The 124,091-nt window shown below is 47.2% G+C and overlaps 1 long non-coding RNA gene across 1 annotated transcript; it reads right to left on the bottom strand.

Moving 5' to 3' along the window:
• Nucleotides 1-3,463: 3,463 nt before the first annotated feature.
• On the bottom strand, nt 3,464-121,388 carry LOC142603865 (uncharacterized). The gene is made up of 5 exons (XR_012837760.1): nt 121,266-121,388; nt 23,381-23,503; nt 21,962-22,065; nt 5,677-5,754; nt 3,464-3,885 (listed from the first exon to the last, which is right to left on the bottom strand). It is a non-coding gene; the product is annotated as an uncharacterized LOC142603865 (long non-coding RNA).
• Between the last annotated feature and the right edge of the window lie 2,703 nt (nt 121,389-124,091).

Below are 124,091 nucleotides of genomic sequence, written 5' to 3'. Positions count from 1 at the left end.
AGCGTTACTGGTTGAGATGTCACACGTTACTGGTGCAAAAGTGAAGTGACCCCCCAGCGTTAGTATTGATTGTAGGGATCGGGTTAGGATGGTTTACCAGATCCTCCCACATCAGCCTCCAATTTTTTCATGTTTCTGCTAAAATACACTGTTCATAGGGACGGATAGGTTAAGGTTTGCTTTGTGACTTGTTGCTGCTACTGGCTATGTGCTGCAAACATACGTTAGCATTTGAAAGTTCGGTAAATTGTTCCCTTTAGGAAGAAAAACCACTCTGACACCGCACTTAAAGAAGCGTGCAAAGCTGCTACAACTGGCGCTGGTGCTCAGCGACAAGCTTCTCTTCTCACCATCACTTTTGTCTGCTCCTCCTGCCAGGTATCTCGAGCTGAATCCCGGCTTCTGGAGTCACCCGCTGCCTTGGGATGCCATCCCCTGGTGTAGCTGGGGACCACCTGCAGCTGGGTCAGCTTGACGCCATTTTCCTCTCCTGCTTCGGTATTTACCTGGCATTGGTTTCGTGACAGGAGACCTTGCCCACCACAGGACAGCCTGAAATAACACACTGTCCACTTCCCAGAAGCCTTAGAAAAAACACAGTGATGGGAAGGCCGTTTGCAGCAACGAGGTGGCTTTACATTCTGCTACTGTAAATCTGTTTTGTAAAACCACAGGCCGCACGGGCCGGGGGGCAGCAGACGCCTTTAGTTACGGCAAACAGCCCTGGGCACCACCGACCCTTTCACCTTCCGTGCTCTGGAGCTGAAAAGCCCATTGCTCATCCGACCCCTCCGAGGATGCTCCTTGCTTGGTGCAGGCAAGGAGAGAAGGGTACACGGTTCTTGACAAGTACAGGCACTACCTTCCTCTTCTCGTAACAGAACTACGGCCCTTAGGAGGGGCTTGAAGCAGCTTCTAGCTGAAGTCCATAGAAAGACGTAGGGACTTGGATCTGGTCGTTATACAGTGACAGCACAATAGCTGGGGCAAGCTCTTCGGTGTAAACCGGACTGCTCCATCGGCTCCGCTGAGCAAACCCATTTTTTATTAGCAGAGGACGCAGTCCCCACAGTATCAGAGCTTGCTGTGGCCACCCTGAGTCCTATCAGCTATGGACCTGGCCTCCAGACATACGTTGTCACATCTGCCGCTTCCAAATAAAATGGGCTCGTAGTATCAACGCAATGGCATCAGAGAAAGCTCAGAGCAAACGTAGTATGTTAAACATTAACCACAATGCTCACAGTCCTAGAAGGTCTGATAAGCCACGATTAAACTTAATTACAGATTATTTTATATTACCTACCTCCAAGCACTGTGGAAAATTGCTTCCTTTTAACTGCCTTGGCTGGCTTTCTCTGACCACACACATACTGGGGGATATTTTCCCATGATTGATGTATTTGTTTACCGAGCTCCTTGCTCAGATACAGGCCCATTCTCCCTTTAATCAGAGGTGTGAATACCTTAACAGTTGTCAGAGCCCACATTAACCTCCTGATTAAAAGACATCCTCACACTTACCGTTAAAGAAATACATGGAACAAAGCAAATTCATAGTCTCAGTATAAAACTCGCGATGGGCAAATAGTTATTTTATGTTAGTGTACTCGGCCCACTGGCAGTGCATCAAGTTGTATCTTACAACAGAAATGGGTTTTTTTGTTTGCCTTTTGCCAATGAGTAGATGGAAGGGTTTTGGTGGTTTGGGTTTTTCTGCCTTTGCCTAAGGGCGCTGAGCTCCACGAACGTCGGTTTTCACTCGACTCCCTTTGACTGCTTACCTCCACTGGCTATTACGCTCCTTCGCTACACCAGTATTACCAATACAATAAACACGTCAAAATCCAGAAGCACAAACAAGTTCATCTGTGACACTAATTTTGCCTGGCAAATAATTCTCCTTGTTTCTGCAAGGGCTTCAGTTTCTTGTGGATTCAAAGCAAATTCATCTTTAATTTGATGCCTCAGTCTTATTTTTTTCTTTCCCAATCTCATTAGAGTAAAAATAGCAAGGATATCCATATGATTAAAGACTTCATGTGCAAGAAAGCAATCTGGTCATAGTGCTCCTTAGCTTTATGTACTTCTTTCTATTTGACAACATTAATTTGCCATCTGTCAGCTCAGTTACATAGTTTACTTGCTGCTTGCTTGGCGTTCACCTCCCCCTTTCTCGTCGTCAGCTGGTTTTAATAGTTGGGCCTCCTTGAGTGGGCCATTTATGCAGATTTGAAACAGGAGAAATCCTACGAACTGACCATGTGGGAACCCACTTTGTACTCCCCGGGCTGACAGAGCCGTGCACAGACCTCCTCCCTCTCCCATGCACCCTCACCACTTAAAAAAGCCAATTTTTTCCATACCTTCGTAGCACCTTTCATCCGGGGTTGACTCCAGAACATCACGCAGCAGATGCGAACAGCCCAATTTTCTTCTCTTGGGCCGGTCTGCTGAGGTCAGCCGAATTCTACAAGATTTCCCGGGAGCCATCTTCAGCCCTAAACATGCCGTTAAAGAAATGGAAGAGATTGTTCAGATCACACAAGAAAGGTGCCTGGTACAGGCCAAGGATGGCCAGGCAACTCTTACTACAGCCCTCCACCACCGAGGGTGTCCTACGGAGCCCCGTGCTTTGCTGCCCGGCCCCACGTGCAACCTAGGTGCAACATACGGCTGGTGCTTATCTCGCCTACACGTCTGCAATGAGGGTTACGGCTAGATTCCACGATCGATTCTTCAGTCTTCCGTGATAACTGTCTGAATTCCTAACAACATTCCTTTTGCATCCAAAAGCCTTAATTCTAGGAAAATAACAAACCAACCACAAACCAGGAGACGGTGAGGACAATTGGGAGATGATGCTTTCCTACCAAAACATGTAGTGTTTCGGAGAGCAATGGGAGCATCTAACTCCCAACTTCCAGCTCCTACCAGGCATGCCGCGGAGTGGCAGAACAAAAGCAGGCTTTCATCTGGGCAACCTGGTTTTTTTTAGAAATTCTGCCCAAAACTCTGAAATTTCCAGTGTCTTCTGTCAGTGCGACTACTTCATCATTATGATTGTTCATTCAGCATGGGTCATCTCTGAAAACGCTCCCTTTGTACAATATTTTTAAAGTGATCTTGCAAATACCTAAGCACGTCTTGAAAAGTTTTGCTGTTAGAATTAATACCCTTTGTATTCCAGAATCCACCGCAGAAAGCGGAGCCCAGCGGGCAGCGGCTCAGCCTTTGCGTGCGCAATCGTATTCCCCCCTCGATGGGAGCGAGAAGGTAAAAACCGAACACTCTTCCTTTTCTTGGAAACGCCCTGGGTTTTGGGACAGGAGGCTTTCAGAGCAGCATCTCCGGAGCAGCCGGGAGGAGGGAGCAATGCGGGAGGTGAGCCTGGCTCTCAGATTGACAGGACTCCATCAATTAGGGGCATTTTTTTCCAGATCCCAAACATTTGACCCTCCAAAATTCATATCTGATGTTAAGAATTATGCGTATAAAAGGAACTACATTAGCTAATAGATCTGAAATCATACTAATTTACCTGAATAAACAGCAAAACCAATTCCGGCCATTTTTTCCGCATGTCATTTTTCTGCTAGTTGAAGAGTTTCAGGATACTCGGGGGCACTGAAATGAAAAGATGGACTTTTCTCCCGAGCAGAAAGCCAACATCAAGACCGATTACGGCTTGGCTGACAAGGAAAGCGGAGCTGTGCACAGCCCGTGCTCCGGGCAAGCGCTCCACGGCTCACCCCGATGGCGAGCACAGCACCCAGGGCCTGCCCGGTGCCCATCCGACTGGGCCGCGCTCTTCCTTCTCCACCTGAATCGCGCCAGCGGAAGTACGCTGGAAAGGCTCTTCATCCTCAAGGGTGGCTAAATTACCTGCAGATAAGTGAATTAAGTGGTCTGTATCAACATCAGAATTCGTTACATCCCAGAGGTGCTGCCTGCTTTGTTTATGGCCCATTTCAGGAAAAAGTGACATTATCAGGGTTCCTGCCGAGTTTGCACTGGTGGTTGGTTTTGGGTTTTTCTCCTGGTTGCCTTTTCAAAAACTCATTTCCAAGTGATGAGAGAAAAACGTAAAACCTTGAAATCTTTCAACCTGAAAAGGCAGTAGCAGATGCAGAATGGTATCTCGGGTCTAGATTAAACGTAAGGGGCCCGGATCCCTCCTCAGAGGGAGGGTGCGAGGCTGCAAAGGGACGTTAGTCTGGGTGACCTCCACCCACTTTGGGCCCCTTTGCTAAGATCAGCGCAGCAATCCAGCACAGAGGTCGGACAACGTCAGCGGAGGGTGTCTGAACTCAGACCGCACCTGGAGCTCGGCTGAACGCGGTTTTGCTGGCTTTGATCCACGCCCCGGGCAGAGAAAAGGCCAGCGTTGGGGCAGGTCCTTGTCCAGGAATCCGGAGGAGAGCTGCTGGTGATGGGGAGAAGGGCAGTCCCACCTCGGGCAGGCTGGTCAGTGGCAAGAGGTCAGGCACGGAGACCGACACCGCTTTACATCGGGATTGATATTCCCGAAAAGCCAAGATGGAAATGACTTCCCAGCTCTGCTAACCCAACCCGGCTACAAGCAGCCATGAGAAGATCACCCCGGCGGAGCGAAGTCCGACTGCGAGGCAGAGCCAAAGCAATCCCTCCAGCACCGCTCCCCCGACGGGAGCCCGGCCAGATGTGTGCTTGCCTCTGGGGCAGAGCGCTCGTGTAATTTATAACAGTCTCCAAGCTGCTCTCATTTACGCTGGGGGCCAACGCACAGCTCGCTTCAGACAGAGTTCAAAGGCTGCCCCGAGCCGCTCTGCACGCAGGCTGGCCACCGGCCGGCACCCAGGTCGGCAGCTGGCACCGTCCCCTCACCGGATCCGGCTGCCGACCCCACGCTGGGCTACCTTGTACAAATGGGGCCGGCAACCAGCTGGCTGCTCTAAATCCTCCCTCCCACCTCCCGCAGGTACCCCGCCGCGGACGGGATGGACTCGCTGCCTTGCATCGCCTCCCTCTAGCGTACAGGTACGCCCACGTTCGTGCAGCTGGTGCAAAGATGTGATCCCGCAAAGATATCCACGCCCGGTTTTAGGCTGACAAAGCTCATCCCATCATTGCGTGGCAAAGACACTTCAACTCGGTACCAAAGGCAGCATTTCATAATTTTGAGACATAACCGCTGCTCCAAACATTTCCCACCATCAACACACGTTGGACTCAGATATCCAAATATTTAAGAATATTTTTGGGGCTGTAAGCTCTGCACCGCTGGCCAAACCCTGCCTTGTGCAGGCAACGTGCTGGTACAGATGACAGAAGCTATAATGGCCAAAGGAATCCATCAACACTTTGACCAAAACAGAAACAGTGGGGGAAAAAAAAAAAGAACATCAACATGATGCTGTTGGCAAAATTTGGCAGAAATGTTCAGTTTAAGAAAGCCGAGCCGTTTACATTTACAATAAGGCCTGACAGCTTTTGGGACACTCTGTCTTTACAGAGGCTGGATCCATTTTAGGAGCTCATTTATTGCAGGGGAGTTTAGTGAACCAACCAGTCCTCCTCCTCCTCCTCCTCTTCCTCTCTGGGAAGACTCATTAGCTGCAGGGAAAGTCAGTGTGAATGGGAGGTGTGCGTGGGGTACGGGTAATTACACAGGCACCTTAGAAATAAATCACGAACCTACTGTTGATATGACTCCAAACCTGGAACTGATCGTCATTTTAGCCCGGGAGAAGGTCTTCAGCAACACTCTATAAACTACAAAGAAAAGAAAAGGAAATTGACTTTAAAAACAACATTTTAATAATACTGAGGTGTTGACAAAACCCTCGGAGAGCAAAGGAGCTCCATCACACGGGATGGACTCGCTGCCTGGGAAAGCGCTTCCCCGCATCTGCTCGGGGCGTTGTCGGGGCCGATGTTCCGTTAGCTCAGCGACTGCTGCCAGCATCACGTGCCTGGAGAGGATGCTGCAGCGGGGAACAGGCTGCGGGGCCAGCCGAGCTGGTACCCACTCTCTGCCAAGGCCGTTCCCCAGCAGGAGGGACGGCAGAGGCAGGACAGCCCTCGCCCAAACGGGAAGCTGCAGAGCCACGGTGCTTCGCACCGTCGTGAGATGCGCAATGGGAGCTCAGAGCTGCTGTATTTGACAGGGAATCCCAGAGGGAATCGGGATGCGTGCTCCCGAAGCATGTGTGCAGTTAGCCGCACGCGCCTGGGATGGAAACGTGAGCGCAAACTGCAAATCTGCTGTCTAGCACGTAGACTGCGAGTCTGTAATAGCCGAGATGCACGAGCCTCGCGGCGCACGCGCTGTACTGTTGACATACATGCAGCGACTATTTACCCTGGAAATGTATAAGCCAGGCTCCTGGGCACACTACGTATCCCAAAATAGACTCCAAGCCCCCATCCAGCTTTCAGCAGGCCACCTGACATCCAGATGTCCTAGAGATGCAGTGTCAGTGCTAACAGGGACACGGCGATGCTGGTGGAAAGGACGGACCTAGGAAATTCCCCCTGGTTATACCAGAAAAATTCAAATCTGGGAGGTTCGGGATGCTCTTCCACAAGCCTGGTTACACTAATTCTATGCCCGGAGAACATCTCAGCCAGCCCCAATTGTAGCAGCCATGATTTCCTGGAAATCTAAGTTATTTCTAGGGTTCTGTTCTCTTCCCTTGAATTGGGATAATAGCGTTGACTGCCCTTTTGGCAAAGACGGTCTCCTACACAGGAGACACACGCTGTCTCAGCCAGCAGATCTATAATCTTTACAGAAGCCAAGCTGACAGTAACGTAACAAAAATCATACTGATTCTGTGTTAGACTACGGTGCGGAGAGCTCACGCTGATGCTCCGCTCTCCGCAGCAAGGCGTGCTGTGAGACCCCAAACCACCAGGGAGAGGCACTGGGGTCCCCAAGGGAAAAACCTGTGTAACGCAATAAAAAAAGCCACAGAAAGACTCAACAGACCACAGCGGCCCAGGCTCACAGCTGAGGCACCCTGCTACCTCCGGACTGGTTTTGATAAACTCGTACTGTTTCCAGCCAGCTGAGAGTCGCTCTCTGCTCCGTGGCAGAGGTTTGAGAGGCACGCAATAACCCCAGTCACTTCACAAAGAAACGCTGCCGAGCCGAGCATGCTGCGCGGAGAGGACGGGCAGCGATGGCGCCAGGTTGCCACCTCGCCATTTATCATGTCAGTCATGCTCAGGTGGCTTCAAGGAATTAGTTTTCCATTTAATTTGGGAAATTTTCCCAGAAAGTCTCAACTCCTGAATAAAAATAAGAGTTGCTTAGAAAATACTTCATTGCACTTGGCTACCTTTCGGCACAACGCTGAGTTGGACGAGCAGCTCCTGGGCAGACCAGCCTGGTTCACCGCCGCTGCGGACGCTCCTCTGAATTTACCCGCGGCCGGGCGGGAGTCCAGCCTGCGAGGAGCCCAACGGGCTGGAGGTCTTTTGATCTGCTAATCAGTATTACTCTTCCGAACCCCGACCCGTTTTCTTGGCGCCAGCCCCTTTGAACGTGGGGTACCAGGTGTTTACGAACGCTCTTGGTATTACCGCTCAAGGAAGGAATCGCTGCAGACAACTCTTGCAATTCGCTGCCTCTCACCGAAGCAGCCTGATGCCGGCGTGTGCTGCCACACACCGCAACCCCGGCGCGGTTCATCTGGCAGGGGTAGCAGTGATTTTCTCACTGTGATGTCAGGTCTTGCAGCGTTAACAGATCAGATCGTACTCTACCCGCTGAGGGAATGTTTAAATCCAGTCTCTAGCGTCACTGGATATGCAGCCGATTAGGACCAAGCCATAATGCCATAATGCAATTTATTTATTGCAGGTAAACCAGGCTGTGCAATGGATACATGCTGTTAATAAGGAAGAATTTTGTGGGGGTGATGAGTACACAGGTGCTGGTGCAACCTTGGCTGTTCGTAGCTATACACGTTTAGGGCAACTAAACGCACTAATCCTGCAGCCTCTTAACCGTACACAGACCAGTAGCACACCCCATCCATGTCCAACGCTTGCACATCCTACGTACCACCACAGGGGCCTCTGTTCACCTCTCTCCAGCTGTGACGCAGCACCAGGCACGGCGCGGGACGCCCTGCCTGACCCCCACCCCTGCAACACCCACAGCACCAGGACTCGCTGTGCTTAACTACAGGCACAAAGGAGCTGCGCGTACACGTGTTTCGGTCACGCCCTGCTATCTCAACCTGCTACAAGGTTCAACACGTTCATCACTGACCTGGATGAGGGGACAGAGTGCACCCTCAGCAAATTCGCGGATGACGCCAAGCTGGGAGCAGCGGCCGACACAGCAGGAGCCTGCGCTGCCGTTCAGTGAGACCTGGCCAGGCTGGAGAGCTGGGCAGAGGAACCCAATGGAAGTCAGTAAGGGCAAGTGTAGGGTCCTGCACCCAGGGAAGAACACCAGGCACCAGGACAGGTTGGGGGTGACCTGCTGGGAAACAGCGCTGTGGAGAAGGACCTGGGAGTCCCGGAGGACAAGCTCTCCATGACCAGCAGTGTGCCCTCATGGCCAAGGCGGCCAATGGTGTCCCGGGGTGCATTCAGAAGACTGTGGCCAGCAGGTTGAGGGAGGTTCTCCTCCCCCTCTGCTCTGCTCTGCCCTGGTGAGGCCACATCTGGAATGTTGTGTCCAGTGCTGGGCTCCCCAGTTCCAGACAGACAGGGAACTACTGGGGAGAGCCCAGCGGAGGGCTGCGAGGATGATGATGGAGCATCCCTGGTACAAGGCAAGGCTGAGAGAGCTGGGGCTGGTTAGCCTGGAGAAGAGAAGACTGAGAGGGGATCTCATCAACACTTACAAATATCTAAAGGGTGGATGTCTAGAGGATGGGGCCAGGCTCTATTCAGTGGTGCCCGGCAACAGGACAAGGGGCAATGGGCACAAACTGGAACATGGGAAGTTCCACCTGAATATGAGGAAAAACTTCTTCCCTCTGAGGGTGACTGAGCCCTGGGACAGGCTGCCCAGAGAGGTTGTGGAGTCTCCTTCTCTGGAGAGATTCCAAACCCACCTGGACGCGATCCTGCGTGACCTGCTCTGGGTGATCCCGCTCTAGCAGGGGGGTTGGACTAGATGATCTCCAGAAGTCCCTTCCAACCCCTACCAGTCTGTGAATCTGTGTGAATATGTAAAAACCCTTAAACAACTGAGGTCTGCAGATCTCCCCGTCCTTAACGCGTGCCGCCTTCCTGGGTCACCTGCAGAGCGAGGCCCCGGCTGGGTCTGCAGGAGAGTGGGGTGCGAGGCAGGGAGCAAAGCCCGGCACTGCTCCCACGCTCTGCTCCTCGCTGCCCGACTTCCCTCCCCATGTCTCCCTCTCAGCTTTGCTTTCCTTAAAAAACTTCGAAGCTCCTTTTGCATTGTGGTTGGTTTTCAGATGCACCGTAAAAATCCGTGTGCTGGGAATACTGTGGTTAAAACATGGGAATGCAAACACTGTGGAAATAACCTGGGTTTTGTTTTTCTTTTCCTTCCCCTTTTTTTCCCTTCTACAAACTAACTTTTCCACTTCTTCAGTATGTTGGCACTTGTTTGGCCTGTTAATAGGAACAAGGACTCAAGGGGTCACGCAAATGATCTGTTTTGAAAAACGAGCAGAAGTCCGTCGCAAGCTCTCAGCCAGGATTCCAGCAGGTAATTTCGGGTGTAAGGACTTGCACATCTACGCGTTCGGCTGTGGGAAACTCACGTGGCTGTGACTCAGGACCCTCCATCCGTCCCCCAGCCCTCAGCCCCTGCCCATCCCTCTCTGCAGCAGCCTGCCCTCACCCATCCCTGGCTGGCTCTTGCCCAAGGGCCCTCTCCAGGCCATCCCACCTCACCTCCTTCTCCCAGCTTTGAGACGAGGACCATCAGCTCTTGTTGCTGTCCACAGTCTTACCGTCCAAGGTCCTCGCTGCGATCTCCCTGCGCGGCCGATGCCGTGCGTGCTTTTGCGTCCTAACAGCACATTTTACCAGCCAGAGGAGAGTCACAGCTGCTGTAGATCTCTACGCAGGAGAAGACACCGCAGGGTGTCATCGCAGCAAGCCACAACCCGTCCCACTCAATACTGAAGATTTTGGGTAGAACGAGCAAGTTCACTGTACCGGCTCCACAGCACCTAGACGTGCACCACCAGCACGCGCTCTGCTCTCTGAAAAAAAACCCAACAAATATTTTAATGTCGTTAGGGTTTGGGGTTTTTTCAGCGGTTCTTACAGATCCGTCCTAGATCAGATCACAGACCCATTTGTTTCCGAACAAGCCAATGATTTGCACTGAATAAGACAAAAAGCATTTCCTTAAGAGAGCATTTTCCCCCCAATGGCTCCTACTATCACATCAGCAACCGCTGCACAACCTTCACCCCACCCTGCCTTTACCTTCCGACACGCTGAAGAAGAAAAGGCTGACGTTGCCGTCCTGTCACCTGCAGAGCTCAGGCTCGGGAGCCCGCACACGGCCCCGAGGGCCCTTGCAGGAGAGCGGGCGCCGCTAAGGACCAAGGCAAGGCCCCGGCCTCCTCCCGAAGGCTCACTCTGCTTCCTACGAGTGGCGCTTCTGGGAAAACAGCACTTTGGTTTTTACCTTTTTAGTAAAGAAAACTTTCCCATAGTTTTTCAAAAAGGACTCAAGAGGTGATATCGTGAAAAAATAAAACAATTTAAAAAAACCCTTTGCTTTTTTTATGATCTTGACCTGTATCTCCTGAACGTTTCGGTTTGGTTGTACTACGCCGCTCTTCGGTTTTTCACTCTTCATCGACGTCTCGGAGACGTCTGCGTACAGGCTGTTTCTAAAGGGCTTTGGACACCGATGTCTATTCCAAAACGCTTCTCGAAAACAGAATGACACGAGGGTGATTTGAGCTCCTAGTCCCTGGCCTATCTGCAAAGTGCCTGCTAAAGTGCTGTTGTAGGCAGATCATAATTAATAATTAGGATTATTTATAGTGGGGCCTGAAGAACAGAATTGAAAGTGTCATCAGATTTTACATCCAAAATATTGTCTAAGTTAGTCCTTTCTAATTCCCAGGCATTGCTGTGGGAAGATACAATTGCACATGTAAATACTTTCCCATGCCTCCTCACCATGTGCGTCTTTCGCATGTGTAAAGCAGATGGGAATGTACGTAGGGCCTCGTTGGAAATGTAGTGTGTGTGTAAATTGTTGCTTGTCTACATCTGTGTATCTAATTGCATGTGAAAATCACTACTTTAGTTGCATCAATGAAATACAACTTTTTGAAAATACAGCTTGCATATGTTTCTCATTCATTTTAGTGAGGCACAAGATGATCCAGTTGAAAAACAGTAGCTAAGACCAGATGTTCTTCTGTTCCTCCAGCGTGAGAGAAGCAGCTCAGCCTTAAGAAAGGCAAAGCTGCTTAGCTTCGGATACTTGCAGTATCATGGGAGAGCAAGATCATCTCCTTCAGCAGCCTCCCTTTCCAAGGACTCGGACCCGCTCCCAAACGATGTACGTGGCAGAAGTTCACCTTTGCTTCCAGTAATTCAGAATCCAGCACCAGGTCTTCTTCAAGTGCTGATGAGCAACGGCTGGAAATGCTGCGGTCACTTCGTGGGTTTTGAGGCAACCAGGTGACACTCCTGGGGACACTCCTGGCCAGCTAAGACCGGACATATGGCAGAGGTTTCATGTAATATATGATGGGAAGGGTAACTCACCCAGCTTTGCCAAAACGTCATTTTTAAGCTATGAGCCCAATTTCTAAACAATTGAGTTCTAAAGATTTGTAATAACTCCTTGAATTTTTCCACAGCTCTGCTGCTGCTGTGGTCATATTTCCAAATTCAGTGTACCTCTTACTCCTCCACTTAAAATATTCACTTTTCATTTAAACCTGCAGGAAAAACAAAATCTGGATTACTTTCAAATTATTGGCCCAGCTCAAAGAGACATCCCAGCCCTTTATGGGGCGCAGATAAAAGAGCTCACAGTCCCTGCTCTGCCAGGAAAAACGTTCACTTTCTGTGAAAAACATTAAGAAATCAAATGAAGAGCTTATTAAACTTTTAGATGCAAGAATTTGCGAATTGGACAACGATGCGTGTATATGTCAGACCCTTGAGATGAGATGGTGCCTGTCATAAATTGCTGCTGGATGCGTAAATAAGACTCACTGTGCTCTCCCCCGGCCGTAGAGTATTGAAGTAGGAGCTCGGGCTGAAAGCACTCTTTGTGAGGATCAGCTCCGAAGATTTATGTGGAAGAACCTTTATTTACCAGCTTGCTGAGACTGACAAAGTATTTGATAGTTTGGAGCCTCCAGCCTGAGAGTCTGGTTTGTAAGAGTATTTGTCAGGGATTGTACCTGCTTTGCTATTTATTTTTCACTGCCCTCCCGTCCCGTTGATGAAGGACCTTACGTGAAAGGATTCTGCTCCACACTCTCTTCCCTTCCACCTTTTCCGAAAGCCTCAAACAAAGCCGTTTTGGGTCCTTCACTCTAGGATATGTGAACCTAATCCTGCACTTGTCAAAGAAGCATTAGTTATTCTAATAGTTATTCTAAAGTATTAGTTATTCTTCTGAAGAGAGATGTTTGAGTTGGCAGAGGTGCGCTGGCCCTTGCAGGTGTTGGAAGTGTAGTTGTACCCGAGGGAGTGATGACTATTAAAAAGCGCTCCTTCTTGCCCATCAGCTCTAGAAGGTTACTTTCACAAATAATTGTAGGCTACGCAGGGAGGACAAGTCATCTCTACGCTTATCAACCCAACGGACCTTTATTGCTACTACTGATAAACGCACGTGCAGCTTTGACTCGCAGAGCCCCCTCCGAGTTTGCCGAGTCAGCAGCTGCAAAAAGCTTTTCACTTCTTACTGGTAAACTTACTGCATTCGATCTGCAAATGGAGACAGATCAGCCTCTCCGTTTATAAATGCAAATATGTGAACAGGGCTGCTGCAAATAGGGGTGCGCGTGACCCCGGTTTACACCCAAAGACGCAGCAGACATCTGCCCAGTTTCCCTGGGTGTTGAGTGAGAAAAGCAGTTTGTATTTTCTCCTTGATCAGGCAAATACAATACATGCACAGCTAGAGGATATTTAAAATAAATATCTATTTGTAAGTCTTCCTAAATAACTACATTAAACAGAGATCTTGGCTAAAGATCTGCACGAGAGTTCGTATTGTTTGTCCTCAAGGTTAGGTGCACGGGTAAGAAGACTGAGAGACCACTTATCTCGGAATATGCTGCTTATGATACTGCACGTGTTATTTTTCCTTTCTCCTAGCAAGACTGTATCCAGCTTACTGATGAATTCTGTTCTAAACACAACTTACACAGAGCATACGAAGTATTTGGAAACCTCATCTGCATTTTTGTGCATAAATTTTTGCTCCTATATTGGATTTTACCTAGCGTGCAGGCAGCGAGACTATGAACAAGATATTAAAATGTCTTTAGTCAGCCCACCGGGGATCTCAAGTACTCCATGCCCACCTGAGAGGAACCCTAAACCATCACGGATCAGCTTGCTCCATTCACACCAAACTCAGGCACCTGCAGATTCGGTCAGGCTCTTCTCAGCCTGTTTGGTTCCGCAGCACAACTGACCGCTCTCGGAGCTGCCACGGCTCCTCGGAGCAAGCTGCTGTCCTCCCCACCTCGAGGATTTCAGTGTCCTCATCCCGCACAGCCCTGCTTTACAAGACGACTGGGGACGAGAGTCTCATCTTTGCTCATGGACTTCCCTTCTACACGTTCCTCAAGGTGGTCCCGAGCCCTGAACTCCGCAGCCTGCACCTTCCACGCCAGGTTAGAGAGTGGGGTCCCAGGGAAGAGAGGGCTTGTGCCATGGATCTGCCCAAAGCAGCCCTGGGGAAGAGCTCCTCTTTGATATCACCGTGTGATCTATTTAGTTACCTCTAGGTATCCTCTGATAGCACAGAAGAGATCTCAAAGCACCATGCTCTTCCAAACTGCAGGCAATAGTATTTTGGGGTGACCCCTGGTTAGTGTCCCTCATCTCCTTTGCAAGAAGAGTGGCACCTGGATCCAAAAGAGGACTCTGGATGAAGGACAGTGTCCGTAAAAGTCTTCCCTGTCAAGCTTCCGTGTTTCTGCCACATATTTCTTTTCCCAGTTTCACGTGGCAGTTCACGTGACCTAAAATCATCTTTAAATGTCCTGGGACATTTTCCATTTGCTGTGCGTGACTCAGCAATCCCAAAACGATGAGAAAAAAACCACCTTAAAAGTCAGCTTTCTCCAGATGCCCACCTGGCTGACGTGATCTCGCCTGTGCTCCAAGTGATGGGAGTGCAAACCTGAGGATGCCACGTACCTCGAAACAGTGCATGAATTTATTTCAGAGTATTTCCTAAGAGCCAGCAGCCTTCGACCAAGAACCAAGTCAGCTCTGGCAGAATGGTGGTCGGACTCTCCCTCCGCTCATTCAGAACATGTTATTGCTGGTGCGGGAAGCAAATACAGCCGACCAGTAATGCCTGCTTCCAACGAAAACACTCACTTTACTGTATCTGGTGTTTTGAAATGTACGAAAATAAATTATTTATTATCATGACTTTTGGGCTGAACCTGTTTATATGGGTTTGCATCTGTCTGATCTGAAGACTGAGTCACTGACTGACAGACACCCTGTTGGCTGGTCCAGATACTTACATTATGTCCATACTGTTCCAACAGCTTAAATAAAAATAGCAAGTTTGAAACTTCTCCTCTGCTGGCATTTCTTCATAGAGACGGGGTGTTGCTTAAAGAAACATCAAATCACTCTTAAAGAGGTCAGATCTGCAGGGTGAAATGGTAGAATTAATGGTGAGACTCCCTGGCTGCAGATTTCCAGCCCGGCTTTAGACTCCTCAGCAGCTGTGCTGGGTGCCAAGAGAACGGGTGAGGAGGTTTGGATGATGTGCGAACCGCTTCGGAGCTTCCCACAAAATATCAGTCAATGAGAATTAAAAATGTGCCGAATTCCAAAACTTGCAGCCCTCCTGGCACTGCCAGCCACTTCCACGTCTGGCAGCCGGGGCAAACTCCAGAGTAGTATTTCCGCAGACGCCAGGTGAATTCTTTTTCCTCCTCTTTTCTTTGCACAATGAGCCTCTTGGAGAGCCTCTTGGAGAGGGAGGATGCCGGAGGTGTGGGACTGCAGCAGAACCTTCCCGTCCCTTTGTCAAGGGGCTTCTGTAGCATCGTACAGAATTGCAGAAATGTGATCCAGAACAGAAACACCATTTTCTCCACTATCCCATCCAGCAAGGTACAAACGTCTCACCTCTCAGTGCAGAGTAAGTGGACTCCAGGCTGAATCTGAGTCGTTCCAGACTTGCAGACATTTAAGGCTTTGTACCATCAGTGCAATTTTCTGATTTCTTGACTTTCCGTTAGTTTGTAGCCTTTAAATCTACATTTCCTGAATTCATTTTTCATCTCATCATTACATCAGCGATGTTACTTGAAACAATCTGACACCTATGCAGATCCTCAGGCGTGAGCTGAAGAAAGGCTACCTGGACGGGCAGGTGAAAAAGCCCAGGGCCGCCGGTGAAATGTCGGCCCTCCTTATTTGCCTGATTAGGCAGGAACTGAAAGTGGCTGCCAGCAAATGCTGCATCCTACAAACAAGCATTGCCATGAGGCCTGGTCCCCCACATGGCTTTTCTGGGATATACTATGGCCATAAATGCCGCAAAATCCTACTGGTGCTGCAGCCAGGAGCCGGTAAGCAGGAAGAGCCTTGGACGCGTGGAAGGTCAGAGGCAATACTGCCTGGCAGCGCAGAGGTACGGGATCACAAGAGGCATTAGCCCTCTCATAGCCTCTTCCTGGAGACTTGAGTACAGATACTAAAGACACCATGGTAAGAAAGGGATAGTCCTAGGGCTTGAGCGAGCCTTCTGCCACTCTCAACCCTGTGAAGGCTACAATTCCTTATCTGGTGCGTCCTTTTGATAACTACTTTGCAGTATCTTGAGACCACAAAGAATTAACCATACGTATTCATGCTGCAATACACACCTGAGTGCCCGTCTGCCAGGAACCGAGCAAAAAAACCAAACCATAGTCATGCCTTAGTTTGAACTGTTCATCATTTTCATTCAAACACTCTGGTCAGGATTAGGCGTCCAAACATTTCAGATGGCCTACAGCCAACACCATGACTTGCCTTTTGTCTCAGAACTCTGGATTCAGTGAGTACAGCCATTTGTGGCCTAGATCTACAGGTGTTTTTTTCCACCTGAAGGTGATACCCATTTCTATGTAACTAACTGAAACAAGTGTCTAATCACAGTTTCTCCCTCGATTCACAGATTATTTTTAAAGAAGAGGAAGCAATTCAGTACAGTCTGGGCTTCTGCGACCGAGAAGAACATGCAAAGATGAAGAGGATCTCCTGCTTAACGCACATACTTTGGAGCAACAGCCAATATCTAAGTGAAGTATAATATTCTCCGCTCGCTCTGCACTTGCAAGCATGGAAGACTATGAGTAGGATGTCTGTTTGTGGTCGAGGAGGTATGCAAGCTATGCTCTGTGTGGATGGAATATGCCTGGTGCTGAAAGCTGTGGGACGGAAGAATGAATGCAGTTGTATTGGGAGAAGCAGGAATGCTTACAGTATTTTGTGTCCTCAAATGTGGATTAGCTTGGACAGGGATGTAAGGTGGGAAAGACATATCCTGAACACCTGTTTCTACATCTGTATTTTTTTTTAACTCATTTTGGAGACAGCATGCCTTGCTTCACACTCTCTGTCCTTATTCTGCACTCAGGTCCTTTCCACTTCATGCAAAAATAGCTTCTCCTCTCCTGAAGCTCAGTTGTGCTTCTAAACGGGGAGATGCTGAGAGGGGAGCGGTGCCCACTTGCCATGTCTCAGGGCTGCAGGAGACCGGGCACGCATCCGCCTACGGACGTGCCGGGGAACTGGAGCAGCAGAGAAGCACCAATCCGGGACCCAAACCTCCTGCTGCCGCGCTGAGTGCGCTCCGTGCCTGCTCACTTCCTTCACGCTGGTCGTTGCTTTCCTTCCACAGCTCAGGCTGCCACTGAAGTCAGGGGGAATTTGGTCGAGTCAAGGTATTCAGGGCGGACTCTTTGGGGAACGCAGTAAAAATGTGCATGCAATGAGTCGGCAAACAGTGCTATTCTCGCTTTTGTCAGCAAAAGGAAATTTAATTGATTTATCAAGAAGCTAAGGCTAAAAATCTCTCCAGAGGCAATGGAAATATATGCACTTTCACTGACCTCTGAAAATACATGATTTATGGGAATACCCACTTATTTACCTAAATTCCCACAAACTGACCTGAAAAAATTAGCCCTTGATCTGTGATGGCAAGGGACTCCACAGAGGTAAAGTCACTGGAGGAGAAAGAAGCAAAAACAGAATCAAAAGTATTATTTAAAAGTAGAAATACATTGAAGGGATAGAAAATAATTTGTACTAAGTAGTGTAACAGAATATCGCTTGGCAATGCTGTTAGGCTGTGGATGGACAGAGAGACTTAGGGCTCCGGGCTAGTTTGGTTTGGCTGTTGGTAATTAGGAACTTGAAAGGAAATTTGAAAACATAGTAATAATAATTTCAAGTCGGAAATGCTGCAGTTCCAGAGATCTATAGCCACACGCCTGACCTCCGATCCCAGGGAACCTCCATGCGCACCCTCAGCAGAGCTGCTGGGCTTGATGAAGTCACACTCCTCTTTGGAAATTAATTTTTTATGGGATGGCTACCAGCCCCCAACACTATGCTACGTGTCTGCCTGCCAATACTCTCCGAGGGATCACAGAAACGTTTAGACTGCAGACTTTGAGACAAACCCCCTTGTGAAAAGCTCTGTGTTCTCTTATGGTATTTCTACAAAGATGGCAGGACCTCGACTCTCAAGACGTCCCATGAAATAACGTAATGCGGTAGACTGGACAGTATGCGCTGCCTCCGTCTTGGAAAGGTGAAGAGTTTTGTTCGGTCTGTTAGATTTGAACTTGAGATCCAGAGGGTGCAAATGAGACGCAAAGGCCTGCTCATCAGGCCCCATAGCAAATGCTAGTTCTTAAATTTTCTTTAAAAAAAAGGCTTGATGAAATTTAACCTTCCTCCTTGCAGTCGCAGCACAGCCAGCTCCCCTGTACTCTGTCAAGAAATATGAAGGAAACGAGCTATTTCAGATATCGGATCCAAAATGCATGCTGCTCTATGTGTAAAGAAAGCATTGTGAAAGTAAGATGGACCACCATCAGTTTTGACGTGCAATGCTGGCATCAATCTAGGGTCTTGTACGGATCTGGGAACTGAGGAAATGAAAAGTAAAAGCCCAAAAGACATCAAAAGTAGATCAGAACAAAATCTGTAAATTCGTTTGTCTAGAGAGTGAAAAGTTAGTCAGGCCATACTCCGTGGTGGCTCTGAACCAGGCCTGGATCTTCCGTCATGCCTCAGAGGTCTAATCTGAAGTTACTCTTAGATCTCCTCCTGGTGTTTTAAGTAAAGAAGCCATAGAGTCCATCAGAATCAGACCGTGACAGCCTGAAGCCAGATTTGGATCTGGACTCTGTGGGTTTGGCTCATTTCTAGGCCTAAGTGAAAATGTGTTTGGTGGTCTGATTCAAGTCTCCAGCAAACAGGTGAGTTGGCTTTGTTCAAAACCACTGTATAATTCTGCATGATTGGCACCTTTCACTTAAAAGAAGCCTGAGCTGCACTAGCCAGCAATGAATTAAATTGGCAGAGGCTTGGGGAGGTTTGTAAAGCAGTTGGCTCTGTTCAGGGCTTAGATTCTCTCGGTTTCATGAACCCAAACCCACGCTGGAATAGAAAGCCAAAGAACAAACTACCTACCCGGCATCTGATAGCAAGAGAATGCCTTTCTTTTGAAAACAAACAAACAAAAAACCCCTCTTAATGTGATAATCTTACAATAACTAATTATTTCAATGAACAAATGACACCAAGACAAGAAGTGTCCTGGAGTCAGAGGCATGAACTTTTAGCTGGTAGGTCAACGGTAACAGATCTTGTTTGAACAAGCCTGACAAAGATCTGCTGAGCAATATCCACTGGGGCCAACAGCGCTTGGCTGTCTGCATTGTGGTGGAGAGATAGACTTGGATAACGGTGTCACTCACTCCTTCGCTGACACCAGCCAAGCATAATGAAGCATGGCCAAAGCCTTCTTCAGCATGATGGCAAGAGCGAAACGCTGAAAAGACCTAAAAACGGTTGATATGGATGAATAAGAATGAAATGGTTGCAGTAACAATGATCTGAGACGGCATGTCCAGCGCTGAAGCCAACACAACCCCGTTCCAACCCCCTCCTTCCTCTCTAATGGCCTTCACGCTGCATTTTCATGGATGCTGCAAAAAATTATGCAAGTCCGTCCAGCCCACACCGGCGTCAAGGGATGTCTACACCGCAGACTACAGCATAATGCTGAGGTATCTGGATCAGCTGTAAATGAGCTCATCGGAGTACCTCTGGCCACGTAACTGCAGCTTCAGAGCTTGCTTTGTGTGCCTAGTTATTTTTAATAACTAATAATGATTGTTATTGTTATTGCCGATAACAGCATTAGCGTTGTAACAAGAGTTGAGGTGTCTAAGGCCAGGGACCTGCTGATTTACACGCAGAACACATCTGCCCCCAGAACTTTGAAGTAAGATCAGACACAGCAAGTGGATACGGAGAGACGAGGGGGCCGAGCACAGAGAAATCAGCTGAACATTTGCACTAGCTTAGTTCCCGCAGGAAGTCCTTGCTGCTCTTAAATCCAAGTATTAGCTGAAAATGAAGACAAAAGGGAGAACAGAAAATTACATCATTGTTTCTATTTTGAAGGAGAGTTTTGCCTGGCTCTCGTCCTAAAATGGAGAATGAAAGCTTCACTGGATGCATCCGGTAAATTCTAATCTTTATTAGAAACTAAGCTATGTTTTCTTGTGCATAAAAATCCAGCCTGAATTTTTCAGGAGCAATTGCTATTTTAGCCGTTTAATAAACCTGGCCTAGACTGTATGACCTTCTGGCAGTAAAAGAGAGATCTACGATATCACTCAGAACACCTTAATCCATTTTCAGAGAAAGGTCAAATCATCAGGTCAGCATCAAATTTCTGGGACCAGACTCTCTTCTAGACTGTGTTCTTCCTGCAAACCCACTAACGACAACGTTGTGTGAGGCAACAAATCCTTGTTGGCTTTGGCCAATGTTTGTGAGCAGGGGCAGCCCAAGGGAAGGGCAGCCCACGTTGAAATGGGAAGCGTAGATTCAAGCCAAGGAATCTGGTTCACCCACAGGTCAGTAGATATCTTTTAAACCAGTTAGGAACATCACTTCTTCAGCCACGAAAAAGAACTCAAAAGAAGGCAATGTGGACTTTATTTTTTTTTTTTTTTTGTGAGCAAATTGAGAAAATGTAACACCATAATCATCACGGTCCAGGACAAGGAGGATGCGATGGCTGAGGATGACTTCCAAGTGTAACTGAAGAAGAGAAGTAAAGTGATACCATGCAGCACAGCTCAGTGATGGTAAGAAATTAATGCAGATTAACACACTTCCCAGTTCCTAGGTGTTGGTTTGGCACTATGAATGACCCAAGAAAGAAATCTTAACATGTTATGCGAGTGGAATGTACTCAGGAGCTGAAGGAAGCCACACAAACCAGACTGATACTTCTCTATTTGTAATACTAGCTGATGGCTGTTTTCAGTCGTCCTCCTTCTCCAATGCATCTTAGAAAATAGCTTTTAAATTCATCAGATCTTGGACATACAGCACGGGTAACGTTCCAGCAAGTAGCCGTTTATTTTATAAGGGGATTTAAATATTGTAAAACTGAATAAAACGCAGGTGTTTGCATTACAGACAAATGAACCTTGTGTAAGCTCTAAAAAGACGTGACTTCCAGATTAAAACTTTGCACAGTTTGTGCTGCCTCAGCGGAGGAGGTGGATTTTTGGATCAGCTAGTGCAGCATCTTCCTTTGCATTACGAGGTCCCGGATTCAAACCTCTGCTCTGTTTGCACACCAGGGAAACGCGCGCAGTAAGACAGATGGTGGCCATATTTACATCTGCAGAGTTTTGTTAACTTTGAGATTTGGCTGAATGAGTTCAACCACCGGACTGCCCAAACGCCAATAATTGCCATCTAGTGCCTGGAGGTGCCAGGCGTTCTGAGAAGGATGGACACTAACCCCGGATTCTGCTGCTATTCAGATGACCCAGCCCAGGTGCCACCAAGAGATGCTGAGATGAACCAAAGCAGGAGCACAAATACATGCAAAAGATAGATCCACTGATTTTCACACAAGGAAAGAATTACAGCTACCTCTTGGAAAGCTTCCCCGGTGATCAAACCCAAACCTTCTGGCCCGTACAGGATCAGCCTCCTCAGAAGAGAGGTGATATGGAAAACCTTTGAGGTTTAAAGAGAATGAAACTCTACCTGTGTCAGTTCACTGACTCCTGATTTACACCAGCAAAAGCGAACAGATAGCCGAGGTAATACTAGTTAATTATTAAATATATAATCAGTGTAACCATGCCCTCTAGAGGACTAAGTTTACCTTCATAGAGTCAAAACCAGCCCTTGGGTCTGAACATTCGTAAAATTTGGGGGAAAAGGCATTTTGGATCGTCGTATTTTCCTTCCACCTCTGAATCCAGACGGGAACCGCGATTTCCTCACCAGCACCACACCCTACAGTGGGCTGAACCAGCCCCTCGGAACGGCACTGGCGGGTGAGCTTTACCTTCTGTACCTACCTGCTGTCTCTGCCAAACAATTAATTCAGCTAATCCCCACCCGGAGACCGAAGGACTGAGCCGAGGTTTTATTCTCTACCAAAGGGCAGATCACTTCCGTAGACATTTGCGAGGCCTGACCCAAATCAACACGTTGAGTATTAAATAAACAGCGTTCATTTTCTTACCTCCTGCTTTCCACATCTTCCTTCCTTTTCTTTTTTTCTGCATTCACTGGCAATTTCCCCAACTTTCCTTGGTCAGTGCGGTTTACATTCCCAGTTGGCTCGAGCTGCAAAAATGAGAGTGAAATCAATCTGCGCGCAGTTTGTTTGCCGTGGCTGCAATCGCCCGAGCTAGGCGGGATGCTGGTGGCAGGATCAGCTAGCTGCGTTCGTGGGTACTCGGTGCAGGCTGTGACACGGCCCTGAAGGAGCCAATAAAATGCATGTGGGGTTCAATCCGAAAAGGTTTTGGCTTGAAACATCCATATTTTGAGGTCAGGAACCCACCGCTGTGAGCGTGTGAGCCATGCACCGCCAGCTGTGCGGGCAGCTACTTTGAAAAACAAAATCGGGAAAGGAACAGGGAAAGGGTCAAAGGTATGAGCTGATGGGGGGCAACAAAAAGGAAATTCTCCCTCGTCGGGTCAGTGGGTTTCTGCTGGTCAGGCTGGTCTATGCAGAACTGCAGATAGTTCCTTGAAGGTCCTGCAGACCAGCCTGGGGACGCAGGGCTGGGACAGTGGCCTCCGTTCAGGCTGTTGAGGGACGAGCACGCAGCAGGGAGGACAACCACTTGACATACATTGACATCTTTTTTGTGGCACCTTAGCTTGCATCTCAAGTTAGACTGCTCCCCAGTACTTTAAGGGAGAAACACAATTAGAGAGCAGCTATACTTTAGCAGCTCTGTTGAGCAGACCCAAAATAGCTCAGACATGGGATTTTCAGAGCTTGTACCATTAGCTTTGCTTTTCTCATTGAGCCGTTGGGACATTAGACACCGAATATACTACAGCTGTCAGACATCGGCTTTCAAATCCACTCCGTGGATGTTTTCTTTTCTCTTTTTTTTTTTTTTTTAAAAAATCCCATTTCACTGTATTCATTTTTTTTCTGACTTTTCTCCCAATACAAGAATATGTGGTTTTTTCCTTGGTTACTTCCACTCTGCTGACCTGGTTTCTTGTCTTCCTTTGGAAATGTTTAGGTGTCTCGGCAATGGAGAGGATGAATCAGTGAACATACAGCGGGTCTGGGAAAACCCCGGCAGAGAGGAGCGTGTGGGGAGCAGAAAGGATTGCAGAGCCTTTGGAAACAGCTTGGCAACGAAGGGTGCTATTATTTTCCTTTTCTCTCTAAATTTTCATTAGCAGCCAGTATTGCCGCTCCGAGGAGATGCTGCCCTTGATCTCGGTTCAGGGAGACCTTTGTGCCCAGTTTAGAGGGCGAAACTCAAAACATTTTAGCGGCAATTGAAAAATACATAGCATACTGCAAATTTTGCAGCAGTAGGAAGGTCTTGGCATATCGGAAACCGAAGGATGATTTGTTGGGAAGGTACAGATCTAGCCTGCACAGAGGGCTAAGCACAGAGGCACTTACTTAGGTTTTAGTTCGTTCTCAGAAGCACCAACTGCCGCATCTCGGGGTCACGTCTCTGTGGCTCAGTGCTTGGTCACAGCCGGCCGGAGATACGGCCGTTCGCTTCACCAGCAACAAACACACCTGAGAAACTGGCAGAGATTTGTAGATAGTTCGTTAACAGAAAAAAATCAGGTCACCTTTGTCAACTAAATTAGATGGTATAAAGGACATTGAACATTTGACACACAAATATTGAATAAATGCAGAACAATGCAACACGATGATCCAATTACTGAATGTTTAAATTAAAATCGAGATGTAATCTTTAGACACCCTCCCTACCAAAGGTCAGGAGCAATATTCTATTTGTTATTCTTCTTTTTAAAGACCTTTCCAGAGAAAAGACTGAATGAACTGCAGTTGAGACGAAAACCCCAGCATTAAACGTCCCGTATCTTGGCCCCGGGGCAGGGATGCACATCATTTTAAGCATTTTGAGTCATCCCACTGCTTTCAGCCAGATTAGTCATCTGCTCGGTCTAAGCACAGCGCTAAGCACCGTGTGCGATCAGACTTTTTATTTCAAAAAAGAATAGACGGTTCATGCTCAGACGTACAGAAGCTCCCTCCATTAAACCAATGGCACGCGCCTGTACCCCGAACATTTGAAAAGTGCTTGATAAAAACTCATGTAGACATATTGCAAACAAATAAGGCTTTTTTTCCGCCTAGAATCAGTTGAATCTGAATCAAGTGAATGGGTGTGTTGAAATGAAGACTGAAAAACAAGAGCGAGTTGCGTAAACTGATAATACTACTATTAGGGTTGAGTAACATGCTAGACCTTTGGGGTAAGTATTTTTTGAATTCTGAATGTTTGATACAGCTACAGCGACCGACATTCTGGTTTACAGCATGACTAAATCACATCATAAATGAAATTCAGAGGTAGTTAACAAAATAATCTTTATGTTAAATGGGTGAGACGTGGGTTCACCATTTGAAAATGTCATTCTTTGGTTTTGTAGTGTCCCTTAAAGGCTAATCTAAAAGAAAATTAAATTAATCTCACGCTCACCACCTTGAAATTGCAGAAGTGAAAACCTTTCAGGACTTGCCAATTACTAAAGAAACTTCATAGCTGGATTATTCCCAAATTGCACACCCTTTATTTTAACCACTAAAGGCAAACACATGGTTTCGATGGGTCGTAAAAGAACAGGTTGCTTTTTCAGACTGAAAGAAGCTGTAATTACTTCCCTTGTTCGGTGACTTCCTGATTTCCTTAGGTTGTTATGGGTGATGCTATTCTGCTGAGGTAATTGGAGCTGCCCGAGTGAAGCTGATGACCTGAGGGAATGACCAGCGGCTTTTCAGTCCAGGGGACTCCACCTAATGAGTCGAGTCCTGCTTCCCAGGAGGAGAGGACACTTTAACTGCCTTAAGTGCTTGGTATGTGTACTTTAAAGGCTTATGTTTCACAGTCCAAGCAAATTATGTCTCTGTATGATACTCAGAAACCAAAGTCAGTCAGTTCCAGGCACAGATTAAAGGTCTTTTCCTCGGACAGAAATGTGAGAAGTAGATCACGCCAGGAAGGTGAGCTTCAGGTATTTGGGCAACCGAAGGCCAGCATACTAACACAAGGAGGTAACCAACAGCTCCTGAAATCAGTTCTTGTCTGTAACATAACGCATGACAAAACAGGGCTGCGGTGAGCGGCCATGGGTTATTCTAGTATGAATTAACCGACTGAACTCAACAGAAATGTGACCACAGAAGTTGTCCAAGGCTGGCACAGACTTCGGGAGGGCATCGACCCTGAGCCATCCTTGGAGGACAGCGAGCAAGCTGCAGGCAGACAGACTCTCGAGGGGCCTGGCCCCCCCTCAACAGAGGCCCCGTCCTTGCCCCAGCAGACGAGACAGGCGGCCACCCAACGCCTCAGAAAAGACATCCCCAGAAAAGGCACCTTGCTCAGCTGGCAAAGGGAGTGTCCGGGTTTAGCTCTAACTGTTGCCTGGTTTGGTTTTTTGCACAGTTTTTCAGCTATGTGTTACATTACCTTTCTGTTCAGAAGGACAAACGTTGGCTTGCTGCGTGTTGTCTGAAGTTGAGGTACATGACGGAAACCTGTGGCTCCTGATACAAAGCATCCTAGATCTCGTGTGGTTTGAAACTAGTGCTGGCTTGGCTTATTGTGCAATAGGCTAGCTGCTCCAAGTAAACCGATGGGAAGAGGTTAAATCAGCCAACTCTGAGGATAAAAGTCCTGTATCATGAATCATACATAGCTCTTCCCTTCATGTCCCCTGCATAGTCTGGTGGATCCATCCAGGTATGAAATCCTGCAAGGGGTGTAGGTACATAGGGAAGTTACAGTGAGATAAACACAACTTACACTGTTGTGTAAGTTCAATTTACAGCACCTCACAGCTGTTTGTTACTCCAAGAACAAAAGCCCGTGTACTTTTACTCCAGGGGAAAAGCAAGCATGGGCAAAGAGCGAGGACTAGCTGAGATGCTGACGGTTAACACCTAAGTCAATCTCACAGTAACTCAACCACGTCCACAGGTTCATAGTCTCTGCTAGAAGGTAACACGTGAAGATGTGAGCGTGCAAAGACCGCCCAGAACCTAGGTCTCCAAGACACTCAGCATCTATGGACTGACATTAAAACACCGACCGGGAAAGAGTTGGCTACGGCACCTCTTCAAAGTGGCCAGAATATGCTAACGCTTAAATACCCAAATCTTACAGCATCTTAATTGCAGAAGTTATTTCAAGAGACATCTTGCCTCTTAATGCAAGAGGCCGCAGACAAGTACATTTACAGCTAAGATTCTTCAACACCTGCAGGCCCCAACAGAAAGCCTGACATACGGTATCCAGATGTCCTGCACGGCTGGAAAAGGCATCGAGAGCACAGCATCCTCCAGAAGTCGCCATGCAGGGGCTCCTTGGAGAGGCAGGTGGCCAGTTAATCGTTGCAAAGGCTCACTCCCCCATCTTTTCTTTCCCCCAAAAAACCTATTCAAGGTATTGGAAAACTTGGCCATTTCTTTAAAATATCCTAACAGTTTGAGCCTTCCTTGTGAAACACAAGCAGATTACATTTCCAGTGGCTGGTATACAAACTGGATGTCAGAATAGCGTTACGTAGCATTTTAGTTGAACCCCAGATCAAAATCAGTGATTGAGGAGAGGCTTCATGACGCAGGGAGCTCCAGGAGCCTTTGTTGAGCTGATCAATTGAGTAACACCGCCATTAGCTAACGACTAGAAGATGATCTGAAGAACAAATTATTTTAATTCATTATGGATTCTGAAATAGCAGAAACAGAGCTGCTACTGATGATACTGAAATAACATTTACGGAAGGCAGGAGTTAAAGCTTGAAACCTGAGCTTGAGCTTGGGAGGGCACACGTGCCTCCGAACACACGCAGTCGGATGACGGGGGAAATCTAGAAAACTGATAAAGCAGAGATGGGTAATAAATTACAGGGGAAAAAAAATCCTATCTATTAATTGGACCAGATAAAATTTCTTTCCTGCGTGAAGTAAAGAGGCATGTTCGGGTCCCCTGTCCAGCTGGCACTGTCAGCACTGCCCGGGCCAACCCACGCCCGAACTGCAGCGTGCCCGCAAGCGGAGGGGCGTCTGTGCGGTACGGTGCCACCCACGTTCTCGAGTGTTTTAAAAGCCGCGATCTCCACCATCTTACAACCGCTCAAACTCTCCCAGCTCACTCCCATCAAAGCTCCCGGCCCGGCCGAGGCCTGGGGAAGCAGATCTGTCCCGCTCTCCAGGATGGACTCGGGGACCCCCGAGCTGTGTGCCAGCGTCCTGCTGTCATGTCACCTGAAAACACCCTTCCCAAGGCCAACAGCCTTATGAAACCACAATGTCCAAACAGCACCTGGTGAGGCCTGAAGCACCGGCCGCACGATGGTCCAGGCATGCGCTCCACTGTCCTGCCACATGCCAGGAACGCTCTGACTAATGCTTGTCGCGGGAAGACCTTAAAGGATAAGTGGGGCGTTTTTGGATGACCTCATCCGGGTGCTGTAGAATTAACAGCTGAATTTATCCGCTCACATGGCCAGCTGTGTCAAAAGCTACTGGAAAATCACACTGGGTAAGCGGTTACCCGGGATCTTTGTGGCCTTCAAGGAGACAACCATTACCAGCTAGCCCGGCTGGGACTTGGGCCGTGCCCAGGAGATGCAGCCGGAGCCCTCCGGGATGCACGGGGGATTGCCACGGGGTCCTCCCCCCCTTTACAAACCTCCCCAAAGGAAAAGGCACCGATCGGCGGCATCCCTGGGGAAGTTCCCCAGCGAGGGAACAGATGCTCTCTGCTTCTCTACCCACCTCCCCTCCAGAACGATCCGACATGCCCGGGAAGCAAAGTATGGGAGATGATGATTAATGGCTTTGTTTACTCTTTTCTGATATGTTATAACAGGCAAGGAGATAACGTTTGTTGAAATACAGATCTGTCATAAAAATAAGCAACCAAAAATACAAGTAAAACAAAACAGCCTTCGTGCCTGAACTTTCCAGATGTAAGTTTCTGAGCTCCCACTTGGGTTGTTATTATTATTATTCCTACTATTACTATAATAATAGGATTCCCAGTCACGGAGCAGAACCAGCACACGTATAGAAATGTAAGCCTGGAGACAAGGGGCGAGTGCAGCCAGCCAGGGACGCAGACGTTGCCTCGCTGCTTTTTTCAAGGCGCCGAGCGCTTGGAAGCACCGCGGAGCCCCAGCAGGGCAGGCGAGCTGGTGGGACACCTCGCCTAGCAGAACGGTCTCCAAAGCCTTGGACAGCCACAGGTTGGGAAAGCATCGGCCACGGCTGTTAGAAAAGAGGAGGAGGAGGTTCCGGAGCAGCCTCAAAGCTCTTTAAGCCCACCCCTCCATCGCTTTGCCTTCAAACGTGGGTTTAAGCTGCAAGATTTGGAACCGGGCTCAGGTGGTTCGGGGCTCAACCTGCCCCCCCAAACCCTGGGGCAGTTTGGATTCCGGGATTTGGCCTCTGTTTGTCAGCGAGAGGATGGCTAGCTGCAGGCTTTGGATCTAAATTCAACCCTTCCCAAAGTTACGCGGGAATGCTCCGACCCATCTCTATTTGTCTTGGGTAGGGGAGTCGCTGTGATGCTATCTGCAGTGGAACTTTCCATTAGCAACAACACGCGAGACAAAGAGCTCATGCTCTGACCTTTATAAAACTATTCCTTAACAAAATTTACTCAAGTAAAGAATCCACAATCCTCTTTGGTTTTACTCATTTAATTGATACGGACATAAAATATTTTGTGTTGTTTTAATAATAGTTTGGTTTTCTGCTATTTTAAAAAAAAGTTCATTTCTCCGAACATATTTTTAGCAAAAATATTTTGCTTGAACTTTTTTCCTCTGCCTTCAAAGGCTGCTGCACAGTTCTGGGGTGCTAAATACTAAACTCACATTCTACCACTCCATCTCCTCCCATTTGGATGGTAATCACAGGATCTTGATGCCAAACTCTGGAAGATATTTTTTCCAGCAGCAGCATCTGGCTTCTTGGCAGACCCCGCGAGCAGTTGTGTTGGCAGCGGTGGGAGCTGCTCGAGTCTGTCATGTGTTTAGGCTGCTGCAGAGCTGTCTGAACCGCCTTGTTGCCTTAGACAGTATGTTCTCTTGACTTCCATTTAATTTTGATAAATTTGTACTTTTCTGTCGTCCGCCCGGTAACGAAACCCTTGTCGATCCTGAAAGGATCTATAAATAGTTTCTCTAATCAAGAATAATAACGGATGTTTGCGGAGCGCTTTTCAGCCCACCAGAGCCCAGCTCCTGCTCGGCAGACGAGAGCTGCTCCGTGACCTCTGCAGAGGGATCGTTTTGCACGCCGCTGCACTGCAGCCGCCTCTCGGAGGGACGGCGGGAGCCATCGAACTCGCAGGAGACCCTCGAGGTCCAGGCGCTCGCTCCGCCGTCCTGCCACATGCCAGGAACGCTCTGACTAATGCTTGTCACGGGGAGACCAAGACTCCAGCCCGCAAACTGACTCACACAGCTCGTTAGAGAAGCCCCTTTTTGCCTCCCGACTACCTTACATTTGGTGTTCGGGTGAGGGCACACCAGGAGGGATCTGCCGCTCCTGCTCCGCAGACGGGCACTGGAATAACTTTGAACTTGACTTCCTTTCAGGCTAAGTGAAGACAGAAGTAAAGAACGGATTTATTTCCTACAATGCAAATACTTAAACATAATCCCTGGTGCTGGAGAAAGGTGCCCATGAATAAAGAAAACCTTGCTTAGCTATATATTCCCCTGTTAACTTGAACTTCTCTCGATTTCATCCACCGCACATCCCACTGGGGTGCTGGTACCGCTCTCCGGGCTGCGATTCACCGCAAGACTCTGCCCTCCCGTTCCCACTGCTGGACATCACTCTTTTAGGAGACCTGTTTCTTTAGATAGACGCTTTTCTTCCCGAGGCTCAAAACTGCTTTGATTCAAAAGATCAGGATTTCGTTGAACACTAATTCCCAAAGACTACTCGCCGTCCTTGCGTAGCTCCAGGGACACAGATGTCTCTATGGCCAGGTGAGATCCTCTCACGGCCAGAGCACAAACAGAACCTGCCAACGCCTCTCCAGCGAGGAGAAAGTCGCTCCCGACTGGAAGAGTGGGGCTCTGTTTTACCTAAACATATGAAAATAATAATTATCTGTGCAGTTTCTTACGCCGGGTTTTTGACAAGACTCTAGAAGGATCTGGTGAGTCCTGATCTCAGACGACCGAGCGTGTCTGGGTTGATGGAGACTGGAGAAAATACCGAATAAAGACGAGTGAGCATTTCAAGATTTCACAGCCTTAGAAAAGTTGAAATAAAGATAGTCTGAGTAACTTGCCGAAAGCGGCACAAGGATGGATCCTGCTGTACATGGGGACGCTGGGCCAGAGCCGCTCTCGGGCTGCAGAATCACGGACAACAGAGATGAAAACCAACTTCTGTAAATCAAGCACTCTCTTCTATGCTGCCGTAAAACTGATCCCTACAGGAATTAAGCTGAGGCCTAGCTGTAGGTAGCATTATTACTGGAGGTCACCGCGGGGTATCCCAAAGATTGATTTTTGTAACGGGATTTAGCTACGCCAGACGTAGCTCTCAGTTGCTGGAACTGATGACGTGACGTTTTCATTTAGATTACAGGTGTACGCCACCCTCAAACCCTCTGCCCTCAGGGGGATGGTGAGGGGACAGCACTGGAAGCTCAAAGCACCCCGTATCCCCGTGTGAAGAGGGCAGGTGAGGACCCACGAGCTCCTTGCCGTTCCAGCAATGGGCCCTATGGATTCAATGGCATCTGCAAAGAGCGGTCACTTGGGTGCTTGAAGGGAAAAGGGACTCTCTTCCCTCAACTCCCTGCCGAAGGGATGTAGCGGCCTCTCAATGACCAGCCCTCTCCAGCCAGGATCCAACCATGGAGTACCCTGCCCTCTCCTGGGCTGCCTGTCCTGCCTGTAGACCAGGGCCAGGCAGGAGACCACGTGTAGGCATCTCCTCTCTGAGGTCCAGTCCTTCGAGGGTGAGGTCACCCGAGAAGCTGAAATGAAGAGGTCAGAGCTGTGAGAGCACTGTCTGGGCAAGGATCAGATCAGGAGGGTCTCTGGCTTCACGCTCCTCAGGAGCAATATCGTGGCCCAGCACGTGACGACAGTATCTATGCCCAGAACTTTCTACAAAAGCTAAATAAAATCATGCTACTCCAACCCCGAAGCTGATTTCTATACAGACACATTTGAAAAGCTGTGGTTTGACAGAGCGTTTAAGAAGAAAACAAAACAAAAGTTTGGAAACTACTTGCATTGTTTACTTATTAAGGCTGACTTGGGAACTAATTTTGTTTCCCCTGCGTTTATATTCCCTTCTGCAGCTTTGGTGCGATTGAGGGATTTATGTGACTATCTCCAAAAGATCACAATCACGCAAAATTTAGGAACGAGTTTGTTCTTGTTTATTTACCCGTTCAATTTGCCGTCCTTAATTTCTTAGCACTTGCTGAGATATGACCATATCCAACCTTCTAAATCTGGCCGTTGCAGAAGTATGTCTGAAGGAGAACCCTGACTCAGACTTACTTCCAGGCAGTTTTGCTGACATACGGGTTCAGAGAGACCTGATCGGGTTTCAAACTTTTTCAGTTCTTTTTCTAAGATCAACATACACGCCAGACGTTTTGTGATTCACTCATCACTAATAAACAATCATTTTACTATTGCAAAACCTCATTCGACTGCTATTTCCAACCCGTATCAGAAATGCTGCTTTAATAAACTCAATTCATGCGTTTCGTCTGAATTCACAGGAGTTACCCCAGGGGTGATTTTGGATCAATGTATTTAATTTGTTTTGTGGGACGGAGGAACATTCCTTCCTCGTATATGCGGTTTATTTGTGTCTATGCGTTTTGCAAAGGAGAACATAAGTCATTTAAGGAGCCAGCTTAGGAAATGTAAGGAACCACATTAAGAAATTAGGGAGATGGATTATTTGGAGGGGCTCCTTTAAGCCCCAACAGAAGCTATTTTGTTGAAAACTTTATGAAGAACTAGCCCATGCAGCATCTCAATGTATTCCCAGAAATTCCAGAAATGTTTAATCAGATATTTAGAATTTCCAGTATTAACCAGAAGTGCTGCCAGTGGAAAGTTGGACTTTTAGCACAAGACTTTTGTCTTATGAAGGCAGGTTTGCTTGTTGTTAAAAGGTGTTACTTCCCGGAATTTTATTAAGGAAGGGACGGAGAAGTAATGGCTCACGGCAGTTGTGGATTTTATAGATAGCCAGTAGTTAGAAGCAAATCCCAAGACACACAGTTTGCTTTTACTTAACAGCAGAAAAGTGCCGAGATAAGGTTCTAAAAGGAACTCAAGGGATGCAGGTCATCCCCACCGAGTCCAGGCGTTACCGACACATGCCTCTCCAAATGTCTTTTGGAAATCCCAGTTTAAATCTCAGCATTTGAAATGCCTTCGGTGAAGCAACTGGGTCCAGTCTGATAAATTTGCTACGAGCTATAAAGGGCTGAACGCTTTCGGCTGCCTTGTTTTTCATTCGGGAGTGAAGCAAGGTCAACTCTTCCCGAGAGCTGCTGAACCACTCGCAGGATTTGGCGTTCAGACCAGAAACGGCTTCTGCAATATGGGTCTGGCCTGGACAGGAGAAGGGGAAAGAACCCAAGTGAAACCTTCACTCCACTGACATTAATGAATAACCTCCTGTGCCTTCAACGGGACCAGGGTTTTGTGCAAATATCTACGTATTTCATAACCTCAGAAAGTGGCCGAGTTCCTTTCAGGCAGTTGACACAGATTCAAGGTTGAAGTTTTCTTACTTAGCCGGGCAGGTTTACTCCTTCCCACTCAGTCGGTTCTTTGGGTCACCATATATTCCTTGCAAATCGAGGGAAAAGTCTTTCTGGATACTTCTAAGAATCTCGTCATCTTTTTAAGTGGGCCTGAATTGTTCTGGCAATGCAGCTTTCCGATCGTAAGTTCAGAAAAGGCTCAGAGCAATAAATCGAGCACAAATGTAGGATAGGCAGGCATTTACTACCTAGAAATACAAGCAATGTATCTGACCTCGCTCCTTCCTATCTGTACTGTAATCAGGTGGTATTACAGCTTTGCTATGAAGATTTACTGAGATATAAAATAGACCACGACTGAGGGATGAGACACAAAGCCAAAAGGATGCTGGAAAACAAAAAGGGCACAAGCAGACGAACAGAGCCCTTTGGAAATGTAATCACCATCATCACACACATTTTTTATATTGCACTTTTCATTTGATGATCCCCGAGTGCATTAGATCCTCTCGCGGTATAAATCAACACGGCTTCACGGAATTCATACCGACTCAGCTCAGAGCCCCGACCCGTGTCGTTTTTCCCTTCCCCACCAGCCCTCGGTTTTGGCTCTGTCCCGCCTCCCGAGACAGAAGCATCCAAAGCTGTCACCGCAGCCAAAAACACTTCTCTGGCCGAACACCCACCCAAAGCCCCGGCACAGCCGTGCCCATCGCAACGGCAGAGCAGAGGACGGCCGCGATTCCCCTCCGGAGCCTCTCCCAGCCGGACGGTCAGCCCCCGCCGGCGGCCAGCCCTGCCTGACCTGCGAGGTGACTGCAGCCACGGCTCAGAAAGAGCAGAAGGAGGCAGAGAAAAGTGCTTTGTAGACATTCACAATCATCCCCAGGCTACCCTTGGTCTGCAGGAATACTTCCAGGCAGCAAAGCCTGGGTGAGAGCGTCCCCGGGAGGCGAGGTGTGAGGCGGCGGTACCTGTCTCGCAGGTTGGGGTGGGCCTGGAGCGTCATCCCAGGAGTTTTGCAGGAAACACTGAGCTCCCTGCGCATCGCTGCTAGCTTGCTTCAGCCAGACAGCATGAAAACAGCCTAAATTCAAGTCTCTGGTCACTGGGAGAGAGACCCGGTGTCAATTAACAGTCAACTAACAAGAGTTTTGATGTCTCCCACCTGCGACTTTCACGCTGTCGTGAGATAGAAGGCAAAAGACACCTTTTGAAAGCCAACCCAAAGCTCTACATTCCCAAGCTCTACATTCCCACCCACCTCACGCTACCTTCCCTCCCCAGTCTGGGCTGCCTGACCTGGAGCCCCGGGAAATCAAGAGATTAGTTCAAACAGATTACTCAGGTAGTTTCCACACAGGATAATGAAGAAGTTCAGAGGCACCCTGTTATCTTTTCATTAAAGTGTCTTTTATCTGCTCTATCATATGAACATCTCAGCTGAGATTTAAGTATGAATTTAACCTTTTGTGAACAATGTTTATCTGGTGTGAACCATCTGCCAACCAAACTTTGCATCATTGAACCAAGAGAGATCAACAGCCCCAGAACCAGAACAGCAAGACACGGATTATTCAGATAAAGAACAAAAAAAGCATTACAAAATGTTTCTGTGTTTTATTAACTAAAGCTTCCATTGCTGATGGCTGAGAATTCTGTTAAGGGTTAGAAAGGAGCAGTTGGCTTACAATATCTGCAAATTATTCTTTGACAAAGTGCTGCGGTTTAGACCTCCCGATACCCCATCGTTAGCAATTACTTCTTCCTATTTTTACTGCCTCTATTACTCGGCGCTTCTCTGCAAAGACTGCGCAGGAAGGTACAGAGCTATTCTGCTGATTTCTCTCTCAGCTAAACCCTTAGGTGTCCAGGGTCCCAAATTAGGGACGTGAAAAGCTGTGTGATAAAAGGCATGAGGGACAGGGACAGCACGCCTGCCTGGTACCTATGGGGCAATTTTCTGTCTTCGTTACTGAAAGAGGAACGTTGGGACGATACATAACAAAGCATACCTGAAAGAGATCTGGCCTCCTGAAAGCCAACGTGGCTGCTCAGCTGGGCAAGAGCCCTGGGACGGGCTTTCAGATTGCTCAAAATCCTCTCCTCCGTGCCATCCGCTTTTGGCCGTCCCCAGACATCAGACCGAAGCAGCGAGCTCCGCAGCCTGGGGCTGCAGCGACAAACGCCAGCGGAAGGTAACGTATGGCACCCAACCAGGGGAGGCTCTCAATCCCTGGAGCTGAAAGATCTGCAGCTTTTGTAGAAGGACATGGACATATACGTAGAAATTAAGACTTATTTTTAAAAATAATTTAGTTGAAAGTAGGAAAAATATTCTCGCAGTAACCTGTTCATAGGCACTGGCTAATTTAGCATTAAATCGCATACTCTCCCTGGCACTGGTGCAGAGGAAGGTATTTCCTGAACAGCTCGTTTCAAGTTTCATTCATAGGTACTGTCTAAAATTAGATCCACCACTTTCATTCAGGTCCAAATCCTTTGCCTAGTGTAACATTTTTTAGAAACAGAAACTCGGTTAAATGTGCTCCATCATCCGTGCTATTCCCCCGAGTTGGCCGAGGGCTGCGAGTCCCACCAAGCGAAGCATGAGAGCTGGGTTGGCAGCGGAGGCTCGTAAACCTGCGGCTAAATGCAAAGTACCTGTTTTTATGGGTGATGGCAACCTCAAAAAAAAAAAAAAGAAAAAAAAAAGACACAAACGCTCCCTTTGACTCTGGACAAAGCACATCCTGTGCCACCGAGATAAACAAATGTTTGGTGGGCAAAGTCTCGCCTCTCAGCCAGGCTCTGACGGCGGAGCCCTGAAAGGCGGCCAGAGGATGCTCTTGCCTTGAGAACACGGAGCCGGGAGCTTCGGGAAGCATTGAGCTACACGTCCCAAAATGCCTTACTGCAGGTGACCTGGTTTGCTGGTTGAAGCAAACAGCAAAAGCCCTTAGAGGGAAGGGCCTCACCAACAAACCCCACGGCGGCTTGGATTTATTTCGACTTAATTCACGGCCTTCAAGCTTGCAGATGATTTTTGTGTCAGAGTGGACACAGGTGGGAGTTGCAGCGTCCTCCGGACACTTTCCTCATCCCGTGCCGAGGCTGGCTGAGACGGGTAACCCTGGAGCTTGGGGAGCTCAGCACAGCCTCCGGATGCAACCCCAGCACGAACGCGGGACGGTGAAATCCGGGCACCGAAGGTGGGTGATACGGCACGCCCATCGCCCCGAATCGCAGTAACACCACCGGTGATGCAAAAACCCCCAACCCCAAGGCGTTTCAGCCCCCTGCCCCGGACAGCTGTGCCCTGACGCACGCAGCCGACGCTCGCTGAGGGAGAAACACGCTCCGACGGCCGCAGGGAGCACGAGGCACAAACTGCTGGCAAGCGAACGGCAAACAGACGTTTTTTTGGCAAAATCCACGAGAGAGAGCGCGCTGCCTATTTTTAGCACTTGCTAATTGTTTTAAAATCCATCTGGCAACGGCTGCTAAATAATTTAGCATTTTGACCCATATGTCTGAAGCAGTAACGTAATCCCTCGCAACGGCCGGCTCGGAGAGGTATGGCGGTGGGAAGCACGAGCGTTTCAGTAAGCCCCGAGCTCCGTGCGACCGCACTGAGGGAAAGGTCCTCCTTTGGGCTGGGTTCCCCTCGCCTGGCCCTTGTCACCAAGAGTGAGGCAATTAGCTAAGCCAGCCGGTGAGGGTCTTCCTCGGGACATGGAGAGAGCGGGGTCTCCAGCGGAGGGTTCATCCTACCTACCGAGAACACCGCCGAGGACGGGACGCCTGCCCAAGTGTGGACACGCTTGCTTCACAGATAAGAGAGGGAGCTAAAATCATTAGTGCAGATCAGACGCTTATGTTTTAGCTGGTCAAAGTCATTTGAGGTTTTTGACCCGAATATCAGGTCAAAGCCCTCGCTATCAGCTCCAAAGCACACCCGAGTGGGATGCGCCGGGGGAAATCCCAGAGCCAGGCCGGACGGGGCAGGCTGGGGTAAGACGTAAGGCGCTATGCCTGTCTGTGCGCTCCAGATCTTCCAGCCCACGGACTTGGGAAAGGTGGCTCGCCTCGGGAGCCTCGCCGTGCGTCACACCAGGACTCCTGCCCTGGCTTTGTGCGGGTATTCAGGCACCAATTGGACACAGTCGAGCGTCTGCTTTTTGGGGAATGTGTTTCTCTCGCATTTAACTTCAGATCTGAAAAGCATTCACCTCCCTCCTCCCTTCCTCCTGGAGGCTCATGAATCACAGAGCCGCCAGACGAATGAGTCACCCAGCCAGTTTTTGGTCAAGCGTGCCAGTCCGGGAGGCTCTTCTGAGATCAAATGTGAGCGGGGCTGGCTTTGTCGGTGACCGGCCATGTGTTGAATCGTCTAAACCTCTCCTAGGGGTCATCCCCACTCTCTTTGTGAGTCCTCTCCATCAGGTTGTAATTGCTCTTTTGTTGGGAAAACTTGTGAACGTATGAAGGGAGGGAGGCAGGGGAGAGGGCGGGGGGTTTCTTAGGAAGGAGAGCTTCAGAGGGCTTCCCGGGACGGCGGCGGCAGCCGGAGGAATTGTTCTCCAAAGTCTCAGTTCATTGAGCTTGAACTTCCGAGCAAACCCAGCCCGGCCCTCGTGCCTGTGAACCGACCCAGAGGACTCGGCTCACGGAGCCTGTGAGGGTCCCACCCGGCCCTCTCAAAGGCTTCCTCCGCTCCCCAGCGGCGAGCGGCACCGTGCCCCCAGCCCAGCACTGAAAGCCGGAATTAGGGGCTCTCTGCTGGGGATGAATCTTTAGGACTGGTACGGACCGCACACGTTACAGTAACTGGAAATATGGCACGCTACGAAACAGTTGCCTTGATTTATTCCTCAGTAGGAAACTTGACATCTGCCACCGGCTTGTCAAAATCTTTTTTTTTCCCTTTCTTCTTTTGTCAAGAAAAGAGAGAAAATAGCTGAGGTTCCAGTCCTCCCATGTTAAAAAGCATAGAGGGGTCCTTTTCAGGCATTCAAAGCGAGTTTGATCTCCCTAGGAATCACCTATTCCATTATTAGGAAATGAGGCACGGGCCGCGCTCCCCGGGCAGTCGGCTGTGCCCCCTCCCGCACCTCCCATCTCCAGCACCAACCGCGACGGGCAGGTGTCCCATGGGAGCCGCTCCGCTTCCTTCGCTTTTTAATCTGGTGGCTCAGGTCGGCTCGGGGAGGAGGCGATGGGAAGGATGGCAGCTCTCACTGCTGCGTCCGGACTGCAGAAAGGACGGCGTATTTAATACCACCTCCGGGTGAAGAGGATGAACACACAGTAGTAGTTTACTTTTTGCAGAAGAAGAGCGATACAAAGAGGGATCAAGGAAACGGGAAGAGGCAAAGGATTTTCATCTAGATGGCAGCGACAAGTCTGTGGCCTCACGCTCCACGCTCCGGAGATTTCTCCAGCGGTAAAGGAGGGTCATTGCTTTCCTGGCTTTGGTCTGTGAAACACCTGGATATCCAGACAGGTTTCAGCAGCACAGAGGGGATGTGTCTATGGTTTCCTCTACAAAAAACAACCAGCAGCTTTCCCAAAAAGCCACCTCCAGCCAAATTTCCACAAGTTGCCAGTGATTTAAGCTCTATCCTCAAACAGTTTGGGATATGTGAAAACGTGGCCTCTCCGACACTTGGTCCCTGACCAAAGGATCCAGCCCTCGGAATGCCACCCCGCAAACAAGCAGCTCCAGCTCTGCAGGAAAGCCAGCACAGCTCCTGCCCGGGATCTCCAACCTCCTCCTTGTCCTGTCCTTTCAGGGAAACATGAGTAACACCTTTTTTTTTGTATTACTTAGGTAGCTTCAACCAAGTATCATTTCAAATCCTAAACTTGCTTAGGGTGAAGAACAAGGAGAGTTTATTCCAGCAAGGGCAAAGATTGCAGTCTTGGTTGAAAACTTGAAAATATCTCTACAGAAGCAGAGAATACCTAAGTAACACGGCCTGAATGGCTGCACTGAACTTCCTCACCACCACTTGGGACCTGCTAGACATCACTCAGTTAGAGTAGCCACGGGCAGACTCACCTTCTCCTGACGTCCCGAACGTGGCCGTTCAGGTTGTACCTCAAGGCTTGGTCTTCAGCCATGTTCCCCTGCCCGACCTTTCTCCTCACTGACCCTCACCCCCCATACAGAGCATTTCTGAGCTGCTCCTTGCACGTTTTGTTCAACGCAGTTCCTCTTTCCATGCTCACCTGAGTGATGCTGCCAAGCACGGGCTTTCTCCCTCCTCTTCTCTGAGGGTTGCCGCGTGTTTTTATTTCTTAGCGCATCCCTTCTGCCTAAACCGTTTGTTTCAATACAGCATTTTAAAGACTTTAAAAATCGTATGTCCTAACAAACAATCCCTCTGTATACATCTTACCTAACCCACAAGCTCTCATTTGCCCTTAGCAGGTCCCAGACACCGCACATAAGGCATTATTCATCTAGACGAGAGATCCGATACCCAGGAGTGCTTTGCTGAAATCCTCTTGCTCCTTGTCCCTCCCTGCCACCTTTTGTTAGCTTTATGATTTTCGCCCATTACCTGACCCTGTAATAAGCTGGACTGGATTTTCAGAACTGTTCGAATCCTGGTTATCTGCGTTCCTGCCGGCTCCAAAAATGGGGGGTAGTGACCCTGTGTTTCCCACAACCAAAGCTACTCTTCCCCTTAACCCCTCTTCTCTATTTACGAGATATGCTCACTTACTCAAGGCTGAAATTAAATATATATACACATATATAAAAATAAAATTAGTACATATACCTCCATCTGATTAATTTACACTCTTGGGACCAGGCAGAGCTGGTCAGGGTGCATGGAATGTATTTTTCACAGGCACCCAAAAGAAAAAGATAAAACATATTCTGGCTCTCAGTTGTTGAATATAAGTCCAGGAGCGGTTGAGGCACAGAAGAACCTGTAGCTGCGACATGAAAACATGGGATGATGAGTATGCTCCTACCTAGAGAGAACAGCTGTAGTTTCATCACTTTCTTAAATTTGCTTCTTTTCACAGATATATTTTCTGCACCTTAATCTTTTACCTAAAGTGACTTGATTTAGCCTGGGAAACACTGCGGCTGCCAACCTTGATGTTCCAAGAAGCGGCAGAGTGCATTTTCGGTAACATCTGAGTGGTCCCAGAGTCACAAACCTCTCCTTCCCTTCCTGACCTTCCCTGGAGTATCTGCTGAGAAGCGATTCCTTCCCGCCTGCCTCTCGCCAGGCAAACACCAGCTCGTTACGAGTCTGCCCGTCTCCCTGCCCACGCTGCTAATTGACACTGTGACGGTATCCTCTGCGCATGGGGAACGGTGACAGCGGAGTGCCTCGCAGTCTAGATCTTTGCCATCTTTTGCCTATAACAGAAGGAAATACTGCAAAACCTGATCACAGCTACGTGTCTGAACGCTGCTCATTGCTCAGGATGAGGTGAAGTTGGGCTAATAATGCCGAAGTACATATCCACAAATAGCTATTTTACACGACAAATGAAATTGTTTAAACCTTTCTTTGTTTTCTGTCAGTGAGTTTTACTGGCAAAAATGAATATAAGAAGGTTCTTTCAAAATCATACACGGGAGTATTCATGGAAAATGAATTTTAAATTGCAGACACCAGATTCATCTTAGAAGTAGGACATCTTACAAGAAAGGACATCTTGTGACTAACTTGGCCAATCACCACAACGCAACACAGCAAAGATATTCATGAATAATCCACCTGGATTAATTCAAGAATGTATCTGCTAAATAGTTTATGGAAATCAAAAGATATCCGCAAACATTTCATGAACAGAAAGAAGCGACCACGTTCTCTAAACAGGCTACCGCTGCACATTACCCCCTCTCTTCCGAGATTTGGGGGCGTCTCCCCGTGTTACGCACGTCAGAAGTTCCTGATTGCCATTCAAAGGAGTTCAAGGGTTGGTCCCTGGTTTAGGAACTTTCCTGAACATTTATGGTAACGTTTTTTACCGTCTCTCTGTGGCAGTCAGCAAAAGTAGAAGACGCAGCAAGAGCAGCATCACTGAATGTTTGCCCGAGGAAAAATCTAACCTCTGAGTCTCAGAAATTAAAATAAGCAGATGAGGGTTTGTTTCTTTTTTTAAATGGCTTCTGCTAACGGGTCTCACCAGCAACCAGCCCCTGGTATCTCCAGGGGTTTTAGCTACTTGTGTGAGGTGAGGATCCATGCGAGATTATTTTCTCTGTAAGGTGAGACTGCATAAGCTGACACATGTAAAAGAAACAAAAGGAAGGTCTGTTTGTTTGTTTGTCTGCAAATGTAATTAAACTGTGGACTTTCCAGAGAGCTGTAAGGAGGCCAAGAAATATAAATAGATTTAGAAAGGACATAGTAACACAGTTCCCAAAGATTACGGCTTCGGCCACTACTGGTCGTACGGAGTATGGAGTTCTAAGGCAACCTCTGGAATTAAAAGAGATGCCTTGAGCACCTTGTATTGTCACGTAAAAGATTTCCCATCCCTTAAACCTTGCATCTCGACCTCTATAATATTGGGGAGAATGGTCAAGCCCGGAGTCCTGGCGTACATATCACGGCATCGATGACTTCTGCCTACTGCTGCTTAACAGCCACTGACAATTGTTCTCCCCTCACCCACTCATTCAAAATAAACCATTAAAGTGCAAAGACTAGCCACCACCCAAACCAGAGACAGCCTCAAAGACCTATGAGGACTACCAGTACATTGCTTCTCGTTCTCAGAAGAAACCCGAAGTACCCTCGAAACCCCACGGAACACTCTGCTGATGCCTCCGCCGGGTCCCTGCCATCAGCGCTCCAACCACTCCAAGGTGCAATACAGAAAATGATTAACACCGGCATCATAGAGCTGCATTTCTGCACGTTTACACAAAAGTTGGGAGCTAAATGCTTGTAGTGAACGCTAACGATTGCGAGGGTGGTGGAGGGAAGCTCGAGGTGCTTGAGATCCAGGAGCGAGTCTGGGAGCAGCACAGGAGGTCCATGTAAACAGAGGCACAGTCCAGGGAACGTGGCTGCAGGACAAGGCTGGAAGACCAACCCAGTTCTCTATCGCTGCCCCCTTAATCACAATCACGTGCAAAGTGTGAGGAGAGGATAAGAAAAAAAATGTTGCACTGAACTGATCTAGTTAGAGAACTATTCTGCGCAGACGGGGATACAAATTGCTCACTCGTGCGACGAGCTTCGCACTGCCGTGTCTCTGGCACAACTCCACTTCGTCTTGTCCTTTCACGCCGCGCTGCAGAGGCCACCTTAGGAGTTTCCTAGAAGATCCTGGATCTACAGTAGTTTATTATCTTCTCAAGTCTGTGGCTGTAGAGTTACAGAAATGCTCCAGAAAAGTTTCGTATTTATCAATTTCTATCAATGTTACTAAAATGACACTGCAAGATATCCACCCTGAACTGCATTCCCTAAGCTTGCTTTTCTACAAAGAACCATCTTTCTCTTGTTTTTTTCTGTCCGTTTACTGTAAAAGTCCAGGTCAAAGGAGGTCTGACAGCTCTGAGATTAAAAGTTTATAAAGACAGAGCTCCGCACACACACACAAGCCAAATAAAACTTGCTTTTAAGTAAGAAATACTACCTACACCAGGGAAACTTTTTTAGTGGTGCCTGCCCTGTCTAGCGATTAACTGCTTTTTGTTCAATGTAAGTGGTTGCTTTATCATCCCTTGCACACACAAAACCATGGCAACAATGAAATACTATAGTCGTATTAATATATTAATATGAATGTCTACCTACTTTACCGTGACCTTTTCCTTGGGAAAAGGAAATAATCAGAGCTTCACCTGAGAGTAAAAGAAAATCATACTTAACAGCGCCTAACAGCACCTCTGGCTCGAAGCATCTTCCAGCATTTATTCAGAGAGATTTAGGGATGCTCACTGACACGAGCTGTACATTCCTGATACCGTCCTTCTGACAAAAAAATTGTAGAAATGCCAATAAAACAAACTTACAAAGATGCGCAAAGATTTTTGCAAGGATCACTGCAATTCAACCTTTTAAAGGTTGCTGAAATCTGGCAGCAACCACTTCAGCTTCTGCCCCGTGAGCCACACACCTAGGAGCAGGGGAGCCTATGCAAATGCCAAATGACTTCAGCTCAGCTTAAGACCCAAAATTTTAGGCCCTCTCCAAAAAAATCTCCCTTGTCCTGTCTTCAGACCACAATCTGAATGACGGGCAGCACCTGCAGCTTGTATTTAACGTACAACCGAGCCCCTAACTCCGGAAGGAGGCGGGGGTCTGTCTTGGTTTTATCCAAATCAGCTGGCATCCGGAGTTGGGCAAAAATTTCCTTCATCTTCTGTTTGTAGCTCCCTCTCCATAGCTTGCACACCCAACTGGTGGCTTTTGGGCTCCAAGCAGGAATATTTAGAACAAAACACCACCGGTCATATTCTCTAATATATAAATTTAAAACTTAAAAGCGATCTTCTCTTCATGTTCTAATAGGAAAATAACAAAGGGAAAAAAACCCAAGTTATTGGTGAATGTCAAGAGGATCAAATATCTTTTTTTTTATTTTACTACTGAGCTCAGAGTTGGCAAAGCATCTCAGTAGCTTTGGACATGAAAGTAAAGCAGGATGTTCTGGGGGAAGGGAAGACAGAAAATATTTAGCAATTGTCAACCGATCGCATTATTGCAACTGTTGACTGAGGCACTGATATTGTTAACTGTGAGGAGATACAGACATATTGTTACGAAATAAAAGTACTATTGCTGACTGTGAGCTGAACCTGTTTAAGAGGTACCAGAAGCACCTCCAGAATACTTTCATAGATATTTAGATCCCATACAAGCTCTTGACTGCTTATCCGGCACTAGATTCGCCTTTCTCTTTGCTCATTGTTGAACCAACCAGATGAAAACACGCCAAGTCGTTTTTGCTGGTGTACATTTTTTTCCTCCTGTGACCAAAAATTGATCTGCATTCAGACTGTGCTCAGAAGTACTCACGACACAAACCTCCCCATCCAACAGATGACCATGAATGTCATTTCTAGTGAATTAATTTTCAAATCCTTGGTCTTTCCCTTTCTCCTAAGTCTTCATCTGACTGTGGGACTTTGATGTTCTGATGCTTAAACCCAACCTTCATAAAACTGCCTAGCAGAATTCTTTAAAATATGCTGAATGTGTCTTCCCTTTCTGGTTTATTTTTTCAGAGTGGAAAAAAAGGGCTGGATCATTTTTATTGGAATCTTCTTAGAATTAAATACTGCAATTAAATAATCTTCCAGTGTCAATACACAAAGGGTAAAATCCTGGCTTCAGGGGAATTATGCCTTTGATTGTGGTGAGATCAGTTGGTTTTTTTCCTTCATCTTTATAATCTCCCCTCACGGGGTGTATAATCATAGGAAGAGGGACGATCTGACTGTATGTTTGTGAAGAATTGTCCAAATGTGCACCACTTAGCAAGTAAGTTTTGTTAAACAACGTTTGTCCCTGAGTTACTTTATTCCCACCTAAGATGTGAAGACCCAAGAAAAAGAAAGCTTCTCATATGCGACTGCATCACTGCTTGACTGAAGTCTCCTGTATGTATATAAATAATTTACATGAGGGATTTTTACTCTCTTGATAGTATTTCCAGGTACTTTATCTTTTCATCTTGCAACTCTAGAAAGTAAAGTAACTTCATGCACTTCAGTCAGAGGTGAATCGCACCCAAGTCAGGATCTGAAATGCTTGAACCCTTTCTCGCAACTTCCATAAATTGTCTACAGTTCTTTCAGACCACTCGTAACTTGGATTATATGGCCGATGTACAATGTATACTACCTAGCAGGAAATACAGTAGAAAAATATGGTTCTCAGAAAACAGCAAACAACTTACAGGGGCGCTGCTTGACTTTACGCTTCACTGGAGTTAACAATGTGCAAGCAACTAAATGGATGCAATTTGTAAATCAGGTGCTTATGACTGATATATCTCGGGGATTCAGCTATCACTTCGGTGTGTCTGATTTCCCACCCACCTCCTCTTCACTGGGCTTGGATCATCTGTCCAATCACGTATTTCTACATCTCTGTCTCATGTATTTTGCTGGGCATTTGCCAACACCACAAGCTCACTCATTTTTTCAAGCCCTCCGCTCTCAGTAACTCACCCAACGGGTGTAAACCGTTGCCTTTCCCGTAACTCAAGCTACCTTCTCCGCTGCCGTTAGCGCCTTTCCTTCCTACTCCCATCACCCAGTCACACCTTCAACAACATTCCTATGAGTAAGCCCATTCTCTCTTCTCTGGTGTAACTCCATCGAATGGTCATCGCTGCGCTCTCCTCTCAGACACAGGTTGTCGCGTAAAGGGTGAGAGTCTGCTGTGTGGCTGAGGGAGGCCCCCCCGCTGAGTCCCCAGGTTCAGAAAGGACCCCCTTGCTTTCTAAACTCCTTCTCAGAGAACAGTCTAGGTGTGACTAGGCCCAGTCTTAGTCCCAGACTTGGTCAACGGACTAAAGGATTATATACAGAGCCACACATCAGAGTCAACGTTTGCCTGCCGGAGTCCCCTGAAGGACTCTCACTGAGCCACTTTTGCAGAGGTGCAACAGAAAGTTCATCAAAGCCACAGATACAAAGAGTTCGGAATTGCCGCTGATAAATGCACTTACTGCAGTAGCGCTAATATATGATTATAATGCCAGCAAAATGCTATCCCGGGTATTCGTCACAAAAAAGGTGAAGGCACCATGCTTACCAAGAAGGGACCCTGCCTTGGGTGGAGGAGAAGGAGCACAGCCCATCGACTGCCTCTTCAGGGTATTCAATCTCGTCTCTCCCTCCCAGGGGTAACCTCCTCAATATACCCCACCCTGTCCCTTCCCGGGGGGGACGTTTAACATGATTTGGGTGGAGAGCTGAGTACTATAGTCATGCATGTGTTTAGCATGTACTCCTTTCAGCTCACTACCATACTTAGGGGGGTCAACTTGAATATTCATTTCACAGATAATGAAGCAAAAGGTCTTACTCTGGGCACCATGGCCCTCAAGATTCTGTGCAGAAACAGTCTATCAGTTTAGTCCACGTTCTCTAGCCATAACAGGGCTGCCTTGCTGCTGTAAGACTCCCTCCTTCAGCTGCTTCTCATACCAACCTGGTGGATCTCCATCCACAATGTCTGCGTAAGAGATAAGCGGTTTTTAACCTCTTATGTGCAACTGTCACACGGGTTGTGGCTCTGCCACTCAAGTGAACGCTCTTCCCAACAGCACGCACTGCCCACTGCGTAGTCTGGGTGCCAGCCTGCTCGACATGGAGCCTCTGCCCAACGAACTTGTGCAACGTCCTTCCAGCAAACACCACACTAAAGCAACGAATGACTTCAATGAGAAAACGCCAAGACTGACCTTCACCATGAGGTGGTTCAGGTGGGACTGCCAGGGCTGGACTGCGTCTCATCGCTGCGATCGGTCACTTGAACTAATGTAGAACCGAGTAAATGAAATCAACCCGAGACCCAGCACGTACCTGCTCGTAAAAGCACTGGAAGTCGCACCAGAAGTATTACAACTCTCTGTGTACTGTGGAGCGTGTGTGTCCCATCCTCCTATCTCCTGTGCAGATAACGTAGCAACTGAAATAGGCTGAGCTACTCAAAAGTGACACTGCAGACAGAACATCTGTATCAGTCTTGCATCATAAAATAAATATATCTCAACATTCCTGTTCTTGTCAGTACAAAATAAAAAGGGTATTTTAACGTATTTTATGGAATGATTAATTACTAAGCAGCATTTTTTAGATTCTTCTGGTTTGCTCAAGTACCAGGGTTTGGTGACAGTAATTGCATAGGAGTAGGCATTCAGAAACATTTACAAAACAAAAAAAGTGCATTCTAACTGCATTAAAAAGCTAAAAAAATCTACCGTCCTCCCCCCCAAACCCCAAGGTAAATCACAGAGAGTTGGTACGGTGGGAAACGCACCTTTCAATGAGCACATTTAGTGTTCTTCTAAGACAGAGCATGGCGTTGGGCTGACTGCAATCTTTCTGTATTTTTACAGCTTTCAAGACCTCAGTCGTCTTAGTCTCAATTGCCACCCAACATCTCAAACCTCGCGTTTTCACCAAACGCCAACAGAGAGACACTTACTGACACCGGTGAACTCTCCGACGGTCCGCTCCTAAGGAGCCTTGCTCTTACGAAGTACGTCACTGAGTAACTGGCCTGAAGTACTGATAAAGGAAATAAATTGTAAATAGCGTCATCCACCCGTGACACCGGACTGGTGAAGCTGCCTTACAAATATTATGCTCGGAGTTTAAAATAAGAGCCTCCTTGAACGGTTGTCAAGGGTTGAAATAGGAAAGCTGTTGCGAAAAAGTGAAGAGACTGGAAGAAAAAAGATAGGAAAGAAGAAGAGCCGTCCTGGCTGAAGTCTGGAAGTCAGCCCAGCCCACACTCCTGTCCGAAACAGCGGGTACAGATAGAAAAGTATAAAAAAGGGGATTCATGCAGAATGAGCTCTTCCTAGGGCGCAACCTCGTGTTAACGCCCAATACTGGAACAAAACACACACGAGACATTTGATCATTTGAGAAACTGTTCAACGACCGCTTATCCTTTCACACAAACTGCTGCGCATCAGTTCTGAGGTCGGTGACAATCGGAAGCTTTCCTGCTGAAGTGCCGGCCATGCAATCAGAAGTCATCTTACGGCGCACCCGTTTTTGGGAAGTTTTTACTTTTTCTGTTTTGTGTCAGAGCCTCCCTGGCTGCACTCTGAAACGGGTGAAAAACGCCTGCCCTCTCCCTACCCTATTTCACACTAAACGCACTCCCTGGTTCCACAATTTAAAAAAAAAAACCCAAACCAACAAAACCCTCCAACCAAATCTAGCGGCAACCATCACCTTACTACAAAATAGCGATGGTAGGTAAGTTTTTCTGTTTATTTGGGCTCTCTTCTCATCCACTACAAACCCACCCACCTAAATTTTAATGCACACGGAAAGCGCTGGGCTATACATTCTGGAGCTGTGGGTATGCAGATAAAGCATAAATATCTGGTTTCATTTAAAACTCCCTTCAAGGGAGAAGAGGTGAGGGCAAGGTGGTAGATGAAACATGAACGGCCATCAGTGCCAAGCCTGGGACGGCCCCGGGGAGCCGACGAGAGCTCAGCTGGCAGAGGGAACCCCTCTGCACAGCGTCTGCCCGACCACCGCCTGCCAGCAGCTCCAACGGGAACGCAGACAATTCCCCCTCGCCTTTTTTGTCGGCGACGGTTGTATCGCAGCCTCACGACCGAGGCGGCAGACGGGTAGTTATAGCTAGTCCCTCAGCTCTGCTGGTCGTCCCAGGCATCAGGGAGTGCCCTGCAGCAGGCGATTTACCCCCGTACCCTAAGACAGGCTGAATCACCTCCTGGAGGTGCTAGGTCTGGAGGGAAACCAAACAGACCTAACTTCCAGATTCCTAAAGCGAGGGGAGGTGAATCCCACCTTTTTTATCTTTCTGCACTGAAAACTGGACAGGGATACAAACAAAACGTGCTCTGGGAGGGAGGGCTGCAAGCGAAGAGCTGGCTTGGGAGGCTCAGCACCGAGGTCTTGGTCCTCTGCCACCACCGCCTTTCAACAAACTGCGCTCTCATGGCACCTAAACCTTACGTAAATGGAATAAAGAGAATTGCCTTGTCTGCTTGGATCATAAGGTCTTCACTCTAAGGGTATGTCCAACACCTTGGAAGTCCTGAGTCTTACCATACGATACAAAACCACACTTAACGATTTCACGACTGTGGGAATCATGAGGACAGAGCAGACAAGGAACAAAACGTGCTTAATGAAAACTGACAAAGTCTTGGTCTTGTTGGAGCGGGTCCAGAGGAGGCCACAAAGATGATCAGAGGGCTGGAGCACCTCTGCTATGGAGACAGGCTGAGAGAGTTGGGGTTGTTCAGCCTCGAGAAGAGAAGGCTCGGGGAGACCTTAGAGCCCCTTCCAGTCCCTGAAGGGTCTCCAGGAAAGCTGGAGAGGGACTGATGACAAGGGCAGGGAGTGACAGGACAAGGGGAATGGCTTTAAAATAAAAGAGGGGAGATTCAGACTAGATATAAGGAAGACATTCCTTTCGCTGAGGGTGGTGAGGCACTGCCAGAGGTTGCCCAGAGAGGTGGCAGATGCCCCGTCCCTGGAAACATTCAAGATCAGGTTGGACGGGGCTCTGAGCAACCTGATGTAGTTGAAGATGTCCCTGCTCGTTGCAGAGGGTTGGACTAGACAGCCTTTAAAGGTCCCTTCCAACCCAAACCAGCCTGTGATTCTATGATTCTAAATCAGCAGTTCACAAACAACTGGCAAAAGGAAAAGAAAGGAAGCCCGTCAGCGTTCCACCAGTCACCCACATAAGGTCTGTACGCAGCCCAACATTTGCGAGCTGTACGGTAACCCTCACACAGTTCTTTCACCTCCACATTTGTAGCTAATAGTTTGTTTTTCTTTGAGATCTTTGCTGTCTTGGGACTTTTCTACTCAGTATCTGAAAAGAAATTATGAGCAAAAAATAAGTCAGAAGAGCATGTGTGAGAAGAGTACGAACGAGACACCTGACACTGGAAGAACCGAGACAACCTGTTGACCCATAGATGTGCTACAGACAGCAACGGACCATGTGTCTGCTGCACGTGTACTTCCACCAGGTAACTGGGATTTAAGAAATCCTGTGAAACCAGAGAATTCTGCCTGTAAAAGCAGCTGTAATGGGCAAATGGTTTAAATTAAAGAGTGAGCCAATCCAAATTTCTCTTTGAGGAAAAGGGATGAAACCCAGCTATCTGAGAGCAGCGTTTGGGATTGCTGGACTCAAAACAAAGCACTTGCAGGTGCCTGAGAAGGATATTATGCATTGTGCTGACTTATCATACCGCATGAATTACAGGGATGTGGCTCAGACACTTCTCGAGCCATCTCAAGCTTCACTGGGCTGGGCCCATCCCTTTTATCTTCTGAACAAACTCTAGCTTGGAGTTTCATTCCTTACTAGACATGACTTACACCCTGTGGAAAAAAGGACGGATCCTGTCTGTTCCATTTGAGCTTGCTCATAACCGTAATTTTAGTCAACCGGATGCCTCTGGCTCTGCTGGGATAGAGCCTGGTTCTGGAAACAGGTGTGGGAAGGAAGGAGTACGAGTTAAAAAACAGGATTGGAAATATGGAAAGAGGAGGATTCAAGGCAGAAGTCCATGAATCATGGCACGAAGAAAGGGAGGACACACACATTCCCTAAAAAGAAACCTGATGTGGTAGTTAACCTAAGATTTCAGTAACACAGTCATATTTGGGCATTTCATTAGGACCAGTGTTTCCCAAACAAATTTTCCACATTTGAAAAACACATGCCTTTTTTCAACACCAGCCAAATGGGCGGTGGCGACTGCTGTGTGACTCCTCTCGGGGACGACCAGCAGCGCCGGAGCTTTTCTACCCGTTATTGTCTCAGCTGCTGCAGACCAAATTGTCCGGTTGATAACGATGCACACAGTTTTTCTAACTACTTGTGTTCCCAGCGCAGCCTGGGATCTCAATGCCAGGCTGTTCGTTTGTTTGTTTGTTATTCTCCCCTATTCCCACGTAAGACCTCCCCAAGGGTGCCCGTGTCCTGTTGTTCCAGTTTAGGCTCTTTGACCGTACCATCTCAGCTAGAGATCCTGGCACCGCACATATGACAGCAGCATTTTCATTTTGGAGCTTTATGGCACCTGAAGGGATAAAAGGGAAAACAGCAAACGCCCGCTTCTGTCAACAGCCTCGCTGAGAGGAAAAGCACGACGCAAAAACCCAGCGCAGGTTGAGGAATCTCCTGTTCTCTGTTGTCATTCTGCTGACTCTAACTATACTTCAAGCAAACACTTAGCGGGGCAACCCAAAGATAACGCAACTTTCCCCTTTTCTCCTGCACCTTTGGCCGGCACCCGTATTTGTGTAAAAGCCACCGTACTTTCCACATTTTGCTTGTCTTGATCTCCACAGTGCTACCGAACTGATGTCTGATGACCTCTGGTTACCCTCCACTGAGTCATCACCACGTTCTCTGGGCCGCTCAGAAACTGGGTGGGATATTGTTTAGGTTGGAACTAAATAACACAAACATTATGTATAGAGAAATTGGGCTACATCCATTTCTGCTGCCTTACTGGATTTTCACAGGAGCTCAACAGTTAATTCGCACAGCTAGCACAAATCCTGCCCCGGGTTTCCAAGACCCAGGGACCAACGGTGGTTACCTGTCCTCTCTCCGTGTCCGATACGTAGAGCATGGAGGTTTATTACAGCCCACGGCTGGAGAAGCTAACTTTTCAGCTCTAACCTCCCAGGTCTGCTCTGCAGCCAGTCGCTCAAGACGCCAACCTGCGTGGGAGTTTGCACCGAATTCCGATCGCGGGGGCCTCAGCCGTTTGGAGTAACCCAGTGGGAACGCGCCAGGGCTGGCATGGAAGTAGCCGTTAGCCTGCTACTTAATGGATTACATATTTGTTTTCTTTAGTTATTTTATTAAAGAGGAGAAAGATTTGGGGCACAATTTTGTGTTAGTCAGTGCTACTCACTATTCCCTCGTCATCAATCCCTTTTTCCATGTTGTTGCTATTTTAAAACAGTTCAGAAGAATGGGTCATAGATTATTCTTCACTCATAATCTGACATCTTAGTTTGGTTCTTTCCAGGGAAAATCTAATCCAGGGACCATGTCCCCGATATCTTCGAGGTCTTGGCTTGGTAGAGATGGAGTTTCTACTTTTTGTCTCTAACGAACCTGGAACTGAAACCAGTGGCTTTAACAAGGGCTGTACCTTTCAAAGGTGACGTCTCTACGGCACGTGCTGGGCCAGAGCCCGAACCGTCGAGCTGCTAGCAGGGACCACGAAGTACGACTGGTCAAGTGGAGCCAGCAGGCACCAAGAAGAAAGTCAGCGTGAGCAAACCCTCGAGAAAAAGCTGATTGCTTAAAATCTGTTTCAATTTTCTCCTCTGATGCTAATTAAGCTCTCTGCAGATTTTGAAAGCTGTTGCTACAAGTTTTGTGGAATTTCTTAAAGATAATAATGAAGCTGTGGGTGGAGATTGCCTGCTGCTTCTACCAAGACTAAAACATTTTGAAATCAAACTGGCAGCCACCAGAAATGATTAAAACACAAGGAAGAGGAATTACCTGAGTATAAGCCTCTGGGAGCAGAAACCGCAGTGCGATGCTCCCCTTCGCAGTGGCTTTGCTTAGTTATGAGAAGTTTGACTTTTCAGCAAGAAGGACCCTCAAGATTTCAGTTTCACAGACAGCAAAATGAACTTCCAGATTGAAATCATCATCGTCGCACATGCGGAATAATGTGACTTGCGTTGATCAGTTTATTTTTAGAATTTAAAAAAAGAGCTATTTTCCTTGTTCAGCCTTAGTAAAGCCACTGAGAAATTCTGCTTTTCCTGTGGAGTGCACCTTTCACAACCCCCTTATGGTACACCTAAATAGTCTTGGTATCTCCGTAACTTCACAAAGCCAAGACTTCACCCACCAGTTCTGTCGAAAGTACTGTCTAGGTGAGTCAACACTTTCTTCTGTAGATTGGAGTATTTAAGTACTCCCATCTTTTATCTTCTGAGGGACAAAGAAGCCAAAAATTAAATAAGTAAAACTGGTAAATACTTTTCCAAATGCTTTTAACACTGCTGTGGAGAAAGGAAAGGTGTTGGGCACGTTTAGCAATAGTAAGAAAAGAAACAAACCTTTGCCTCAAAGAATAATTTTATATACTGTGACCAATTAAAATGACATGGCAATATTGGGACAGATGCCTCAAAATCTTCAGCGCTGTCCGTGGGATCTCAGCGTCAGCAGCCGAGCGCAGACCCTCTTCGACGCGCAACGGCCGCTCCACCACGTGGACGGTGTTCGTCTGCTGAGGCTATCTGCTAGAAATACATCACAAGATTTACACTGGAGTCTAAAACACAATTGAAATTCCCAGAAAAGACTGCATTACCTAGAATAACATTCCCTGCGTCAGTCAAAAAATAACCATACATTATAAATACGTATTATTCAGATCACCTAGCAGCGCCGTTTAAGCACAAATACAGGGGAGTTCCATTAAGTGAAACCAAGGTTATATTCTGCTTCGGGAGGATCAATCCGTAGCAAGTATCCTGAGGTGGATTTTTTTTAATCTCAATGTTTTTCCACTCATTATTTCCTTCTCTTTGAATGAAACAGAGTTGACAAATTGGCGTGCTCATATCCAAACCACACGCTGCTTGACTTCATGGCACTTGTGGTTTTAGGGGATTCATTGTTTGCAAAGAGAATATCTTTTGCCGGGAAGATCAGACTTCTGATGCAATCCCATGAAACCCACAAACCACCTCCCTGTTCAAAACTTCAGAGTTGGGGTATTTTTCCTCTTTCTGCTGAATTCTTGGCAAATGTTTCAGATCACAGGCCATGACTAGAATCCTGAAGAAATCTGAAAAATTTGTTTGGCAAAACCTCTGGAGATTGTTCTGCTTAATCTGCAGAATGCTCGTTTCAGATCCTCCGCTACTGTGGAAAATGGCTTTCCTCTTAATCGATGTCCCCACCCCTCTCACCAGGGATATGTTTATGAGGAATGAAAATAGATGTGTGCCTGGAGTATCGCAGGACTCCAAGAATAATTCTTACCACCTGTATCAAGTACATTCCTCTTCAGATCATTTAGAAGTCAAAGAGGCACCTAATTCCCTTTCCAACATGCCAAACTGAGGTTAAAATTCAGCAAGTTTTATATTCTCCAACAGTGCTGGCTGTAGCTGCCCAGTAATGACCACGCTCCACCGTGACGTACGCGGGCTGAGATCCCCCCGCCTGCAAAGGATGCCAGCCTTGTTCAGCCAAGCAATCAAAGCCATCTTTACGTCAAGGTAACGGACGCGGGACAGCTTTGGATCCCGAAATTGTGTAGCGTACCCTACAGCATCCCTGGTCTTGGGATGGCAGTTCGCTTCTGAATGTAAATCTGACCTGTAGAACAGAGTTTTGCTTTTAATTGATGCTTTTAATCAGCAGCCAGCAGCGTGCAGACGGACAAAAGCAGTGATTTTCACACCATAAGCTGTGTCCTGAAGAAAAATGAGGTATTGTTCACGGACAGTTTTGGGGAAAGGCTGCAGGTACTGGTGAGCGCGGCCATCTAGGGACATTTCTGTCTGAATTTGGTTATTTTCTGTGCATGAACAAGATGGTTGTATTTTGATTCCCTTTTGTTATTTTTGCATTGGAGGGGCTCATTTCTCTAGTCAGGTAGAAGAAACAAATCCAGTGTTGTTTAAGAAATCAGTCAGATGCAATAGATAAGACATACCAAATGCCGGGGTGCACCCTCAATGAACAACCGCTAGCATGAAGCGCATTTGCATACCCTCTCTCCATAACTGTCACCACGGCAGTAAAAATGAAAATCTGTTCACAAATGATTTGCTACGCAGAAACCAGAAATGATAAATTTGCATCTATAGCCTTTTAAGAAATAACCCAACACTGTGTAAAACCTCCCAAAGCCCCTGTTCTCTCCGCCAAAATTTTAATTTCCCGAGCCCTACCTGACGCGTACTGTAATAAACAGGATCAGAGTCTGGGTTAAGTGAACGAAACCAGAATAATGTGAGAAAAAGCTCCTTCACAGCATGGCATTGTTCCAAAACTACATATGGAAATTAATATCCTAATTAATAAGGGTTCATGACACACCAAATATTAAGGGCAGACAGAAATAGCGGGAGTGCTTCTATGTCACGACACACTCGGGGCACACAGATTGGCAAAGATGTCTTAGACGTACAAAAATATTTGGACATTTTTCCAGTCTTTCCAGCCCAATCCTCTGTGTGAGGATTATATGCAAGTGTTTCACAGCGCTCAAAGCCAATTCACAACGCCGTGATAAACCAACTACCAAATCCACTCTGTCTCTCCACCTCCAGCATTCTTAGACGCTGATGAAGCAAAGAAACTAAAGGGAAATAAAACTGATAAACACGCCAGAAAAAATTCTGAGGGCTCATAATTCAGATTTAGTGTGAAAATTCTTTTTCATCCCTGTTTTCTAGTTTCCACCAAGAGGTACAACAACACCCAACAGGTTCGAACAAAGCCAGCTGTGTAACTCCGGAGCCAGGCAAATGCTGCCCTTCCACTGGGAACCCACCAAACAGGTTACTGGAGCTTCTAGCTTCTTGTGTACCCCCATTCTGGCTGGTTTTCCACCTAAAAGGAACAACGCCAATTTTTACTACAGGAAGATTTAGCCCAGACAACTCCAAAATGACAGATACAGACAGGTTGTTTGGGGTTTTGTTTGTTTTGGTGTTGAATTTATCACAGACTAAGCATGGAAAATATTAATCCTGAAATACTTTGCGAAAGCTATGGTTATAGTCGAGAAATTCTGTGGCTGCTCCATGTTAAACCAAAGAACCAGAACTATCCTTCAACAGCAGCTCTGGTACCCACCCCAAAACAATTCTATTGGACAAGCCACAATCATGACTAACAAGAGGCTGACTTCACAGTCATGCCATCTATACAAATATTAATCCCACGGCACGATACGTCTTCCAAATAAAGGTGTGCTTTGACAAAGCCCCTCGGGGGCTGTAATCAAACAGCAGTGCGAAGGAAATGCCCTCAGAAGATGGGCAGGACAGAAACGCTGAGCTCTGTGCCCTGCCGTCACTGACTCCCTCTGAGCTTGAGCATGGAACTACCAACTCAATGTCTTGGTCTTCAAGAGTCACTCGAGACTAGAACAGCATCTCAGGAGATCCGTGACGCAGGCAAGCATCAAAAGGTAGATTTTTTTTTGCCATGCTGATGATGCCAACTCTGGGTTAGCTGGATTAGTGGCCACCTTCTCTGCTGCTCCGTAGGTTAAATGCACCAGGCTCATGACAGCAGTTACTGAACCTCGCAGAACTTGGTCCCGTAGCTGACACTAACCAAGCCTCATTTTGTTTATGCAGCTTTCTAGGAAGTTTACTACTTCCTAGACAGATGCCACAGCAAAAAAAAAAAAAAAAAAAAGAAGCCTCTTTCCATGCCAACTGCTTCATGCTCATTAATCATTCATCAGTCTTGAGATCTCTATAGCATGTCCTACATCAGCAGTGTCCTCATTTTCCCAAATCTGAACGCGTCCCCTGTGAGATGACAGGAATTCATGGGTAACTGAGTGTCTCCCCTCTCTCTCAGAGCCCTTCAGAACAAAAGGGTGCTAAAAGTTTGCATTTCAAGAAGACATTGGACATATTTATGGAAGAGAAATCCATGGAGGGCTAGTGCACATGCAGAAACCATGTGCAGTCCAGGAAGAGACTGCAGCTGGAAGAGCACAGGAGGAGGGCATGTGTACGTTCACCGTGTCTCGACACTCCTCTTCAGGCCTTCCTAACGGCCACCTTTGGAGAAAGGACCCTTGGTCTGATGTAGAATGGGCCGAAAGAACATGTTCTTATGTAGCCAGCCTTCTTCCTATGCTACTTAAGCTAGCTTGGCTATGCCAGGCAGTAGTCATTGACCTGCCAACCATCTTCTTCGATGGATGAGGTACAGCAGCCATCAAGTCATCAAGAAATGCTACTAACAGGCTTCCCAGTGGAGAGAACGGGGAGTTTTCGGGAGATACAGGGCAGGAGAGCATGGAGCTACACCAGCCCCTGGGTGCCAACCAGCTGATGGTCAGCAGACAGTGCGGGTGCCCAAGCCCACCTCGCCCACGGATGGGCCCGGGACTGTGGCCAGGCTATCTGCAGAGCTTCAGCTGCCAGAGCCATCCAACTGAACCAAGGCGCTGATGATGTAAAAAGAGAATGGCAGAGTGAAATAGAAAAAAAATTGTCAAATACAGCTATAAACAAAGCAAGCAGCTGCTGCAATAAAGCGTGTCAGATTATATTGCCTTTACTCCAAGGCTCCTCTTTTCTTTTTAAAACTGCTGGTTTTCAGAAAACAGTTTTTAAAAGTTTACCAAGCTCACATAATATCACACTGCAAAATGTCCTATTCACCTAAACCCGTCTTGTAATATTATTTTACGCTGGAAGAAAATCTGGCTTAAACTTTAAACCTCTGGAAAACTTGACACATGTCATTGCAATACATTGCACGTTGGACACCTGAGCTAGTGATGGGTGAACTGCAGAAGACTGAAGCTTATCTGATGTTTTAACCCCAGAAATCAGGCTAAAACCAGGGGAGTGTCAGATTAATGAGATTTGTGGCACTTCCTTCCTCTTGGCGGGGGGGGGGTAACCCTTCCTGGGATCTGTAGTCTTGGTTTCAGGAACGATGCCGAAAAGGGATCTCAAGCGCATGTGGATATAACGGTACCTTACCAACCGACACCAAAAGCTTGGACAAAAGCTCTATGCCTCGATCAAGCCCACTTGCTACCCACAAGAACATTGCAATGAAAATCACCTACGCAATACTTGACACGTATCAGAGAGCTCTGACAAAATATACGGGAGGTGAAGCCAGAAGAAAGTGATTTTAGTATTTCCATCACCAAATCCAAGCCTTAGAAACTGCAAATTCGGATCATTACATAAATAATAATTTGGAGAGAGGCTCTTTATAGAATTTTGTGAAGGTAGACCTAGGATGGACTTCAGAGAAGACTGACTTTATATCCTAAATAATTCCACAGCAAAACTGTATTGTTGCTGATCCATTATGGACTTGCTACAGCAGAAGCTAGTATGGGCACAGGAACAAATCATTAGGTTCTACACGTTGGTCCTGCTCCAGTTTAGCTGCGTGTTCTTGTTTCAGCCAGGAGTACGGCACATTGGTCCCAGCAGAGAGACACCAAAATATCCCCACTGGATACATTTACCTAACGGAATACTAATACAACTAATAATCTAGAACGATGATAAGAAGAACAATGTAGAAAGTATTTAGAATCAAAGCATCACTCTAATTATTGAATAAAGCTTAGCTAAACCAGCTTTTAGGATGATGGAATTTAATAAAACTTTTCCAAACCTGACTCTAAGGTCAGTTCAGATTTTTCAGGCTCAAACTGAATTAAGAGGGATGGGAGATTGTTTTAAACCTAAACCAGTTCCTTCCTTTCCTTCCCAGTATGGATTTTGCAAAATGGTTCTTCCCTTGGGAATGCTACCCTGGATGCACCAAGCGCTTCACGGTATTTAAACTGCTGCGTGTGGCTGGGCATTGCTATGGATCTACTGAGTTTCATGCCAGCTATTACAGTTTGAAAGACATTTTCCTTCTTCTGGAGCTCGTAACTGGCCAGACCTGGGCCCAGTTGAGTCAAATTCGCTGATCCGCTCAGCCCTAATTATTCTGATGGCCCCACAGCACCGTAGACGGCAGCATTTTTGTAAGCGCACGTGCTTAGCAGACTCTGTCACACTTCTTACTCTGAAGCTGCAAATCTTTTTTGCTTCAGAGCTAAAGCTCAACAGGTCCATCATTCACGGATCAAAATTTCAGATAAAGTCAGTGAAACAGGTACAACTCAAATATTTTACCAGCTTCTGAGAGCAGAAGAGGAGACAGCATCCATGGGGGGATAGGGGTGCAATTTTCATGGCCAAAGGACCCAATTTTCTTCATCTCCACCAACTTAATAAACACCAACAGTTACCATTACGCAATGTACAAATCTCAGACAAAACAACTTGTTTTAATAGATTATGAAAATTGTTAGTAATTCAGGTGCTTTCCAGTTTTTGGTCGGACATTTGTTGCTGCTAAGAAGTTGTTTCCCAACTGATCAGCACGAGGTATCTCAAAACAGACTGAGGATCAGATGCAACACTTGTTTTCTGTCTACTAAGGAATGAAAAAACTTGTAATTTTTTTTTTTGTTTAAAAGTAAGTATTTGTTTGTTGCTTAAAATCAAAATGTACTCTAAACTTCTTTGGAGAAGACTTTTCCCCTTCCAGTCCTGCCCCGTGGAGAAGACGGCATTTAGTAAGAATAGTTGGAGCTGAAGGGAGAGGGGGCATGAAGGCACAGAAGGAATGAAGTGGAGAAGAGCAATCCAAGACATGCAAAGTCCTCCACTTCTCACGTTTCATTCTCTCACGCTCCCTCTTCCCTTCACAAGCAGCTCTATTCCGATGTTCACTTAACGTGCCACCGCTCAGATCGTGCCTTTATTCACTCGAAATGGAACAGGCTGCTGTTCCTCCTCAGCAGGGATGCTAGTGAGCAGGGAAGACGGTGATATGGAGCAAGCGATACGGCGATTGTGCTGGAAACTGTGTTTCCACCATCACAACGCTTGCCAGCTCTGTCAATGTGTGTTCAAGTATCATCTCATATCAGTAAGGACATATGATGTAAGACATCAAAATCTCACCTCTTCCTGAGGTCTCTTAAGGTCTAACCTTTCATGAAAAGCTCCAGGTGGCAGAACCTATCTGGGCTGGTCTGCCCTTGCCCTGGACACAGCCCCTGGAGACCCAGCACATCTTCTAGGACACTGGTCTCCACGCTTCCTACCTGGAATAAAGTTCTTGTTGGGTTTTTCAACTTGCCTTTTTTTTTTTTTTAAATTTATTTTTGGGGGCTCTGTAAAACTGCCAGAGGAGACATAGCAGCTAGCGAGGAAGAAAGAAAGAAAGACTGGCAGCAGCATGTGAACATTGTGCAAGAGAATCTATAGTTGGAGATGGTTTGTAGCACAGACACCAAGCACCCCGTAAAATGTTTCAGATCTCCTGAGCACAGCTCCAATAGGCTTTGAAGTGTTGACATCACATAAAATAAAATGCATCGCAGTCCAAATTATCGCATTGGTTTTTCCCTCTCTCCTCACTTTGATGGCTTCTACAAAGCATTTTATATGGTTGAATAAATTTGAGTAACTCCTTACAAGTAAATCAAACCAAAATGGTTTTTTTAAAAAAAAAAATATTGGATGCTTGCTACTAGCCTCCTTTGAAAAAATAAAGTGTGTTTCCAAATACACTGCGTACAAGATGGTGTGATGCAGTCTGATTGGTAAACAGCGATGAAGATGAATACCTCTCAAATGCACTGTGATTTTTCACCCTCAGACAATCACTGCTTCCCAAATTAATGACCAGTTTGTAGATTAATTGGCAGCCCCTATCTAAAAATCAATTGTCTTTCCTCTTACGTTCTGCCTTTTTGTGCAAGTGGCTGCGTGAGGTTTGCAAAAATAAAATTTGCAAATAAAGATTAATTTATAACGGGATCCTTGGCCAGATCTCCCTCTACGTTGCAGCAGATGGACTTTTGTGTGAAATATTTTTCCTTAGTTGCTATAGAAACATGCCAACATATTTCTGCTTAAGTGATTTGCTGGAGAGCTGTTTGTTGTGTTGCCCAGCGCTGACAGGAGTGAATCATTTTTAGTCTTCAGTCAAGGCTGATTAAAACCTGGTCTCTGGGTGTCTTACCGCTGCTAACTGGTACTTACAGGAGGGATGTGCTGCTAAAGTCATTACGGCCGGGACATTTGAAGCATGCCTTGAAGTAAACCAGGCAGGTGGAAGGTTAAAGTTACAAAAATGACTAAAAGCTGGGAGAAACCCAAGGCTTACACACAACTGTACATAAAGAAAAGGCAGAACAGTTATGATGACCTTTAAAAAGAGGATTGATAAGATAATTGGTTCTAGAAGCCAATTATGACGGAAGCAACCCTCAAATGGTATGTATAGTGCAAAAGGAGAGGTCACGTGCATTTTCAGAAGGCGTTGTTTGAAGGAATGAACCAAGTTCATCCATGCCAGGCGCTGGCAAGGACCCTGCCCGCAGCAAACGGCAGCAGGTCCGGTCCCACGTCAGCCCCACATCCCAAGCACACGGCTCAGGGGAATCCCACCGGTTTCCGTTACATCTGTGCTGACATCCTTTGCTGTCCAGACTGCGCCAAGCCTGTCCTCAACAGCATCAAGCGGAAGATGCCAGCGGCAGATGGCTCGAGCTATCTGTGCCCACGCTGCTTCGAGGGTCAGAGCAAGACCCGTGACGTATCTGAGTTTCCCCGCCCGACCACGGCAGTAGTCGTGTCTAAACCATGCCGTCGTTGGGCTTTCTGGCATGCTGCCGTGTCCCTAAGTACCAGCCACGGCACGCCACGCATCCGTCCCCAAACCTGGGAGCTGGGAAGCTAAGGGAGAGTCAACGTGTAGGTAACGGGAACAATCAAAGCATTTGACTTTCCATGAGTCTGTGTTCCAGGGTAAGCTGGCAGAATAGATACAGCCTCGGAAACTGAGACTACAACGGTCTGCTAGGGAGCTGACAAGTCCCCCAGTTTCTAAGGAACTGGTTCTGAAGACCATTTCACCCGTTCTTCCATCCTCCCACTCTGCGCCTCAGTTCTTCTACCTGTAAAACCCAGCAGAAGACACCGACCACACGCCGATGCTGTGGGATCTACCGAGTAAAGTTTTTTGCAAGAAGCAGATCTAATTACACAGCGACTGGAGGCTCACAGCATTTCGGGAAGCTGCCCAAAAAGCACCAAACCCTGAGATTAGACTGAGAAAGCAATTCCCACTTTTATCCAGACCTAGCTGCCAAGCCTCCCTCCTTTTGTAAGTTACCCACGAGACCTGCTGCTCAGTCTTAGCGCTTGCGTTGGTGACCCTTGCGTTGGTGACCCTTCAGGGGTGTTCATAACAGGCTCTTTAACTGGCCTTTTCTCTCCATTTTAACATTTTCCTCATTTCTGTCCCTGTTTTTGAAGTACACTCCCACAGTGGCAGCTCTCCAACTCCTCTTACCTCCAAGTGAAGGGCAGGCTACCAGCTACCTTTATAGTTAAAGCCAATTTTTCCGCTTGGCCAGCTTGCAGGGGATCTTAGTCCATGGAATAGTTGATTCTCTGCCCGTGGCAAGCATATGAGTCATCCCTCCAAAAAGTCTAACCTCTGCTGTCCCTCACTCAGACGTCTAGGAGGCCTGAAGGGCCAAAAGGCTCTCTGGATACGTCTAATGCTATTTCAGGATGCACGAAGCTGTACGATTTAAAGATAACTTGCAGGAGATGGAGGATGCGGGAAGATGACCTAGAAAGCAGTTGGGTTCTTGGTCCCATGAGTGTAAGCCTCGAGTAGGCCCATGCAGTTATTAAGTACGTACTCCAGAGAAACGTAAGCAGGAGCACCAAGCTTCTGTAACCCAGGCTCCTGCATTGCCCAACTCGGAGCCCTCCATGACTTTCTTGGATTTCCATCCTCTGGTGCCCCCATGTCTCCCAGCACACACAAACTCAACCCTCCGCCCTCGGTGCTAACAAGGAAAGCGTATTTTTACGCCTATGGCATAAGAATCTGGCAGCAGAAGACAATCTCTTACAATGAAGTGATTCGATGTGCCCGCCGCTGCCTTGCTGAGACCGCGTGTCCAGAAGAGGATACAGTCCTGTCAGCAGTAACTTCACCTCATGGCAGAGTTTTTAAAACTGGGAGATTGAAGTTCCCTCTGTCCGGGGGAAGAGGCAAGTTTAGGGACATTTCACATTTATTAAATCTATTCTCCAGGTGCTTCTAAAACAGTAACAGTAAAGAAGTCAAAATTGCCTTCCAGCCATTATATGATCTCTGTAGTTGTGGAGCATGAACTTTTCTGGAGGCTCCAACACTGGAAACTGTTATGCCTGTTAATTTGGACAGGTAGATAGTACCACTGAATTCAATCAGACATCTTGCAGATTGAGGGAAAACACTGCTCTGCTTTCTTTAGCATTAGACAGTAGTTTAGAAGTATCTTTCAAGATTTTTTTTTAAAGTTGGCTGAATGTCCAATTTGTGAAAAGAAATGAAGCATCAAATGTTCTTCCTCATCACGGACTCCCTCTCTGCTAGAGATGGGGACTAGGTAGACCCTTGGACTGATCCAGGAGAGGGTTCTCGTGCTCCTGGGCTTTTATGTTTGCTACAAATCAATGTGTCTCTTCCGTGAGTTTCAGGCAGCACCTGCATTAATAAAAGCGTAGTTCTGTTTCCGTGCTATTTGCCTTTTGGCACTGATGTAGGCACCGACAACTACAGACAGATAAGGAGTGGGTACAAAGCAACAGGCTCCAAATTTCCTTAGTATTTAACAGTAGATCATTTGGAAGGGCTGTAATGCTCCTGTCAGAACACAAAGCACGGAGTAGGTCTCATTTAAATTACCACAGGATTCAGCTCGCTTTTAGAGGCTCTGCTTGTTTCCTACTGAGGAAGGCAGAAATACCCAACAGAAATATTTGTTGAAAGCTCTGAGGCTTCCCCTTGGCCACAGGTGATAGTAGATCTTGTGAAGTCAAGTTCTTCTTAATCCTTTTAACTTGTGCTGCTGGGCTTTATCTACCATAGCTGCAGGATGTCATGAACTTCCAGGGACATACTAACAATTTACATCTCTACTCCCTAGGTATATTACCTGTTCCTAGCCAAATCTAGGATAAAGGCAAAATGCTTTCCCATCTCCTTCATCCTCACTCCTGCCAGTTCCTCCCTGATTCTCCGAAAACCCACAACCAAACCAAAACCCCCCTGACTTATCAGATGTACAACATCATGAAAACACATCACCTACAATCCTTCACTAGGTGGAAGAGGAAGGCACTCACCTACACTAAAAGATGCGATATCCCAAGCAATTGTTTCAGTTCTGGTAGGTCTGCAAGATGAAGCAGCTCTCCTCCATTATCCCAGGAGTCTTCTGCCCAACTATGTGCAGGCTCTTCCTCACTACGTTTCTGTGGAAGTCATTCACCCTCCTGAAATGCCTTTTCACGGCCAAGTGGAGTGCCACCTCTTTCGACACAAGGTCCCTGTGAGGCAGTGATGACTGTCTCTCATCCAGGAATCTTTCTGATGTAGGCAAATAGGAAGCACGCTTCTAGGCTGACTCAACTTTTTTCCACAAACACACAAATCAGAATTGTTCGAGACAAGAGAATGCCACTTTCTTCCATGTTTGTGCCTATCATGGTACCATCTAGCTGTGAAGATGGCAGTGGAAATTTAATTTGAGAGAAATCCATAAACAAGAACAACCTTATCCAGGGCAGAATTACACAAGTTTTGATGTGTTTTGGAGGTAACCTGGCGACTCTTTACCCCTGTAATTTCCTGAAGGGTCAGTGGTGGGTGCGGGAACGCTGTCCCACCACGACGCAGCCCACCAGAGAAGCCTCCCTAGTCTATGTATCAGACACTTACAGTGACCAGCAGAAGGGAATCCTCATTTTGATTTGGGTGGGAGGCTCTGCTGTAAATACAAATCCCCATAGCTGCAGTTTGCAGGTGATGAAGAGAACAGTGCAAGGGGGCTATGGGAGTCTGGCAGAAGAGACCCTGGATTTTAACGATCTGAACGGTGAACTGTCTGCAGAGCCAGCGTGACCTGCCTCCAGAAAGGCACAGACGGTGTTGCAACGCTTTTATCCGATCTATTAGGACCCACTCTGTGTGGAACAGCACCGAGACTACACGGCAGGATAATATCAAACCCCAGCAACGGCAGGGCTGCTCCATCCAGGGGTTTCAGTCGGCCTCTTGGATGCAGAACCAGTAATGAAATGCGTATAACAGAGTAAACAGATAATTTAAAAACTGCTGCTGAGAATAGATGGTACTCATAAAAATGCCAGCTTGCTCAGAGTCAAGCAAACCATCAGATGTGCCGCCACATGCCAAAGCACCACGAAGGCAGGTAGATTATCAGAAAAACCCCGTAGCGCTCCGGCGACGATGGCCCAGGTATGTCACAACCTGGGAAAGGAAAGGAAAGCAGCGCCAGCTGCCCATCTGCAGAGCTGGCAGCCCCTCGCCGTTCCTCCTCACGGCATGCTGCGAGGCAGATGTGCGGATTGGTGGGCGTGCAATCGAGCCGTGCGTGGCACTTAGCCATGTCTCTCCAACTGATTTTGATGCATTTAGACGCAGGTTGCCACTACATTTCACATATGTCACCAAAATGAACATCTGACAATCATGGCAAGAACTGCAAATATTAGTTGCTTCCCCTCCCCCCTCCTTTTCCCCAATTTACAAATTCATTTTGATTGTGCTTATGCTTCTATTTGGTTTACTCTTATATTCACTCAAGTGCTCATTAAAAGCGTATTTTAGTTTCATGCACTAAAATTCACATGAAGAATACTACATGAGATGCAACACCAGGTTTCACAAAGCCTACTGCCAGCCTTGGACACGCACAACCCAGACAGGGATTTATCCGGAGCTCTCCCAACAAGAACCACGTACGTACATGCAATTATATTGTGTGAAAGCAAAACCCACAACATTTATTTTAAGCTTTGCTCCAGCCAACACACCTTATGTCATTAGCCTAATTTTCCTGGATCCCTCTGGGGAGGACAGCCTACTCTTTCCCAGCGCCTTCTTCCAGTTCTCTTGGTCACAACAATTATCCTTCCAGCCTGGAAGCGACGACCCCGTCATTTGCGTTAATCACAACTAACCAACGTATGTGAAATCTCACATGCAGTACGAACCCAAGCAGCTATCCTCTCACAAAAAATATTTCCCCCTGAGACATATAAAACGTGCTTTTATTCACCACGTGCTCGTACGGCATTAGCAGAATAGGCCCCACTGGCTTATAAAAGGGATCCGATCGGCCAAATCTTGGGGCAGTCCCCGCACCAGGGAACGCAGATGAGGCCGTCGGCGTTGCTACAGATTCTATAGGTGACCCTCTCCTTCTAATTGTTCCCAGTCTGATGAGGGGAGCCCGTGCTCCTGATGATGGTTAGGTAGAAAAAAGCCAGCACCTGGCCAGTTGTGGTAGCGAGGAACGCCTGTGACAGCAAAACCCAAAGAGATTTACCGGGTATCTTGGCCGAAGTTTTGTCTTCAGCACCTTGGGCAACTGCACAGTGTTCAGCCGTATCCTCCAGATGCAATCCTTCCAGCCCAACCTGCTGGGAACCACTTCTGTGGCAAGCTAAACAGCGGTGCTCCTGCTTTTTATGTCTTCGCAGCCTAACGTGATCTGCCGTCCAGCTAGACGTGCATTTGAACCACTTCTGCTCCAACTGGCTGGAGAGCAATCGCAGCGCGGAGGGTATGACACGGGCTTCGGCGCAAGATACACAAACGCGAAATAGGACCCGGGGGCTGAATCTGGGCTGTAGATTCAGAGGTAACGCAAAATAATTTTACTACAGACAGCTCGACGGTGTCCGTAATGCTGCACCAACACCACTGCATAGAAATGTCCTCCAACGAAGAATAAACTTGAGACAGACTAGTTCGTAAAGTGCTTGGATTTACTTCAGGTTGAAAGGTTTTGCATTAATAAAATCCATAATTCGTGCTTAACAATAAAAAGAGGACAGAAAATACTCCCTTCCCCCTCTTGTGCCTCCAAGTTGCCACCATTCAATTTCTTTAACTTCACTAACTTCTTGACCGTTGCTGCCAGGAGATTAAAACTGAGACACCGAACACGTATTCCCCACAAACTTTTGGTGTCTCGGAGTAGCCAGTGCTTCACACAAGCCAGCTCGGGTCCCACAGCACGCCCTGCTACGTGCTCAACACTCGGAAGTTCACTCACAACAAACCTTTAGAAATCTGAACACCTTAGCAATGAATTTTCCTATTTTTAAACTGAGATAATACTATCCTACGGGGGGAACCGTGTTTAAAAAAATAATGTAGCTTGATGCTACACTGATCCACTGGTACGTACAAATACCCGTTGAAGGAGTCAGACTGAGATGAGGATACTTGTAAAAGGTTCAAGGAAAAAGTAAATAGAACAAAAAGCCCTTTTGGAGGTAAATTGAGCCAGGTGGTGGTGGTGGTGGTCTCTCTAGAAAGAGAACAAAAATCACATCAAGGACGATAGTGTCAACTCCCTCATATCCAACGGGCCTCAAGTCCACTTTGGAAGAACCAGCTCCATGGCTGAGACTGGTCTCTCCATGCTAGTCAAGTTTTCCATATGACAATAGTTAATGTTTGGTCACCACTACTGTGCAAGAAAACAGCGTCCAGAGTCTCTCGATGTGCTCCACGGCAAACGCTGCTGACTAACTGCGGAGTTAACCCCCGGCCTCCTTTGCAGTGCTTTGGGAACAGTCCAGCAACTCCTGATGTCCTTGACAGGGCAACAATCTCAAAGTCCCTGGGACATCAAGCTGTGCCCGATCGAACTACTCATGTTTTCTTCACTTCCACACGAGTTTTGCCTGGGCTTAACAGAATTGTTTAACAGGAACACAGGATCTCATTGCCTCTGGCTCTCACAAAAATCTCCATATTTTCTCCAGGAGGAAGAGGTTTAGAAAAGTGGATTATTTCCCTCGTAAGTCCCCTCCTTCCAGCTTCAGCAGATTAAACCTCATGCAACAAACAGACCCACAGCATCAGATGCTCTCAAACAGCCACTGATCGTTCCACAAGAGTCGCACTTTGTGAAAGCCCTGCTGCCTGTGGTCTCAATCCCCCAAAGCCACTCCCCAAGAGTTTCCACATCTCCTTCATCGAGGCACCTTAATCCTAAACACTCACAGTCCTGTGCCGGGGCGTCCCTTTGGGTGCAGAAGGGACACCTCCCTACCACAGGATGAAGTCTGGTTCATGTGGGGTGGCTGATGTATCAACTTGTTTCTTACCAGCCGGAGCTGGAATTATGCTACTAGTCCCTTGAGTTACAAGGTGCTCTGCAATGAGGTTTACACTGAAGATGGAGTGTGAGTTTGAGAGAAATCCTCAGCTCGTGCAAGTGCCCACAGCTCTCCTGACTCCACCTGAATTGCCTTCCCTCTTCCAGCTGCAGATCTACCCCATCACTCTAGGAAAGCTCGGGAGTCCAAGCTGGCATCTTTTGCTCTCCAAACCCCAGACAGTCAGCTGATGTAAACCACTCTTGCACTACAATAATTTCCATCAGCAGAACCCTGTTTGCCTTTAATTTACATCTCTCAGGCACAAGTGTTACCGATGCTGCTGAAAACTGAACCCTCAGAGCGTCCCAAGGTGTTAGAGAGAAGCTTAGAGCTAAAGTAGTAAAACCCCTGTGGTTTTAAACACGTACCAGTTCAAGACACTGTATTTGTCAGTAGTCCCTGAACCCATAATCTTCTACTAGTTTACAAAGAGGAGTGAATTAAAGACGGTGATGCTACAAAGTATGGTTGCTCTCTAAGGCTTTGTCGGAGAGGGCCGTCTGCAGGAGCATTCCCGCCATCAGCCTCTCCTGGCTGCCGGCAGAAGATGCTACCCGCCACGAAGAGCTCAGCCACAGCCTCCGGGCAGCACCTCTTGTAAGAATATTACCAAAACGACTTCATAGCGAGAGGGGTCATCAAGCAGCGAGGGAGCAGGCAATGAGAAAGGAGGGAGATACTATCCCCACTCGGAAAAAAATTTCTCATATGATGGCTCAATACATCTCTGAACCTGACATACAGGCAACACCTAGAGGTAATAAAGATAGCTATGGAACAGATTTTGGTGGGCATGGCCAGTCTAGCTGCCCAAGAAGCTGGGTTTCTTGAAAGCAACTCATACCACAATCAGTTTATACAACAGGAACAAGCAAAGTGGGAGGATCCACAAGTGCCAACGCTTCACCGTCACCAAAGGAGTTATGCCAGCTTATATTTACCAGGGGTCTGGATAGCATTTCAAACCTAATTTAATATTAAAAATATTCTGCATTCAATACAAATATGAAGCTGCTGTTTGAGAAGCAAAACAAAGTTCAGGGCCATAAATAGTAACGTGTTTTAACACTACAAAAGCAGCCATACCTCTCCAGCAAAGTTCTCACTGAAGCCTTAGCACAAGATGACAACCAAAGCTCATACTGTTTGGCTCAGTATGACCGCAGGACAAACAATTCACCGTGGTGAATGTTCAAAATTAAGGGCTACTACCACCTCTGAACTCATTTTGCCACTCATTTTTCTGCCTTTTGTAAACCCTAAGTTTAATTTCTTCTGGGGTCGAGTCATTATTTTCTTCCCTAACTAAAAAGGGATCACTAAATGATAAGATATACTGTTTTCATATTCATTTTTTATTGTTTTATTATGGCTAGTATCCTATGTGTATATAAACTAGGAATCCAGGTAGGAAAACCAGGAAACTTTCCAAACACCAACATCCTTCATATTTCATTTATTCAATGTGGTTATGAAGTGGGATTCAATGGAAACGGTATGGGAACTGAAAGGGGAGCACGTATTCTGCACCCATGGAATTGGGAAGATGTAGGACTGGAAAAGGACAAATCAGACCTATGATGTTTACATGTTCTCGTAATACAACTTTGTCTAGAGACTACAGAGTTGCACAGTTAAGCTCTCAAGAAGACAGCTTAAATTCATTAAGCTCATTAAAACTCTCATGTGTGTAAGACGCACTAAAACACAGCTGTACTGCAGGGCAACCGACTACTACTACAATACCATTCTCCTCTTCCCTGAAACGATGAGAGACTCAGAGTAACAAACTCATAATTGAATAATATGTAATTGGCATAACTTTTAGCATGAAAAGATTCAGTTTCTATCATCGGAATTATGCAGATATGGATGGTTAGGATTGCAATATCCCATCTCTGTCAACACAGATTTGATCATCCAGGGTGAAATCTTTGCTTCAATGCAACTGGTTTGCTCCCAGAGACCAAGAACTTTTCCAGGAATTAATCTTTCCTCTTACATTGACTGGGAACCACTGCAAGGCTCTCCAAACATGAAACACCCCGAACCTGAAAACCTCACTGGATGCCATGAAGGTATCTCCAAGTAGTAGCTGATGTTGGGGAAGCGTGCTGGGCTAATGTCAATCTTGGAGATAGGGTCCTTCATGTAGCCGCAAGAGATATGCAGCGTGAGCAGCGGCGATGCACATCTTCTGCAATACTCTTCCCTAGCATGGCTCGCTCGTGCGCTGGTGGGCTCAGCAGAACGTGGAAATTAATTCAAACTAGTTTTATTAGACTGCTCGTTGCCATACAACATACCCGTCCATTAGGAAGAGGAACACTGTCGTTCCTCTTATCCCCTTCGAGAGACGTTTCAAATAGGTGGAGGTTTAAATACCGCAAGTGAAAGCTACAGACATAAAGTGCATATTTGTTTGTGTGAATCCGCACATGGCTAACCTTAGAGAATGTAAACCAAACCCTAATAATGGGACCCAGACTGAAATGGAAACCAGCTCTCTACAATGAGATACAGATTCTCGTGTCTGAGGAGTCTGCAGTCAGCTACAATAAAAATCAAGAGCTACAGCCTGGCCGGCCCCCAAGTCTCCATAAATATCAATTTTCCCTTTTTTTATTGTTAGCAGAAGAAGCTTGGCAGTGGCATGCCACCACACTATTAGTAAACACACGTTATTGTAAACACAGAACAGAGATCCTAATAACCATCAAGAAAAAAGAAGGAAGAAATTACACAACCAACTGACTCCTACGAAAACAATTTCAGGAATACAAGGCTGCTCTGGCTGGAAATGCCACTGTGGTACCCCGTACCTGATGCCTTCTGAGACCCCTCTCTGAACGGTGACGCTCTTTGTGAAGCCAGAAGAGAAGCTGTGAAAAGGACCTGGTGGGCTTCTGTATTCTCTGGAAATGACTCCAAATCAAGAGACAATTTCTTGACTGGCAAATACTCTCAGGTTTACAAGAATCAGGCCATGATCTTTCTGCCTTCTAACTACCACAAATGGTAACAAGATGTGTTAAGAGAATTAAAATAAGACAGTGCTTCTATGGGATCCATCCACGCAGGGGACCAGAAACTCTTGGCTATCCAAGCACTGGAGAGAGCCTGATGCTTCCTGCAGAATGGGAGTGCAGTTCAGGACTCCAGTGAACTCCCCAAATTTATCAAGGCTAAAACCACGCATTCCTGATGCTGGTGTGCTCTCCTACCCTCCGCAATGCAACTGCTGCGAGAGGAGGCTCTGGGCAGCCAGAGGCAGGAGCCCTGTCACCGTGGCTGTACCCGTCCCATCCCATCCCACCCCATCCCTCCTTTCTCCCCACGTGCGTGGGGCCACAGGAAGGAGCGAGTGCAGACACGTCTGAGGGAACAACGCAGAACCCACCGTACTGTAATCCTGTACCCCGCAGTTATCTTCATCACAGGGGAAGGCTGTACTTTGCCCACACTAAATGAAAGGGGAGCTTCCAAGTCTTGGTTTGACTGATTTTAGGAAGGACTAACTGTAAGACCACAGACAAGGAGTACAGAGCAGACAGGGAACAACAGGAACGACACTAGTCACTGCTACGAGCTGTTGCACACCGCATTCATAAACAGTTTTAGGACTTTTGTATGCACCAAAGAAAAGTGACTTTCTGCAGTCAGGTGTGAGAGGTTGCGGTGTCCTACTCTAGAGATAAGGAGAGAAGATCCCTCCAGGGATCACAGGATGGATGGATCAAAGTTCAGTTGTGCAGATGACGGGCAATTATCTCTACCATGAAGATGTTCTGCAGAGAGAAACCGCTTGATTTTTGACAAAAGTAAATATACAGACTTAAGAGTGAGAATACAGAGAGAACAAAGACCGAGTCCAATGGTAGATCATGAAGGGTGATGATGGATCTCTGATTCTGAGTTTCAGCTAGAAAGTGACCCCTAAAGACAGGAGGACTGTACAGCAAGAAGCTGGAACTAAGCAGACGATGCCCCGGATGAAAGGGAACTCAAAATATATAAGGAGGCTTCAATGTAAATACCCAGAGAAAACTGCGAAGTTGAGGGTAAAAAAGCATGGGACGTGGTAATCTCTCCCTTTGCCCAAAGGAGACCGAGAAATAAAACTGTGTCGTGGAGGTAAATGGAAGGCTTAGAAGAGGGCGATAAACTGGAGCTCCTGTTTCTGAGGCAGGGAAAAAACAGAAGACACGTAAAGTGGGAGGAGGAGAGATCATACTGGAATTTGTCAGTCTTTGATTTTATCAGTAAGATCGCAATAAGAAGGGGAGGGCAAAAGCAGCAAGTTGAAATATCTAAGAAGTGTCTGGGATGACGCAGATGGAAGATGTGGAAAGACACTTCTGGGGGAAAAGCTACAGTGATGTTCAGGATGATAGTTAGAATTTTTCTTGATAAATAAAAATTAGTTCTATATATAGATGGTAAAGTAACTTGCTCTCATTTGTTACCTGAGAGGAAGCAAAACACACGTGTGTTACACGGCAAGGGCCAAATGGGAGCGTAACGGAAAGAAGAGCGTGTGATTTGTACTTTTGGTAGCGTTCAGAAAAGTTTATTCTTACCAACATTTTGCAAAGTCCTTTTGGATCTGCTTTAAATAGATGGCCTTGCACAAACGTAAGTCAATGTCTGTCTGTGTTTCTACAGAAAAGAGAGGAAAATATGTCTGAAAATCGTCTCCTCTCACTGCCTGGGGGGTGTGTGTGTGTAATATTCCACGACTTGTTAAAGTTCTCAATATTGGATGCAGATGAACAAAAATTGCTCAGCAATTTTAGCAACATCCCTATGGAATCTGGAAAAAAACTGGTTAGAAGTGGTAGTTCACAAGAGGAATTGCTGGAGACAGCTTATAAAGTCAGCATCTGCAGTTCAAAAAAGAATATCACTACTGGCCTCGGCCGGACCAGCCCAGCCTCTTACCTCCCTCCTGCCGCTGGACCACGCCGCCAGCAGCAATTTCCTCTGGAATGTCCACTCGGGTGGAAGGAACATCTGGTATGTCCATATGGGGCTGGACAACCAGTGCATTTGTTGGACATGCTGTAGCAGGAGAGGTTAACGCTAAGCCTTTAAGTGGTCACAAGTAGACTTTGAAGTTAACAGTCTATTAAGATGAAGGGGGAAAATTCACACCTCTTGGTGCTATTGTTTTACTTGGTCTCCAGACTCGGGAAGACAGCGGTGGGTTGATTTACATTAAGAAGCCTACAGTATTGTTGGCAACCAAACGAGCTCTGGAACTTTAAAAAAAAAAAAAAAAACAAAAAACAAACCAAAACGTTCAAAATCTGGAAAACAGAGCAAGATCTGCAGAAAAATGCTAAATCCACAGGACCCATAACCCTTCCAGTAGAGCAAAGCTGGATGTCCTCAGTCCCTATTAAAAATAAAGAGTAACTAAGGTACGCAGTTGTTCAGCGCATGATTTAAAGTTGATATAACACACGCAATAAAGCGGCTGTTGCAGTGTCTAGCTGAGTGGGCTGAAGAAATAAAGGCAGATGGCAACAGATTAGCAAACGGCTTTTACTACTTAGCAAATGGCATGTATTGCTCTGAGCAGCTCGAGAAAACCCAACGGTTTTTTCAGTTTCACATCATTTTCTTCTCCCATTCCCTTTGCTGACAAAAATACTGTATTGTCGGGGAGGGGATACATTCGTAGTGCAATGCTTGCTTGGGATTTTGATCAAAATCTCAGCCAGACCCTGAGCTTATAGAAATTCCTGTATTACACTAATTGAGCCTTGATAAACTATTTGTTGTTTCACGACGTATTTATAGTTGTTCCGAATCTTACATCAACACCGCAGTTGGACCTTTAGCCTTAAATTCTGGATTCAAAAAACCCCAAATTTTTCACAATTTCACATGCATTTAGCTATAACTGTTAGGAATGGACTCGCAGCAGAATTCAAGCAATGGTGTGAACAGGGAACAAATTCAGATGTGGTTTGTTGTAAGGATGGCTGCGTAAGAGAGAAGATAGCCGGTAATAAAAACACACGTGCGGCTGGCCCCAGGAACACTTAGGGCAAGGCCAGAAGAGCAGGGATGAAAATACTGGTGCAATGAAGGGTGAAGAAGATGGATTAACGATTTAAAAAGAAAGTGCATTTGACTTTAACATTGCTCATGGTTTTGGAGTCACCCAGAATAATATACCCAAGACACCATCAATGACAGGCAGCACGTGAAGGTAAATTAAAACTCTCTCAACTTAGATACAGCGTTAAGCAGAACCCGCCTGCCTTAAATTAAGTGGACATATCAACTTTCACAATAATTTGTGATTTAAAATGTACATTCTGCACACATTTCCCATTTAAGAGAAAAAAACCCCAGCATCCACACTGAATACCTTTGCCTATACTAAAGATCCTTTCCTGGTATTTTCATATTCTTCTGGCTACCACAGATAATGTCAAAAGCCGGAAAAATTATTTCTGGAACATGAAAATTCTGCCCTTTTTCAATAAAGTCTAGATTTCCCAAACACAGCCTGCTACCGGCGATGCCTCGGTCCTCGGGAATTGCGCGGCTGGCTGGCACGGGCAGCTCCTGGCACTTTTCACCGCAGAGAAGGTGCTCAGTGCCACGGGACAGCGCAGCCAAGAGAAAGATTTGCAGATAGAAGAGATCGGCATCATTTCATTTATACGAGGGATGCTGAGCATAGGACCGACTCAAATTGCACTCTTCTACCTGGCCCCCTCCTCTCCTGAGGTCCATTTCAATAAACGAATGGCATAAGGATTACCCAGACCTTTATTTATTCATTGGCATCAATTTATTATTTACTTTCTCTAATAAAGAGGTTAAGATATTAGCAGAAAGCTACGTTTCGCTCAAGAAAAAAAGGAATTACAAAAAAAAAAAAAAAAAAGAGCGGCTGTTTGTGAATGTGGGGTTAGGAAAAGCCTGGCAGAGCAGACAGGATCTCTAATGCCATAATGAAGATAAGCAGATGAAAAGGGCCACTGCGGATTGCCACTGGCTCGCGGTTAAGTGGTGGGTTTGTAAAATAATTCCTTCTGATTCATTTTCTGGTTACGTTACGGTTCTTCAGTCAATTACATTACCACATAGGGTTTTAAACCAGATTCCTGAGTAAACAGCGAACGGCAGACAAATTAGTTGAAAAACCCAAGCTATGTTCTTTATTGCACAAGTTTTGATAAGTATTATCACTGACGATAGACAATCTCTGCTTCCTACCGGTGTGCCCCTGCCCTTCAGATTTACAAACGCTTTGCGTGCACAGAGCCCCGGCGAGGAATTTTTTTGCGACTATTCCCAATATGTTCAGAGCTGTAAAAAACCCAAAATAAATAAATAAGGATTCCCCCCCCCCCCCCCGCCGTGAAAATCGGGGAGAAGGTGGAAAGGGGAGACACGCAACTGTCAGCTTGCACAAAAATGTGTTGGAGCAGCTGGGTGAATTTTTCTTTTGGGGGGGAAAGGCAGCGAGACCTCTCGGGGCTTGTTCCAAGCCCCGAGAGGTCTCGCTGCCTTTCCCCCCCAAAAAGAGCCCTTTCTCCCCAAAAAGAGCCCTTGTGTCCGTACCACCAAGCCTCCTCGTTTGGCTCTCTGCGAAGGACTTTTTTTTCCAGAAAGAGATACGATCTCGTTACTGTAATTCACTTTCTTTGAAGAATTTTTCTCTCCGCTGTAATTAGGATGCTTAACCTGCGCCGTCTTGCCCTGTGCAGGCTCGGTAGCGTGAACAAGCCAGGACTAGGGGTAAGACAAGGAATGCAGACCGAGGGAGGGATCTCAGCTGGGTTTTGTTTATTTGCTGCCAAGAAAGAGAGCCTGGGCACCTGGGGATGGGCCAGCCCATCGCCTTCAATCCTTGAGCATCCACATCTTTTCGGGGTTCAGGTAACCCCACCTCCCGTGGTGCACCCCACTGCTCCGTCTCGGTTACGGGTGCTTTGTGGGACAAGGAACTTGCCCTCACAAGCCCTGCCCGTAGAAGAATAAAAGCAAGCGTGGGGCGGCTCATCCAGAGCTCCCACGTCATGTATTAGCAGCACTTCAAAGCATTTGGGGTTTGCACTGAAACGTTCTGGTTTGCAGCTGAGAAAAGGGAAAGTTTTGTGTATGAAGAAGAGAAACTCCAGAAGGCAGGTGTGCCAAGTGAAATCCTCTCCTCATTATTCCATAATATTAAACCCATTTACTAATAAAGGTCTACTGCTTCTCGCAAAGCCTTTGCAAGAGCTGTAAGCCCACGGCCGAAGCCCCGGAGCTATTCGCTGTGCTGTGAACTGGAGCCAGGCAAACACGCGTTCCCCGGGCGCACGAGCGCCTTATGCAGGGCGCTGTACATATGCCCCCGACACGGCGGGACCTTGCACCGTGCATCACTTCGCCTCTCCGCGTACCAGGTCTGGTATTATTTCGTCCTCTGCTCCCTGGGGAACTGTTTCAACACCATGTTCAAGTCTGCCCTGAGTTTTGGGGCTTTTCTTTTTCATATTTTCTTGTTCCTTCTGGGAGTTAGCATCTCATCCTTACTAAGAAAACCTTTTAACATCTCATTCAATAGGTTTTATTTCTGAAGCAGGGAAGCGCTGGTGCATGCTTCTAGCTTTAACCCCATGCTTAATTTCATTATCGTCCAAGGCGGCGCTGCCCTTCGGCGGGCCGTAATTCCATGACTCTAGAGTCAAGTCTCCCCACGGGCAGGACACGCTGCCTGCCTGCCCGCCCAGCGTGCGACGCCTGCGCGCACACGTTACACGTCGAGATGCTACTTCAGCAGAAAGGACTGCCGCGTACGGCCCTGCTCCCCGCTCGGTTGGAGACAGCGGAATTAATTGCACGGGCAGGTTCTGCAGAATTTAGCCTGACAGTTTCCTCGATGGACGGCTTATAGTTTGAATTGGTACAGAATAAAGTCATTTAAAGAAGCGGCATTACCTCCTCGCAGCAGACGGGCAGGGCGAGGTCCCCGCTCCGGCCCTGCGGGGCTCACGGGGTTAAGCCCCGACACACGGGATCGGTGCACCGTTAACTTTGGAAATCGCAGCTCTTTGGTTTTATTTCCTTGTGAAGGGCAGGACCGGGCTTTTAAAATACCTGCCAGAAAGTGAAGTCACTGATACACTTAGAGGGCTATTTCACTTGCATTGCAACGCTAGTGAAAGTGATGCTCTGATCAGTTTTCATTAGATAATTTTCACTGGAAAATATGACTTAATCAAAACAGAATCAGATAATCGCCAGTTTTAATATAACATCTAATCTGTTTGGGTTTTTTTTTAAGATTCACTGCGAGATTTCTCATTATTGAGAAACTAAGGAGAGTTTCTAGAATAACCAGCTGCTCAGTGCTCGCAGTTGTCACCTGGGAGACAGGAGACCCAACCGCAAATTTATTCACTGCTCTGCATCCGACAGCCAGGATGAAACAGCTCTGCGGATACTCCAGGACTTTACTCCCTAACGCAGTAAACACATCTAAAAGTACAGACATATACTGGCCCCCCAAATAATGCCCGTTTTGTCCCCTTAGTGCCAAGGAACAGGTCAGAAATAGCCGCAGAAGGTGCCATCCCTCTCAGGACGTTGGGAGGGATGCCCAGACCCCACACCCAATGTCCCATCCCAGCCTACTCCACAGATCAGGACGCCAAAGCTGCCTTCTCTCTAATTCTCTAATCATTCTTCTCTCTCATCCTTCTCTAATCCCAAGTACTTGAGTTTAAATGCGATGGCGCAAAAGAGAATGGGGCCAACCCGGACCGAGCCCCATCGTCCCCAGGTCACCTGCCTATGTGTCTCTACCAGCGGACACACCAGAGCGTTCTGCCGTGGCCGTCGGTTTTGCCAGGGCGTCACCTTCTGTACCAGAAAGCAGGCAGGAGAACAACGTCCCAAGAGCACACTCTCTAAAGAAATGGGGCTGTGAGCTTTACAGCCGTGCCACCAAGGCTTCCCAAGGGCTCTAAGGGGAAAAAAAAATAAATTAAAAATGCAAAACCACCTCCTTTCTCAGAGAAAGGGATACTTCTGCTAGTGAGTTGACCTCTCCTCCCCGTGCCTAGTGTCCAACCTCTCCATCAGGCACCCAGACAGACAGAGGGAAGCAAACCTGATCCCTAGAAAGATTTCTGCAACAAGTGGCATAAAGCCATAGACAATGCGTATGCTGAACCAGAAGTAACACGCTTACGCTGCTGGCAGGGGACGTCCCCTCACGAGCGGTTCTGTGTCCAAGCCAGGCGCTGTCTGAGTGAACAGACCCAAAGTGGAATGGTGAAGAATGAGGGTGGCAGCATATGGCTGTAACCGCCAGCGGACGACACGGGCCACAGGTTAGTGTTCAGTCCCTGACAGCACCGCACGCTCTGAGCTATCTGCCTGCTCAGATCAACTGCATTTTAAAACCACCTCCGATAAACGGCACCTCTTCCTCACAAATCCTTTCATGCTCTGAATGGTAGTGAAAAAACAGAGATATCTGTATTCATGTAAATTATTACCGCTTTCCCCCCCGCTCGCAGCAATAACTCAAACTAACCTCCCAGTGAAACCAAGAACCTGGTTTTGTCATTTGCCTCCACAAGAGACGGGTCACAGGGATAACAAAGTTGGAAACCTCCGGGACGCTGCGAGCTGCCGGCACGGCTCACAGCATGAAAACCTCCTCCAGAACTACTCTGGCTCACACACGCTACACTGCGGCTGTTTGTAACTCTGAGCCGCCGCACCCGCAGAGCTCCACGGACGTGCTGGTCCGGGCTGGCCCCAGCCCAGGGATGCTGCGGTCCACGGACAGTCCCGCGGCATCTTTTCCCCCCACTTACATTTTTGACATGTTTTGCATTAACCCGGATGAAGCTATCACACAGCTCTGTTCTCCAGCCGTTGCTCCTGGTAGTAAACACTGATTATAACCTCAGCCCCGAAGTCCCGCTCAGGTTTACGGTCGTACGGACGGAGCCAGAGGCTCTCAGGATGCGATGCCCTTGCAGATCTGTGTAAACCTTGTGCCTTTTCACACCCACGTGTGCTCGCCTGGCAGAGCGAGGCCAGCCTGGGGACCCCCATGTCGTGTCCCGAAGGGGCACCACACTTCAGCCACGTACCCGCCACGTGGCATCATCGTACGCCGCATCGCTGCTTGAGGAGGGTATGCGTAAACCGAGATTCTAGTTTCTGAGATTTAGAGTTTTAAAGCTTAAAAGATAGAAGGGGTTTACATTCCAACTGCAATTTTTAAAAAATATTTTTATATTTCAAGAATGCTGAGGAAATAAAAAATAAGAGGGCTTCGGGATATTAATACAACGTTGGTATTTCTTTGCAACCAGGTCCCTTACTAGCTTTTCCACTGTCCCTGCAGAAACCTTTTTTTTTTTTTTTTTTTTTTGCTGATGCTTTGCTGGGCTGAACGGGAGGAAACGGTCCGTCCTGGCCGTCAGCAAAGGGGTGAGCACCTACTGCCATGGTACACCATCCTCTGCGCAACCGCACGGCTTTCAAAACCACAGCACAATCGCGGGGCGAGGAAGGTAACAGATACACACAGAGTTGTGCCCATCCGCCCCGTATTAGACTCCTCGACACTTACCGCGCAGCCGCGCTGCACGTGCGGGAAAGGCAGAGAGCAGGGAAGAGTCTGGGCAAAGCACGCGGTGGAGACAAACCCACTTTTTAGAAAAAGGGAAAGCGGCAGTACCCAACCGTTTGTGTAGGATCACAAACCCGTAACTGTAACCCCAGCAAAGACGAGGTTGGTCACGCCAATTTGGTTAGACAATTCTGGAAAGCTTACGTGTGATTCCCATTTCCTTTACAAAGCTTTCCTCAGGATAGAGGCAGGCTTCAAACAAATAAAAAAATTAAACAGCACGGATGGAGGATGTTCTGTTGATGTCAAAACTCTAAGTCAGGATTTGAAGAAAATATACCTTTCTCCGAAGAAGTTTGGTTTCAACAGAGTGACACCAACAGAGCTATGCCTTTCAGGAGCACAGGAGCTAGATTAGCATTGATGAACTCAGTTATTTACCGGGGATCCGCAGGAGGACAAATAACCAACTAAAGAGACTGAAATCCCCAACAGAATTTGGAAAAAGTCTCCTTTACTCCTTCTGGCACCTTCAGAAGGTGACCTGCATCTTGGCATCTTCCCGCACATCAGATAACCAGCTTCCCTGAGACAATAATTTAGTTTCTTTGCAATCTCATCTACTTTTTTCCTCTCCTTTCAACCCTTAGGAAAAAAGGCTCCTGACACCTTTACCAGCCTTCGAGCTCCTTGGCTGACCTAGGGCCACCTGTGAGACAAGAACTTCCTAGCAGCACACAGGGATTCCCAGCTGGAATTCTTGCCTAGATTCTCTCTTTTTATCACATGCTCAAAGTCTCTTACTGATGGCTCGTTATGACTAGCGTGTGATAACCAGCAGTAATCTCGGCGCACAGGTAGGAAAAGTCAAGCAAACACGCCGTGAATAACCTTTCCTGTGTCTTAGCTCCAAAGAGACATGGAGTCAGCACTACTTGTCCTGGCACGATGTCCAATAAGAAACCCCTAAAGCATGAATCCTTTAAAATAATAAAGTTGAATTTTTGTCTTTAATTAAAACATCATGCCCACATCAGCCAATATCAGTATTTGTTTCCGCTGCTCATCCAGAGCGAGGGTGTTGAGATTTTCCACGTCTCACCAAGGATAAACCCAGCATCCAGGACTTACCATCTTGTCTTTGCTGCTGGAGACAGCACTCAGAACATTCCTCCAATAAAAAAGCAAAATACAGGCATTTATAAGTAGACGTGACCTCAATGTCCTTTCAACTACATTATTGACTCTTCAAACATCCTGGAGATTTTGACTCATCTCTTTCAAACATGGGGAGGAATAACGAGAGCAATAAGGAGGATGGGAGAATCTTCAAGGAAATACAGGCTGGTGTTTATCTTCATTTGTTTGGCCACAGCACTGCCCTGCCAGATTTAATTTTTCCTGGTGATTCCTGAATTGGAGGTGGTGACAGGAATACACTTCAGAAAACTCAATGGCTGAACTTTGTTTCGAGTAAGGTTGGGACAAAAATATTCAGTAGGATTTGTCTTTCAGGGGTTTTGAGCCTACCTAGTATTAAGACCTATCAGGGCAAATAAGCGGTACACAGAATAAAAGCCAAATTTTTTCAAGGAATTAGATAATTTGGCATCCAGGACCTCATCACGACAGATACGCTGCCAGCACTGAAGTAACACACGCTCATGATGGGAACACGTGAGATGATCCGAGTACTATTCTAATGGAGAAGTGGTCGCTGCGATGGGACAAGGCAGCAAGGCACAGATTTACGGGTGACAGCGCACAGGGAGTTTGGATGGACCAGCTGGCCTGAAAATAGCGTCGGCTGATGTTTTCGCTCAGGCTGTCAGGGGGCTCCTGACACCTGGTCGATCTAGTTATTTCATTAAAAAAAGAACCTCTCCCCTCAAGGTTTATAGGACTGGGCTAGTTAGAAAGGAAAACTTCTTTCTCGTATAACATTGCGATGGGTGTGACGACGTTTTTCTGGTGGCTATGACAGTCTCCTCTGAGTGAAGGCGGCGGCACGGGCAGGCAGAGGGGGGCTGACATCAGGGACCCCTTTGTCCTTATTCTGGCCACGTCACGATTTTCTTTGTGGTTTGAGCCCATCGCCTCCACTTCCCTAAGCTTCTGCCAGACAAGCAAATTCTAGGCAGCGTCTTTCTTAAATAAATATTTTTCTTTCTTTGTAGAGTCAATGTTCCCTTCTCAGCTTGAGATTTTGTGACTTGTCTGTATTAGCCTTTTTACCAAGCCAAAACATTTTATCCCCCCAAGGTTATATCTGAATCCTCAAACAACATTATAAGCAATGACATAAAGAAGGCAGGAACTGCAGAGTGCCTCTGTCATTACTACTCTGGCAAAGTGACACTCAAAGACCACTAACCAGCCTAGCTTTGTGCCTAGAAACAGAATCTAACCGCCTGGAATAATTTGGCACCCTTAACTACACTTTTCTGCCCTAAAACGTTCAGTGCAGAACTCGTCCTCGTGAAAGGAATGTACCTGTCAGAGAGAGACGCTCTCAGCTGCACAAGGGGAAGGACGTGTTATAGCAAGATAATCCAAACATCACTAACATACTGCACTCACGGAGCTCGGGACTATTACCGGCCACATTTCGGGTGTACAAATGGAATGCAAAAACGACGGGTTTTATCTCTTGTACACACTCAAACGCTTCGACTTCTCTTTTTTTTTTTTCCACAAGGGATCACTTAAAGCCAACGGGAGAGACGTGTTGCGATCATCAGATCCGAGTGAGACATTTTAATTGCTATTGGCTTCTGATAGATCAGAGTTACTCATACGCACATAGTTTATTTTCCTATGGCCCATACTTTTCTGGCGAGCTGGCCGATGCCGAGGCTAGGCTGGGAGGGATGAGGCCAGGGATTCGTTGGCTTTAATGCGCAAATGAAAGATGCTTTCAGTCAGCCGCAGCCTGGGTGCCAGGTTTTATTTTTTCAGTGCTCTCGCTTTGGGGTGGAGAGGGCTGGCCCTCTCCTTCCTCATGCTTCCTTTGCTCTCACACAATCTTTGTGGGGCTGCAGAAAAGAATTTTCCCATAAATAAACAAAATATTGAGTTACACACCATGTAAGTGACGACAGAAGAGAGCCCCAAGTCATCTTCTTAATTTCTATGCACAACGCAACGTGCCAACTCTCAGATAAAAGATGCATGAAAGAAAATGACATTGCTTCCAAGTCCACATAGTTTTGAACTAAAATCACCGAGTCGTCATTTTCCACGTGCTCGCGCGCACGTTGGGGTGCAGGGTTCGGCCATCTGCCTGCCCACCTCCGCCGGCACGCTCCGAGCACGTTCACGCGTGCCTTCCCACCAGCCGTACCATGCTCGGCGGTTTTAGCATGCTCACCAGCCTGCGGACCTCCGTATTTTAACTCTTGCGGGGTAGCAGGTGACTTTTCTTTTAAGGATCAGAAGGCAGAGTGCTAACTTGAGGCCTGGTGCAGGCAACATCCCCATCCTGCTGAAAGAGCAGCTGGGGTATTCCTTCCCTTGTTGGAAATCAGAGCTTGGCTCTAGAAACTTTAATGGGGATTAATTGCTGCAAAGGTCTTTGTAAACACCCTTTTGCACAGAGGTGGTTTCTTTAGATTCTGCTGGGCAATCTACAGTTAGGCTACTTTTTAGAAATAATCTGATAGCAGAAACACTTTAGTGAGTAATCTTAAGGCTGACTACAGATATTATTCATGAAAAGTTGATTCAAAATATTCAAGACAGAAATATGACATGACCCTGGTGGATTTAATTGTCTACACCGGCCTCGCTGCTTCGCTTTTTGGCTCTGATGGGATGAGAGACTCTTATATAACTGAGCCGTAAATGACCATCCTAAAGGCCAACATTTTTTGCAGTCAATAGCTCTTCACAAACCTTTGTGGTTACGTGATGGTGCAGGGAAGCCTCGAGCCCCAACACGTGATGGGCTGTGCCCGCGCAGGGCGATAGTCTGTAAGGAATGTCACCGTACTCGAACATCAGTCAAATGGCCCGGTACGAATCCAGGCTGGGAAGGAAAATGAATACCTGGGAAATGCAGCTGTTTCCAGGTGTTCCCAACCAGCCTTGGGAAGGGCAAAGGACTCAACCTCTGCAGCCTGACGTCCAGCGCAGCACTTAAAATCATGCCCGGCTTTCTGCCTAATTACACCTCGCTATATTCTACCTACAATCACAAAGACAGCTGTATTCTAACAGCTTTCCAAAAGCCGCCCTCATCGGGAAACTCTCACGTTAGTTATGGAGTATCAGGCACCATTCCGCTCTCTCTTCCATGGGGGATGTGCCGTCGACAAGCGCTTCGTCCCTGCCCTGAAGGAGCAGCCGGGAAGGTTTTGCTGCGGTTCTGCTCTGCTGAGTGCTTGTGCCCCCCTCACCAGGGAGAAAAACCAGGCGCGCAGGCAGGCCGAGATACTCCTCCAGCCCAGCACGGCTCCCCTGCAGAACTCCTCAAGGGTCTTCTGTGCCACGGCTCCGTAAGCAAAGCCCAGCGGTGAGTACGCAGGAACACATCACGCAGAACCTGGCGCAGGAGTTCCCTACGCTGAAGTGCCTGGGATGGGAATCTCACGCTCTACACAGACGAAGATGAACTTTTGACCAGAGACAAATACATGTGGCTTGCTTATTTATTAGCCCCAATGTTTACCAGGAACTTGCTCCTTATGAATTTTTGGGTCACTGCTTGAGTTCAGTAACATTTTCCTCGGGGAGTCCCCTACATATCACAGAACTATTTGAGAAATATGTTGGCTGGGTCTCGTCTCCAAATGACCGCAGGAAACCCCCACGGTGGCATCAGCCGGCGAGGACAGACCTGCAGCACCGCGTGCTCCGGGGGGCTGATGCCCCGTCGCGGCAAAACCTGCTGCCAGCTACGAGAGCTCACAAGCCAGACCGCAAAAAGCCTGTGACCGATGAAATACAGGAAAGGAAAAACCCAACATTTTTATTGCCGTTTGTTCTAACAGTCTCTGAGCTTTCAAGGCTGGGTTTGGGTTTTTCTTCTTCTCTTTAGAAACCTTCCTTTACAGCAATGAAGAATGGGAACATGCACGATAGGGGGAAATAGAAAAAGATTTGTTGATAAGCAAGTGAATCCGGGCAGTGGGGATTTAAGCTGTAATTTTAATGAAATGGTGCTCACTGCACTTTGTGAAAACACTCCCTTTATAAATTGATATTAGAGAAACAGCACAATACACTCATTTTTAAGGACCTTCTACACAGTCAGTCAAGTATAAAAAAGGGCTTAGTGTAAATGAAGACCAGTCCCCCTCCGTATTTTTCTGACTGATCACTCCTGACAGCTACGGGGGAATCTCTGGGCCCAGGGGAGCAGACTCACAAGAAAAGACGAAACAACAAAGGAGCTGGGCCAAAACGGTGACTAAAGAGCTCGATTTAGCAAGCACGAGTGATTTCAGTTGCACAGCCACCCAAAACAGAGGTGGAACTGTTTCAGATGGTTCAAGGAATTATACGCAGCAGTTCCTGGACTCAACTGAGTCTGAGTTTCCTACCCAGGAGGTCTATTAGACACTGAAATAGTTTTTCCAAGTAAAAGGTAGCAGAAGCACCAGGGCTTGAATTATTCAAAACTAGACAGGATCAGGCTCCGGTGAGAGCATGGCACCGGCAATAATTCTGTCAAAAGCCAACAAAATGAATGACCTAATAGGTCTCTTTTCCACTTTTGATTTTCAGGGCACGAAACGCAGTACCATGGCTTTTGCATCTCATAGCAATGTCACCACGTGCTCCAAGACTGAAAAAAAGACCCCCGTCAGCCTGTTTTACAATACAGGCTTGGTTTAGGAACGGTCTCCATCCCTGCAGCGCTACTACAGTCAACCGTAGCGTTATTTCTTTGTCTTGATTGTTTAATTGAGATCAAAGCCCCGCTGTAGTAAGCACCATGCAACTGCATACAGAGATACCTCCCGCCCCAGGCAAACGGTAGAGATAAAAGAAAGAAAAAATGCCTTCTCACGCAACGTATTAATTGGGAAGCCTGAGAGAGAACCAAAGCTTCGTGAGACCGTGTCTACCTCCTTCATCACCCCACCAAGTCACCTCTCATCGCACCAGCCATGACCACCGGCCATTATCACCAGCCAGGCCACGGTCCCCAGACCCCCAGCAACGAGCTCTAACACCACCAACTTTAAGCAGTCACATCCACACAGAGCTACCGAGTACATTTACTGTCAATACTGGCCTTTTTTAGTAACAACATCTTTTCAGAAGTGTTTTTTGCTGAACAATGACCTTCAGGAGATTTCTCAACAGCTTTCCAACGGCTCTTTCTTCTGCATACATGAAAGCAAGTCATGATAACTCAGTATGCCACACGCGTTACCTGTTCCAATAAGGAAATTGCCTGCATAGGATATACGTCGTCCCAGCAAGAGAGGTTCTATACATCAGCACATCTGCCAGCACATGCCCTGACAACCCCTAATTTCAGTTTCCCGACGCCAAGGGAGCACCAACAGAACAGCCCTGACGGCCCGGGCAGCCTCCGCCGGGCACCCACCAGCACCCACACCCAAGAACGTGTAGAGCTGACCTACCAGTACAGGTACGCCCAGCTGATACGTGCATCTGAAACAGCATACAGATGGTAGCGAGAGGTTTCTAGCTACAAATCAACACCAACCATCTTCCCACTGGAAAAGAGAGCTGAGAATAATTGAAACGATCTTGCAATAAGTCTGTGAAGCGCTTGGTGCGTTCAGAGTGCATCATGGACGTCACCCTTATCACCATCGCCACTCGTCGATCACAGCTGTGTAGATAACCAGGGTGCTGCAGTCAAACCAAATTCCTTAAGGGTTTTCCAACATTCAGGCCAACCTTTTGTTGGGGTTTTTTTTTTAACAAGGCAGACAAAGTTCTACAGGCTGTTAGGTCTTTCAGCAGAACACAGGTAATTGTTGGACAAAAAATGACAGGCAAATTCTTACACTTAAAAGAAAGCAGAAAACAAGATTAAAGATATATAATATACATACAATGGTTTTCCACCCACTCTCGGATGAAAGGTTAAAACTTTTCTAAAACTTCTTACTGCGTAGATACTCCATGTATCAACAAATAGGCCTGCTAACATCAAAGCGCTGTAAAGATTTGAAACATCTCAGAACCCGTGGGTAATAATTACATACCAAAAGCATTCACCCGCGTTTACAGATAGGAAAATTAAGATATATAGGGCCATACACTTCCTCATTTACCATATCAAATGGAATTACAGCAGCAATGAATCTGGCTCAGAGAAGTTCAAATGATTTGCTTAAGGTCACAGAAGAAAGTCAAGGACGGAGCCAGAAGGAGAACTCAAGAGTTTCCAGTCCTATTTGTAATCCACTCGATCATTGTGACCTCGTAATTTGTCAGAGGGATGACTGTTCAGTGCTTCTGTTAGGACTCAGAGAGCCCTTCCGACAGGCGTTTCCTTTGAAAGAGCCGATACTACCGCAGACCAGAAACCAAGCTCAGCAGACCCGCGGTCCCATCTGGGACAGCCGATCTCGCTCGGCACTTGTATTTAAATAAAACTCCCTATTTGCTCCTAAACTGACCCGGTTTCTCAGCCCGTTCAGCAAGCCTTGGTGCTTTCTCATTCGGAAATACACCTTCTCCACAATGACCTGCAAAGGAAGGTTATAGGTTCGTAATTAACGGTCCGGCAAAGTGACACTCAAAGACCATTAACCAAATCAGCCCTACGCCTAGAAAATGAATGCACCAGCCTTGACAGCTGTATTCCATGTCTGATGATGCCCTCATTACAAATGCTGAATATTCAACCACTTTTTCCTGGCAATAAAACCTTGACACAAGCTTAGGAAATCTACTGTACTTGTGAGAAAAGTGAGGTAAGAATATGTTTCCATTTACTCTTTGAAAGAAAACAAAAACAAATGACCTGCTACTGAATGTCCTTTTTATTCAGAAAAATAAATCAGCGGCAGTCGTTCTAATTTATGTTTCCCTAACTTTTCCTTGAGATTATTTAAAAGAAAAAAAAAAAAAAATGGCTGTTTCTATGGTTAGCTGGGAGAACATGAATGATTTTCTGGTCCTGTTTGTTCTTGTTAGGGGCCATAAAGTTCTACTTCTTGCTGAGTTCCAGTCACTGCAAACCCTTCCAAATTTCAATCATATTTCATAAATTAAATTTAAAAAGAATATAGCACAGTATTAGTGACAACTTCACGGCAGAAAAGAAGGGGCAGGGAGTTAGCTTCATCTAGGCTTCTGACTCCTACTAAATCAATAGGCTGCACTTTCCTTTTTCAATTAAGTCAATACCAGAATTATTTTTCCTTTCTTTCAGAAAAAAAAAATATGAAAAGAGACAGGGAAAACTGAAAGAAGGGATAGGAAAAAAATGAAACAACGCCCAAACGTACGTCCCATTCAGCTGCTGATGTGTTGCGAAGAACAAATGGATACTGAGAGCGCGTTAGCAGGGGGTAAGTGCCTTTCCAGGAACCCTGGGGGCGGTGATGCTCCTGTGATGTCCGGGACACGGGGAAAGGAACTGCAGCATAAGTAGTCAGGCAACCAGGAGGGAAAGATTGCATTTGTCGAGATAAAATTGCGTTCAAAATAAAAGCAGCACAGAAAATAAAGTAGCTTCTCCACCATTAAGCGAAAAACGCCTTCCAGTCGATGGCGGGATGTGACCCCCTCGCTCCCAAGGATCCCTCCTCGAGGGGCTGGGAGACAACCCGCACGCTGAGAAGCACCTAACAAGTACGGTCAGAAGGCTCGGAGGGACAGAGGAAATCCCGATCACACCCGTGCTGCGGAAAAGCCGGCAGCCCAAGGGACCAGGCGGACAACAGTTCCTCACTCTTCGCCAAAGCCACGTTTCCGTTTCGGCGGGGAGAGGTGACCCCGAGGCGTTGCGTAACGTTACTTGGTGCTAACAGCGATTTTCTCGTAGCGTCAGGGCTCGGGGGCTGTGGTTTATAGCAAGCCCCTGGGATTCCCACCGCAGCGACCCTACGGAGGGTAGCAAGCGGTAGGCTGGCGGCTGGCAGCCTAAGTCGGGACCAGCAAGGCTGAGTCGGGACTAAAGGCTCATTAGGACACCGGGGTCTAACCGGGAGACTGGTTCCTCGTTCCAGCGTAACGGGAGAGGGGCAGCGCAAGGCTTTAACGAGAACAAACCACCGTTACTCATTGGGAGGACTCTTCGAATGCGCTGTGTTGCTGTAGAATTATTATAAATGTGTAGCTGTTCCACCTTCGATGGAACTGAATGCCCCATCCCTTAGAGACTTAGCTCGAGCCCTCCAGTTTATACTCTCTGCAAAAGCCCTTTTCCCCCAACTTTTTCATCTTTATATTTGTCCCTGCACTATGGACTTGATCTAAAAACATCTGAACTCAGGAAAAACCCCTGTGACTAACTGTAGGCACTTCTTTTTGGCATCTTCCTACTGATAAAAGATTAAACAATATGAATAAAATCTTTCGATCTTAAAATCAATTTATTTAAATATTTAAAACTTAATTTTACGAATACAGCTTGCATCTTCCCACTTCTGCTTGAGGGTTCATGCCCCAGACTTCCCTGCATTGCTGTGTGATACGCATTTTTGCTTTTTGGTGTCACAAACGTGAACAGTTGTGAACGTCCGCAGTTGCAAGTGAATACGGTGGGACTGAAGGAGGCCACGGCTGAAATTCAGCACGGCAGAGTATATATTTATATACAAACTTTTTATAAAGAAACTAGAAAACTGTTCTAGTGCAACTAGCTGGGCTATTCAAGAGACAGCAGATGCTTTCAAAAGAAAAACAGCATCATATTGAACAACCCCTCCCAGGTGGCATGTACAACTGTATCTTAAATATTCAAATGTAATTTTTTTAGCTGAAAATGTTAATTTAATTACTATGAAACATTTTCCTTTATAAAAACCCATAAGCCTAATGACTGAAAAATATACTGCTTGCTTTTACATTTTTCATACAGGACAGAAAAAAAAAAATCCTTTTCAGTTCTATTTCCCAACTACACACGAGGGTTATGAATGGTAAGCGTTCCGTGCAGAACTGGACTAGCAGCCCCCAGACTAACGGGGAACGCGGGCAGAGTGGCGGCTGCTTCAGGAAACCTCCCTGCCTTGCCTGGAAAGACGGTTTCCCAACCCAACGTCCCACCTCCCAACCAGCCCCTAAGTCTCAATCTCGGACCTGAGCCTTGCTTAGGCTCTTAGGGAACACTAAAATGAAGCTCCTAACAGAAACACCGGCTTGGTCGTTAAACCATCACTGGATAAAGAAGCAGGAACAGGCTGAGAAGCGAGAGCCAGAAGGTGGAGAACCTCAACTCAACGCGTGCCTTGGCCTCACGGCTGCAGTCAGGGCTCCAGCGGCTGCTGCCCTTCGGGCTCGGTGACTCCAACGTTTCTGCAGACACGTCAAGCTTTCCAAGGAGGAACGTACTTTGCCGCGGAGTACGGGCAAGGTAAGTGCCCTCTCCTGCAACGTGGATCCGGGCCCATGCAGATATTGTAATGGGGCCAGATGCTTGACATTTAATTAGCTTAAAGTTGTGCACTGTAAAAAAGGTATAAGTATAAAAACAGGCCATCAAAATGAAGAGGATTTCCTGAGTTTCACGTCCTTTGTTAGGTGTGTCTGAATTTATTAGACAATCAAATCTCCAGTATCCCGACCTGGGCATTAATGACACCCAAGATGGGGAGTTTGGGAGCAGCACAGCTTTGTTCTGCTGTTCAGCTGTGCGCACCACGCCTCGGGCACGGAGAGGAGAAGAGCCACGGCTGTGAGCAGGAGCATGGGCTGCAGGCTGTGCGACACGGCTTCGCAACCCTCCCACGACCGCTCCTTCCACATCAGCCCTGGCTGGCGTCGACCGGCACGACACGGTGCAGCACCCGACTCACAGCCGCGCATGATTCATATAATATATAGCCGAGTGTGCCCGAGGAACCCTTGCCATGGGATGTCAGCTGGCCACCTGCCCCACTGCTGGCTTCTTCCAGGGGAAAGCACTGCAGGGAAACGGCAAAGCTGACTTCATTTGTTTTTGTACACGAGAACAGATGATTTTTGGGAAATGGCGGTTCAGAAACGTTTCGAGCGAACATTAATGAGCCCACCGTGGTGATGTACAGCGTGAGACGCAGACCCGCGATTGCACGCGCAGTGCTGTTTATGATCTTACGGCATTTACCTCTCCTTTCTTTCTTCACCTTTGTCTTCAGCCTATTTGAGAGCAGAAAGCAAAGGAACACCCCGTCCCCCAGGCCCCTGACCTTTAAATTGAGCTCTCAGCAGCGCTCCCCCATCCCAGCTCCGAGGAACGCTGCATTTCCGCTTTGAAGGGGGAAATTTGAAAAACAGAAAATATATTAAATGGAAAACACAACTGGTCAGAAAAGCCATTCTATAAATTATGGGCCTGGGCAACGGAGATATTTTTCTTTGGGAATCAGTCACTCGCGGTCTCCAGGCTACACTATGTGTAAGAAACAAAAAAACCAAACAAAGAGAAAAAAGTGGAGGATTTTTTTAAGCTGGCTCAGGAAAGGAATTTTTTTCAGAATCGGGGAAAGGAAACTTAAAAAGCAAGTGAAAGGCCAACAGCAATCAGGACCATCTGGGTACTGTGACATGGCCACGGAAGCGAGCAGCCCTTGACCCGTGGGGGACACGGGGGGGATCTCCATTCCACTACCACCGCTTCGGTAGAGATTATCTAACTATAACCCAGCTAACTCTCCTCCTTAACCCATACTTCTGCCGACACCGATGCATCTCATTGCTCGCTGCATTATCTCTACTACGCGTTGGCCACGTCCACCTCTTGCAGCACGGGGCAGAGCCCTCTGCGCTGGCGTACGCCCGCCCCGTCAGCCCGTCTTACCGTGCATCTTCACACAGATAAAACAGATGGGAGTTTAAAACAAAATTAGTTTTGCATGGTGCCAAAACCAGTAAGCTCTGCCAACAGCAAAGCTTGTTCTTTTGCGTATAATCCCGTCTGAATATTGGTAGACAACTCTGGATGGGAGGGAACTCATGGAGAGCCTGCTTGGTGCCTCTGTAAGCATGGTGCAGACAGTCTCATAAATATAACAGGACTGGGATTTTCAAATGACTTAAAGGCAGTCAGACATTCAATTTCCATTATATTTTGGTGCTATTAGGATACGCAGCCTGTCAGGCTTCGCTGAATCACTTAGCTTAGTATTCGGCTCCTGGAGGCCACCCCATCATCTGAACCAACTGGCAGATGTTTCAGAGCATCTCGAGATACAAGTCACTCCTCAGCCTTTCTGCAGGAATTTGCTCGTGCCTTTTGAACAACTCTCACCTGCACTGTTCAGCGGTGATGACACCGGCACAGGGATGAAGATGAATCAAGCAGCACAGTCTGGATGTACGTATGGCATCTTATACTACGGTTTACGGCAGGTTTGTCTCCAGGGGAGGAAGCAAAGAGTATATCCCCTCTACGGCTGCAGGCACCAGCTGGCAGCTGCTCTCTGGCAGTTAGTGACACCACCCTCCTCCTCCTCTGGTGTCCTCTCACTTTGCTTTATGCCACTCCACCAAGTCACCAGCGTCGGAAGAAGGCTAGTAACGACCCAGCAAGTCAGACACCTATATAAAAATGACCTCCTCACAGTACCACTTCTGAACACTGCCACGAACCTTGATTGTAAATTACTTTATCCTAATAGGCACTGCTTTGGATATTTTTAATTAAAGGTCATTCAGCGAAGGTAAGAATTGAAGTTTATCTATCTGGTCTTGAAAACAGAACTGAATAAATCAAAAGGGTTTCAGCACTCGGTACCTGCCTCCATGGAACCATCGTTCTCCTAGCACAACCATGAGAGCAAACGCTTTGCGAGAGAGAAGTTAAAAAGGCTTTGAGGTAAATTGCCCTGAAGTCACGCAGCATCCAATTCAGCATCCAAGAGGAAAAACCTGCATCTGTTGACTTCCGCTCTAGAAATTCTTCTACAAGACCACACAGCCTGGCCCTGCCGTACCGATAGCAACCGTAGCGTCTCCGTCGGGAGCAACAGTACAGCTCTGCAGCAAATCTTCCAACCGCTCCCTGCACATGAGCTCGCTTGGGTGTGAGTGCTGCCACAGGGCTGCCACGGGCCACGAAGCTGGGAGCCCCATCGCAGGTGTGCACCAAATGTGCTCCAGCCTGTAGCAGGCCATAAGCACCAAAGCAACACTTGGTTCTACAGGCAGCTTCACGCCCCGGGGGCTTGGCTTGAAGGAAGCCAGACTGGTCCCAGCCTAACATGAACCCCCAAATACATTTAGTGGAGGTTTAGAGGCATGAACATCAACTGGATGTTCACCTGCAGACATAGCCACTGCTTCCTCTCCGTTTACTGGCCTCGATTCCTTCTGCTGTCGAGATGTGAGGTTTAACCCTGGCTCTGACTGAGGGCAGTCCCCGTGCGATGCACCCGGGAGCTCCGCTCAGCAGCTGCGAGCAAATATTCCCTGCTCAGCTGGAGTGCACCCTGCAGCGCTCAGCTGCAACACCTCACCAGGCTCTTCTCGGGTCCTTCCAAATGCTGCCCAGGGACTGCACTGTGGAAATGCTCAACACCTTCGCCCAAGTTTTCTGATAAAACCACATCGGTTTGTTGCTATAAACCAAAATGCTCAGTGGAAGACAGCATTGCAATGGATCTGTGCACAGGGATCTCCTCCATCTCCGCCAGAACTGCAGTTCCCGGCGAAGAGAAATTATTTCTAATTTCTTGATATTTTTAAAGTGATTTTCAAGATTTGTTTTCATCAGACTTTACTTAACTCATCTTTGTGATTTCCAATTTCCTGGCTAACAAGACAACGAAGAGCTGAAGACTCTTGCCTCGGTACTCCTGGCTTTTCTCCTCGGCAAGGTTTGCTCTGCTGCAAACGCTGGGTACCGCAGCCAGTTAAAACCACCCACCTCCTTCTCGCGGCAGGGACCTCCAGAAGCTGCGCTCCTGAAGTCAGCTGAAAGGTGGACTGTTGCTCCCACCCTTGCATCCCTCAGCAACGACATCAATATGAACACTTCCTTCTCGCTCCCGTCTCACTGCATATATTTATAAACAGGACATAAAGACAAATTTAGACAGCAGACACTTTTGGTTGAGTTCTCTTCCCTGTGACAGACTAGCTCATCCAAAATTAATGCTGGCATGAAACTGGAGTAACACAGTAAAAAAGGGGTTCCCCTGAGCTGTATTTTGTGTCAGTTACCCCCATGGAACCTCATTAACTTCACTGAAACTGCAGAAAAATAACATATTGCAGAATCTGGCCTTATTTTATTTTTGCAAATGCATCTTTTAAAATTGCGCATCTGGAATTTAAGTTCTCTTCCAAATGCTGTGTGTGATTTGTTCTTGCCAGAGAAGCACACCTGGGACTAAGAAGGGGGTTTAGATAAGTGCCTTTCCATATGGCCCACTGATAAATGATTCATTCTGCACAGCTTAACTTTGAAAATAAATTCAGTATCGTTAAGATATTAAGATACCAGCTTCATATTTCACCTCATAATTGCACTTCACATATCACAAAAAGAGCTGGTCTGGTGTTTTCGCGGCTGCTGTTTGCAGATGCAGCCTGCAGACCCGAAGCGGAGCTCCTGGGTATTGCATCACAGCCTCGCTCGCTCTGTCCTCGCATTCCAGCACACATTTTGCTCTTCTTCAGAGGGTAATTTTTATGTGGATTAATACCAAAAAACCAAACAACCATTTTCTTCTCATAAAGCTACAGATTCGATATCCTCAGATGAAGAAATAAATACCATTTTTAGGACAAGATTTAATGAAATATGCTGACGTGATTAAAGATCACTCGGGATGAAAACAAGATCAAAGCAAAATGCTTCCTTGAGAGGGAAGGAGCTCGGCACTCCTCAGCCCACCCTTTGCCACTCAGGGCGACAGCGACAAGCTTGTGAAACTGCTCCTCTACGTGCTACCCCCCGCTCAGTGCAGGGCTGTCATCTTCATCCTCCCGGCTCTTTTGCCCACGAACTTCCAGCATCACCACTGGCACGCTACGGTCCTCCGCTGGAAGGGCCAAACTGGGCGGAAGATTTCCCGGTCAAAAGCAGAACACCATCACGTTTTGCACAAAGGAATAGTTACACCCGGCGCTACCAGGCTTAGGATGGAAATGCTCCTGGTAACGCAGCGGGTGATGTTCTTGTTTCTTTTTAAGGGAACCAGAAGGGGAACCAGTAGGCAAAGAGAGAGACACCGCGGCAGGAACACACATCTCGTCCTGGGCCGTCTCCTTAACCACCACAACAGCCCACCCCGGGGACAGCACATAGCATGCTGCAGGCCAGGAAAAATAAGGCGTCATGAAAACTTCACACGTAGATGATGACAATCATCGTGCTGCACATACCTGAGTACTACCACAACAATCACGCCATGAAAATAGGCACGCTACATCAGATTCCAAAGTGCAGTTGGTCTCAAGAGACTGCCTGGGTCTTTCCAGGCAGCCTTTACCTACCTGACCACTAACACCCTCCACAGAGACGGAAGGACCCCAGTGTAAATCAGGATAGCTCAGATGACGTCAGAGCATTTATACTGGTTCATGTCGTGAAGATCCAGCTGTGCACAGAATGAAAAGCAAGCACAAAGCCCAGGAGATGCGCTGAATCGCTGCAGTGCAGACAGGAGGCTTCTGCTTTCTCATCGGATTTAGGAGCCAGACGAGTGGAGTTTCCGTACGGGAAGAAGGGCCAGTCTCCAAGTGCTTCCAAGTCTTTATGGACAACAATTCCTCCCGAGGGTTTTTTTTTTAATCTCCTTCAGCCATTAATTCATTTCAGAACCGGCAAAAATATTTCCTCTGGTCCTACCAGGTTGCAACACTTTGCTTAAATGCATCTTACGTGAAAACCATACTCAAAGCAACTGGGCACAGCCAGGAGCACAGGGGGGAGCAGCTCAGGCTGCACATCTGGAAAATATTCCTACTGGTAAGATCTGCTGGAGCAGGGAAGGGGCTCCCCAGGGAGCCAGAGGCGACCCACGGCTGGCGGCGGCGTAAACTGGACGAGACCAGAGCCCGGAGGGAGCCGTGGCAGGAGCAGGAGCTATTTGATATAGTAGGTGCTGTCTCCAGCTTTGCTGGAGGAATTAGAAAGCTGCCCACGGCATTTATTTTTTCTTTGCCTAGTGCACGGGGACGTGTACAGTTTCGCTGTTAAGAAGGATCATCTGAAGGAAGGTCGGGAAAGAAAAGGCGTGGTGTTGCAGGAACCCTGGCTTGGGGCGCAGGAGGGATGGCTCAGGTCACACCTTCCGCTGCCACAAATTCCTGTAACCCCAAGAAAGTGGGTCCATGCTAGCGGTACCCGCAAACGATGTCTCTCTGGGTGGTAGGCAAAAGTGAGAAATGGCTCCTTCATGCATATTCCGAGTGTTTACTGTAACAACAGCCTAAATAGTGTGTTAATTGCAAACAAAAGCCCAGGAAATAAAAATATGACAAGTCGAAGGTTGATCTTGATTGCTCCTTTCAGGGACAGACAACTGAGAAATATGACTAGAGCAGAAATCTACGTTCGATTCCAGGTGCACTCTATAGGCATTTAGGCACATGATATTTTTTTCTATATAAAAGCAGTCCCAGGTGAGAGTTCACAGATGATGTATCTAGAAAAACAAACAAAATCCCACCAAAAAAAGCCTTGCTCTCTGTTCCAAAAAGCTGTCTTCTTTCTTAATTCTCTCCATTTAAATTTATTGCTGCTGAAATTCCCGACGTCTGCCAAAATGTAAGGAAAGTTGCATTACAGATGAGTGTTACCAGCACAGCAGAGAGAAGTGTTCAGAAAGGAGCTGGGAAAGAAATCCTGACAAGGACAGATCCGTCATTTTCAGTGATTACAGCAATTCTGGGGAAGCATCTTTTTGAATTACCAGCAGCAAAAAGAAAACCAGAAGACAAACCAAGAAGATCCCCACCGTAGGCAAATGGTCCATAGGACTCATTTATTGTAGTAGTCACCTGAAATTGGAAGCACGTGAAATTGGGTGCTGTGAAAGTGCACTGAAAAAGGTGTCTCTGTCCAGAAAAACTTGCCCTCTATTTCAACATGCATCGAGAAGGAAACGGAGAAGGGAAACGCGGCGGCGAAGTGACGCAAACCCAGGGAAGGACACTTTTCTCTGAAGCCCACCCCTGCGCCAGGCTACCGGCAGCAGTCACGGCCATCCTCGCCCTCTTGCTCCCTCTGTTCCTTCCAGGCTCCTGGTGTCTCACCTCCAGCTGTGACCTGTTTTGATGAACCGAGAAGTTATCTCCATGACTTCTAACTCCTCTCTCCAGCTTGGCCGGAATCAGCCAAAAGGTTCAAAAGTCAATGGGAGAAGGGTAAAAATGCTGAAGATACTTTGAAACGGTTGGTAATTTTCAAAACCAGAGCACTCTTGTAAATCTACAGTTTTCATTGACAAAAAAATCCCAGCTGAAAGAAACAAAAAAAGTTCAAAAAAATTTTGTAAGATTTGAAGTACTTCAACCCTATTAACTTTTTTTTTTTAAATCCTAAATGTTTTGCTAGAATAGGAAAATATGCCTATAAACGGAGATTTTAGAAGTATTAAAAGACCAACATTTTTCAGAAAACCTACGTTAGATACACCAAGAAATCACGTTGCATAAAAAGCCAGATAGTATGCTGTAGAAGAAGACATGCAGATGATTGTTCTGCAAAGCAGGATCCCAAATGACTCCATTTAATAAAGGTACACTGAAAGCAGCGAGCATCTCCGTACGCTTACTTCCATAGCTCGTTTCGCATGGCTTTTCAACCACAGAATTTAGCGAGAGCTCGGTAAAGCGCCGTTTTCTGGATGCTGTAGTTCCAGGAATAAAGGGGCATCCAAGCAGGTGAGGGGAAGGCAGAACAGCCAGAGGCCCCAGCTGAGTCCTTTAACGAGGACGCGGTATCCGTTTCTAGGAAAGCCACGCTAACAGGAAATGTGGGCGTTAGAAATAGCTCTTGTAGAGAGGTCTTAAGACTCTAATACAGATGCATCTGTATTTTTCCATTATATCAAGAGCTTTGCCCATATTTACTGCTCGGGGATTGTTTTTCTCACTGCTGTTGTCCTGCCAGCAATATGTACTTACGGCCGGAGCCTCTGCGGTCCATTGGCACGGCAGTTTGGACTTTGTAGTTGGACCTCACCCTACTTCTGCACTTGGGCTCCGCTCCGTGCCTCACGTCATCTCGAATGCTGACACGCGTGGCTGGCTGGGAAGCGGATGCTTGAGCACGTAGGTCTGGACCTACCCCGACGCTGATCTTACTGCCACGCCGCTTGGTCAGGCATTTCAGCGGGAAGGGAGGAAGTCCCAAACGTCCTGCGAGCCCCGTTCCTCAAGCACTGCAGATCTCAGCACAAGGTAGCACAAGGACATTGATGGCTTTGCTGGAGATCAGGTACCCGTATGCCAGGGAAAAAGAAAAGTCTCCCTGAAAGGGAGATTGCCAGGCAGCACGACGGCGATTGCCCACCTGGGCAGGAATGCCTGTGCTGGCAGGACCCGCTGGTCCCCACAGAGCTAAAGGCTGGGTACCGGGACGAGTCAGAGCTGCTCTGAGGTCATGCACCGAAGCCTTTTCCCAATCGTTATTCAGGGAATTCAAGAGATGTTTTGCCTTAGCTGCAAACACAGTAGTTTTTTCTCACACAAAATCTAAGAAATGTGTGGAAATGGATTCAGCGACGTCAGGAAGGGGCCAAGCTGTAAGGCCAGCGTCCCTCGTGGCCCTCAGACGCGTGAATCAGTGAAAATCAGAAAAATATCGCAGCACTAAAGCAAAAACTCATTAATAAAAGTGACAGAAAAAGCTCTGAGACAAGGAAAGTTACCCAAGAGCAAAACCTCATTAGGCTCGGGAACAGCCCCCGCCCCCCTGGAAAGCAGCAGAGCCCTACTGCTTCAATTGTTTTATAACTAGACTCATTAATATTCTCAGGAAAAGTCCTTCGCTGGCAGGGAGGTGGACAAGATGACCTAAGAGGTATCTTCCACCTCTCAGTTCTGTGAGTCTTCTCCATTTACACCAAAGAACTACTCAGCTTTGTGTCAAAAAAAAAAACAAACTCGAGCGTTGTCCTTTGCCACCCCGTGGAAACGTCAGACGGACGCTTAGCACAACTGGCCCCCGGTGAAATCTTTCTTAATGTAAGAATTTTGGAAACTGATTCTGAGCATGACTAGTATTAATGTTTCTCAGTTTTTGATGAAATCTCTGCGCGCAGTCACCGCCTTCCCTTGGCCAGACTGCCATACCCATCCTCAGGGGAGGAGGTGCTTCCCAACAGCAATTGCAGGGAGCACGCAAGGAATGAAGTGTGGAGGATGAGGGTGTAGGGACCCAAACGCGGGCCCGGCTGGTTTCAAACAAACCACGCTGCCCTTTGCGTGGCGTCCACCAAACCTCACCAGCCCGTCTGATGCTCTGACCCATAGCTTTTACCTCTTGATAGAAACCGCACTGCAGCCGGGCGAACGGGGGGAATGAGAAGGACGGTGCGTGCGGTTAAATGGAGGAATCACTCCAGCAAACCCATGGAAGAGCTCTGTAGAGCTTTACGTACAGAAGAGATGCAGGCCAGGCTAAAACACACGTGTCCTCAGCAAAGGCTGAGGCGAGGCACAGCTCACGGCCAGGGCTGAAGGAACCAGATGTGACACGCCTCCGCAGGGATATCTCCAGGGATCCAAGAGGAGTTGTGCTAGAAGTTGCTAACACCATGGTGCATCTCCCGCTCGTTTATCTTGTAGAGAAGTACCTGAGCTACAAAACCCGTGACCAGGTTTTCAGCATTAAGTCAAACACAACCAGCGCCAGGTTTCCTGGAAGAGTGGAGGAGGACGCAGCCTCTCTGAGTAGCATAGCTTTCACCAGAAGCATGTTCCACACGGTAGGACTGCGCTGCTTTGCGGTCCCTTACATCGTTACTATGACTATATGTGGCTACGATAAATGTCGATATCACTAGACAACACTACACTGCAATTGTTTGGCTTTGTCATCGGTCACCAGTGTCCAGCAGAGTCTAAGGGCCATCCCGATGAGGGAAAACATTGTACATGGCAGGATGCAGCCGCACAGGAAGCAGTTTTGGATGCTCGGGGATTTCAGGCGAGATGAAGCGATGAGTCCCACATCTCAGTACCACGGTCCCTCGCCCCTCGGCCTTCCAGCCTCAGTGCAACCCACAGCCCCAAGGCAGAGCCCCGGGCAGTCCAGGGCTTTTGGACTTGGGTTTCCAGTCTTGACCCAACAGCCTCACCGGCTGGAGAAGACATCGTTCCCTTGGATGATTCTGCTGAGTCAGCTGCTCTTGACGAGTAAAGAGATCCCGGACATTATGCATCATCTTGCCACCCAAAGGAGCCAGGGGCACTTAGCAATTCGCACGATGTGGCTCACGTAAGGAGTCCAGCTGCTGTGGTGCGATGTAACCTGACTATTTTCCTTTCCCAGACTCTACTATTTAATCTGTGTAAGAGGCTTGCAAGAATGTGATGCCAGGTATAATTACACCAGAAAAGATAAGTGGGCTTGTCTGACTGTCACTGCCATTATTTGCATACACCGTCGTACAATCCAGTATTTCTAGCTGCGTGGCATAAGACAGAGGAAAAAAAAAACTTGTAGAAGAACAACCAAAATACAATTTCACTCTACCTATGTGTCATTTTTGCCATCTCTTTTAAAAATTATTTCTCAAGTCGGTATTTGACATCGTTACCTGCTGTGGTCTGAAAGGGTCACTGGAATCCTTTAAGCCTCAATTTGCAGATTAACATGAAACACGGATGTCTTTTATGCTTGAAAACTAAGTTTACAACCTGCCCAGCACTGCATCTTGCTTTGAAAACGAGTATTTTCTCTCCCACCCCAATGATTTGGAAAGGTTTGCATTTGCTTCTGCAATTAAAGGAATTCATAATTACCATTTTATTGTCATTAGAGGGAAAGAGGGTGACAGTGCCAGAACACGACTGTGGTATTCAAAGTCACTAACCCAGTAATTTGCTGACTAATGCAAGTCCCTGCTTGGAGGCTACCAGAAAACACCGGAAAACTGGATTAAATCCTCCTTTGGGGCTCTTTCTTCTACTAGCGTCATTTTCTAGAGCACTAACAAGGAATCACGTGGCGCAGGAAGACAGAGGTGGTTTTCCCAAGGTACCCAGGAAAGTCATAAATCTCCGAATTAGCCTGTGCTCTCCAGCACCAGAGTCAAGCATGACAATCCTTTTTCTTCTGTACTTAGAATAAGTCCTGGAATGACCCACTGGAGACTCGATCTTTTTATAACATGCAGAAAACAAAATAGGAGGGACCTTGCACCACTGCACACCGAACATTACCTTCAAACCTGGACTGGGGGGTTGAGATAAAGACAGGGAGATCCCTCACCACTTACTGTCATGGGCAAACCAGGCTTGACTTGGGGAAAAATAATTTAATTTATTGCCTGTTAAAACAGGCACTTTCTTCTTCCCTCTTCCTCTGCCTGTCCAGTGGTTTTGTCCTTTTTTAAATACGCTTTTCCAGAGGTGCCATCTGCGTCGCTGCCGGGCTCAGCTGTGCCCTGCGGAGCCAGCTGGAACAAGGCAGAGCTGCAAGCCTGGCACGGGGCAACCCCGACCTCCTCCAAGAGAGGACCCCCCTCCCCAAACCTGGACACCCCATCCACCGGTCCGTCAGCCTGTAGTTCAGCACTGCCAAGCGAGAGCATCTTCCTTTTAGCCAAACGTCCTTCATAGCCTTTTGGAGAAATGATAAACTAACCAGCACAAGACCTTCAGCGTGTCACCTGGACTGTAAGCACATGTAAAATAACTGAAACGTTATTTTTATGACAATAAGATGCCTTGAATACATTTCCATGTACTAAAAAGACCTATTAATACTTTTCTCGTCTAAGTGACTTGCAAATGTATTTCTGCTTCGTGCCTTTGGCAGCAACATTCGATGGCCAAGCGTTTTCATAAAACTGAAAGTTTTCCTGACCTTTTCTGCAGCAAGAAGTCACCGACTTCCTCCTGCTGTGTATTTGCACAGGGGATGCTTTTAAGCCAGCAGTAGTCAAAGAAGAGTTTAGTAGTTGTGTCTAGGACTGTATCCTCAACCGAGAGGTTAGTTCTACAAGAGTTCCTTCAGCCAGGCTCTACATAACGCCTGAAGATTACAAATTAGATTAATATACAATGCCTGGAGATTAAAATTTTGTCAATTTTGCTTTTTTTTTTGCATGTATATTCCTTATCCTTTTGTAACTAAATTCAAAGTTGCCGTCACCTTGCCATGGCAGCGGTCGGACAGCTGGTGTGGCAGGAAGAGGACTTGCATCACGCCAGACTTGGACGACGAAGGGTCACAACTATCAGACTCCGGCTGCTGACTTCTCCCCGTAAAGCCTGGCTACGGATAATCCTTCTCTCACATCCTGCAAGGCCACAAGTACCGAGATGCAAACTTCAGCTGGATTAGCACTCCTTGCTAACCTCCTTTACCGAGTGGTCTGTCTGCTCTTTGCTCTCTAAGTTTTCTAGAGCCAAGCTGCGGAGCAGTAATTTGTTACAGCTTTTGTCATTTATAAACGGCTATTTGCATGTTTTGTTCATTATTGCAGCCTCTGAGTCATATACCAGTCTAGTCACTTCTAATCATTTCTATACTAAACATTCAACTGCTTTAAAAGCAAAACCCGGCCCCGCGTGAAGCATTCACTGGTGAACGGGGCCATAAATCACCTTGGCCGAGTTCTCAGAAGCGGCTGGGCAAAGAGAAGTTTCCTAGTTGTAAATGCCCCCCCCAGCTTTTTGCAGACTCTTGGACTTTTGATAAACATGAGCAATTAGCACCTTTGCAGACATCATTTTCCTTCCCCACTGATGGAATATTGGATGCCCAGAAGGAAACTGTGCCTTGGAGAGAGGTTCCAGGAAGGTCTTCAGGATTGTGCATGGGATTATTAACACTGCTTCGACTCATTCACGGAGTGATGTGCTAACACGCTCCTCTCACCCGCACCTCCCTGCCCCTGGAGTGACATGTGCTGTGACAAGCCCATTTCTGTCTGATGGGAAGAAAAACAAACATTACACTGGATAATCAAACAAATGCGGGCTCTTTGGTTCTTGGATGGGAACTCACTCTTAGCTAATGTCATAAAACATGGGAAGAATGCTCTATAATTAAACCCTTCTCTGGAAATATTTGACTAGGTTTGGGATGAGCTACAGGAACAACACTGAAGTCACCAGCAGCAGTAAAGGTTGAACGAGACTGGGACTGAGGGATTTTCATCAAAATATATACCGGGGAGAAGCTGGAGGTAAGATGCTGCTAAGTTAAGCCGGGGAATTTAGTGAGGGATTATATACACACCCCAGGAAACCTCTATTTCCTTCTGCATACAGCACTGCGACCACTCTGGGGGGAGCTGTATCTGCAAGGAGGAGCCAAGTTTACACCACTGCAGTCACTGTCCCACAGTTTTCATCTCTCCGATGCAGGGTCCGGCTCCTGCTTTCATGCTGTCTTTCCACAATCTAATCTTTTTCTAGCCACGACAGCAGCTGAGCTATTTTCAAGAAAACCCCAGGCTGCTTTACCTGATGCCCTGATAGATTTACAGCACAGAAAACAGAAACTCTGATGCGTGATCTGCAGCAGCCGTAACAATGGAAGCCAAGGGGGGAGACCTACAGTCAACAAGATGGACATTCACAGTAATTAAACCACTTGCCACCAAAAAAATGCTGGCAAGAAGAGGGACAAGTCGCGAATCCTAACGGGGCACAGAGACAGGGCAAGCTGAGCCCAAGGCAACTCTTGGGCTGTTCAAGTCCGGATCCCAGGAAGATCAGAGCGATGCTCCAGAAGCATGGGGAGCACACGCAGCCGTATTTTGAATTTCCAAACCACCAGGGCAGCGTCTCATGTGGGTTATGCTCGTTCTGCCTGTAGATCTTGGATGTGGACCGTGACCTCCCTGCTTCTCCCCAGCCTGGCCCACTACACGTTCCCTCTGTTCAGCGCTAATTCCCTGCCTCTCCGCATGACTGAGACATGGGCAGTTCCCCATCCTTTGCCTCTATTCATCCTCCCGAACACGGATCCCACCTCAACAACCGCAGAGGTCTACGGTCCACAAAGCTCTGCTTGTCCAGGGCAGGTTGCTCTAGGTCCTTCACGCCTGTCAGTCCCAGGGAACCAGAATGGGGTGGTACACACGTCCAACAGGTATCAAACCGTACTCCGCTCTATGTCAGACGCATTAACCTACTGAAATCAAGATTTGTAGCAACGGAATGCTGAAAATAATGCTCTGAAATCTGGACTTGCGTGGACTGTTGTTTAGAAAGTCTAAGAGCACACAAAACCCACTGCAAGTTGGGAAGCGTGACTGAAGGTGCACAACAATTCCTGAAAACCATTGCCATTTTACAATTTCTTCCTGTTTTCAAAAATATTAAGCATTCACACTGAGCTGAAAAGCTGAAGAATGATCTTTACTTTTGGAAAACCTTCGGTTTCACTGAAAAGCAACAGAAATGGAGGGGGTAGGACCAACCACAGATGTTGATAAGAAGTGAGAAGTGCGATCTGTTAGTAACATGGAAGAAATATGAGCACTGAGTCTCCTGTGTGCCGAGTTCTGTCCTAGGTTACAACCCAGAACACCACCAGCCAAGCTAAACCTGTGCCTCGACTGTCACATGTCGAGATGGATGAGCACTAATTAAATTTGCAAAATGTGTTAAAGTCTTTTGAGGAAACACACAAGAGATGATAACTCTAAGTTTCAAACAAGGCCCTCTGGTGCCTGTGATCTGCAAAGGATTCAAAGCCAGCGCGGAGTGGATGCCTTCAGCAGAGCAGCAGGAACACGGGGAGTTACAGCTCCAACGGCCATCAGCCCCAGCCACGATCACACAGCTCAAAACTCCTTTTAAAGAGAAGTACAGACACATAAAACAACAGTCTCCCCTCGCTGGAGCCATCAGGTGAGCACCCAAAGCGAGTCTTAGAAGGTTGTTTGCGCAGCTTTATAGGTCCATCGGAAAAGTCAATGTCAAACTTGGGCTACTGAAATGATTTTCCAACTGGATGGTGAAGCAGACAAAACAACAAAAAGAATACGAAAAAGCTGATGCGGTGATCAACCCCCAGCCTACCTCCTCCTTGTTCTTGAAATACGAATCCAATTTGCAAACTAAGTGTCAAATACCATTGTCAATAGATGTAATTCTTACAGCTGCTGGGCTACGGGAGAACGACTCAAGTGCTTGACAAAAGAGGAATACAGGATGTATTGGCAATACTCTTCATAATGTATTTCAAAGGAAAAATTGAAACCACATTTCTAGACTGCAGAGTTGGATTACCGGAACGGCACTGGCGTACGCAATGACCGCTCTGCCTCCCCTCCTCTTCCTCCCGAGCCGACCCTCCCTGCTGCGCCTTCCCACGCGAGCCAGCAAACACCTACTGCGGCACGGCAAGACCACTGGCATCTGCACACCGGTTTGAGAGGGAAAACACCCGTGCCATGAAAGGGTTAAAGAGGACAATAAAACACAGCAGGTGCAAGCACACGAGAAAGAAATAAAGCAAAATTCTCTCCTTATGGGAGCAATAGAAATGATTGAGAGTGTGGACTCTGTAATCTGCAGAAACTGGGGCGACACTATTGAGTCAAATTAAATGCACAGAGTGGAAAAATCCTAGCCCGACAATATATCTGTGTCATGTGTCTGCGTGTAATTTACTACCTCAGTTGGAGTCTGCCTTCGATAGATTCAGGGGAGAGAATTAACGTGCGGGGCTTGTTTCCTTACGAAGCACGGACACGTGCGTACGTCTGTAACCACACTGAAGAGTGATGAACAGGACGGTAAATGTTTTTGCACTTCCCAATCCCCCCGTCACGTTAAGAGCTGTCTCCACCCTGTCACTCCAAGCGTTACGTTTGCTCATCAGGAGGCAGTGAGAAAAATACGTGGGGTGAAGCCTTGTGAGACAGGTAACTGCTCGGGGCAGGGAGGGGCACAGAGGCAACAAAGCCCCTGAAAGGATGTGCCCTCCCAGGAAGCGGCTGAGCTCCTGCATCCCTGCTCTCACGCTGCCCGCAGACAGCGCCGCTGCCGGCCCCGAGCCCAACATTCCCTCCTGCGCCCTTCCCCGGCCTCCGCAAGCAGCCTCAGGTGCCGTCACGCAACTCGCTTTGACACAACCAGGTTCTGAAAACACACAGGCAGTAACGCCAGGACCCGGGGAGACGCTAACGCGTGCACCCGCAGCGGGGACGGGAGGCAGGGCTGTGCACCAGCCTCCCTCAGGCGAAGGCAAGGCGAGGGCAACTTCTCCCGAGCTGCAGCGGCTGAGTAGGACTCAAGCAAAGGAAATTCCCTCCCACAGGACGCACAAAGGACGGGGAGTGACCGCAGCACCAGCGGCCCTGCACAGTCCTGCCTTTAACAAAGTCTCAGCCAAAGCCCCCGACGTAAATAACCCGAGAAGACAGGCCCAGACTACGTACCGGCACGCTTTTCAGAGGAGTCCTTCTCCTCTACCACCCATTGGGCTTTACTTTGCTATCACCGTTGGATTTCAGCTCAGAGATCCGCACTGCAGCTGCCGGCCGGGTTTGGCTCCTTGTGACCGGCTCGAGGAAACTTTCAGGGTGAAACACAAAACTGGGTAGTTTTGGTGCGTTGCCAGCAATGCTCTGGCATGACTTCTCGATGTTCATTGATGCCAGGCAAGTTTCAAGTGTCCCAGAGCAAGTTTTTTTTCTAGTGGATAGATGCACAGCAAGAATCACAGTTTGTCTCCTTTTTTTCCTTACACACAAAACTCAGGTCACAAAACTAAGCTTAAGGGGCTCAATTACCTTTCCTTCACTAGTATAAATTGTAAATAATATCAAAGACAACACGGAGCCACAAGTGTGTGAGGGAAAAGGCTAAGCCATGGGAGTTTGCATCTCATTTCAAAACAGATAAGCCGTCTTTAGCTGAAATCACCCCGAAGCGTGCACAGCTCCGCTGCATCCTGTGCACGGTCCCCTTCCTCCCACAGCACGGAGGTGGGACGGGAAAGGTGTGCTGTGGGAAGAGGGGGACCGTGCCCAAAACTGAGAGTTTCAAATTCCTCCAGTTTCCAAGTCTTTCTTTCACCTCCCTTCTTCTGTTGAACTATCATCAATTTGGAGAGAGAACACCAGACGTGCCTTTTTTTTTTTTCTGTCTTCCCTGCTAGTAATTATTGGATTTAGTTACCTGCCAGCAGCAATCCACGCAGCAGTGGGAGGAGTAAGTAAATATTCCCTGGCTCCTTTCCAGCACCCGAGTATTATTACCCTAGTAATCATACAGGAGCTAATTAAGTATCTAAATAGGCTGGAATTATTTATTCTATAATTTAATGGCCTGGCAGTTGTCACAAGACATTTGTTTGATGTTGTTTACTTCATTTTACGGTCTTTTGATGGCAAACGGTGCTCTGCTGCCGCCGTCACAGTCAGCGCGACGGAGCAGGGTAGGCTTTTGCGGGGCTTTAGGCGAGCACCCGTCACGGCAGAGGGTTTCTCTTTGAGAAGCTGGGTTTCCAGAGCTCACCTGACCGTCCCCATCGCTCCCCGTCGGTGTCCCCAGAGCGCCGCAGCCAGGACACGGGGTGGCTGTGCTGAGGATAGGAACCTGGAATAGAAACTCCCAAAAGACTTCAACAAAACGCAAACCTGCCAACGTTGAAGGGGTTTTTTGAAAAAGAGGTAATCCCTCAGGCCCTTCCTTGTATCTATCTAAGAAAACTACCTAGGGGAAAATTGAAATGCAATTTTATCTATATTTTTCATAAGAGTAAGATTGCTTACTCTTGGATTTTGGAATCCAAGCAGTGTTTGATTTTGTTTGCTGTCTGCAACATTAAAAGAATATCAACTGAATGAAGTAAGGCTCCAGTAACAAGTTTATAAAGCTCAGAAATGTCTTTTAAAGGTGTAATTTTGTTTAGTAAAATGGAATTTCGAAGTATGTACGTATAGAAACCTAACACAGGAGAATTCAACTGGCTGGCCTGCATTCAGAAATGGTCATTCAGAAAGGGAAAAATACTGTAAAAGAATTATTATTGAAATTATTTATAGGAATTTGGAAAATCTGAGTATATACAAATCCATTTCTCCAGAGAGGAGCTTCAACTTTTCAGAAACTGGAGTCGCTTCTCTCCCCTCAGCCTCGTCGCTACCCTGGAGTGGCCACGGAAAGGTGGGACCTCAGCGAGATGCTGCCATGCCAGAGCTTCATCCTACCGACTGTCGTGAAAACCATAAAGAGGAGCTCAGCAGCGTAAGGCGCCATTTAATACACGTGATTTACCTATCTTCTATGATATATAATGCTGTGTAAGACAGACTGCACCCAGGCTGAATTCCACATTCCCACACTGATAAAACCACCCCGGGTGACGACGATGAGCGCATGGAATCAGACGCGCTTTATCGGATGCAAGAAGAGCTCGAGCATCCAGACACTGGGGGACTCCGCGGCTTCAGAAGCGTGTCAGAGGATACCTCCGCAGCCCACGGCAGCCAATTAGGATCTAACTAATGACTGTATTGGGTCATCCGTGCCATGAAAGAGAAACAGCGGGAGAAGGCCGTGACCCTACCCATAATGGAGAGACGCGGACTGTCCTACAAGACGCAGCGTGCGCAGACCCAGGGACGCTGTCAGCGAAAGGGCTGACACCGGGATGGACGGTGTTTGCTTGGACAAGAGCTCTTTGTTGGGCAGTCCACGGAGGGGTTTAGTTTCAAGCCTCAGTAGGTGTCTGATTACCCTCTCACTCGGAGATAAGGTACCCGAATGTCTTGTGCAAACACGGAGAGGCCAGAGGGAGAACGAAACTTTGCGGAAAGGGCTCTTGGTTGCACGTTGTCAAAAGGAAGAATGTTCTAGGGAAAAACCAAACAATTCCCTCTGACTTTTGTTAGCGCTGATGGAAAGTGGCAACGTATAAAAATGAGCTTTACGGCTTGCCAGAACGTCGCTGAGAGTGGAACAGATGGCCAATTCATCTCCACCGAACTTGGCACTTCTAACAAAAGAAACAATATGTGTTTTGCTACCCTAATTTTTCCCCCAGGTATCCCAGCAGGTGACTGGGATGTCTGATGACAAGAATGACTTGACTTGTGCTCCCCAAGAGCACGAGTTTCTTGTTTCTGTGGCCTTGCCATTGTTTTGCTCAATTACCTACTCCTCTGCAGCACTCCGGCGAGGTTTCTCCAGATCCAGAAGACAATAGCAAACCTGGATGACACACACGCTCGCATACGCAAACGTCGCCGCTTACAAGGGACTCGTGTTCTCACGTGGAGATTCATTTCAGTATCCTCAGGACTAGTCTGAAAGCGTCTATTTTCTTGCACTGCAGTTGCACACAACATATCACGAAGATGCTTTACAGAATGTAACTGGCTGTAAAAATTCCAAGATGAGACAGAGGGATCCAAAAAACAGTTGGCTACCCCAGTATGTTTTCACATTTAATATTAGTTCCCAGGCATAACCTTGAAATCAAGATTTATATTTTTCTGTAGGAGGGATAAGCTGCTTCATTTTCCCACAGACAGAGTTTGAAGGCTCCACCAAGATGGCTTCCACATCCGAATGAAGGCAAGGGAAGGGGAAAGATCCTCCTCACGCTGATACAGCGTGCATCGAACGGGGAGAGACGTGACAAAGGAACACAAAATGGCCAGCACCTCTGGATGAAACGCACCTTTCCCACCTGCCGCGCTACAGCTGAACCACGGAGCAGACCGATACCTACCGAGATTCCTAAAATCTGCAAGTTTTGTGAAAAAGAAAGAAACTTGTGGATGACCACCGCCTCTAATATTCTCAGGCAGGGGTAACGTATGTCCGTTACCTACCGATATGACTCTCAGGCTTGAAAACTGTACTTTGAATATTTTCCTACCATTGCTTTTCCTTTTAACAACAGCAGATGAAATTACCAATCAAATTTAAAAGCCTCTAGAGGTTGCCTGCCCGCTCAGGAACAGAGGATGGGTGTTCGTGTCATCTCTGCAGGACTAAAGGTTTTGGGAAACACAGGCTGCAGCTCTACAGGTAGTCCATGCTTTAACTGGAATTTGCCTGGCCACAGGAATGATGCTCTATCGTATGTTAATGAAGTGGCCAGATCATTAAGATGATGTAAAAATCATTGATGATGACTAAAAATTATTCATTGGCAAACCTCTAGAGAAATACTAGATCGAATTTAAATGATACGTCGAAGAAACTGATTTTTGTTTGTATTAGCGATGTATTAGGAGAACCTCTAATGGGTTAACTAAATATTTTATCCATAAGCTATTATATTAGGAATTAGGAAATACAACGTTCTATTCCCCACAGAGCAAAAAGTTGTTTTGTCTTACTAGTAAATATTGACTAAAAAACACTGATTAAATGAGTGTTCCCATCCTGCTGACTCAACCGCAGCAGCTCCCTTAAGAGAGCGCTACACGCACTGAACGTGCAGAGGAATCAATCATCAGACATGTGTTTAGGATATTATCTTTTCCAACCAAAAAGGCTAGGCTTTCGGTGAGAAATCAAAATCCAAGACAAGTTGTTAGAACGGCTTATCTCACAGAAGCACAGCAGAACGGCTCACATCGGAGCCTTACACAAAAGCATGGCCATATCCGTATTTTTTAAGGCATCTGTAAAAAGAATCATCTCGTTATTTTTTCTTCTCATCTCCTTATTTTGTTTTGTGGCTACCTACGGGGAAATGGAATAGTCTCGCAGTTAAAAATACAAACTTGGGTCTGCGTGATTGTAGGCAAACAATCTCCAGCCTGATTTTTAAAGCCACTTCAGGAAGATGCAGAACAAGAATATTTTAGAACGTGCCTCCATGTCTCCCTGCCACCAGCTGCAAGGGAATTTAAACCACACAACCTGTCTCACTTAGGTCTTGCAAGAGTGAGTGGAACAAGGCCTAAATATCTTTAAAATGCTTGAGTTGGACAGATTTTCAACACAGCTCAGCTCAAATTTCCCCTGCTTCAGCAGGATCCCCACACATGAAGGCAGTACGACAGGTCCGGGGCTCGCCGTCGCGCGCGGCTCTGAGGAGGCTGCCGAGCGTTTTTTGGGAATCTCGCCCCTTTCTCGTGTTCCCGAGTGAAAGATGAGCTGCTTGAAAAAAATCTTAGCTTTCGTTTCTGTAAAATAAGGGTTGTAACACACTGCTGATTCACACAGCCTTGGGAAAGCAATAACCGAAAAGAGCTCAGAGCTTTAAACGGCACTTAAAAGATGAAAACAAGGTCGGACGGCCTCACTACACTTCCTATTCCACCAAGGCACCTTTTATTCTCCTTATTTCACTAAGGCACAGCCTTTGCTACCTTTTTTACACGATGGCTTCTAAGACTAGGCAATTTAATTCAAAATATTTAAAACTACCGAAGGAGAAAAGCTGCTACAGACCTTCAAGCGACAGGCTGGGAGCAATCTGGGAGGTCGTTTTTAGCAACTCTACGGCAAACTATTTCAGATTATTGTGACAATAGTGGGATCTAAAGGTCCTCAGCTCTACTCCCAGTTTTAAATAGTGTGGGGAACAAGTTAGATGTATTCAGACTGAATTTTTCTAGGCTAAATTTCTGTGCGTGATTTTAATATTGTTTAGCTCCCAGCAGGCTTTTGAGAAAGAAAAAAAAAAAAAAAAAGTATTGAAAATGGATATTAACTAAGAATTATGTTCTTGGTTCTGGAAAAATTTATGGCCCTTATTTTTGAAGCTTGTCACGTGTGACGGATCAAAACCAAACTTAAGAATGGAGCACGAGTGGATTTTGATAAAAACGGATGGTCTGAAGGGTAAAGCCCAGGGGCAGCGAAAGAAGCAATACCACAGCTGTAACATCCGAAAGCTGGGATGCCAGTCTGTGCAGCAGCAGGAACTTTACTCAGGGTGGGACACTCCCGCTGCAGGTGAACACGGGGAAATCACTCCAGACAGCTCCTGCGAGTCCCCTGGGAATTCTGCTATAGCTCGTGGAGGAGGGAAGACGGGTCAGCTCTGAGCCGCTTTTAGTTCTGGTGCTCCGCGTCGGAGGGATCACCCGGTGCAGACCCCGAGCGATGCTCGGGCGGATGGGGTCAAGACGGACAGAGCTGAGCTCCTGTCCCGGCCACGCAGCTCGTCCATCACGGAGACCGCCAGACTGGGTCAGAGCAGCGGTCTACCTCCTCCACGTTGCGTCTCGTGAAGTTGCCAGTGCGAGTCTCAAAGGCCATAAAAACTATACGGTGTGTTTTGGTAGAATGATTGTTCTGTCGTCGCCCAGATGTTGTTGTTATAGGTGCTACACGGGGTAATAAATAAAATGAAATTAGACAGTGTCATGCAATGAAATAGGCAACCCGTGCTGGCAGCTCTCCCGGTCAGACTGTACCCGAGCTCATTAGATAGAGCACATGTTATTTCACTGATGAAAATACAACTCATCGCAATTGTGCCCGTCTGCTGTTTTCACTCAGTGAGAGCCAGACAGGGACCTGAGCTATCACCCGAGCTCTGCGCTTTCCATCCAGATCCAAACAATCATTTCAGTTAGAGTCCCTCCTCGCTTACGTCAGAGCAAGTAAGGGCTGCGCTAACGGACCCAGACTGTTTCCAAGCCCTGATTAGTACGAGGAGCATCAGTCCTTGAAACCAAGCGTGTCACAGACCTGCTTTGGGACACATCTCAGTAGCAACTCAAGTGCCAGGTACAAACACTGCATTTTAAAAGGTATTTGAAAGGAAATCATGGGGCCTGCAAAATACCAGAACGGCTTTATGATGCCACTTTGTTTAATCATTTAACAACCTTCCATTGATCAACACGCAAATTCCAGGCTTCCATCGGGTCCAAGGCGTTTCCTGAATCCAGCAATTGCACAAGCCCCTTCGGTCCTGTCCTGCCTCCGCAAGCCCCAACGCGGTGACGAGGCACAAGCTCTCCTTCCATGCAGAAACCCGCGCCTTCAGAGCACTGACCTGCGCTGGCACATCATCAGGACCCTTGTTCCCCAAGCGCTGCAGGAGCCACCCAGCCCTCTGCCTGCAGCCCAGTGGAAGGCTACTCATCCACAACACTAAATCTGGCAACTCGGGACGCTCTTCTACCCTGCCCACAGCAGAGACGTTCAAAAAATTGCAGTTTGTGCGCTGCTTCGAGTCAATTCTTGTTGGACAAAGGGTGGGTCTGTGTGTCCTACGCTTTGCTCAGTGGTCTGCAGCCATCTCTACTGCACACCCAAACACTACCCCAATAAACGGGGGGGAAAGTCAGAGAGCTTACAGTCCTCACCTACCACGTGGGTGACCCCTACGTTAGTCTCTACCATTACTCCAGCAAAACAGACTCCTATACACCAGCCAGCCTATCCTCCAACTTTTTTTCTCAACATAAATTTTGGGGAAGTTTGCTTACCATTTGGAGTTCAAGAACTTTCAGGTCAGTAATTTCGGTCACTGCAAATATTTGAGTTCTGTTCACAGTGAAGTAATTTTTAGACTTTGGGGGTTTTTTTCCGATCAAAGAAGAAAATGTACAACTGAAAAATGCCTTTTTGAAAAGATGTTTTAAATATGGTAAGCATTTTCCAATGAAACCCATTAATAACACTTCATTTTTAGAGTACCTGAGTAACGCTCAGTGGTCTCTCGACCACGTATTCCCATGACATCTTGCCATTCTCCAGATGTGGAGCCACGGTGGCAGCCCCTGTCTAGCTACCTGCCAACAAGCCAACTGTTTGTATCACCGAAACGGAATCACAACAGGCCAGCATTTCAGCCAGCATTACCTGCCAAGGAACGGAGAGGGACACGACACGGCCCATTCGGGTGAACGCCGCTAGAGCCATCGGATGCACGAGAGCAGCCGCCCCGCTGCGCCAAGCTTAGCTCACCGCTGCTTACACGTACTCATTGCTGGCCTCGTGCGTAATTACAGGAACCCTGGCAACATGGAGGAAGCGACACGTACAATCCTCTGCAAAATAAGTCGCAGCTGGAGTATGACATCACGGCCAGAGATCAGCCTGTGAACGACCTACAGTCCCGACCGAGACTCTCGTTAGGACTGAGCAGTGGAAGGAAACGAGTTCCGCCCCGAGCTGCCATAGGGAGGTACCTGCCGAGAACAACTTCTTGTGCTGGGAGGCTGTTGAGTCTCCCTAGAACGTTTCTATTAAAAAGCCCCAACAAAACCATAGAGCAGCTTCTCTCCAAGGATCCTGAAATGTTTATGCCCATCAGTTTGCTAAATCTCAGAGCAGTTAACTATTAACTATCTCCCAAGATAGTTAATAGTTGATATACTTCTGCTCCTGGTAGGCAAACCGAGACACGGAACGGCTGAAGTGTCACATTTGAAACTATCACCAACTTAGGCAATTGCCTTTATGTGTACCTGTAATTTTAAATCCAGTATGCTGGGTGGTGGGGTTTTCTTTTTCCATTTATTCAACATATAAAGCAGTATAAGCCACAAAATGAAAAAACTCATATAATGAAGTATTAAGGGGAGCAAATACATAGTGGAAAGTAAATTATTAAAGCTACTCTACTACAGGCTGGGAACAGAAAAAAACGCCATTTGACTAACTGCAGCTAAGCTACGTAGCTCGAAAGTTTTCAAATTCAGATACCAAGCCGCAAAGTACATAAAATACACAAAACAAATGTAGTGTTTAAAAAACTAATTTTAGACCATGGAGATTTCCTGAGCTAAAGCAGGGTTAGAAAATGCTGTAATATGTTTGGAAGGAATTGAAAAAATTAGAATACCTTGTCATCATTTTGAAATACTTTTGATATGTAAGAATACTAAAAAGGGGATGAAGAACTGCAGAACTTTTTGCCCACATCAAAATCACCCCCCTCATGAAGACGACCCCCAAGTTCTCGTGCAGTTTCTCCTCTCTTTCTCTTTCGCGCTTTTTCACGTGGAATTTCTCAGCCCCCAGGCTGGAGCCCGGATGTGTGCGCAGGAGGGCAGTTGTGCCTGCACAACGTCCTTGCGTCTGCACTGAGACGCATAAACCCGCGTTGTGAGATACTCCATTAGAGCTATTTTGGATGCGGCAGAGAACAGCGTTTGCTCCGTAAGCTCCCCTGGTTGTTAGCAGCCTCACCTCCGTGATTCTACCTGAAGGTCGAGATGGTCTGGGATACCTGTCCTCCCATTGTGGAGTTTTCAGCGCCGGGGCTTGTTTCACCCACAACCTGCTCCAGTCATGCGGGGACTGCGTTTCTTGACCTTCCAGTAACAACTTAAAAGTGAGATCCAGCTTTTTTGCAAGGTCCTCCCTCACCTCCTGATCTACCTACATGGGACGGCAGTTTGAGCGGGACTGGGGAGCAACAGTTTAGGCTCTTCATTAAGCAAGCTTGTTGTTCAGGGTAAAGCATTATAATGGTTTGTAAGACGCAAAGAAAAGGTTGGATGCAGTACAAAAATTATACAAAATAAAACTTTGAAATGCTGCAAGCCCAAATAGGAATGAACACCTATATCTATGGGTACAAAAATCTGTCCCGACTGTCAGGCTGAGGGTTTTTTTTTTGGCCTTTTCCAAACTTGTCCCCTCGCTGCAGCACACGTAGCCTCACGCTGCATTCCAGTCAATCAGCGTAAAATCCCATCCTCCCCTCCTAGATGTTATCCTTCACGTGCCGTATTAGTTACAAGCTCCGTGCACTCCGGCAGGCACTGACAGACGGCAGTAGATGATGTAGAGGTGCAATCATATCAGACTATGGAGAGTACAAATCTATACAGTATAATGAGTCTTCTATTGCATATATCAGAGCTTTGAAACATTTTCTATTTAAATATATAGTCTGAAAACTTTCAGCGTATATCATATCATCGAAACAACAGACTTCCATTGTTCAAATGGCATAAATCTATCATAGTCTCGTAACAGCATCTGATTTCCACTAGCTACAGGCTTATATATTGTCGCACTAGTAGCGAAGGTTTTGTACATGGAAATCGACTTACACTGTAAGAACAAATTTTGCATTGTTCTGTACCTTAAACTCACACGTTTCCATGATGACCAATGAACTATTACACAGATTGCTGGCGAGGGTAAATCAAGCTGAATGATCGTATGTGTTTTGCCTAGGGGGTCTGCTCGAGCGATCCGTGGCTCAGGGCTATTGTGGCGACAGAGCCCGCCCGGAGCAGCCCCGTCTGCACGACCCAACCGCGGCAGCAGCGCACGAGAATCGTCCAACTCCACAGAACCGGGATGCTCTTGGGGATGCTCCTACCCCCCCCCCCCCCCGCAGCTGTCCCGCTCCACACTCTGTGGGATGCAAGACCCCCGCCTGCCCCACAGAGCCTGAAGCTCACCAACCCCAAAATGGATTCACTGGTGGTGTCTCTCAACTCTGATAGTAGGACACCGCCTTGGAGGAGGCAAGGATCATTTACAACTTATGGTCCTGCATCAGGATGAGCAGCAAGCACAGGCAGGCATGTAGGGGCTTGCTGCCAGGTGGACGGTATCTGCTTGCCTGGAAAATGTCCATGTTTCACCTTTGCTGGCTGGAGGACAGCTGGTGACCAGGGGCCAAGAAGAGCTTGGTGTTGTGTCCTCCAAAGGAAATGTCCCACTGGGCAGTGGTCCCAGCTAGGCAGCCTGAGGCTTTACCTGGCGAGTGTTCTTGTCAAGGGTGCTCTTGAGTGTGTTGGTTTTGCGTGGCAAGGTTTTGGTAGCGGGGGGGGCTACAGGGGTGGCTTCTGTGAGAAGCTGCTAGAAGCTTCCCCTGTGTCTGACAGAGCCAATGCCAGCCGGCTCCAAGACGGACCCGCCGCTGGCCAAGGCCAAGCCAATCAGCGCCTCTGTGATAACATATTTAAGAAAGAGAAAAACAGTCAGAGAGAGCTTTTGCAGCTGGAGAGAGGAGTGAGAAGATGTAAGAAACTCTGCAGACACCCAGGTCAGTGCAGAAGGAGGGGCAGGAGGTGCTCCAGGCGCCAGAGCAGAGATCCCCCTGCAGCCCATGGTGAAGACCACGGTGAAGCAGGCTGTCCCCCTGCAGCCCATGGAGGGAGGATGAGGGGGTGTAGAGATTCCACCTGCAGCCCGTGGAGGACCCCACACCAGAGCAGGTGGAGACTCCTGAAGGAGGCTGTGACCCCGTGGGAAGCCCGCGCTGGAGCAAGCTCCTGGCAGGACCTGTGGATCCGTGGAGAGAGGAGCCCACGCCAGAGCTGGTTTGCTGACAGGACTTGTGACCCCCTGGGGGACCCACGCTGGAGCAGTTTGCTCCTGAAGGTCTGCACCCCATGGGAGAGACCCACACTGGAGCAGTTTGTGAAGGACTGTAGCCTGTGGGAGAGACTCACGTTGGAGCAGTTGGTGAAGGACTGTCTCCTGTGAGAGGGACCCCACGCTGGAGCAGGGGAACCATGAGAGGAGTGCTCCCCCTGAGGATGAAGAAGCAGCAGAAACACCGTGTGATGAACTGACCGTAACCCCCATTCCTCAGTGGCACAGGGGGGCGGAGGTTGAAGCCGGGAGTGAAGTTGAGCCCGGGAAGATGGGAGGGGTGGGGGGAGGTGTTTTAAGAGTTGATTTTATTTCTCATTCCTCTACTCTGTTTTGCCTAGTAATAAATTAGATGAATTCCCTCTCTAAGTTTGGTCTGTTTTGCTCGTGACGATAATTAGTGAGTGATCTCTCCCTGTCCTTATCTCGACCCACAAGCTTTTCATTGTACCTTTTCTCCCCTGTCTAGGGAAGGAGGGGAGTGATAGAGCAGCTCTGGGGGGCACCTGGCCCTCAGCCAGGGTCAACCCACCACATTGAAGCTGAAGATCTCTGTGTTTCCCACCAAATGGAGAACGAGATGCACCACCCTGCTCTGCAGAAAGGACATGCTTCTGCATCACAACAGGCTTCCTTGTCTATGCCAGATAGAAGTGTTTGCATCCCAAAATAAGACATGTTGATCCTCAGCCTCCTTCCCTCTCACACAGCTTTGTTTCCATTCCCATACCTATCTCTGGCCGCTCACCTCTGCAGCTGCCTTCTCATGATGATCGCATCATGACTATCCCTATCTCCTCCAGATGAAGACAGGTAAAATTTTCTCAGGGCTCTTGCGGCAGCTCTCAAAAGCGTGCGAGAGAGAGATTGCAGCAGACGCTAAATCTGCTGGGAACGTTTTGAAAAGCCACCCCTGCGTGAGAGCGTGCTGCCGCGGAGGCACCCTCCCCGGCTCAGGGCCCCTCTTGGGCCAGACACCCATCTCCTTGCCTGGAGTGCCCCCAAGAGCGGGTCTCGCACATCACACGCGGAGGTGTCCAGAGGTCACTGTAAGGGCAGGATGCTCTGGGATTTCCCCTGAGGAGGTAACAGATGGAGTGCTATGGAGATGCTCTCCAGGGCACTCCTGCAGCAAGACAGTGCGAACAATTGACAAATTTGGCCTCAAAGGCATGCCCACAGACGAGGTGAATGCAGCCATAAAGCCTGGTTCATAAAAGGGAGATAAAACACGTTGTCAAAATATTACCTTCCAAAGCTACTCGGAGAGGGGATTAAAGTCTATCTGCACTTACCATTGAACCACGTCCTTGTATCTTAGTGACCATGCGTAAGGAGCTGCCCGTAACGCACAGAGTATAATTCTAAAGGACGGTAGGAAATGACGCACTTACTAGCCTGCTGGCGGAGGACTACATCATGAAATATTGGCTGTGGTCTCGCATCGTACCACACAGGCAGGAGAATTCGTATCAGCACACAGAGGCTATAGGATTACGTTTTCTCATCAAACCCCAGACGTACACCATGGATTACAGGCACTCTACTGGCAACACGCTTGGCTGAAAGGCACGTTGCAATGCGAGTTCAGGAGATCGGCTTGCAGCACACACAGCTTGTGTTTTGCTGTCACTTCGCTATACTTTATGAAATTTGAAAACAAGAGGTCGTGAACTACAGCTGAAGCGGGAACCAGAGTATAACCATCATCTTCCCCAAACAAGCAGTTTGGGGTAAGGAGCAAACTGCAATCATATTCAACAACAGGAGGAGGACTGTATGTGTTGGGCAGTCGTCGGTAGGTAATACAGTAGTATTGAGTCACTGGCTTCCACTTCTTGTCATACTTGGCACCAGGATTGCTGCCCGGAAGCTGAAACTCAATTAGCATGGACAAATTATTATTCAGACCCAAAGAGACGGTGTGCGTTACAGGTCTCACCCTGGGAGCAGTCTGCCAAAGATCTGGTTTATAACAACACCAACTTGAGAGTTTGGGCTCTTCCATGCAAGACGCAGCAGTACAATCCCCAAGTAGTCCAAGGTAGTAGTCGGTACATCAATTACAGCTGGCTAGCATTTCTCTTTTTTCAAAAAAAACCCCAAACCAAAACAGGAAACCCCGAAATGTTGAAACCAAAACTGGCTGGGACAAAATCTTTTACCTTTAAAAACCTTTCTGTGGTGAAATCACTTTGTTCTATTTCAACCATTTCAAGCACAAAAGCCCATTAACGTTATTTTTGCTTAACATTATCAGCAAATATGTTGCACGAGTTTATAATTGCTAGTGAAGTATTTTAACTCCTCTGAATAGTGTTTGCTTAATCAACAACTTTTACATCTACCTATCAGTAGGATTTAGATTTCAGTGAGTGTCCTCACGGAAAGACTTGAAAATTTTCAGGGGAAACAAATCCCTTACCTAGCACAAACACGAGAAGTTTCCCCATAGGAGTCCTAAAGAATCGTACAACAAGAGAGAGCTGCTGACCAAGATTTCTGGTCTAAATGAACGACACAAAAAAGGGCAGAGGAAGAAGCACTCAAAATCGGAAGACAGAAATAATCTAGAAATACAACCTCCTTCATTCCCCGCATCAAAACACCCCAAGCTTGGCACACTAAACCTGCCCTACTACAGATTTTCTGTTGTATTAGAATTTTTCACATGTGACAGTTTATTTGTCCTGGCAGTAGTCCCCACTGCTGCCATCTAAACCGCCTTCAAACCTGTTAATCCACGTCATTACCTGCGCTCCAGCAGGAATCTCGCACCACGCCAGAAAATTCTGCCACAGCGATAGTAAAATCTGCATTTTGTAATGCGCTTTGCAACAGATTTTGTGGGTTATGGGAACGTTACCTAACTCACGCGTTCTTTGTTACGTAACAAGGATGTTAATACAATTTCAGCGCACAAAAGGGCAGGGCAATTAAATTCGCCGTATTTGAAAGTACACTGAGATCCTTAGAAAAATATACTAGAGACAAGAGGGGCAAAACATTATTACCCAGCAACTGTCATATGATATGGTCGATATATTGTTAGCTAATGAAATACAGACTTAATATATCTTCCGCTGGATATGGAACAGGCAGGACCTCAGCGGTTTTTATTGGAATAACGCTAATTTGAAAATCGAGATCTAAGAGGTGATGGCCAGCCCAAGCTACGTTTTTGAACTAAGCCAAGAGGGATAATCTGTGCGTTTCCCAGCTCAGCTCCAGACGCCCACATAACCGGTGCTGGGACACCTTTCACAGGCTCGGTCCCCTTCAACTACTGATAGCTACAAACATGTTCAAAGGTTTAATATCGCTAAGTATCTCATTATATTAAACGTACAACAGGCATCACAGTGCACAAATTTTCCACTCCCCTGGGTCCCCAAAGCACTGGTCAGACTATTCCTTCCGAAAGTACCCAGGAAAGCCAGGAGAAGACCTTCAACAGAGGTTTTGATCCATGTTCCCAGAACAGACCCTAACTGATGCTGTGTCCTCAGCTGAAAAGTGGAACTTTGTAAAAATTCAGATTTTTTAATGCTAAAAGGAAGTAATGCTCTCATAGTCATGACTCATTAGAGAAAAAAAAAGTATCTCATTTGGTGCATCTAACGCTCATTTCCTTTCTATCTTGCTAACAGCTAACTGTTTCTTACTGCTGTTACCTATCTGTGTACCTGCTCTTGGCACTCGTACCTGGGTAGCCTAACGCTCCCCACGAACCCCACCACTCACTGTTCCCTTCTGCTATGGGTTAAATATCTCTCACACACTCTCAGGCCATCTCTTTGATTTTGGGGTAGTTCCTAGGCATAACTGAGGGAAAGAAAAATTGTGAATAGTTGAATATTTCTGTCTTCACATTTCTTTCTTCCTTCTCTTATTTCCGCTTATCTCCTGTTTCTAATATCCCGACTTCCCTGCTTTGGCTCTGTCCTGGGAACTAGAGACACACATATTTCCCTTCATAATGCTGAAATCAAAGGTTCTTTTCCAGCATCTTTTCCCCCTGGACCAATGTGGATATCAAAGAGCAGTGTCTGTATGCACGCTACAAACCAAACACAACAGACCTCCAGCCTTTTTTTTGACACTAATAGATGATATTACTGACTGCAAGACTGTTGTGTACATACTCTACAGTACCCTGATTCCCAAAGAGTCTATGTCCCCTAAGACTAAAAAGTCTCTCTTGAAATATGTATTTTTTCCTCCCCTGGTAGCTGAGGGGGCTCACGCAATACCACAAGGCAATATAGACACTGAGGTATTTCAGTGAGACAGAAGAAATGCAGGTCTAAGTACCTGGCCCAACAATTCCATGTCTACAAAATACTCAGTGAATCATCTAATCCCTTACCTGGGTTGACAGCATCATTGTTTTTTTAAAAAAGAGGAGATCTGCGGATTAACTAACCTCTTGAACAAGGCAGGCTGATAGCAGCCTACCAAATCCTGCTCCAGCAAACCTAAAACATCTGTTGGAGCTAGTCTGTATTTTTAGCTGTGATTCCAAGAATTCAAGAGATGGAGCCTCTACTGTGAGAAAGGGGAAAATAACCCGTTTAACCTGCCTCAGTGGACACATCCCTCACAAGTTTCACATTGGCCACAAAAGCTTCAGCTGGAAGCGTACCTTCCAGACAGCAACACCCATCAGCGCCACAGCACAAACCTGCTGGAAACCGGGATCTCCTCGCTCCAGCTCTGCCACAGGCTGCAACCGCATCATGCACCACTGCAGCCACCACGGAGGGGTCCTCCACCAGCCCCTGGACGAGCCCCTGTCCAGGCTCCCCGTCATCTGCAGAAAGAACACATGCAGAGCTCCATCAGGGTAAGTAATGAGATGCAAATGTATTCCTTCAGAGGTTGATCCAAAGCCCAGTGAAGTCAATTATTATTAATGTAATTAGTACTGTATAAGCAGTTCAAGACATAATTCAAGTCAGGTCTCCATCAAGCCAGGCTGCAGATATGTGCAGAGCAGAATTAAAGGGTTTACAATCTAAACGGGTATGACAGACAAAAAGAAAGAGAAGGAGATGTGAGGTGATAGAAAAAGAGCAGATTATCTGCCACCGACACCCAATCTTAATCCTGTGCTTTGTCTGTCAAACCGCGCAGCCTTCATGTTCGATAAATGTTAAATCAACAACATGTTTGTCAAACAGCATTTTGAGCCTTTATTTGTAAAGAATTTTTTCTCTCCTTGTATTTTCATTAATTTTACCTTGCCTTTAGCAAACGTAAGCACGCTTCTTATTTCTATAGCAGTGGCTACATATTCAGGGTCATTCAAGCCAAGTCAATGGAATGACCCTGTAGTTACAAGCATGAATGAAGAGCTGAACAAAACCCACCATGAGCTTTGCTTTATTCTGTACCCGTAATTAAAAATGCCTGAGTCACACTGTGCACTTTCCACACTCCTACGCAGCCTCCTCCAAGGTAACTGGTTTGCTCGTGTGTCGCGGCCAGATGCCAATCCATGATCCCATCCCTGGGTGCTGGCACCGGCCCAAACTCTTCCCCCCCCCCGCCTTTTTCTCTTTTTTTTTTTTTCCAGTCCAGAAGGGAGAGTTTACATTTGCGGAGGGAGGGGTTGAGGAGGAAGCGGTGAGAAAGGGAAGGCGGCTGGGTGTGATGCGGAGGAGCTCCCGCTCCTCCTTCGCTTTGACAACACCCTCTCCCCAAGCTCCCGGCTGCTGCGGCTGGTGCAGTGAGAGCACCCTCTGCTGCTCTCCTCCTCCTGCCAACGAGCCCTTGGCATCCTTCAAACCCTGCCCAAACACGTGCGATGGGATGGATACTCCTGGTACCCCGGCACACAGCCTCCGAGGCTCGCTTCCGCCCTGCGCGCCAGGCTCTGCAAGCAGGCGGTCCAGCTTTACGGGTCGCGAGGGAACGCAGGATGGGAATCATGCACGCCTCTATCGCTGATTTTGCAAATCTGCTCGTTTCTAAGTCAAAGGATTAAAAAAAAAAAAAAAAAAAGCAGGAATCTCTCCTTGTTTCGTCACTCTCGTGTCCGGGTGTAACTGGGAATACAGGCTGCATCAAAGCCCTCGGCAACGGCACAGGCTTTATCTGGAAATTTTTGTAACCGCCATTGCTATTAGACCATATGAATGCAATTATAATATTCCAATAGAAATCAGTCAAGTATGTGGTAAACCAAGGGAACATACAAGGGAATGTGTGTAAGATAATCTCCCTATCGTGCATGTACAAGGGCACCGGGATTCCTTCCAGAATCCAGCCGTTCCCCACATCTCCCCGGTGCTCCCAGGGGAGGACAGCAAAGGCCGGCTGAAGTTCCACTGGTGGGGATGGAGGACTACCAGGCTGCCCCTGAAATGGCAAGCCAGCCAGCCACGCTGGGGCAGATGAGCAAAAGCAGCGGTGGGAAGATCTTTTGTAGCTGGAAAAGGCAAGTCAACATGTAAATCCTAGTTAAAATATCTTTATTAGCAGCATTTTAATCACTTGCAAAATCTGGACCAGGATCAAACCAAACATAAGGCAGCAGCTGCTGTAAACAGCCGTTGTTGAAATGGAAAAATGATTAGCGCTGAGGGAAGGATGTCAGGCGTAATGAGCCTGACTTGAATGCTGCTGGAGCCGAGCACCGGGCACGGCTGGGCACGGCCGGGCATCCCGGCATCGCGTGCCTGGCCCTGCAAACCTCCCGGGTCCCGAGACCTACGAGTCCTCCGCCGATGCAGATAACCGCCCCCTGGCCATATTTACAGCTTTAAGGTGCTTTTCAGCCTCTGCCTGGAGAAGTGAACAATGACACCGATGCAGGAACCTCCCTCCTTCCATTGCACACTGGACTGGAACACTGAAAGCCATTTAAACTGCTGCAGAATTAGAGAAGAGCAATTATCCACCAAAACTTGAACTGAATCCCAGACATGTATTAGACATATTTTGGCTCTAGATGTATTACGCTGTCTTCCCCTCCTCCACGAGAAACCCCATTTCCATGTGTTACCTGGTGCAACTGTACGAGTCAGATTTTTTTTGTGTGCTGGTGAGAATAAGGTCTACAAAGTAAGTTTTACTTATATTTACCCAAACGAAACACATATATTTTAAAATAATGCCAGTAAATAATATGTAAAAAAGCATATTACATTGACAGCAAAAAAAAATTCTCAAAATTAGAAGACGTTTTATATGTGTATTTCAATGCAACTAAGTTAATAAAAAAGGGAAAACCATGCAGGCAAAGTGCTCTGAACGTCAGAGGTTTTCCCATCTCCGCAGCACAGAAAACAGGTGGCACATCTTAAGAAGGTTCAGAAATGTTTTAGTGTCGTAAAATCGTTTAATACAAAAAAGCAACTGAAACTCAGATAGTTTAGAAGTCACGTACAAATGCTTTGTCCTCTTCCAGCTCTCTTCCCACCTTTAACTGCAGATGGGGCGGTGCTAATGGCTTAGCTGGCCTCTTGTCGGGATAAGCAGGTATCGGATCAATCTCCGCATCTCC

This window comes from Balearica regulorum, chromosome 14 (genome assembly GCF_011004875.1).
Source record: "Balearica regulorum gibbericeps isolate bBalReg1 chromosome 14, bBalReg1.pri, whole genome shotgun sequence".
NCBI classification, from domain to species: domain Eukaryota; kingdom Metazoa; phylum Chordata; class Aves; order Gruiformes; family Gruidae; genus Balearica; species Balearica regulorum.
Note: the sequence above shows the minus strand (reverse complement) of the source record. Positions and strands in the feature narration are given on the sequence as shown.